Source organism: Haliotis rufescens, unplaced genomic scaffold (assembly GCF_023055435.1).
Source record: "Haliotis rufescens isolate VD_foot unplaced genomic scaffold, xgHalRufe1.0.p SCAF_23, whole genome shotgun sequence".
Classification (NCBI taxonomy): domain Eukaryota; kingdom Metazoa; phylum Mollusca; class Gastropoda; order Lepetellida; family Haliotidae; genus Haliotis; species Haliotis rufescens.
Window position 1 is genome coordinate 2,821,769 of NW_025963924.1, and position 126,861 is coordinate 2,948,629.

Sequence of the window (126,861 nt, forward strand, 5' to 3'; positions counted from 1 at the left end):
TTTCTGTTGTTTATTTCAGAACTGTGACATTCTCGGTCATTCTGGTCAAAATTGCATGCTGGGCATATGCAATTTCCACTTCTGTCTCAAGTTCTAATCTTTCTCGTCTTTGTTTTAATCTGACCTCTTCTTCTAATTGATGTCTTTGTTCTAACTCTTTCTGTCTGGCAATAAGTTCGGCCTGTTTTGTCAGGATCTCCATTTTGGCAGAGAAGATAACTGAACCGTTTAGTAATCCAACTTGAGAAACACTCTTCTGGTCTGATCTCCTCTCCAGTATTGTAGTGTTTAATCAATGAGGTAACATTTCTCTCAAACTATGAAAAGGCACCAAACTTTCGCCAGGTGTCTTCCTCGTCTTTGGCTGATTGACTGTCAAGTTCATAATGATAAGCTTTAGCTAATTTTTTAAACTTGCCAAATATTTCTTTCCAATCTTCAAATTCATTTTTGTCAGCATCCAAATCTGCATTGGAGCTCATAAAGTATTCAATGTCCTTTATCTTTTCAGAAAACTGCTTGTATATGAATTTTCTTTTATCCAGTGCTATGTTCAAAACATACTGGCCCTTTTCAGTCAGTTTTCCTGATTCGGTTATTAATGATTCAGCATTTCTCCTAGGTTCATGAATCAGCTCTTTATCACTTGGAACAACATCACTCAATGGTCTACTTGGCATGACTTTAATCAATTAAACAGCACTTCCAATAATCAGGAAATAGTTGAAGTAAGTTACAGTTCTTGAATTCTGTAATCCTAAATGATGAAATCCAATTCAGTGTAGACACGTTTCCCGGAGAGGGAATAAATCTCTCCTGTTTCAGACGAATAAACACACACTTCCATACTCAAATAGGTATTTTTTACACCCTTTTATTTAAGCCATAAAAGTCACATTTACTTACCAATGTCAAACTTCTTGAAGAGAAAATTAAATAGCTTGCTTTAACTACAAGTCCTTAATCCAACTTGTGGTCATCTGTTTTGAATTTTGCACAATCCTATAGCTGATCCACGAAGGGAGACACAATCTTCTTCACATCCAGATTTTCACAGGGTTTTCAACGTTTAATGTGAACTCTAAAAATATCTAGTTATTGGGGGTAGAGGATTTCAAAGTTTCAACTCAATCCAGCACTTAAAAAAAAATTAATTTCAAACTCCACCATTTCCATATAACATATATTCATAAATTCTCTAAATATCCAAACGACGATAGAATAATACACCAAGAACAAGTCGTGAACAGTCGTAGTACAATGAACACTTGCAGGACAGGTTGAGAAAAATATGTCCTCTATTCCTTTAACGCAATCTTTTTACACTCTTCTAGAAACATGTCTTACTTCTTTCATATCATAAAACTCCCTGCCTTCTTACTCACACTCATTCGTCCAACTATATATCTGAAATTCTTGGTAGGAAACTTACCAAACAAATGACTAAACACATGCACAGAACCACACACACAAACCCTGACAAAGGTACAAGTGTAATGTTTGTCTATGGACTGCAGATGCCTAAAATGCGGCTCTAACAACATGCATCTATAGTTTAGAAAACACTGACAGACACTGAGCTACCATTGATCACATCTCTTCCCACTCATAAAAAATATCATCTGCAAAAGTAGTTTTCATCTTCGGTAATTTCATCAACAGGGTTTTGCAAAACTTTCCAGCCAGTTATTTTTAGCCACTTACAACAATTTCATGGTGCAAACTTTCTAGATTTACAGTATACATTTCTAGGTTAATTCTAGCTTCTGTATGTTATTCATTGCCGTAAGGTTCATGTCCGTGATGCCTGCATTTGATCAGTAAATACAAACCAGTAAGACAATAGTGGGACAAAGACAATTTCAGCAAGACCAAAAGTCAAAAGAGCCCAACTCTGTGCATGAATTTTGTGCAAATCATTGCAGCTTAAGTTTTATTCAAAAGCAAGATTTGCACATAATTCATGCACAGCGTTGGGCTCGTTTGACTTTTGTTATTAATACACTGCCATATTTCGTTGCTTGACTTGAAATAAACATGCATAACTACGACACCACATTTCGATTGTATGTATTCACGAATAATGGAGAGATGTAGTGTGTTCTAACTCGTGAGGTATTTGCGATGCAATGTCTCTGACCTGCCTCTCTTGGGCTTCACTCTCCAAGTACTGGACATGCCATGATATGACTGGAATACTTTTCAAAACATTACCCAAGTCACTCCTACATGTCTGTTGTTATGATCTGGTGCTCAATGCAGAACTCGAACAGACGTGTATCTGGAGTCCTTTTGCTACATATTTTAGCTCCGTCTGTAGCCAAAATAGACAGGACTCGTACACTAAAAGTCAAATATACAAACAAAAATTGAAATAATTCAAACTTTATGACAGGTCGCTTGTTGCTTTTGGCAAAATAGAATGAGAGCAGTTCCTCATCATTCTTTAAACTATGCCGTAAACTCATTGCAGGGTGTCATAGGACTGTATGAAGTCAGGAAGGGAATATCGCTGCATTTTAGAAAGAGAGGGAAATATGTAAAAACAGTTGTTATTATATTCCATTTGCTCAAACATTTGCAGACTAACATATAGAAATAATTGTTTTCTTGTAGATGAGTGTTTTATCCATATGTGGTTAAACTATTGTTAAAAATTAAATACTATTGTGTTTTCATACAAAATTAAGGAAAAAGATTCACCTATATACTGCAGTTGAAAAGTATATACTTCAGAAGTTTATAAGTGTGCCCAATACGTTAAAAACTCAGAATATCAACCAGCAGACGTCTTGAAGATCATGACCATTAGCTCAATTCATAAGCAGAATTATGTCCATCGTCGATAAAGTCAACTTATGAAAGGACTCTGGATAAGAGACTAACTGTGCCAACTTCTGTGTACATGGTATACTATATGTTATTATTCTCTTATATGTTATATATATATATATATATATATCTATATATATACTTGTATATGTATGTAAATATTTGTATGATAGCATGAATATGAATATTAAAATGAAAATATTTTGATGCATGTGTGTGATATTTTATGGCGTTTCATGTTGGAAACAGGGACAACTCAACAACAAACAAGAATTGCTGATGACAAACGGCGATTATGATCAGTATTTGAAAAAAGGTTTAGTATTGAAAGATTTGATACTACATTCATTGGTGAGTTAAAGAAATAATTGTGTTTTTCATGATTTGTTTGAAAACTGACTGGGTGGTGAGTGAGGATTATGTTGTTTTTAAATTTTTAGTAGGGTACAAATCTAAAGAGCGTAAACATGATTCTAGTGTATCACATGACCTCTTTTAGCCATGCTTTGTGTATATACCCAAAAATTATTATTAATTTTCAGCTGCACTCTATTTCTAGATGCATACTATACATGTGGATTGCCATGACCTCATGTGGTCTTATGGATAGAGTGTTTGCCCGGAGTGTGGAAGGTGAGTGGTTCGATCCTAGCTGAGTCATTCCATAAGACATTAAAAGATGGTACTACTTGTTACCCTGCCTGGCACAGGGGATAAAACAAGGACTGGTCGGCTCAGAGCCAGTCTGATACCCATGTTAAACTGTGGTATGATATCTTATAGGTATAGCGAACACACCACTATATTAGTGAAATAATTTTGAAGAAGACATTGAACCCCATTCCACTTCACCTCATGTTTCCATGACAACTGGCGTGCCTTGTCAACAAACTGGATAAAAATCAGCTTTACGTGAAGTTTTCCAGGCTTTGATTCCCATCTTACAATGTATATCAGATTACAGCATAGCCACAGTGTAAAGCCGGTACGGGTAAATTGGGTACTCAGGTCGGGTGGGTACTGAGTAGGACCCGGGTAATCATGTGATATATTGTTTAATGATGAGTGACTAATGTTCACATTCCTTCTTACTTTATATGTTTGATTAAAGATAAAACTTCAGTCAACTTCAGTTTATGCATGACCAGATCCTTTTTATTCGTGTATCTAAATACATTTTGCCAAACAATGACCAGTCGGACATTTGGACCTATCCTTTTGAGACCTACAGTGGGTACCCGGGTAGGGTCGGGTAATAGGGGTGTGAGTACCCAGGTAGTAAATTTGGACTCGTCCCAGCCCTACCACAGTGCCATGTGACCTCTTTTAGTCCTTACCCCTGCAAACTGGCCAGCAAGATCACAAATTTAATGTCAAAATATGGGATAGAATAGGTCTTCAGCAACCCATGCTTGCCATAGAAGGCGAGTATGCTTGTCATAAGAGGCAACTAACGGATTCTGGTGGTCAGGCTCACTGACTTGGTTGATGCATGTCATCGTATCCCAATTGCCCAGATTGATGCTGTTGATGTATCTCATATATTCAGATCTTACTTCCAGCTACCCCCCAAAAAATCTGAGAACATCCTATTACGGGTCACGTCAGAGTGACCTTTCCTCCGAACAATCCTCGCTTACCAGATGAGGAAAGTGAGAGTCGGAATGTGTTTTCTACTTATGCAAGCCCGAGAAGGTTAACACAGGGTCAATCTCTTGCTTCATTTGAAGCCTAAAAGATTTTCTATGACCTGTGTTAAGTACTGCATTACAATCTCGGCCATCTATTTAACACTCCAGAATTATCTTTTGTTCAGTTTTCAAAGTTTGAATCGAGAACTGTCAAAATATATTTCAAAGTGTAGTCTGGAATGGAAGTCCCCAGTTTGAAACTTGTGCCATGAAGCTCGAGAAAGCTGCTTTCTGATTGGCTAATGTCAACTTCATGTTGGTCATTTCATTAGTCGGTCAAAGTTCATGAAAGGTTGTTTGGACGTGACCCGTAATTGGATGTCTTCAGATCTTTGCTTACCAGTAGAGAGAACTAAGATCTCATAAAATAAGACTTGACTCATTTTTTGTTTGATACAATATAACTGATTTCATTTGACTCAGGTCTTGGCTGCATGAAGTCATCTTGGTGATAAGCACTCCCTATACATTCCTGTTAATACATGCTCGGTGAACACAGTCATACAAGCAGGCCTCCTATAAGTATAATCACCTGTGACCATTGCATGTATCCAGCTGTACTACTGCTGACTGGTGTAACATTCAACCTGTGAAGATCTGGGGTAGAATAGACCTCCAGCAACCCATACTTGTCATAAAAGGCGACTATAACGGGATGGGGTGGTCAGGCTTGCCGACTTGGTTGATGCATGTCATCGTATCCCAATTGCGTGGATTGATGTCCATGATGTCAATCACTGGATTGTCTGGTCCAGACTAGATTACTTACAGACCGCCGTCATATTGCTGGAATATTGCTGAGTGTGGTGTTAAATAAACAAACAAACAAACAAACAAAAACATTCATCCACTCATAAGCAGAAGTAATAACTCAACACAAGTCTACAAAAAAATGTTTATCTACACATTAATAACATGTCATAATCATAACAAACTAAAAATAACATGACAACAGACAGGACAAAATGATCCTTGATGATAGTTTACAAAACTGCTATACATTTATACATTTGAAGGGAAGTATTATAATGCACAGATGATAATCACTTCAAAATTTTTCTTTGGTATCCAACATAGGCACGTTTGAAACTATTGTTTTTAAAAACATGGTTCTTAAATTTCAGAGGTATTTTAATGCTGCATTCAATAATCATGTAACACTAAACATTAAAGCATCTACCTCATCACTGGTCTGGGTATCAGTCACCTCTGCAACAATCTCATTTAAATCAGATCTAAGTTTCTTTCTTTCATTCATGCTTGAACGATCTTTCGCGAACTTTGACAGACCACTGAAATGACTAACAAGAAGTGGACATCAGCCAATGAGAAAGCAGCCTTCTCAAGGTTTACGGCACTCGTTTCAACCTGGCGACTTCCATTTCAGACTACGCTTGTAAAATATGTAGGCACAGTTCTCGATTAAAACTTTGAAAACTGAACAATTCCTGAATGTGTAATATATGGTTGAGATTGTATGGCAGTGCTTCCCACGTACTGAGCAACGCCTCCTCTGTTCAAATGTTTATCTAATGGAAGCGAGAGATAGACGATAATTTTGACGGCATCAGTCGTACAGGCCGTAACTGTTAACATTTTCGAGGTTTCATGATTAGAAAACACATTCCGAATGTCACTTTCATGATCTGGTAAGTGACTCTTTGAATGGTCGGATGAAAGGTTGTTCTGACGTGACCCGTAATGGGATGTCCTCAGACCTTTGTTTAGCAATATGAGAACTAAGATCTGATTTGAATGAGATTGTCTCTGCAAGGCCATTACACTAGTTATCACTATAACATAAACTGGGACATTTCACTGACGTTTCTGAAGACTTTGGGCTGAATTTCAGTCTCTGAGCTGGTCTAGCTATTTCCTTGCTCTGATTGTCATCATTCCTAGATGATGGATGACAATGGTCACTCCACTGACCCCGGGTTTGTCTGGTCAAGGCCCAATCGGTGAACAGGCTGACATGATATACCAATAGTTATCAGCACATCATAAACTGGAGTGAGTGAGTGAGTATGGATTGAAGCCGCTTTTAGCAATATTCCAGTAATATCACGGCGGGGGACACCAGAAATGGGCTTCACACATTGTATCCATGTCGAGAATCGAACCCAGTTCTTTGGCGTGATGAGCAAACGCTTTGACCACGCCCTCATAAACTAGAACCTCGTTGAATCACTCATTGTACATGGAATCCTACAATCATATCAGTAGCTTCAAACATTTAATTGATCCCTTAATGTTTCTCTTACGTACTGAAAAACATATTTTAAAAGTATTTCCATAAAAACGTTTAACCAATAACAAGGGGGAAAAAAAGGTCAATGCTGGATTGGTGATGATGATGAGTTCGTGATGCTTAATGCCACTGCAGCAATGCCCTCTTTGAGAGGGGGATGACTTCAAGGTATATACATGGATTTACAATGTAAGGACAGACACGCAAGAACATTCATTTTGGCATCTGTATAATACTTAAAATGCATGTATTCTTATCACAGATTACAGGTTTTCATCCAAGTACGATAAATAGTTGTACTCAGACAACAGACATCTGACACAGACTTCAATCATCACATCAGACATCTGATAACAGAAATCCAACACCAGACATCAAACATCTGACAACAGACATCTGACAACAGACATCAGACATTTGATAACAGAAATCTAACATCAGACATCTGACAACAGACATCTGATAACAGACATCTGAAAACAGACATCAGACATCTGATAACAGAAATCTAACACCAGACATCTGACAACAGACATCTAACAACAGACATCAGACATCTGACAACAGACATCAGACATCTGACACAGACTTCAATCATCAAACCAGACATCTGATAACAGAGATCTAACACCAGACATCAGACATCTGACATCAGACATCTGACAACAGACATCTGACACAGACTTCAATCATCACATCAGACATCTGATAACAGAAATCTAACACCAGACATCAGACATCTGACAACAGACATCTGATAAAATATCCATTAGACATCAGATACCATATACTACGGAGCAGAAGAAAGATCTTGGCCACTCTCATCAGTGAGATCTAGAGGAAGAACAAGACAAAGCACACTTCTTGCAGGTTAAAGGGCTGTACTGCTACCCCTGCTCCAACTCAACCTGGTTTAGGTCAGTTCTAGGCCAGATCATCTCATGCCTCCATGGTAGAGCGGATCCTACTCCGGTGAAGCCCTGCTCCAGCCTGCAGCTCAGTAGCCAAAGAACGCTGGCACCTCATCTGAGCTGTACAGCACCTTGTCTATGTGCTTCATCATCTTCTGAGCTGCATGTCTGAAACAGCCATTGCCTCATGTCAGCAAGTCAGTGCTACATTCACAAACTGGGAGCTTCACATTTTCACTCATTGCTTCAAGACATCAAGAATATCCAGCTCAAAAAGCCTTTTGGGGACAGCTGAGGCAAAATAATGAGTGAGTTTGGAAACAAGCTAATTTCTTTTGATTAAAATACCAGGCCCTCAACCCCAGAACATAAAATGGTTGGTCCTAAAGTGAACGAGGAAATACATGGATTGTCAATTTATTCAAATTATTCAAAGATTTCAAGTGTATTTTTTAACACACCTTGAAGTCCTGAATTATATTACACATTTCACTACAATAATGTGAGGGAGACTGGCTGCACATGATTCACAGACCAGTGCTAAGATCAGGGCATGCAGGACCCTGTCATGCCATACATGACCCGGCCCGGCTTGCATAGTGATGTCAGCTTTGGCGTCTCGCACACAACGCTTGATTTGCAAAAGTTTTGTGCTTGGCATATTGTACAATATTTCTGCATTTGGAATGCAATGATTGTCTATTTCAACATGCAACATTGATTTGACGCTGTGTATCGTATCTAAATCTCTTTGTTCCTTGTTCTGTTTGTTTGTTTGTTTGTTATTTAACGCCGCACTCAGCAATATTCCAGCTATATGACGGCAGTCTGTAAATAGTTGAGTCTGGACTAGACAATCCAGTGATGAACATCATTAACCAAGTCAGTGTGTCTGACCACCCGATCCCTCTTAATACGACAAGCACATTGTTCCATGGACTCTCCAAGCTTGGAATGTGCACACTTCCCAGCAGTGATGTTTCCACCAGTACACTTACTTAGAGATTCCCTTGCAGTACAGCATCCTGAGAACCTGCAGCCTCTTGCACCCCTTCCTCAGATACTTGATGGCCTTGTCGCTGAAACACATGCATCAGTGAGTGAGTGAGTGAGTGGGTGCGTTAGAGAGAGTGAGAGAGTTTCCCATAACCAATGAGTGTGTATGGTTTTACACCGTTTTTAGCACTCCAGAAATAACCTGATGGAGCCCTACAAACTTTGAATAGAAGCTGTCCAATTTACCGAAATAAACAATAACTTGAATAGGTATACAAAATACTTCATAATATTTGAGCATATGTGTTCCAAATGAGCAAAAAATCTCTCTATTTCGTATCTTTAGAATACTGATAAAAATAAGAAACAATTCTGGCATTTTCCCTTTATTTGATTGTTTATGCAATGTCTGACATTACAATGCAAAGGCTACTGACAATGGCAGTCTTAAAAAAAGGACAAGGTAGGATAAGGGCTATTTGGGGGCAACAGGATCTGCATATTGTAAGAATTACAAAGCAAAACTAATAGAAATGGTTAAGAAAGTTATCGGATATGTTCATATGAATGAGACCTAAACTTTGGCTAAACTAAGGGCTGATTGTTAAAGGTTTTAGGAAGCGTGTTTCTAATATTTGAATAAGTGCAAGTCTGATTTTCATTGATAAAAACATAAAAACATAAGGGAAGCAGATTTTCATTACTGGGTAGTCTTTGAACCTATTGCAACACTTTGTCTTGCAGCTAAACCTGTGCATGCAAAAATATGTGCAGTGAACACACAAGGTGTTTTTTTCATGGAGCAAACAATATTTCTTGCTTTTCAAATCTCATTTTCTTTCCAATCATCATTTTCTAAGGTCAACTGAATCCATGAATGTTTTATAAGTTGCGCCTAGACTTGTTTCTCTACCAGAACATGTACCTGATGAGGAAACAGCCGCTGATGTCCAGCTCCGCCAGATAGTGACACACACCAGACAGATACTGCAGACTCAGGTCCGTCACCTGCAGACAAGGGGAGATAATTCAGACTGTACATGCATATTATATACTTTGTTACACCGACATTGGAAGTTGGAGCTAACTGCTAGTTTTTTTTATTATCCAAAGACCAGACAACCAACTCTTGCCATTCATTCAGTTATGAATCACAAAAAAATATTTTTTCAATCAAGTTCATTAAAATTGTACCCAGATCTGATGCCTCTCTCCGTCAAGAACTTACAAACCCTCCGAAGGTGGTCGCATCAGGTGTCAGCTTAAAAACAATTTAGCTTCATTCTTTACAACATCTTTTCGAAATTTCTATCCTAATAAAAACAAAACCATCCAGACACCATGGTGCTCAGAAACAACAGGCTGTATCAAATATCAAAACACATATGTGCGGCCTTTAATATTTGCATTCAGAACTGCCATTTAGATTCATTTTCGAGATACACATAATTAACATATGCTGCTATGGATGCCTTGCTTCCATGTACTGATGTTTTTGAAGCCTCAGCACCAGGTGAACTTGTAAAACCCACCAGTTTGCATCCAGCCAGGTTGAGCACTGTCAACATGCGACAACAGAAAGCAAGGTTCTTGATGGCTCCATCTGTTATTTGCTGAAATCATGAGTAACAAAACATTTATCAGTGGTGATATTTTAGTGAATAACCTCCATGAGTTCTGGTGAATATGAATTATCTGTCCCAAGTGAATTGTCTAAATCCCAAGCCAAATGCTGAGGGAGACCAGTCATTTATCATAGGGGTGGGTGGGTCAGAGGTTTTTGATGCACTATGCACTGAAAATAATTCCTCCCTAATGCTGGTCATATTTTGGGATGACCCTCATTGTACAATGTTTTCAGGACCCTCCTTGAAAAGACAAAATCCAAAAGCACTTTTATATTTTATTAGAAAATGTCAATTTTCTAAGGACCCTCCCAAATATGTGACTATTTCTAAAACCCTCCCCTAGCGATTGTCATATTTTTTGGTGCCCCTCCCCTGATTCCCTCTGACCCACCCACCCCCTAATAAATGACTGGTCCCTAAACCTTGTAGTGTTATAGGAGATGTTGAAAATGAAAAATCAAACAACAGATGAACGGACGATGACAGACAAACAACAGCCAAGACAACATTTGATGCAAGTTCACTTGACTCGCAGTCAAATTACTTTTACTAGAGGTGATGATGATCAGTATATTGTCACATTATTGTTTGTATGTCAACTATGCACTACACATGGTTACATACAACCACTTAGGACCGGGTCCAACACTCAACCACTGTTCTACCATTCAATTCTATGACTGGTGCTGGGGCAGGCAGATCTTGTGTCAGGTCTGTACTTTCAAATTTGTATCGGTGCTTATGGCCTGTAGTAAATTCACGTATCATATTACTTGTCATAATAGCCTGCATTGTTTTAAATGAGGGCCTGAAGACTTAGTCAGGGCCTGCAGCTTCTAAAGTCTCTGGGTCCTGATGGCAGCCTGGCAGTGTTTTGTATTTCAAACCCAGAGTTGCATCCCTTAGGTCTACCATAATCTGACGATCTAGGCCTTAGAAGCCTGATTCCCCCTGGTTATGATTCTAGGTTTGTCAGCACCATACCCCTGCTCGTGGTTTCTCCAAACATCTATCACTTTCAGCTTTCCTCCAACACAAAGCTGACACACCATGATATAACTGCAATACTGCTCATGATGTCAATCACTGGATTGTCTGGTCCAGACTTTATTATTAACAGGCTTTCGTCAAATAGCTTGAATATTGTTGAGAGCGACATTAAACAACAAACAGCAATCTCATTAAAATCAGATCTTAGTTCTCGTTACCGCTAAACAAAGATCTGAGGACATCCCATTACGGGACACCGACCTTGCGCAAACTTTGACCGACCAATGGAATGACCAATCAGAAGGTAGCTTTCTTGTGCTTTACGGCACTAATTTCAAATTGGCTATGCTTTGAAACATATTTTCACAAATTCTTGATTACAAATTTGAAACCTGAACAAAAGAACATTCTGGAATGGCTAATAGATGGTCTAGATTGTATGGATTCAGTCGTTAAACTTGTAATTATCGTTCGGAATACCCCGTGTTAAAGTTTTTGAGGTTGCATGATTAGAAAGCGCATTCCGACTGTCACTATCATAATCTGGTAAGCGACGCTCTGATTGGTCTGACGTGACCACTAATGGGATGTCTTCAGATCTTTGCTTAGTGGTCTAAGGTCTGATTTTAATGAGATTGCTCACTCACTCACTCACTCATCCATCACTTACCATACAGTGTGACAGGTCAAGTCTCTGCACCTCCTTGCACTGCTGGGCAAACTTCTGCAGTCCGAGGTCAGTGATGCCCATACACTCGGACAGCGTGACGTCCTGGAGCCGGGTGTTGTTCCCCAGAGCCGATAAGCCCTGCAACCATCATCATTGTACACTCACGAGCCAAATGTTTGTCAACTTTCCATGAAACTCATGGCTTTTATATGTTATTTCGGTGCAGCAAAAATAATTTAATTATAATAGTACCAAAATTGATAAGAATTGGCATGAAGATTCAGAAAACATTGTGCAAATGCATTTTCTTTCACCCTACCAACACTATATACATGTACTAAATTACAAAATCGCAAAATAAGTCTAATAATATTCCTATTATAATTTCAATTGGTGTTGAAAAGAAAATGTGCCTATGGACACCTACCTCATTTACATTTGCAATTGTGAGTGGTTTTATAACTCTTTCAGCAATATTCCGGCAATATCACGGCGGGGAACACCAGAAATGGGCTTCACACATTATACGCATGTCGGGATTCAAACCCGGATCTTCAGCGAATGATTGCAATTATAAACATAATGAGCAGATGATTTAATCACCTTTGTTTCAACCATATATATGATGTCAAAACGTCAAAACTGCAGATGTGAAAATTATTCATGTTACACTGAAATAACATTGAAATCTGTGGGATTTCATGGGTGTGTAGTCCTACACTTAGAGACTAACTCAGAGATAAACCTACTGTGTTTTCAACTTAGACGTTTCATATGTGAGTGAGTAAGTGAGTTGGGTTTAATGCCGCTTTTAACAGTATTCCAGTTATATCACAGCGTGATATTTTGTTTGACAAATACAATTAAGCAACACCAATATTGGAGCACCAAAGATTCACAACACTGGGATGCACTGGCTGACATTTGTGTGGACACATTTCCAACAACTTGGTCCAAGGGAGGCTACTCTCATTTGCGACATTAAGTTCAAGCCTGCAATTACTGCAGCAGTGACAGCTGCTATGACAATGCGGCATAATGTTTTGTTCATTATTGATGTTCTGAACCCTAATAATGCCATGATGCATTACTTCAATACAAGACTGAAATTCTGTCTACCATCAAGGCTTCAATAGTTTGTTCTGTGCTAGATCAAAGGCTACTGCACAAAATCAGTTGACAGATATGAAAATATATCAATAACTTTATGAGTTTTGAGATGCAAGTTCCCTGTGTGGGAAGTGAATGTGTGCCTGGTAGGATGAGATGGTAATGTGTCTGTTAAGTAGTAGCACATCACATGCAGCTTCGGTTTTATACTCCCCAGGGAGTTGTGAATGAACTTCGAGTATACACTGATCCATTGACTAGGGTAATAATGTAGCCCTTTTTTTTAGCATGCTTTAGGATGGGGTTTTGGTGCATTATAAATATGCACATTATTATTGTTGTTGTTGTTATTATTATTATTATTATTATTGATGGGGATTTAGTGCATTATGAATATGCACATTACTACTACTACTACTACTACTACTACTATTACTATTATTATTATTATCATTATTATTAAAACTGTAATTCATGTTGAAGAAATAATGAGGTACACAAAAACAATTCAGTTATATTTTGACCTACCGAAGGTAACTGAATAACAAAAAGTCATAAAAACCGCAGCCATTACATAAACCTGCTGTGAATGATGTTATACACCATGACGTTACCTGGTCAGCACAGTTGCAGCCGGAGAGGTCGAGTGAGATGAGGCTGTGTGTCTGTCCCAGCAACTCGATGCCAGCCTCGCTGATGTGCTCGCAGAAACACACACTCAGGTATGTCATGCTGTGACACCTGCAGCATCAGTGATTCAAGGAGTGTAAAGGACAGCATGCATGTGAACACGTTTTTGGAATAATTATTTTTTTCCAACATTTCAAAAAATAAACCATGATTTATCAAAAATAATCCCAGGAGTGAGATCTCACTGAGTGGGTGTCCAATGATAGATCTGATCTAGTGACCTAACTGATTGTAATAATAACATATGATTCAGGAAGCCTGCTGCTGGTAGTTTTACTCTAAAGTTAAAGAAAAACTACGTTTCAAAAGAAAACAATATTTGAAAGCAAATAAGGGTAAGATTTATGTGGATTGACATGATAACATCAGTTATGTCCCTTCAGTGTGAGACTCACACAAAATGCATGAAACTTCAGCATTTATTTGAGAATTGTTGTCACCCACATTGGGTATTGGTATATTGTATATGTTTATTGGTACTTCTAGACCAGAGAGACCTTTTAAAAAATAATCTGCCTAAAATCTTGTGACAGTCAGATGACTTCTAATTTGCATGTGTCCATGTGCTGTCCCAGGTCTGTCACATGTTCCATAAGTTCATTTCAGTGATACATGGCTCAGCTACAATAAGCACTTTGACGCTTTAGGGCATTACACTCTGCAGCAGAGTTCATTTATTACTCACAGAATTAGAAATAGCCGAGTTCATAAAAAGTTGCACTAGTGCAAATATTACTTCTCTCATACCAGTGTATTGTTTTGGCATAATTGTTGACGTCTTTCCAATCTAATTGTGACATTAGGTCGGAATGATGTCACACTAGAAATAACGTCCTAGCTGAAGATTTTGACATTATTCAACAAACAAATTGTGGTTTTCTAGGACAGCAGTGGTGATCGGAGTTCAAAGGGGAGTTCAAAAGGACTAAGTAATAATGGGTCATGAAGATATTATTTCACTCACATGTGTGCCATACTGATTGTACGAAACTTGCGAAAATTTGTGTATTACCCTCACTCTCGCTTGGGAAATACAAGAATTCTTACACTTGTTTCGTAAAATCAGTATGACACACATGCTCATATAACAATCACTATGTATGCCTGTATTCAATCAGTAAATAACAATATGCAAAGAAACACACAGTGTTGTCATACTACTTTTTTCAAATTTTCATGTATGTTTGTATGCAAGCAACACAAAAGTTATTAGGTAATGGTGATTTTATTTTGCATATTTATGGAAAAACACAGTTTTCTGGAGATCAGTAATTATTTCCAGCTTAGCTTTCTGTGCTGTGAACATGGTCTCTCACCTCTTATGTAGGTTGACCATGGCCATGTCGCCCACCCTGATGCAGTTGGTGAGGTTCAGCTCCCGCAGCTTGGGGGCACACGACCCCTCCACTAGATGCCTCACCCCCGTGTCGGTGATCCTGGAGGTAGACGCACACTGTCATGGTGTTTTTAACTGATAAACCTGCTCAAAGTCTTGAAAGGTGCAAAAAGTATGTGGATAGGTGAGATTGTATTGGGTCAAAATGCATCCTACGTCTGATGTTCCTCTCAACAGGAAGCCAAATATTGCATCACATACATCATGTACTCATAAACTTGAGGGAGATGCCAACAACATGTAAAAGTGTGGCTGAATCAAACAAATGTAATTGTCCTTGTTGCCAGTTTCAGAACAGTTGATGACCTGGGACATCCTGAAAAAGACTTAATGCTATTTGTCTCCAGCAAAGTCACTGATTGTTGCAGCATGTGTGTTAAAATAAGCTGACATTTCAAGTTTGATAAGAAATACAACCAAACTTCAGACTGTCCATCTTCACTCAATCACAAGTTTCATAATGAAGGCTCAAGAGCATCAATCTCATTAAAATCAGATCTTAGTTCTTGCTACCACGAAACAAAGATCTGAGGACATCCCATTACGGGTCACGTCACACCAACCTTGCGTGAACTTTGTCTGACCAATGGAATGACCAATCAGAAGGCAGCTTTCTCGTGCTTTACGGCACTAATTTCAAATTGGCTACTACGCTTCGAAACATATTTTGACAAATTCTCCTTTACAAATTTGAAACCTGAACAAAAGAACATTCTGGAATGGCTAATGGATGGGCTAGATTGTATGGATTCAGTCGTTAAACCCGTAACTATCGTTCGGAATAAAGTTTTCGAGGTTGCATGATTAGAAATCACATTCCGACTTTCACTTTCACAATCTGGTAAGCGACGCCCTGATTGATTGGATGAAAGGTCATTCTGATGTGAACCCTAATGGGATGTCTTCAGATCTTTGTTTAGCGGTAGCGAGAACTAAGGTCTGACTTTAATGAGATAGCAAGAGCATGTGCAGAGATGTCATCAAACATTCCAGGAAGGAACCTGTGCCATATATTGCCAGCCTGTAGGCATTAAAGCGATCACAGAAGTCACACAATCTCCATGCCTTACACCTATAAATTATAACCAACAGTCCCCAGGACGCAAACATAAATATACCCTGGTCATCCTCATCCCTGACTCTAGTTTCTGCTACAGCGAGTACCTGACACAGTCGGCGATGTTGACAACAGTGAGGTTCCTGCAGTTCTGTAGTGCCTTCATGGAGACGTCGGTGATGCGCTGGCAGTCAGTCATGTAGAGGTGCTCCAGGCCCACACAGTTCTTCCCGATGGCCTTCAGACTGACGTCCGAGATGCGGTTGTTGCCTAGAAAGTGAAATACATCTGGAGGTGTTAGAACTCATTCACATAAATTATCTTTATGACAACATATGATAAGTGCAGGTGTATAATGAGGACCCTATATTAAACATACAATACATAAATATAAAATATATACATACAATGCATCAAACTAGAAGTGAGGAATATATAGCAGATATTCACTGCATCCTGACAATTATTTAGATTATCCCTTCCAGTGAATAAGACAAGTTTATTTTTCATCAGTGCTCAGCATCTTCGCATCTGTTCTAGTGGATCTTCTGTCCCTATTATCTCTGCCAAGATTTCGTGGGCGCAAATTTTCGTTATCTTCGATTTCATCATTACTAAAAAGGGACACTTCTTCATTTTAAATAACCATAATTGTTATCATTCACTGGTCAGCACTGATGGAGAACATGGCATAGTGGTGAGGTGAGGTGAAATGGGGTTTAACGTCGCGTCCAAGATTATTGCACTTATATAGCAACGTGCATGCACGTGTGTGTGTGGCTGCTTGTACTAGTCTGGACTGATGCCTATTTATAGTGCTAGCTCACTGAGATATCATGCCGCAGTTTAACATGAATACCTCACTCAGACACAGTATACTGACTCCGAGCTGACCAGTCCTAGTTTTAGCCCCTTAATGCCGAGCGCCAGACAGGGTAACAACAAGTACCATCTTTTAACGTCTTTTGGTATGACGCAGCCAGGGATCGAACCCCTTCCGCTCTCCGGGCGGACGCTCTACCTCTAGACCACGGAGGCGGTTCATGGTATAGTGGAGTGAACTAACCTGTGATTTGTACAAGTTTGCAAATGTCTTATTAGCTTTAAATAGTTCAAATGTCCCCAAATGGAGAGAAATGGGGTCGGCCAATATCCAAAACCAACTTTAGACATTTACTAGTGAACATGTTACAGTCTGCATGTTGACTGAATTATACGATGTGTTCACATATTTGAAAGAATGCACTCTCACCTTCAACCTTTATCATCTTGAGCCTCTTGGACTGAGCCAGTTTCTTGAATGCTTCATCAGTGAGCAGTGGGGAGCCGAGGAAGGACACTGTGTGGATCTTGGTACAATTCTCAGCAAGTGCCTGAAGTGTTGCATTACAGGTACATGTAGTTAGTTTATAGGTGAGGTGAAATGAGGTTTAACGTCACGTCCAAGATTATTGCACTTATATAGCGATGTGTGTGTGTGTGTGTGTGTGTGTGTGTGTGTGTGTGTGTGTGTGTGTGTGTGTGTGTGTGTGTCTGCTTGTACTAGTCTGGACTGATGCCAATTTAAAGTGCTAGCTCACTGAGATATCATGCCGCAGTTTAACATGAATACCCCACTCAGACACAGTAAACTGACTCTGAGCCGACCAGTCCTTGTTTTATCCCCTTAATGTCGAGCGCCAGACAGGGTTACAACAAGTACCATCTTTTGGTATGACGTGGCCGGGGATCGAACCCCGGACCTTACGCTCTCCGGGCGGACCCTCTACCACTAGTTAGTTTATAATGAGCAGAGGCGGATCAAGATTTTGAAAAAGGGGGTGGAGACTTATAACATAGCCAAACACAGAGAGCAAGCTTAATTAGTCACATTTGTTAATTTCAGAGGTTTTTTAAAGCATTTTCTTTCAACATCTGAGTGTGAGTTTGTCCTTAACCAAAACTGATTTTCTTCGGAATGGTGAGCAGAGCCAGTTAAATTACTAGCAAAAGTAATCCATTTGGGTCACTTTAAAATAATATATATATCTATTCATTACAGTGGAACCTGGTTGTGTCGATCTCATAGTCGTCTCCAGGCAAAACTTACCCTCATAAGCCAAACTCAAAGTTTTTGAAAAACACAACAGATGCCAATTATAATTAGTACCAAGTATAATGACCTAAACACTAAATGACTAAAATACACATAAGTGTAGATCATCTTCCCAAGGCAAGGGTGTTAACTGACAACAAAAGTCCAGTTTCCACCCTTGCCGAACAACAATGGAATTTCCTGGTTCGATCATAGCGACACCAGTGGCCATTATGAGTTATGTCCCTTCTATTTCCCTCCTATTGACCAATCAGATTCATCCTCTAATATCACTTGCATTTGCTTCAAACAAAAAGGATGGTGCCCATTCAAGACGATCTGATCGATAATCAAGATCTATATTGTAATAAAATGGGTCTTACCTCACAAAATGCATCAAATCATTTGAGCACCTTGATTAAAAACATGAAAAGATCACCAAATTAGCGGTTGACGCCCATTGGTACCCATGCTTTGCAAATCCTGCAGTCAATTGAAATCTGCATGTTGAAATCCATGTTGTTTATGAACCAGATGTCTTGTTTGTTGGACAATTGACTGGACTAACATAGACTCGTTTGTCCAGCCAAAACTCAGCCAATTACAGCCTAGTTCGGCAAGGTTCGTAACTGGACTTTTACAGTCAGTTAACTCCCTTGCCTCAGGAAGATGAAATGTAGAAATTGCTTCTGTTCTTATTTCTTTTTATATAAAAGTTATTTCCAAAAAGGCACACAATGTGGTCAATCTCATTAAAATCAGATCTAAGTTCTCTCTATGGCTAAACAAAGATCGGAATGTGTTTTCTAATCATGCAACCTCGAAAACGATTACCGGGGTATTCCGAACGACAGTTACGGCCTGTATGACTGATTCCTTCAAAATTATTGTCTGTCTCTCGCTTCCGTGGGATAAACATTTGAACAGAGGAGGTGTTGCACAGTACGTGGGAAGCACTGCAGTACAATCTCAACCATATATTAGACATTCCAGAATGTTCATTTGTTCAGTTTTCAAAATTTTAATAATTGACATAATTCTTAAAATACTGTATCAGGTGACTGCTAATTTGCATGTTTCCATGAATCACACATTGCACAACAGCAATACATGTCAAAGTTGCAATAAGCGAGACGTAGCAGTGTTCTTTCATTATTAACTGCAGTAGAGTTCAAGAATACATAATGCCTGTATTCGATCAGTACACAAAGATTTGAAAAGACAGACAGGCGATATAGTGCAAATGTTTCCTACATATACACAGCTTATCTGGACCTCTACTAACTTCTGCTAGTCATATGGATCCCTGACTTTTATGAATTCTGACCGGCACTGTTAATGTAACACTGTCCAAGGTGTACTGTACCCTTAGCCAACTTACAATGACACATTCATCATTGAGTGTGGGGAACTCGTTGAGAACTATCGTCTGGAGGTTGTTGCAGCCGTTGGACAGGTTCTTGAAGCCTTGGGGTGTTATCTGTTGACATGAAGCAAACTCTTTGTGAGTCCAGAGGACTTAATCTTCAACACATGTTAGTAGCTTGGTTTCAACATACATTCTATCTCCAACATGGCCGTCATGTTCCAAGTTAGATGTGATGAAGTATCTGTGTACTGGGATATAGTTTTCAATAATTTGCAGATAGTATCGATATTGTACGAAGCTGGATAGGCAATTCAAACATCAAGAAAGTGCCTCACAATCGACAAAAAAATAATGATATTTTAGGTTTAAAAAAATAAAAAAATGGTTCTCAGGCAATGACTTTTGGAAATATAGTGCGGGCGGGCGTTTTTTGTTTTTTTGGCTTGTTCAAACTAGTATGTAACCAAATAAAAAGTTGTGTACCATCAACCTGGGAAAGAGCTTTCCTATATAAACAAGCATACAAACTCCTTTTGGCGCCATGATCATAGCAGCATATGTGCAGTAAAGCAGTACACATGTGAAGAGAAGTAACTCTGTGCTATATTGGATTGCATTGTTTTTAAGTGTGAGGATTTTTTAATTTTTTTCAAAACGGAAATAAAAACGAAACGTGCGTCAGACTTTACGGTGTTGGGGGCAGTGCCTGACAACCAAAACTATTTTTTTTTTTAACCTTAAGAGACCTGGAAAAAATCTTTGTACTTCATGACCAGACACAAAAACATATATCAGATAAATAATTATCCCAATATGGATGTAATAGTATGTGAACAGATTTCAGTTACATCACAGCATATTGGCTAAATGAGGGAAAACAGTGTATCTCTTTGGTGAAATGCACAAGCACGGTGTGGTGCTTACGAACCAAGTATCATGATCAGAGTGGATCTGTGCTCAAAAGCAATAATTAGCGGATCCTGCCACATATAAGGGAAGAAATTCAGCACAGCTGTTTCCAGGGCCTAAGTATCTGCTGGTCAAGCTCGCTGACTTGGTTGATGCATGTCATCGTATCCCGATTGCATGGATCAATGATTGTGATGTCAATCACTGGATTGTCTAGTTCAGACTCGATTATTTACAGACTGACATCATATAATGGAATATTGCTGAGTGTGGCGTTAAACAACAAACAAACAAACAAATATTGACAGTCTGACATGTCTGCCTAGTCAAAGATTCAGCAAGCTGCTTAGGAAGGTGTCATGAAGCAAGGGAGGTAACTCTGATTATTGTCTGATATTAATTTATGTATGTTTTCAAAATGTTTTCCCAGATGAAAATGTTTCCCTCTCACTTTACCTTTATTGAAACTATTGGCAGTGTTGGGCAGCATGAGTGTGAAGTATATGGACAAGTCAACATGCAGTGTTCATGCTCCTGGGGTCCTTCAAGTGTGCTCCCAAGCCAGCAGTCCAGGGAACCCCTTAATCTTTAACTTTTAACATTTGTGTTATAACAAGGACCCCTTGACTTTCATGCTTACTTTCAAGCGGTGACATAACATCAATGTATTGTCATCAGGTCATGGGCAACTTCAATGCACAGATAGTTTGGGCAACTGCAATGCATAGGTAGTTTGAGCAACCATGATGCCTGATGATACTGGGGAGATCACACTGAACTCTGACCTGCAGACATCCCGAGAGGTCGAGGTACTCCAATTTCTTGCTGCACTTCCCGGAGGCCAGGTACAGCAGACCTCGGTCGGAGAACTTCACACAGAAGGCCAGGCTGAGGTACTGGAGGTAGTTGCAGTTCCTGTGGACAAGCAGCACTGGATCACAATCTCATTACTGACCAGGTCATTCATCATGGGTAAACAATGTGGTCATTTTACTGTACACATTCTGCACTGTTGGGAAGGGAAATGTGTCTTCTCTAGTAATAGTTTCTTTTCAGCCACCATTATAACAGCAGTTTGATAAAAAATTGCCTTGATATTTATTTTTGTGGTTTAATGTTGTCACTGGGGTATATCATCACAAATGACACGCACAATTTTATTAATAATTCAGAATATTTCTTGTGTCCTGGGTACTAAGCCACCATAGTAAACCACCAATAAGGGCTGACAGTAGCATGAGTGCAGAAGTCACATACTTGGCTATTGCCCGCAGTGAGGCATCTGTCAGGTTGGTGTGGGAGATGTTCAGATACAGCAGGATGCGGCAGCCCTTGGTTACCAACTTGAGAGTCTCATCCTGCAAGATAGATCATGCTAGTGAACATATTATCCCGTCAGCCATCATATGCTACATGTCGATAGTCTGTACATTTAGACTATATTTGTGAAAGGGAAATTCTCAAGGTACAATATACAGAGAAATCAAAGTAAAAATGAACTGAGTCTTATCCAGCTAGAAAAAAGTCCTATTTTGCCAAGTTGTTAAAAAAACCAAATGATATACACTTACATCTGTACCCAAACAAACCGTTCCCCATCACATCATAATACAATCGATTATATGTAAACGTACAAATTCAAAATGTAAGGATAAAAATGATTATTAATACACCTCTAATAAAAGCCAGAACTAATATCTCAAAGAACATTAACAGTATGGAAGGGAGATAACCCAGTAGTCATACAAAAAGGCAGACCACTAGAAAACTTTACACTTGCACTTTGCTTGAGACTGATTTAGTGACAACAGCCTTTAATAAGCCACAGTCCGCAGTATGTCAGTTATATCACAGTACACAACCAAATCTGGGTCAGGACACCAATGGTTGATTGCTAGATGAACTATCAACGCCACTGATCACCCATTGTAACATCCTGTCCCTCATCTTACAGAATACTGTGCTGAGGACTAAGCAAGGTCTTACGTCTAGTCCATTACACTCTGACAGATTGAGGTCCTGTATGTTGCGACACTCGCTGACGGTGATGAAGGTGGGTTTGGTGAGATGCTGGCACCCCCGTAGGTTCAGATGGATCAGGTAGGGGCGGGACTTGAACAGGAGGCGTGTCGACACTTTGTCTGTTACACTGTTAACAGATGGTTACATGTAGGCTGGTTCTATGCTAAATTATCTAATCAAGAACATTCCATATATTATTTCAAGATCATAGATTGTTTGTTCTAATTTGTTTGGTAGTGGTTTGATACAAACATTCTAATTATATGGCGTAAATCATTACTTATCTATATTTCATGTATTTACTCTTTACAAAGTAACAAAAATTACTTAAAATAAAAATAAACAATATACATTATATTGAAAGACATCTTCTTTCAGCTTTATCAAGATAAGAATTAACACATCCTTTCTGCAAGGATTTTAATTTTCTGTACATAAAAAACAAATTAAAAGAAATTGTATACCTGTCTTGATTGACAGGAATATGACACAAATGTTCAGAAAACAATATGAAAAGCAATTTCTGCACTATTGTGACAAGCAATGCAATACTTCATCTAATGTCTCATTAAGATGACATTGTTTACTCTGATATGATACCTCTCTGCATGAAGACCTGACAAACCCTCTAGTGAGGTGAACCCTCAGCAAATAATTACCACCAAGTCTACATGAAGGAGGTATGTGTTCTTGAGCTAGTCAAATATCAACTGTCTGAAACGATTTGGCTTCATTCCTTTACCTTGAAACAGAAATTTTGATTTTAAAAGAAACCCCAAACAGAACATAAATATACCTTCCCTGACATGGCATTCAGAAACAACAGGGTGTATTAACTATCCACAACAATGATGTGGCCTTTATTATTTTCATTCAGAACTGGATGTTTTAGTTTGTCTTCAGAAATCAAATATGCGGCCAGCCCACTAGTTACGAAAATGTAGAAGTCTCAACACTGATTGGCTGATTAGAAATTTAACTTGACACGACCACCATGCAGGGTTTGTCATATGTTCATGCTGAAAGGTATTATATCAGAGTAAAATATCTGATTTTAATGAGGTTGGGTTTCAAGTGCACATTTCTCTTCCTATGGCTTCAAGATGAGGCGGAGATGGTATATACACATCATAATGCACTGGATATACATGTTGGATATATATGTTGGATATATATGCAGATGTTAGGTTAGGCTGACTGTGTTAGGATATACATGTATAAAGGGAGCTTAAGCATTGTCATAAATAAATAAAGTCAATTACTGGAAGCAAAGATTTTGTTGTTGTTGTTTAGTTTTTTTTAATGCCGCACTCAGCACTATTCCAGCTATATGACGGCAGTCTGTAAATAATCAAGTCTGGACCAGACAATCCAGTGATTCATATCATGAGCATCAACCCATGCAATTCGGATTGATGACCGTGCATCAACCAAGTCAGCGAGCCTGACCACCCGAACCCATTAGTCGCCTTTTACTGGAAGCAAAGAACTGGGAAAGAACATAGGATATCTATAACAATGCAATAGAATGTGTTTTACTTTGAAAAACATTCATGTGACATCACCAATCAATTGATTAGATTTCATTGTGTTGTGAAAGAAAATAAAAGTGTGTCACAGCAGGCTAGGTTGTAACAAATGTGTGTCACAGCAGGCTAGGTTGTAACAAATGTGTGTCCTAGAATTGCGGTCTAATGTTGATTGAGACATTCATCTAACAGGTACTGAAGCTCACCTTTCGTGAAAGAAATCAATAATATAGGTGACAATTTGGTTTCATAATGACTGCCTTTAGTTCCAAAAGCAAACAAAAAACAACATTTATTTCTTATCTATCCGTTTTACAAGAGTGAGTGAGTATGGTTTTACGCCTCTTTTAGCAATATTCCAGCAATATCACAGCTGGGGACACCAGAAATGGGCTTCACACATTGTACCCATGTCGGTATTCGAACCCGGTATCGAAGTGAGGAGCAAACACTTTAACCACTAGGCTACCCGACCGCCCCCGTTTTACAAGAAACTCAGCTACATTATGCAACAAGCAGATTATTTGTTGATTTAAAATAACAAGTGAGTGATAACATCACCACCACTGGGTGACTATGACATAACAAAGGTCCGAAATAACACACTGTAACCACCCAATCCTCACTTGAGTCACCCTCATGATAAGAATTATTGGGACACGAGAATTTCAATGGGGCACATTGGTTGAATCTTTTGACATATATGCTACTGGTATCATAGTCATAAATATATATTTCATAAAATGTTTGATTCAGCTGGGACTAAAGTCACAGTTCTTAGCTGTCACATTGTTAATGAGATCATTTCATATGAGCTATGATATGGCTTTCTTTGATTGTATTTGGTCGTAGCTGTTTTCAGCAGTATTAAGGCAATATCACAGTGGGGTCACCAGAAATCGACTTCCCACACATGAGAAATCCTAAGCATGACTAGCAGGATATAACCACTAGAGTGAGTGAGTGAGTTTGGTTTTACGCCGATTTTAGCAATTTTCCAGCAATATCACGGCGGGGGACACCAGAATATCAGCAAATATCGCCGTGGGCTCTTATTACATCGAATACAGTATTTAATTTCTTAAATTTCCTCCCAGGAGAGGTCAGCTGAATGCACATGACTGTATAAGTTTCACAGAGCTCCTTTTGCAAAGCGATCCTAGTGTTACGACTGTCATAAGTCTCATACTTTAACAGACTGCAATAAATATATACCATAAATACTCTTAGTGCAAGGACCACTTTGTGGGTTTCCATTAAGCGAAAATGAAATGCATCAAAGCTGATCTTTAAAACAATTAATTGAAAAAAAAAGAGAAAAAAAGAAGACAATCCCCCTTCATTGCATGTGAGGATTAGACATAGACATGGTGTAAAATTAAAAAATTAATTGAAAAAAATAAGAAAGAAAAAAGACATCCCCTTGATTGTAAGTGGGGGTGAGATACAGACATGGTGTAAAGTCCTTATAGAACCAGTGCAGTGTTAAACTGGGCAAGGTGTTAGTGTGTGAATGTGAACGATACCTGTCATTCCTTTGATGGTGAGTGAAAAAGAAGAAAATATTGGTGAGTGAGTATCTATCAACTATGTCATGGAGCACAGGAATAAGAGGTTTGGAGGGTGAGTTGACATACAATAGCCTGACTGAGGTATACCTATATACTACACAGACATCATGGCGTTACATATGCTGGTGACTTGTTGACTGGGGCAGCTACAGTCCAGTTTTAGGACTGCAGCCAGACAATAATCAAGTCTTGACCAGACTGCCAGTGGATGACTTGTTTCTTGTTGACCGCCGCACTCAGCAATATTCCAGCTCTATGACGGCAGTCTGTAAATAATTGAGTCTGGACCAGACAATCCTGTGATTATCGATCTACACAATTGGGATACAATGACCTGCATCAACCATGTCAGCCAACCTGACTACCCGATTCTGTTAGTTGCCTCTTAGGACAAGCATAGCCGCCTTTTACGGCCAGCATGGGTTGCTGAATTCTCACCCAGATCGTCCTGGGAGGATGACATGAGCAATGTTCCATGACACTGGGGTACATGGTCTAATTTAGTCGCCTCTAACGACAAGCAATACTGTGCTATGGACCTGTTCTAAGAAAACACCAGTAAAATCTTTCACTCCACAATCAAAACTGCCTCATTTATTCCCTGTAAGTAATGTTTTCACAAATGTCTGTCTTCAAACAGTAACATAAAACATTTATTTGTATGAATATATTTGACAAACACAGTGTATGTTTTTTCACTTGTCTCAATATACAGTATTGTACATCATAACTAAAGACTAATAGACGTCATGTCAACAATGCTATGAACACACAACAATGAACCATGCTTATCGTGAAATAAACCACACTTCGTTCTTCATTGTTCTTTGTGATTTATCGCACATTGCTATCTTATATCCCGATAACGTATTGTCCCTCGTCCTATTACTAAGGATGGGTAGACAGTTGTAAAGCTATCATATCTCAACACACACTCGAAACTTAAACCCTGTGTCTTGCTTTAATCTACATCAACTGCTAAACACACACTTTTACTTAATTACTAACTAACTCACTTTCTGTGACTAATGACTACAAGAGTACATGTATTTCAGATCAGAATGTATAGCTGAGAAATTCTGTTTTTCTGAATAATTGAGTGAGTGAGTTGGGTTTAACGCCGCTTTTAACAGTATTCCAGTTTTATCACGGCGTGTCAGCTTAATGTGGGAGGAAAGCCCGAAGTGATGCAGGTCTCAGACGTTTACCACTCCGGTGAAACCCATGAGCACGGGTATGGTGCTGACAAACCTAGAAACATAATCGGGCAAACCGGGATTCGAACCCACAATCACAGGTTTCTGGCGTGCCCAAGGGATGCAACTCTGAATAATTGAGGAATCTACCATAATTAGCACCCAGTATTAACAAAGTCAGTCATCGAGAACCTTGATGGGTAGTGGGATTACCAACTTGCATGTTTATTTTCAAGCCACTTCTTATACATCATTAATAGCTATATCAAATGCAAAGTTTGTCCATAAACAAGTAATCTGTTTCTGTATGAGAGCTACAGTACCTACACATGAAGGCTGAGCCATTATACCTACTATTATATCTACTGTATATTTTGATACCAATAATTCTTCAAAAATACATCAGAAAACCTAAAGTGAGTTTTTAGCTCCTTTTTTTAAGTGTAGGTGGGAACTAAGTTATGGGGGAAGTCAATAACTTTAACATTTTCTAATATAGAGATAAAAGCAGCTCAATAATGTAAACTATGAATAAAAGCCTCTTCTTTACTGGCTCTGTTATCAGTGAATACGAGTCACATTTACAAAACCCTATCATTAGTTAGTACTATATTGAATGTTTGTTGTTTAACACCACACTCAGCAATATTCCAGCTATATTACGGCGGTCTGTAAATAATCGAGTCTGGAGTAGACAATCCAGTGATTGACATAATAAGCATCGATCCACACAAACAGGAACATCCTGAATCCATCAACCAAGTCAGCGAGCCTGACCACCCAATCCCGTTAGTTGCCTCTTACGACAAGCATAGTCGCCTTTTACGGCAAGCATGGGTTGCTGAAGACCTATTCTACCCCGGATCTTCACGGGCCTTGTAGTAAATTGACATGAAGTGGAAATTTTCAAATTTCTACTGACATTTGATGCAGATTTGGGGCCAAATTTCGGCCTCTAAACAGGTCTAGATAAATCCCCGAATTACATTGATTATGGTAATTAAAGCTTTTGTTTTTGCTTCTCTGTTATGGGGAGTGCTTATTGGAGTGGGGCACTTATTATGACAACAATGGTATATTAGATCTACACTTTCACATGAAGTAAAGGCTACGGGTTTTAGATGTTTACCACGCTGGTGAAACCCATGAACGTAGGAATGGTGAAGACAAACCAAGAAACATAATCAAGACAAATCTCAAATATCAACTCCACGATCATAGGTTTCTGGCATACGTGAGAGAACCAGCCCTGCACAGTGATTAGCAGCGCCTTAGAAAACTTGGCCACTGGTGCCCCTACAAACTATAATTGAATGGACAACTACAACACACGCTATGACAACTGACAATAGCACATTTTAGTACATGTATGTGGACTATAATTTTCCAAAAAACACAGTTACTCATTAACAAACAAAGTGACTAAGGAAGGGTCATCATGGTCAGTGACTGGTCATCATAAGACTGTAGCTACCACACAGAGGTTCGGCTGGACAAGCAGACACATCTAGGACTAGTCTATCTATGGGGAACATTGGGAGGGAAGGTAACTAAATGACTTTACCCATTCTTCAGTCTTTCAATATTCAGGTCAGGAAACAATTACACGGAAAGCAAAAAACCACACAAAACATTCAGCATCTTGAAGGCATTTTAACCAACATTATAATTCAATTAAATATTCACATTGATAATTTTATTTAATATTTACTTTAATATTTACTTCAGTTGTTTATTGTATACTACATAGTTTTACCCAAATATTACTTCATAAATGTGAGATGAATGTATGCATTACAGGAAGGAATGTTAAATAATACAAAATAGTCATGCACTGCAACATAATATATTGGCTGTGATTAATTCTAGAACAACAAAGAAATGCTTAGGACTATATTTTTCTCTTTTGAAAAACAGTAAAACCATGCACTGCATGCAAAACACACTGCCATAACCATTATACTGGAATAGTTTTCTTTCTGGGACCGTGTCAAAAGTTTAAACATCATTTCTAGAAAGAATCACTGTACATATTTTTTATCATCATTATTATCTCATCTGTAGAATATACTGTGCAGAGCATATAAACTACAGCTTGTTGAAGACAAAAGGATATATTTGTAAGATTCAAAACTGAATTAAACTTGTAAACTTTTGACAGAAGCCCCAAGACAAAACATTATCCATGCATAAAAAATCTGCTGAGTTGACATTTGTTCTTACCTTTTCCTTACTCTGTAGAAATCAAGCTGGAAAGAAATGTAAAGATTATAAATAAGGGGAGTGACTTTTATGTGTATATGTACAAGAATTCTCAATTTTAAAGGGACTCAAGTTATTTTACACAGTGCTCTGTGAGTGATAGTGATGAGTTATGTGACATTGGTTAAGTTGAAAGGACAAATTCCAGGGATCAGTGAAGATCGGTTTTAATCCGTTATATGTTCATTTTTAAACATCCAAACCATAATTTCCAGCATAATTAGTCCACTTCAACAGGACACAATAAATCATCTAGCACAGATATCCTGTAATGATTATTCAAAATACCGGTATCAAAAATGATGCAAAGTTTTTAAAGTACACATCACAATTATGACATCCTACAAAAATCAAGCTGTGTTGATGTTCCTGAATTTGACAATACCGTCTAAGTCATTCTTTGTCAAGTCTTCTGCTTAAAATATATGCATGAGTTAAATAACCCTGAAACCACATGTTTTTATTACAATGCTTATAAAATCAAATCAATATACTAATTTGCCTACCAGCAGATTTGCGAAAGAAGTGATTAAAAATATATATTTTGATTTCATGTGATGCAGTGATCGATTAAATTATGAACTAAGATGGCTTCGATACCGTTGACGGACTAGTCAGAATGCAGGATTATAATATGTCATGGTACAATTAAAGATTAAATGCAGGCAATCATATACATGAACACACTGCAGTTAACATTGATGACACTCTGTAAGCCATTATGTCTCCATTACTAAACGTTGAATCGGTATACTCTCTTGGTTTTAAATATTTATTTGCAAGTGAAGGGCTTGATCAAATCGTACATGTCAATATTTTCGAGAGTCCTGTGACCCATATTGTGCCGATGCTTCTTCAAAGCAAAAGATGTCGTTTCTTCAAAGCGAGAAATTTTATCACAAGTCAGCCTGAGAGCAAAAATGATAATAAAAGTAGATATGTCAAGTTGCTCCGTGCTGCGTATGACCTAACAGCTGATGACCTAACATAGCCTCGTTATTACACAATGATATCACAGCTGTAGCTTAATCAAAAGTGATATCTTCAACAGCGGGTAACACAAACATTTATCAGACGTATAGATCCGGCTATCTCACTGCACTTACATAATGATACTGGTACAGAGGCATATTTCAAACAGTCACTTGCCCAGGGGGACACCCCATGTAATCTGTGTTTCAGTGCAGAAACTCTCGGGAGCAAGGTCACTCATCTACCTACTCTCTGTAACCATGGTAGGCGAGGTCTGGTCAGAGTGCTGAAGGGGTTGGGTCCGAGGGTTTTTGTTTTCGCATATTTACCTCCTCAAGAATAATCATTCGTTTTGTTACACCGAAATTCACTTTAAAGTTTATGAAGACTTTAAACCATCCTCTGTTTCATTACAGTAACTTAGCTGTGAACTCTAAAACTTTTGTCCCAGACGCCATCTTGTTTTCTAGCAGAAAAGTCAATATTTATCACATGACAGTCATGTGAAATAAACTCCGGTTAGACTGGTGACATCACTAATCAATACCGGACGACACATTATTTATTCTTGTTCTTAGAATAGGCTGGCTGGAATAGACTTATGTTAATAAAATTGTGTGAATTTTCATTATGCATTGAGTTATATTCACAACATATATTTGAGTAAACTTCCCTTGCCCTTACACTTGACCACATGCCACAACATAATAATAAATCACATAACCAAGTTCATAGAAGTTGTATGTTCAGTACTGCAAATATCACTTCAGTACACCAGTGTAGTGTTACGTCATTCGAATCTTATTGTGCCGTAAGGTCTGAGTGATGTAACACCATAGCTGAAGGTTCTTGATGCCATTTCACAATTGAGGTTTTCGAAGAAACGTGACCAGTGCATTTTTCAAAAGGGGAGCTCAAAACAATTAAGAAATAATGGGTTTGTGTGTCATACTTACTTACTCATGTAAGAATTTGTGCATTACCCTTGTTCTCACTCGGGAAATACAAGAATTCTGAAACTCTATTTGTAAAATTCGTGACACACATAACCAAAATAAACCAACATAATAATCTCTATTTATCCTGACAAAATGTACCGCTATTCATTACAAGCCTGGCACTGTCACACCTACCCTACTCCAGAGGGCGCTGGCTTGAGTTAGGACCTTCCAGGACCGACACACACAGGCACAGTTGGCGATGTCGGCAACATCCAGGTATCCAAATATCTGAAGGAAATCATCACCAGTGATTTTGATGGAGACAAACAGCATCAGGACATTTACATGGTTTTAGCAAATTCTGGAATGACATTTTCCTATACCAACACCAACATTAATAAACATCTTGAGGACATTTTGATAACAATCAGTCAATGTCCTGGATGGTTTGGTTGTTTTTTGGTGTGTGTTTTTTGTTTAAAGCCGCCCTCAGGAATATTCCAGATTTATGATGTGGTCTGTAAATAATCAAGTATGGACTAGACAAGCCATTGATTGACATCATGAGCATCCATCTACACAATTGGGATACAATGACCTGCATCAACAAAAACTGCAAGCGAGACCACTCGATCCCGTCAGTTGCCTCATACGACAAGCATAGTCGCCTTTTATGGCAAGCATGGGTTGCTGAAGACCTATTCAGACCTGGATCTTTACTGGTATCAGTGCCCTAGACAGGGAACCGATCTGAAATCCTGCATGACAAATAAATAGCTGTAAACTAAATGGTAGTATTGTGTTGCAATTAGAGCTGGGACGGGTAACTCGGGTACTCGGGTTGGGTGGGTACAGAGTAGGACCCAGGTACCCACAGGACTACCCGGACCCGTGGTTAGTCACGTGATATATTATTTAATGACAAAAATTATCTAGAACCCTATGGTTACAGTACAAGTCACTAATGTTCGCATTTCCTTCTGACTATAAACCCATTCCTTTTGATTTTTCATATGGTTGAATAAAGATATACCTTTATATGCTTTATGTTATATTCTAAATCAATCTATTGCTGACATGAAGCAGTGTCGCCAGGAATCATAGACTAAAAGTATAATTGTCAAAGAAATGTCACTGGAGTGCTGGAACATTTATTAATCTATGATGTCACTGCATTGAAACCTTGTTGCCTGACATCATCAATGGAACGTTGTTGCACGTTAGAAATTGAGGAAAATATGAAAATGCACATATTTCTATCAATTCACCAAAAAAATAGCACATTAACATGTATAAAGCATGATATTTTCCATTAGATAAACTTCATATCCATATATGGTTAAATTATTTTAAAAAGTTAAATCTATTAATTGTTCTTGCATGTGACACTGTAATGATTTCCCTCTATGCCCAAATAGTAAAGTGTGAATTTGGCGTGGTTGTAAACAAGTGCATTTAGCACAAACAAAAGCACATTATTAGCCCTTTCTCTTTTTGTTAGACTAAATAACAATGCTTTCAGAAATATCTATCTTAGAGAGAGATAAACACTCGTATGACAGACCAGCGGACATCGTCAAGCGATTATATCACAACACATTATCATGGCCAGCACCTTGACCGCCACTTTGCGCGGCAGTGTAGAGATGCTGTCTCTCGCCTCCCCTGTACCCTGGCCGAAGAGGTCATCGTCATCCATGTTTTCCCCTCGCTCCAGCCGCTGAAACAGTCAGTACACAACAGGAGTTGAATAGGGTGACATTGGTATTGTTTCACAACCTTGACTTACTCCTAACTAAAATATATTGTGGATGGGATTGCTGAATGAAATTGCGTAATAGAAATTAATAACAATACTTAATAGTGTCCTTTACATATGTCAACAACAAGAAATTAAGCTGAAAAGTATATCATAGCTTAAGATATGAAAAATTAACATATGAATGAAGCAGGTATGAAATATATTAAATTAAAAAATTATAGTTAAAGGAGAAAGTTGCGATGATATTAAACAAATTTGTTATTTTACAGTAGGAGCTCACACTGAATATATTTAGCAGTACACATAGTATATAACACTTCATATTTTAATCAAGAGTATTTCTATAAAACTCTGCAATCATTATCGCGACATCAATTATACCAATTAGTTTCATCCTTCCCCAAAATCATAAAACAAAAAAGTGAAAACAAATCAAATAAACGCATAAGCCATCCCCATCACTAACACCACATATATACTAGCTGACAAACAAACTCACAATAGACTTCTACAGACTTATTAAGTCATTAAACATTAAATTATCCAAAAGATACCAAACTTACAATAAAAGACTTAAAGAAAATGAAGTTATACAAAACTATTCTACTTTTCAAAACATATCACCATGAGAACACAATAACCAATAACAGAGCTTTACACTGTAGTCTGAAAGATTTAACGATATCACTGCAGTTCTTTAAGATGTCAAGCCCATCCATGGTGTCATGCCCTGTATCTCTACACTTGACACATACCTTGAACCCATTCTCCATCACATCGCCAGCTTCATCTCTGTTATCACAGCTTAACAGAGAATTTCTCTTGCTCATGAGCCTAATTTAATGACCAATCAAAATGCCTCTTCTGAAAGTTAGTTTTGGACAAATATTCAAAATTTCAGCCTTGTCATGGTGAGCGAGCTTTCAATATATTCAACTGAATCAGAAGACTGTTATACTCGTTTTGCTAGAAAAGATGATTTCCTGAGTACTAAGACAGGAGGGGGTAGTCCTTTTGCTTTGATACTATCTTTGCATTTATCACAAAGTCGAGTCAATCTCATTAAAATCAGATCTTAGTTCTCGCTATCGATAAACAAAGATCTGAGGACATCCCATTACGGGTCACGTCTGAACGACCTTTCATCCGACCAATCAGAGCGTCGCTTACCAGATCATGAAAGTGACAGTGGGAATGTGTTTTCTAATCATGCAACCTCAAAAACTTAACATGGGTTATTACGAACGACAGTTTTGGCCCATATGACAGATTCCGTCAATTGTCTATCTCTTGCTTCCGTGGGATAAACATTTGAACGGAGGAGGCGTTGCACAGTACGTAGGAAGCACTGCCATACAATCTAAAACCATATATTAGACATTCCGGAATGTTTATTTGTTCAGTTTTCAAAATTTTAATCGAGAACTGTGTCCACATATTTTTCAGGCGTCGTCTGAAATGGAAGTCACCAGGTTGAAACGAGTGCTGTAAAGCTTGAGAAAGCTGCTTTCTAATTGGCTGATGTCGACTTCTTGTTAGTCGTTTCAGTGGTTGGTCTAAGTTCGCAAAAGGTCGTTCTGACGTGACCTGTAATGGGATGTCCTCAGATGTTTGTTTAGCGGCAGCGAGAACTTAGATCTGATTTTAATGAGATTGAAGTCGAGTCAAGTTTTGATGATTGCCACTTGTTTCATTCATAAAAGAAAAATGTAATTTAATTTGACAGCTATTTTAAGCATTGTGTCCTTCAAACTGGAATCAATGCAAAGCTATGGTGGTGAATGAGTCCGGGATATATATCATATTGGAATGAAAATATTTAACACTGGATAATCGAGGATAAATCAAGCCTGGGCCAGACAAACCAGTGGTCAATAGAGTGAGCATCGCTCCAAGCTGTCGAGGTATGATGACACACAAGCAGGCAGATCACAGCCAAGATATATACATCCCTATGATCATCTTCTATATCCCAATATAATCAACTCACTATCCACATTCAGTAGACATTGTGACCACCCAATTCCCATAAGGCCCCTCAGTTGATAAGCATGAAATAAACATAGGCTCAAGTTTACATGGTTTTAAAAAAATGGGTATGCACCTGTCTTTTTCAGACACCTTACCTGTAAACCCAACATTTATTTTTGGTAATTTTGTGGGTTGAGAATCCCACCTTCGTAAAATCCTAAATCCAGCTCTGAATTACTGACTAAAACTGGTCCTGAACATACTGCAGTGATACGATCTAAACATACTACAGCATAAAACCCACAAGCCATGAACAGCTAGATTCATTTCTGCTGATGCAGCACTAAACAAACTTCAGTAAGTCACTGGTCATTCACATCACTAGGTTATGTTAGTAGTGAAAGCCACAGAACCAGATATACATGGAAGAGCACCAGTGATAAAGCCCTGGTGGGTGTTACTCAGGCCATGAGGCTGCAAGCACCTGTAGCATTTAACGTTCTATGAGTAAGAGTAAGAGTCTCCTCTACATTCCCAGGGCTAGTATTTCGGTAAACCTACACTAACCCCGGGATCCTTTCCCGTGGTTCTCGCAATCTCAAATTATCGGCCCTTGATGTCCTTCAGTCAACTTAATTGGCTCGCTACTAAGTACGAATCAGAATGTGACTGCCTCCCCATTAGGTTGGCAATATCAACAGCACGTTGGCCAGTCCCATTGGTTACAATAAAAAAAATGACTGACACGCTAAAGGAAGTCATAAAAAATCTTTTCGAGGGAAAGAATGTCTTCATGTTCATTAAAATGGCAATGGCTTTGGTTTCTAGGCAATACGAATTACCTCCCTTACCGTTTTTTCCTTTTTTGATTGGTCAGTAAAATGTTAATGAATATCAAGGGCAAGTAATATAAGATCACAAAACTCACGAATGGATCCAAGGGTTAGTGTAGGTTTACCAAAATATATGCCCTGGAGATACAGAGGATGGAGTAAGAGTAGACGCGGTGACTTAGCCTGCATGTGCAGCACTGATATGCATGTGCATACTCTGAAGTGCAGTGTTTGAAATTAAGCATCAATATATGGAAGGAGTTCAAAGTTTGATGTCGGCTAAGATCCTATTCCTTAAGTTTGGAGGTGGGAGGTGCAAGGGTCTCCATCTGTAAATTTTCCTGTTTTTACAGTTAAAGTCAATAAATTGCAGCTCTATTTGTCATGTTTTTGCAATGAACACATTTCTCACATGCAAGGATGGTCTACATTTGCAAGGCGGGTGATACAATAAGCTCTGCATGTAGCAAATTATCAGCTCTAGCAAACTCAACTGCAATACTCTATGACAATCAAGGCAATTCACTTAATTTTACACATGAATAGCAAATTTCTGATAAGTATACTGTAATGCTGTGTGCGATTAAGATCTTTCTAGTCCTTTAAGTATGAAATGCAAAAGGTTGTTATAAAAAAATTATTAGATTTTCATCCACACACCCTGACTACAGTGACTACAAAACACCCTGCCTCACATCATTGTATTGTCCCTACAGATGAAGACACTGCTGAGTTCCCTACTGTCTATGTCTGATGAAGTATACCTCATATGTTTAGCCCTACATAGTTATCAGGAATACAATAACACCATAGCCAATTCATTTATTTATATACTTTCAACAAAAATAGTACAGCACCTACAGCAAACTGATTCACAAATTATTTGCAGAGCTCCAGATAACTTTTTGAGCAATTGAGTTTTTACTCAAGGGTTTCTATTTTAATTGGGTCATTACATTTTTCTATTGGTAACCAATATTTTTTCACTCATCTATTCATCACTCTATTTGGTTTTTCCCCAAATGAGTAAGCATTTTGAGATTTAAAAAAAACAACTGAGTTTTTCATTTAATGCATGTGTTTCTGTACGCAAGTTAATTGAAAGTAATTGGGTTTTGAATAGTTTTGGGGGGTATTTTACGCAAATGCGCAGCTTATCTGTAGCTTTATATTTGTATTCATCTAGAATGTATATGTCAGCTTATAATGACAAAATGCACCCCTCCTTTCCATAAGATAGTGCATGGCACTGTAGCTCACCTGGAGATGTCGTCAACAGTTTAAAATGTTAACAAAAGCAACCCTTGTTGCTGTCAGCATTGCTATACTTTTTGCGTAAATACTGAGGCCAAAAGTATTCACAAAAATGAAAGAAATCTAACTTTGCACAATGTTTCCAAATCTGGAAATATGAATGAACTACTTTAGTACATTGTTGCAATGTACAACAGTAACATTTACTATACCCAAAGTTTCAACTCTGAGCCTAATATGCCTCCTAAACATGTCTAGGTAGAATATGGCATTTTCTAATACCATACAAATCTTTCAGTTGTTCCACAGTAAAGTCCCAATGACATGAACAAAATGTGATGTCATCGTAAGGAGAACCATACATCCCCAAGTCCAGCTTCCAGCCTGTCAATTTTAGAGAAGATATTTTCAGAGTCAAAAATGACAGAATGTAAGAGCACAACAGTATGATTTAGGCAGAAATGGCTGATTCGTGGCCATAAATGGGTTTCAATGTAGCTGCCATATTTAAAATACGATTCGAACCTCTAAAACAAATTCAGAAGTCATCATCAGTGGGGACAAGTACGTGAAGTTTCCACTTCATTGATCCGACCCCTGAAGATCCGGGGTAGAATAGGTCTTCAGCAACCCATGCTTGTCGTAAAAGGCGACTCACAGGATCGGATGGTCAGGTCGCTGACTTGGTTGATGCATGTCATCGATCCCAATTGCGTGGATCGATGCTCATGATGTTAATCACTGGATTGTCTGGCCCAGACTTGATTATTTACAAACCGCCGTCATATAGCTGGAATATTGCTGAGTGCGGCGTTAAACAACAAACCAAACCAAACAAACTTCATTGATCCAGTGGGTCCTGACGTGGAGATGTTACGATGGACGCCAGATAACACATGACTGAGACACCAGACACCAGACACCAGACACCTGACAGACACCAGACACCAGACACCAGGCACCAGGCACCAGACACCAGACAAAAAGGCTATGACATAAGTTCACTTGACTTTCAGTCATGTGAGCTGAAAAAGTGTATCCGCGCTTGTGAAAGGAAGTTGTTTACAGGACAGTAGGAGTGGATAGTGATGACAAATGTTAAAGGTAGTAATGAACCAGGATAGTCTTTCATAGCATGTGGCTAGTCCTTCTCACTAGCCTCAGGTTCAGCTAGCATGAGTATCACACACTATGTACAGTTATTGTCCCCATATCACAAAACGATTCTAGAGCGGTGACTATCTTAACTATCAAACTTAAACATAAACTTACAGTAGTCATACAGCTACGATCACTTTGGGAAATGGGGCCATGGACATTAGGGACCAAGACCCTTGTCCACAAGTGACCTAGAGCTACGACAGTTGTAAATCCCATACTCTAACAGACTTACGATAATCATAGTGCCATCCTCAATTATCCAGGACTAAATCTCCATTCTGTTAGGATAAATACCCTGGACCCATTCACCACCATCAGAAGTGACCTCCCCAGCTCCATCTCTCTTATCACAAACTTCTTTCTCTGAATTCCTCTTGTTCATGAGCTTGAAATCAAGGAACTATAAACCTGCCTCTTCTGAACGCGAGTTCTGCATAAATACACATCTAGCCATCTCATGGTTGCGTCCCTTGGACATGCCAGAAACCTATGATCTTGGGTTCGAATACCAGTTCCCCTGATTATGTTTCTAGGTTTGTCAGCACCATACCCGTGCTCGTGGGTTTCACCGAAGTGGTAAATGTCTGATACCTGTATCCTTTCGGGCTTTCCTCCCACATTAAGCTGACACGCCGTGATATAACTAGAATGCTGTTCAAAACGGCATTAAACCCATCTCACTCACTCACCAGTGTCTGTTATAATGTTCAAGATGAAAAGAGATTTTCCTGAGTATTTAACAGAGAATGGGACATTCAGGTTCTGTCTGTGATGGCACACAAAATTTGAGTTGAGTCCAGTCCTAATTTGACTGAACATCTGTTTTAAAAGTGGTGACATTCAAACCAGACTCAAAAGAAAAGTATGGTGGCAGAAGGGTCCAAGGTATTGACTTGTATCATTACAGAATGGAGACTTACCACACTGGATAATGAAGGCCATCGTAGCGCTAACATCACTTTGTGGACTTGGTAAGGGATCACATTCTAAACTACTTGATATTACAAGGGAAGTTATTATCTACCATCGTCATTAGTTCATCAAGGACAACTTGCTTCATAAAAATATGTTTTAATAGACACATCATAAATAACCTACCAAACTGCACCCTGCTTGTAAATATCTGATTTCAAAATATATTACTTCTTTCCAAATCCTTACCAAATGTGTTTCTTATTATAAGACAGGAAGAATATAAGCTCTTTTCAATATCATAACCATCAGAAATGGTTCCACTACATATATGACAACAATCTAATTGAACAACAAGCCAAAGACGATATATATGACCTTAGCACAATACACATACATATCTACAGAGCATCTATGTACTATGGACAATACACATTGCATAAATTACATGGTGTGTTTGTATATTTACCCTTAGGTTTATCTGTAATGTTAGTAGTTCAAAAAGAAAACAAACAAAACCGTTAGCATCATTCCTCACATTCCAGCCATTCCACAACAGATTTCCATATAAGGCAAGACCAATTTTATTCATGGATTATCCTACTGTGATTGTTGAAAAATAAAAAAAGTGACTTGATGCTTCAAGTCTTACCCTTAAAAAAGCCCAACCTCTTATACACAAACAATCAGCAGCTATTTCCGAGATAATATCCTCAGTTCTTGAATACCCACTACAATCCTCAGTTACTGTTTTCTTAATGGAAGTTTCTTGAATTTTAATTTCCTTTTAATGTACCAAGGGACAAAATCTTTATTCATTTACCACCTGCACCTTGGTTTAGAAATTATTAAAACAAGAAATAAAGTTGGTCTCGCCTAAGGTGTTTCCATCATATTGTTAATTGTGATTTAATTCACAGCAGTGGCGGATGTTTATGCCCTCATGATTGTTTACCGATAATAATCTGATAATATTAACATATACAAACATAACTAAATAATGTAACAAGTCTACATTGATTTGTTACTGCAAGTCTGCAAGTTCCTTGAGATATTCTACCAAACCATATACAGGTACTGCACTCTTCATGTAGACTGGTAAGAGTAGATGCAATGGCTCAGCCTGCCTGTTCAGTACTGGTGCCTGTGTATACTCTGAGCTGCAGTGTCGTGTTCAATTTTAAGCATTGATAAAGGGGAGAAGAATAAAAGTCATAATTCCTTGAACCTATCATCTAACAAAATCAACTTTTCTTGATTTGTTTCCAGATAAAGTCAACAAATAGCAGGTCTAATCTAAAATTATATTATAAATATACACGATAAACTGGTATTGAAGACAAAAAATTGAATAAAGAAATTGTTCTTTCAGAATGTCAGTATAATGAAAGCATATTGATATTATCAGAACATTTATCGATCTACGACAAGCATGGCATAACAGTTCCATTTTCTGATGAGTCATTATCATCAAATCTTATATCAATGCAATTTTGACACAAAAGCCCCTGGAAATGTTTTGGCCCAAAGGGAAATGAATGTAGTGATGTCAGTCTTATAACATCAGATCTCTTACTCTCTAAGACACCTCTCTACATGAAGATCTGATGACGACTCTAAAGGAGGTGATGTCTGGCGTAATGCTCGGTATGAGTGAGCAAGGCATTCAGACCTGCATGTCTGACTTCTATTTCTTGAAAACGAAATTAACCTGGGCAGTTCCGAATGTAAATAATTAAGGATGTGACATTATATAATGTTTTAAACTTTTTATTGGTTTTAACTACCATAGTCTTAGAAGGAATATTTCTGATCTATTCATTTTTTTGTTGTTAAAGTCAAAATGTCTGAATCGAGGAGCTAACGAAATGAAGCTGAATTGTTTTAGCAAGCTGACATCTGTTTGGTTTAAGAACCCACACATCCTTCATTTAGAACGGGCAATCAAACTTTGATCTGCGTTCACCTGCTGTGACCTTCTATGGAGGTGTCCTTAGATTCCCATGCAGAGAGGTATCGTATGGGAGTAAAAGATAAGATTTTATTGAAATTGTGTTATTGTCCTTTTTGATACAGCTAAGCTGCAACACACTGTGGTACATCAAATTGCAGCTGTCAATTATTTATTCAGCTGAGGTCAGATTTTGAATAGGATGGATCAATACTGGGAAGTTGGTTCATGTAAAGTGATTTCTACAATGTCCAGTGAGCTGTGTATTGACAACTCCAACAAGGCAAGTTGTGCAGATTTTCTGCAAAATCAATCGTCCATTGGCCATCAGTATTTCCACAAAATAACCCATATCAGTTTCTAAGGTATATCAATGTAACAAAAATAATTTTCACATTAAATATTTGAAAGCACTATCATTGACTTGAGGTGGTGGAAAGGTGAAATGGGGCTTAATGTTTCACTCATGGCAATATACACACACATGTGTGTGGCAAGTAACCAAGCAAACGAGTCTGACTACCTCATCCATTAAGGTGTCTCCAGCACTGGTTGCCAGGTAACACACAGGGTGATGATAAAAGAGCAGACGACACCCAATGTTATTTACTTTTGAATTTACTGTTTTGCACTTCATCATCTGTTTTTGTGAAAAAATAATGAAGATTACAACATTTGTTTGGATAGTTTCTCCATCTCCTTGTCAATTTTCATCAATTTTTTAGCGTAAATAAACATAAATGTTTTTTACAAAATTCCACACTTGAGTTATATGGAAAACTATTGGTTGTAGTATTGTATGGAAATACTTCTAGCTCAGGACTAGAAATTCACAATCATGAGCCAATTTGGCAATTTTCTTGATCACCTGATCGCAAAATTTGCCAGGGACTTCAGGCAGTGCCAGTGCGAAGTGTTATCCGTTAATTCTTGATACAAGTTTCTCAAACATGATTAGTACCATGATCAAAAATACATGCGGCACAACAATTTTGACTTTAATAATCATGATAATCCAGGAGTAAAAATTGCAACCAAAATGAACATTTGAAATCTGAGATATTTTATACATGAGAACTCTACATTGCGATTTTTGCTTTCTCACATGTATTTTTGATGGAAATACGTACCAAACAGACACCAAAACTATCTAATTTTTCACCAGATTTACACACTAACTCATCTCCTATCTAACTTTCATACAAATCCAATGCAGTATTACAATCATAATATCCTATAACCAGTATCTTGAATACTTGAATAATGTGACAGATATAGTGGGAAACACAAGGATAATTTTTTATGCTACTATTATTCCAACAAATTCAAACTGTCTTGTATCTCATCCAACAAATATTCAATATCAGCAGCTTTTAGTATTCTAAATTTTCAAATTTAAATTAATCTTCTGAAAATCATTAATAGCCTTGGAAAATGTAATTTCATAAAAATCTGACGTGTTGGTTAGCACAACTTCATTTCTTCATGCATATAGCTCAATAACATTACAGGCAGGGCTCTTCTCTTGATTAATTCATCGAGTTTGTCAGACACTATTGTCATACGATCTAGACTTTAAAAAAAAGCTTGCCACCATCCCCATCCTCAACACTTTACAATTCTGTATACACGTGCATGTGCCCCCATCACCCATGCATGCACAGCTGTTTGCAGCGAAGTTGACACCACCCAATGAGTCAAGCAAGGCCTGGTTCCAGTAGGAGTGAGTGACCAGTGAGTGAGTGAGTGAGTGAGTTTGGTTTAACGCCGCTTTTAACAGTATTCCAGTCATATCACGGCGTGTCAGCTTAATGTGGGAGGAAAGCCCGAAGTGAAGCAGGTCTTAGACGTTTACCACTTCGGTTAAACCCATGAGCACGGGTATGTGCTGACAAACCTAGAAACATAATCGGGGCGAACCGGGATTCGAACCCACAATCATAGGTTTCTGGCGTGCCTAAGGGACGCAACTCTGCACAGCGAATTGCAGAGCCTTAGAGGACTGGGCCACCTGTGCCCCCTCTGACCAGTGAGCCCTCAGCTTACAAGGGGCTATGTTTGATGTTTGACATGTTCAACATGTGTCATATCCTTGTTGTATCTGCCCTTCACATTGCCTTAATAGCAAGTAAAAGAAGGATTTGCACAATTCATGCAGGGCAGGGTTTACTACCCGGGATTAACCAGGAGTTATAAAAGCCCCACTTCATCATCTTCTCGAGGCAAGAGAGTTAACTGACTTTAAAAGTCCAGTTTCCACCCTTGCCGAACTAGGCTGGAATTACTGGGCTCGATCGTAGCGCCACCAGTGGCTATTATGAGTTATGTCCTTTCTATGCCTCTCCTATAGACCACTCAGATTCAACCTCTTGTATCACTTGCATTTGCTTCAAACAAAACGGCGACGCCCAGTCAAGATGATCTGATCAAAACTCAAGATCTATATTGTGATAAAACGAGTCTTACATCGTGAAGTGCATCAAATCACGTGAGCACCTTGATTAAAAGCATGAAAAAATTTAGAAAATATCTGTTGACAACGAGTTAGCGGTGCACATGCTTTGCAAATCCTGCAGTTGACCGAAATCTGCATGACACTTTACGAACCGAATTTCGATTCCGTTGCACGATTTTGATTGGACTATGCATAGACTCGTTAGTCCAGCCAAAATGTAACTCCATAATACCAGCCTAGTTCGGCAAGGGTGGAAACTGGACTTTTATAGTCAGTTAACTCCCTTGCCTCGGGAAGATGCACTTCATTAACTAACTGAAAGGAAATGCATGTCTAACCACACTAGACAGCGGTAGTATGTACTGACGGGTGATGGTGGAGCGTAGTGTTACAAACTAGTGAAGTAGTTTCAATGACCATTCCCCAGCTGGAGCTATATATTGTCTTCAGATAGATGGTAATTATGTTAAGATTCACATTTTCCAAATTAATTAAGTACAGTTCACTTAAAAAAAATTCTCAAAATAATTTCCAAACACTACCCCTTACTTTGCAAAATAGATCTAATTCATAATTGAGTAATTTGACATAATATAAAGATGTCAATTTTGAAAGCTATATATGTATCACCATCACAATATAGATATAGTGTTAACTTTACAAACTGTCCATTTTGGAGAAGCAGAATTAATAAAAAAAAGTTATGATCAGTATTAAATCACATGATTTTGTTGGAACCAAACTTTTTTCCTGGATTTTTTTTATTTCAATTCTTCAAATAGACACATGTATTTCTGTCATGGAACTCTGTCACAGTATTCAAAGAAAGCAAATATTAGTCCATAAAATATTTCCTCATCCTTTGCAGAAAAGGTTGATACAGAACATATATATTGACAAGACACGCGTGCCAACAAACCAGTGTCAGCTGCAGGAGACATAATGTTTACATTTTAAAATTATTCATAAAACATAGGGAAAACAGACAGTACATGGACAAAAAGTTATGCAAAATGTCATAATATTTTCAATAGGATCAATATTACCGGTATTACCAAATCAACATAACAATACACATTATTCATTAAACTCAACACTGAAGAAAATATGTAATAATTCAAAACACTCATAAAACATTTCCAATATCATTATAACTTTACCATATTCAACATATTCAAGCACTCCCTTGAAGAAGATCTATGAAAATGTTCACATTTAAAATTCATAACAGCCACTGCACTATATTCTAAAGAAAATATATTCTTTACCAGCGAATCTTTATCTGTCCGTCCAGTTTACATTGATCTCTTTATATACTTTACATTGTCAAGGTGTTTCGGTTGATAGGAGTTCTCAGTGTGCCCTTTATGCACAAGGAATTTTAACTGTGCCACAATGATGTTAACCGTGCCTTCTGCACTTTAACACAAGGACTGTTATACCCTCATATCAATCATCTTCCCGAGGCAAGAGAGTTAACTGAATTGTAGCGCCACTAGTGGTTATTACGAGTTATGTCCCTTCTAAGCCTCTCCTATGGACCATTCAAATTCCACCTCTCGTATCACTTGCATTTGCTTCAAACAAAATGGCGGCGCACAGTCAAGACGATCTGATCAAAACTCAAGATCTATATTGTGATAAAACGGGTCTTACACCACGAAGTGCATCAAATCACGTGAGCACCTTGATTAAACACATTAAAAGATTCGTAAAATATCTGTTGACAACGAGTTGGCGGTACACAAGCTTTGCAAATCCTGCAATTGACAAAAATCTTCACAACAGTTTATGAACCGGATTTCGATTTTGTTGCGCGATTTTGATTGGACTATGCATTGACTCGTTAGTCCAGCCAAAATGTAACTCCATAATACCAGCCTAGTTCGGCAAGGGTGGAAACTGGACTTTTAGAGTCAGTTAACTCTCTTGCCTCGGGAAGATGAATATGAATCTGCTTAATGTGTAAAAGGAATACCCCAGGTATACGACCGAATATGAAGCATGGGCTGCTACTTTAGATTTGCTGACTTGGTTGTAACACAGAGGCTAGATAAGTATCTACAATTAATTAAAGTGCTTTCTGCATATGCATGTTTTATATAGATTGGAAGAACTAAGAATATAGATATCGTAGACAGTATACAATAATGTCATATACTGACTAAATTGTATCAAAATGCACATTCCCAAACCGCTAATACATTGAATATGGTAAAAGCGTCAAATGCATGCAGGAAGATGCCTGTTTACATGAGTGAGTACAATGGCTGTGGTTACCTCGAAGTACTCTCTCTGTTTCTTGGCATCCAGGGTGTGGTGATGCCAGGCCTGGAAGATGACCCGTCCGACCGCCACGTGGCTGACATGCTGCAACTTCTGGTAGGACACTGGACATGCAGATGGATGTTACAACGAGGTACTGGACATGCAGATGGATGTTACAACGTGGTACTGGATGTGCAGATGGATGTTACAACTAGGTACTGGACATGCAGATGGATGTTACAATGAGGTACTGGACATGCAGATGGATGTTACAACGTGGTACTGGATGTGCAGATGGATGTTACAACTAGGTACTGGACATGCAGATGGATGTTACAACGAGGTACTGGATGTGCAAATGGATGTTACAACTAGGTACTGGATGTGCAATGGATGTTACAACGTGGTACTGGATGTGCAGATGGATGTTACAACGAGGTACTGGACATGCAGATGGATGTTACAACTAGGTACTGGATGTGCAGATGGATGTTACAACTAGGTACTGGATGTGCAAATGGATGTTACAACTAGGTACTGGATGTGCAATGGATGTTACAACGTGGTACTTGATGTGCAGATGGATGTTACAACGAGGTACTTGATGTGCAGATGGATGTTACAACAAGGTACTGGATGTGCAGAATGATGTTACAACGAGGTACTGGATGTGCAGATGGATGTTACAACGAGGTACTGAATGTGCAGATGGATGTTACAACAAGGTACTGGATGTGCAGAATGATGTTACAACGAGGTACTGGATGTGCAGAATGATGTTACAACGAGGTACTGGATGTGCAGATGGATGTTACAACGAGGTACTAGATGTGCAGATGGATTTTACAACTAGGTACTGGACATGCAGATGGATGTTACAACTAGGTACTGGATGTGCAGATGGATGTTACAACTAGGTACTGGATGTGCAGATGGATGTTACATTTATTTAGAAGACTTTATGACCTCAGCCATTAGTTCACAGTAGAAGTCTATCAAAATTTCTTTTGGCCTAGTTTATGACAGCTCATATCTTAAGTGCCATCCTCTGTTATCCAGTAAATTATATTTCCATAATATTTTGAAAAATATTGTATTCACACAAAACATTCCAAACATTCAATAAATAACACATGTACACAAATGACCAGTACTTACTGGCCTGGCGTCCCTTTCTGTACTTGATCCATTCCTGAAACAGTACAACAACCTATCAGTGTTGTAATCTGTATGAATGAGTGAGTGAGTGAGTGAGTGAGTGAGTGAGTGAGTGAGTGAGTGAGTGAGTGAGTGAGTGAGTGAGTGAGTGAGTGAGTGAGTGAGTGAGTGAGTGAGTGAGTGAGTGAGTGAGTGAGTGAGTGAGTGAGTGAGTGAGTGAGTGAGTGAGTGAGTGAGTGAGTGAGTGAGTGAGTGAGTGAGTGAGTGAGTGAGTGAGTGAGTGAGTGAGTGAGTGAGTGAGTGAGTGAGTGAGTGAGTGAGTGAGTGAGTGAGTGAGTGAGTGAGTGAGTGAGTGAGTGAGTGAGTGAGTGAGTGAGTGAGTGAGTGAGTGAGTGAGTGAGTGAGTGAGTGAGTGAGTGAGTGAGTGAGTGAGTGAGTGAGTGAGTGAGTGAGTGAGTGAGTGAGTGAGTGAGTATGGATTTACGCCAGTTTTAGCAATATTCCAGCAATACCATGGAGGAGAACACCAGAAATGGGCTTCACATGTTCGTCGGGAATCGAACCCGGGTCTTCGGCGTGACGAGCGAACGCTTTCACCACTAGGCTACCTGACCACCCGAAATCTGTATGAAAAACAGGTGTGACTTCGGCCTCCTTTGGTCATCTTCACAAGGCAAGGAGTTAACTGACTATAAAGGTCCAGTTTCCATACTTGCCCATATATGCTGGAATAGTGTGGCTCGATCAAGATTAGCAGTGCATGTGGCCGAGGTAGGCCAATGGAATGTCAGATAAATGTTCTAGCACTGTATGGTCACAATTTGACTTTGATGCACCTAAAGTGGAAACAAAATGCCATTTATGGGGCATACTGTACACAGAAAGTTCAACCAGCTCTAGACGTAAACGTTCTTGGTATGAAACACATATCGATCTCGAGTTCTCCTGGTCAATATTAATGGCTTTGATACATTAAATGGAAAACACTGGACTGGAAATCCATTGAGCTTTAAACTGACAAAAATACAAATGATGAATGTGGTATCAGTTTACTAAACATCCCCAAAAATTTAATCCTGAAGTCTGAATCGGATAATGACCAACTGCCCATTTTGTCTCCCCAGCAGAGCCCTAGAATAAAGACAGGGACTCCACCCCATCACCTACCCGCCATATGTTGAGGTGTACACGCAACATGCGATGGGAATGATGTCGAGCTGCCATATTCAACTTCTTCATTATTTTCTCCTTCTTTTTCTGTTCACGTAGATGATACTGCATCCAGCCACTGAAACAGAGAGGACATAATACAGAGGGGACATAAGTTCATGTCCGATAATCCATTATCGGTTATCCTCAGTGTATCAAACGGCACTATATTATGATGGTAAAGGTATATTTCTGGCCATATTTTCTAGTGGTCTATACAATATGCCATTACAGAGTTATCTCCCTTAACATTCCAAACACTATCACTTCCAGTTTCTTTTGACGTTCAAGGGCTGTTGGTAACCCTTGCATTCGTGACATGCAACGTTGTGTATGCATATAAATCCTCGGAGATTGTGATGTAATCGTGCGACGTTGTGGGTTTTGGGTAACGGTTGGCAGAGAGATGGCGTGTTACAGAGGGCTGTGCATACTGTGTCTGTGTGTATGTTATTGTCAGTTGGGTCCGTTGATTGCACTGCAGACTTATAAGTTATATAAGTTATATAAACGTAGAGATTATTTCATCCTGTGTTTCTGTTTAATTGATACATGATAAATACCCTAGACCCATGGGACAGCACCATTTCCATGTCTCTTATCACTAATCACCTGAACTACCCAACTAATCCCAATGCCACTAGCGTGTTTGGGATAAATCAGCATTCAAAATCAACGTAATAAGGGCCCAGGGCGCTCTCAAAATTAGAAATAGGGGGCTCTTATTAGAATATTACTTTGGTGGAAAAAACAGAGTTGAAAGATAAATTTCGTGGTTTATGCTGACAGTCTGAACTGTTTTTATACGACAGATACATTTTTCCAGAATTTAATTGCCCATAATTAAGGGTGAATATAATACACGAGTGCGTATTATACACGAATAAATAAGTCTTGTGTACATTGATAATTCGGAAGGGGGGCTAATTGGGATTGTTCACTTGCCAATATATTATAGCAAATGTCGCCGTGGGCGCTTATTGGAGCGGGGCGCTTATTAGGTCGAATACGGTAATCAGAGTTGAGGCTTCTGAGAACTTGGTACAAGTGAGTGAAGCATTCAGATCAGCATATTTAAATTTCCGTAGCTCAAAAACATACATATTGTACATAATAAAGACCGTGCTATTATATTGTGGATATTCTATACAAGTATTTTTTTCTGAGCTCCACGGTGTCTACACACAAAAGTAAAAAAATAAAATACTAAACGAGCTCCTGTGTAATACCAGTTTATGCAACAAGTGAATAGCTCTGGTATCTGACGAGTGAAAGCAAGTATTCTATATACAATATGTCATAAGAGCAATTCATGACAGATGTGCAGTGATTACAAAACCATACCAGCAGAAAACCTTAAACCTAGTGAAAAGTTACCTGTAGCACATTCTCTTGAGGTGTGTGTTGTAGTGGCCGTAGGCTACAGCATACATCTCGGGACTTGGCTGTATAAAAAGCAAGAATATCATGAGTTAATACAGTCAGCTCCAGGTAAACCAGGTTGGATATACACAATGACAATGTGGATGAAACAAACATCTGTTAATAAAATAGATTTTTACCTGTGCTTGTGGGTTTCACCAAAGTTCTTAACGTCATAGACCTGCGTCACTTCAGGCTTTCCTTCCACATTAAGCTGACACGCCGTGATATAACTGGAATACTGTTAAAAGCGGAGTCAACCAACACAGTCACTCACTCACTATAAGGTTAAGAGTAAAAATCCACCTCTTTATAAGGAAAAATAATCACAAAACCCAACAATGAGTGAGTTAAACTTAACACTGATTTCAACAGTACTTCCGATATATCACAGTATGTCAACTGATGTAGTTCTTCATCTCCATAATGGAATTGTGCACAGATCAAAAGAGTTTTCCCAAATAATAACTAAGGTTCCAAAAAGATTGTATTGAAAACCTTGGTAGCAAATTTCAGTATAATCCTTCTTTGTCACACACTCACCAACAGGAACTCATCAAAGTTGAATAAGAAGTCCAGATTGCTTTCAGAGAATAACCTCATCTTTGGTTTCTCATCTTCCTCAACAAACATATCCCTGAAGCAGAATGTGGTCAAATTAGACAACGGACCAAACACATTAGTTTTCTGAACAAATTCATCATATGTAATACTATGCTGTGGCATTGACACTCAAAGTGAATCCATGGTGACATTAGAAAATACTTCATTAGTCTGAGACTTTGCCACTAGTCCAAAGCCCGAAACCTGTGACGATCTGGGATAGAATAGGTCTTCAGCAACCCATGCTTTTTGTTAAAGGCGACTCTGCTTGTCGTAAGAGGCGTCTAAGGGGATTGGGTGGACAGGCTCGCTGACTTGGTTGATGCACGGCATCGTATCCCAATTGCGTGGATCGATGCTTATGATGATCATGTCAATCACTGGATTGTCTGGTCCAGATTCGATTATTTACAGACCGCGATCATATAGCTGGAATATTGCTGATAGCGACGTTAAACAACAAACAATCAATCAATCAATCAACCAAAGCCCGAGAGTCTGAAAATATTGTTTGGTCTAATAAGCTCAGCTAATAATAGTCACTATTACAATATTACTAAAATCTACTGAAAATGATGCTAAGAGCCATGCTTGGACCAGTAGATTCAAAAGGTTTTGGCACCGACTATTTCATGTACATAAATATCAGTAGAGTCCAATGTGAAATACAAACAAACTGATACGTTTAGTTCTGTGGCATGACTTTCACAGAATTTTGATTAAAATGGCTTATTGTTAAAGTTTTCATGCTGGATGTGTTCTTTCCTGTGTCAGTGACTGGGGATTGCACAATTCTTTTTGTATTACAGATTTTCTAGACGAGCAATGTGGGAGGCAAAAAGTGATGAGGGGGGATCTGGTGAACGGTTATTATGAGCTCGTACCAAAGTATAAATGCATCACAAATGTTTAAGGTCAAAACATATCTTGGGTTCATAAACTGGGTGAATGTCACTGTCAGCATTTGAGCTATTAGCAACATTCAAACAATATCATGGCAGGAGTCACCAGGAATAGGCTTCACACATTGTATCCACACCACCACTGATACCAGGAATAGGCCATGTGGTGAATCCAACCCAAGCAATGCAGTGTGAGCAGAGAACACATTAACCACTGGGCTCCTCCAACGCCCCAGTGAAACCTGAGGAATAGGCTTCACTCAAAGTACTTGTGTGGGGAATCAAACCTGGGCTGTTTGGTGCATTGAGCGAACGCTTTAACCACTGGGCTACTCCAAAGTCCTAGTGACACCTGAGGAATAGGCTTCACTCATTGTACCCATGTGGGGAATCAAACCTGGGTTATTCGGCGCATTGAGCAAACGCTTTAACCACTGGGCTACGCCAACGCCCCAGTGACACCTGAGGAATAGGCTTCACTCAATGTACCCATGTGGGGAATCAAACCCAGGCCATGCTGTGTGAGCAGATAACTCTTTAACCACTGGGCTACTCCAATGCCCCAGTGACACCAGGAATAGGCTTCAATCATTGTACCCATGTGGGGAATCAAACCTGGGCCATTCGGCGCTTTGAGCAAATACTTTAACCACTGGGCTACGCCAATGCCCCAGTGACACCAGGAATAGGCATCACTCAATGTACCCATGTGGGGAATCAAACCCAGGCCATGCTGTGTGAGCAGATAACTCTTTAACCACTGGGCTACTCCAATGCCCCAGTGACACCAGGAATAGGCTTCAATCATTGTACCCATGTGGGGAATCAAACCTGGGCCATTCGGCGCTTTGAGCAAATACTTTAACCACTGGGCTATGCCAACGCCCCAGTGACACAAGGAATAGGCTTCAATCATTGTACCCATGTGGGGAATCAAACTTGGGCCATTCGGCGCTTTGAGCAAATACTTTAACCACTGGGCTATGCCAACGCCCCAGTGACACCAGGAATAGGCTTCAATCATTGTACCCATGTGGGGAATCAAACCTGGGCCATTCGGCGCTTTGAGCAAATACTTTAACCACTGGGCTACTCCAACACCCCAGTGACACCAGGAATAGGCTTCAATCATTGTACCCATGTGGGGAATCAAACCTGGGCCATTCGGCGCTTTGAGCAAATACTTTAACCACTGGGCTATGCCAACGCCCCAGTGACACCAGGAATAGGCTTCAATCATTGTACCCATGTGGGGAATCAAACCTGGGCCATTCGGCGCTTTGAGCAAATACTTTAACCACTGGGCTATGCCAACGCCCCAGTGACACCAGGAATAGGCTTCAATCATTGTACCCATGTGGGGAATCAAACCTGGGCCATTCGGCGCTTTGAGCAAATACTTTAACCACTGGGCTACGCCAATGCCCCAGTGACACCAGGAATAGGCATCACTCAATGTACCCATGTGGGGAATCAAACCCAGGCCATGAAGTGTGAGCAGATAACTCTTTAACCACTGGGCTACTCCAATGCCCAAGTGACACCAGGAATAGGCTTCAATCATTGTACCCATGTGGGGAATCAAACCTGGGCCATTTGGCGCTTTGAGCAAATACTTTAACCACTGGGCTACTCCAACGCCCCAGTGACACAAGGAATAGGCTTCAATCATTGTACCCATGTGGGGAATCAAACTTGGGCCATTCGGCGCTTTGAGCAAATACTTTAACCACTGGGCTATGCCAACGCCCCAGTGACACCAGGAATAGGCTTCAATCATTGTACCCATGTGGGGAATCAAACCTGGGCCATTCGGCGCTTTGAGCAAATACTTTAACCACTGGGCTATGCCAACGCCCCAGTGACACCAGGAATAGGCTTCAATCATTGTACCCATGTGGGGAATCAAACCCTTGGCTGAAGCATGAAAACAAATGCCTTAACCATCGTAACTTGTTAGTTCAACTGACACAAGTTTACTGAAAACCATCTTCCCGAGGCAAGGGTGTTAACTGACTATAAAAGTCTAGTTTCCACCTTTGCCGAACTACAGTTCTACAGATACAGTTTTGCTGGACTAACGAGATGATGCATAGTCCGAACAAAATTGCGTAATGAAATCGACATCCTGTTCGTTAACAACATGGAGACAGCAAATTCCAATCAACTGCAGGATTTACAAAGCGTGTGTTCTGCCAGCTGGGTGTCGACAGATACTTTGCAATTCTCTTCATGTTTTTAAGCAAGGTGCTCAAGTGATTTGGTTATCGATCAGCTCGACTTGACTAGGCCCCGCCAATTTGTTTAAAGCAAATGAAAGTGATATGAGAAATGGAATCTAACTGGTCAGTTGGAGGGACATAGAAGGGACATAACTTGTAATATCCACTGGTGGCACTACAATTGTGCCTGGAAACTCCAGCCTGTAAGTTCGGCAAGGGTGGAAACTGGACTTTTATAGTCAGTTAACGGCCTTGCCTCAGGAAGATGATTAGAAACATGTTTTCTCTGTATCTCATATCATATTAATGACATCATGAATCTTGTCATGACCTCACTTCTAAGATATGTATCATGACATTTAGCATCAAATAAAGCCCGAACAGAAAATCCAGTTACACAGAGAAAACCAGGAATTTGCACTTGGCAGTATAAATGCTTTTGGGGATAAGAAGGCTGCCAATTTTGCCTTTTGTGATTGCTATATTGTTACAGCTAGTTTGTCAAATGCATATTGATTATTGACTATACTGATGAACAGAGCCAAAACCTTCACAGTGTTATTTACATGCAGTCATGCTTGAAACAGACTGCTGAAACCAAACAAAACTATTGATTAGGGAAATTATTTAGTTTAGTATTCAGTGACAGAGCTGTTATGTGATGTAGTTCCTTATCATGTTATTTGATGCTGCTGTTAACAATATTCTAACTGTATCATGGCAGCATGTAAATAACTGAGGCTGGACCACATGACACACAGTCACTCATGTCACAGAGTCTGACCACCCAATCCTCTTTAGTCAGAACCCTATGGGGGTCTGGGGTAAAATGCATCCCCAGCATCCCATTGCTTTGGTTGGTTGGTTGGTTTGTTGTTTAACGCCGCACTCAGCAATATTCCAGCTATATGATGGCGGTCTGTAAATAATCGAGTCTGGACCAGACAATCCAGTGATTAATATCATGAGCGTCGATCCACGCAATTGGGATTGATGTCATGCATCAACCAAGTCAGCGAGCCTGACCACCCGAACCCGTTAGTCGCCTTATACGATAAGCATAGTCACCTTTTATGGCAAGCCTGGGTTGCTGAAGACCTAATCTACCCCGGAATCTTCACGGGTCTCCCATTGCTAGTCATAAGAGGCAACTATACTGGGATGATGTAGAGATTCTGGATTAGAATTGGTCCTTAGCAATCTCTGTAGGTCGTAAGAGGCAACTATAAGGATTGGCTCGTCAGGCTCAGTGACTAGCTTGATTGTGCATCATCATACCCCAGTGGGGTGGATCACTGCTCATAATATCAATCACTGGATTGTCTGGTCCAACCTCAATTATTTACAAATAGCTGTTGAGTACAACATTAAACATCAACGATTTCACACACCATTTTAACCTCAGATATATGGGACTTATTCAGTGTTAAACATGCTAAACAGATTGATTTCAGAATTTTGACTAGCTTTCATACATTAGCATGTATGTTTACTTGCAATTCAAACTCGTTTCATTCTTTTAAAATTAGAAAATACAAGTTTCTAACTTTTTTCATAAATTTGGCAGCAAAAATTAATGAAAGAAAACAAGGTTCTTGGGAATCTGTAGAATTCAATTCATCATGAAGGTAAAAAATAATGGTTCGTTCGAGAAAACGATCTTAGCGCTAAGACCATCACAACTCCCATAGTTTAATAGACACACTTTAGCGTGAAGACACAATGTGGAACAAGGCCATGGCTATATTGTCATAAGATATATTGTTGCTTCGTTATCCAGATATTCTGGGGGCAGTCGGGTAGCCTAGTGGTTAAAGTGTTTGCTCGTCACGCCCCAAGACCCGGATTCGATTCCCGACATGGGTACAATATGTGAAGCCAATTTCTGGTGTCCCCCGCCGTGATATTGCTGAAATATTGCTAAAAGCGGTGTAAAACCATACTCAATCAGATATTCTGACATTTAAATAAAAACATACCACTGCAGGTTTTCTAGTCCGACTACTTTGATGAGTCGGAGCTTGTCCAGAATAAACTGTAGCGGATCCTCTGGACACATCACTGCTAAGCCCGTCAGGAGTGCCTGCCATGAACAAATTACATCCTATGCATTAATGGCATTAAAACAATGTTTTTCAATTAGTTTTCTTTTGTTTCCAACACCATAGGAAGGGTGGTCAAAATAGAAACAAAATTAACTCAGCAATGCAAAAACTTCAAAGTAAGTTACTTTTTGTGACGATACCTTAAATATAGTCTATCAAAGATGGGATGATTTGGCAAATAAAACACAATTCAGACTATATGTATTATATTGTTCCCATGGTGGCATCTGGCTCATGTCAATTGACTGTAAACCAATAGTTTATCCTTTACCTACAAGATACATCCTATGATATTGACATCATACTAGGGCCGGGACGATACATGCACCAACAGTGCAATCTGTAACGGATCACAATACCTTGCTCACGATCCGATATGTATCATGATACTTGCATGAACTCTTATCTGTGGTGCTTAAGTCCTTTTTTTCATGGACAGGATGGCAAAATACCTGGCACACTGACTATTTACAGTTGTCAGTGTCAAATATGGTGTAATGGATGAAATTATTTACGCTTTCACGACAAAGTTTCACTACTAATTAGTATTTGGCAGCATTAGAAATTGGCACTAGTCCTGTAGTCCTTACCAAACTGCCCAACAGTTAAGGTATCATATTAGGATTAGTTGAAATTTGCTGTTTTTAAGAGTTTTGCAATATGCTATTATAAGGACTAGTGGACTAACTACCGTATTCGACGTAATAAGCGCCCCGCTCTAATAAGCGCCCACGGCGATATTTGCTAATATATTGGCTAGTGAACAATCCCAATTAGCACCCCTTCTGATTGATCAATGTACAAAAGACTTATTTATTCATGTATAAAACAAACTCGTGAGTTATATGCACCCTTAATTATGGGCAATTAAATTCTGGAAAAATATATCTGTCGTATATAAACATTTCAGGCTGTCAGCATAAACCACGAAATTTATCTTTCAACTCAATTTCAATTTTGAGAGCGCCCTGGGCGCTTATCACGTCGAATACGGTAAGTTAGTTTCTACAGCTGATCGGTTTAAGAGTTATTAAAGAAAACATTTAAGCAACCAATCGATATTTTTTACTTTGTTTGTGACTGTGATCGATACTTGTATCGAGCAGTAAAAAATGGCATGAATGTATCATCCCACTACTACATCATACATCAACAGCTTGAGGTGTGCAGTGAGCACAAAAACAGAACAGCAGTTGGCAACACATCTGATACTGAGTGAGTGAAGAAAACTTTTCAACGACTTTTATCAACCAAAAAATAACAGTCAGATCATTTCAAACAACACAAACTGTAGCAATGTTTGATAGGCCTCCCGGATTACATGTAGTGAAAGACCCGTGAAGATCCGGGGTAGAATAAGTCTTCAGCAACCCATGCTTGCTGTAAAAGGCGACTTTGCTTGTCGTAAGAGGCAACTAACGGGATCGGGTGGTCAGGCTCGCTGACTTGGTTGATGTGTGTCATAGATCCCAATTGCGTGATATCAGTCATTGGATTGCCTGGTCCAGTCTCGATTATTTACACAGACCGCCGTCATATAGCTGGAATATTGCTGAGTGTGGCGTTAAACAACTAACAAACAAACAAAAACATGTAGTGAAAAGTAAAACGACCACAGTTTCAGTCCGATATCAACTCGAGTTAAGCGACCCAATACTTTGAAATTGAGTATACAAACCTATCAAAGGACAACTGGTAGAAGTATTTGGCAAATATGTATTAAAGTGGCTTAGATGGTGTCCAACACTGAAGTGGGTTTGGAACATATGTTAAGTTCTAACGATTAAAGTGGATTTGTTATACTGGCATTTATTGGCAGTTAGTGTGGTAAATGAATATTGATTTACAATTCCCCATGAAATAATAATTAACTTCAAGGTGACGTAAACTTCAAAGAACCTAGAGGACCCAAGTCCTCCCCTAAACTTCTGCCACTGTAAGTGCAGATCTCAACATAAGCTGCATAAAATATGAACTAAATGCTTTCATAAGTAAATGTAATGTCTAATTACCAAAGTTAATACAAAATACTACATGTTTGAAAATGTGGCCATAATGGATGTCACTCATGAGGTTTCCACTCGCCAATGTGGAACTTCTACTTTCGAGTATGTTTCAATTGTTGACATCAAATTTGTTTGTTTATAGATTGCTTTTGATATTTAATTTTGAGGTTTAATCATATTTAACCTTCCAAATAGTAAGTATTTTTTACTGTTTATTTTGAAACTCTGCTGACTCTGCTGAGTTATGCGATGTGTGACACATTTTCAGCAACACATGAACATGCATATTTGAGGTCACCTGAAACAGCGTTTAGTAGAATTATCTTTTTTTAAATGCTGTTAGCTGTTATTTGTAATACCCAATAGACTTGAACCCTAAAAGGAGTAAATTATACAGAATATTCAAAGACAAAAATATTAATACCCAATGTTGAATGGATACATGTGAGTAGAAATACAATAGCTCAAGCAATGGAAATGCATATATTATAATAATTTACGATTATATGCATGAATTATGCATGATCATATTAAATCATATCCAAAATTGAAAAAAAAATTACACTTGCTAGTGAACGTTCTATCCTCAAATTGCTAAATATGCGAACACATTGGAGACTTCATATTGTCATATAAATTACCTCATATATATCTGGTAGCTTATTGATCCTCAAATACTTTCTTAGATCTGGGTCTAATCCTTTCAATGATGCTGCCATTTTGAAAGATATTAGAAGAAACAGTAATTATTCCAATAATATTAAGGAACTTCGAAAACTAACACTGCTACGCCATATTTGTTTCAGGTAGCAACGGGGGAGTGACGGATTATCTCCCTTTGGTTTTCGGACATGATCGTTTCTCTCCGGAAACGGTTTGATAAATCGTTTCGTTTCGTGTTTATTCTTTACATTCCACATTTTGATTTTCGGGCATGCTGGGACTGCTACCGCCATTATCGCTGACGTCACTGGTAGTGGTTGGCTAAATTGACGTGGCATGCATGTTACTTGTTCTCACATGCGAAGCGGTTGAACATTTACGAAGAAAGGTTGATCGTACCTATCTTAGACCCCGTTTATATTTATTTTGCTGAACTAAGTACATTTTACCAGTATGGGTCTAACATTGTCGAGCGTCTTTGACAGACTCTTCGGGAAAAAACAGATGAGAATTTTGATGGGTGAGTTTATTTCCTGTAGATTCGTGAGTGTGACAGGTTTTCTTTCAAGTTTCATATATGTCTACGTTCTGTCTTTTGATTTTATCATACGTGTGAAGTGTGTCGGTTGTATAATCACGGTAATGTTTGTTAGCTGGATAGATCAACCAAGTAAACGGTAAACACAATAACTGAGAAAACCCGAGTGTACCGTTAGGCCTACCTTGAATTTGATTTCAATGCTACAGGTCGAATAATTTTATACATTCTGAAGTTCATTATTCCCAAAGCGGGAAATGAAATGGGTAGGTATAAGGTAAATAGCCCGTAACTTTGGTGGGATTATTACATGTCTAAAGGATTATCATTATGGAGACCTGCTTCACTTCTGCCTTTCCTCCCACATTGGTTTAGCAGACACTCAGTCAAATTTAGAATTTTGCATATTGTGTTAACAAATCACTGATTAAGCTTCAGAAATCCTTCAGAAATACATATCATAGGATGGTAACTCTCCCACTTGGCTGATTAACTTTCAGAAAAGATCTTTCTGACACTACCGTGGGGAGCCAGAAAATTCATTTTGGTCTAAGAAAATGTTTATTTGAATTAAACCATAATATTATTATAGCATAACAGCAGTAATCCATGTCCAATTGTGGTGCATATTCATCTAAACTGAATTTTGGGAATAGAGAAATGACTTTGAATTGTGGCGAAAATGTCCGTTGGGGGGGTGTAATAACTTATGACACATCTCAGCTTCCAGGCACCGTTTCTAGTACAGCATCAACTGTGCCTGTTATGGGAATACAGAAGATTTCCTTAAGCTTGAGATGTTTTACCTACAACAAAAAGATATGAAAAGAAACATAAGGAGTCTGTATTAAACTTGGAGAAAACAATGTTTCTTGACTAATTGGTTTCTTTTGTTTTTCAACAGTTCTTCACAGTACCCCAAGTCATTTTTCATGCTTTTCTCTTTTTGTGTTGCCTCTTCCAATGTGCTAATAGAATCTTCCAAAGCTTCAGTTGACTTTTCTACATATTCCTTTGAAGATTTCAGCTTTTGTTGAGTGTATTCAAATTCCTTCCCAATTTTCTTGACTTTTGAAGCATTTTTGGCCAGACTGGTTTTAGTTTGAGCATGGGCACTCTTTTCTCTGAAAATTTTTCCTCTAATATTTGGCTTAAGGGTTTCCAATTTCTGTCTCTTTACCATGTTTACAGCAAATTCATCAGTGGCTCTTTTAATTTAATTTTCAAATTGTAAATATCCCTTTCTAGAGATATTCTTTTTTTCTTTCTTGTTTTGCATTTGTGGGTTTAATTTGCTTACTTTATCCTTCAGACTATTAACTTCCTGTCCAAGGCCTTGCAATACCATAACCTGACCTTGTTCTTTCTTCATGCCCTTAGGTACCAGAGTTTGTACTGGCACAAGGAAATGCTCAGCTCTATATTTTTCCTTAACTTGTCCTTTCTTCTTTTTATCTTCTTGCTGTATTCAATGAAACTTACTCATTAAGGCATTAAAATTAAGCAGGTGAAAAGGAACATCAAAAACCTGTGCAAACCACGTAGCAAAAAATTGACGGTTTCCAGGGACAAATTTGTGAATTTCAAATACTAACCCATTTGTTTGAAACTTAGTCGGAACTACACTCACAACAGCCTGTGCTTTCATGCTGTCAATAAGTTGCAACTGTTCAAGTAATGGGAACGTTTTCAAACTTCATTGCTTATTTTCCAAACTTTTTCTTTGCTTTTTCAATGCTACGTTTCTGGATCTTGATCTCAGCAATGGAAAGGATCCAGACCTACTACTACTAATACTAAGTGATGCAATGTTTCTCTTGAAGTTTTTTCGCTCACAAAATTCACACTCAAAATGATCATGAAGCCACTGTGCAACCTTATTATTTTCTGACAAACTTTGAGAATAAGTTGATGTTACAGATTCACAATCTCTCAATTTTCTGTCAATATCAAGAAGATTATTCCAATCATCTGCCCCATCCCATCCCCCATGAAAGATTCAGATTGCTGTTCAATATTTCACACAAGTTCACTGTACTTTACATTAATTAAAACATACGTTTAGTTATTTATTGTAACACATATATATACATAACATCATAATTGTTCCTCCTACCTACGTTGAAACTACTTTTTTTAATGATACTAAACATGTTTCAGTCACCCCCACACATGACATTGACAATGTGAAATGGTTCAGCCTGACAGTTATTTTAGTATTTTTAAAATTTTAAACACATATCATAGTTTGTCAACACAAAAAATACCCCAATGTCAGAAATATATTCCCCAGTACAACATTCTTACATTTAATGCTTCAAATTACGAGGATTGTTGCTGGATTGTTGAAAACAAATACTATAGTGTTTGTGAATCATGTCCGAAGGGAAGGAACTGCATAGTTTTGTAAAAATTGCATACCGCTAATAGAAATGGGGTGGGGTCCGATTTAATTATTTTTTTTATATATTGTTCGTTATAAATTACATCTACAACATGTACAATGCACTGAAAATTATAACAAATTATTGCAGAAGAGAATAAACCTATAAACAACCACGTTTTCGGCTGTATTGATAGTTTTAAGAATAACCATGATAACTGTTGACTTCATCAATGTTACTCAACTTCGAAGACAATTCTAAAAATAGCAGCTTATGAAATACCCCAGTTTGTGAAGGACGCTGATTTTCCCACTTTCTGCGTTAATCAGTGAGTTTAGAGATGGGATTTTGAACCAACCCTCCAAGGTGTGGAAAACTAGCTTTGAGAATAATTGCCTCCTCTTGCCATGAGCATTGCAACATATAACTGGAATACTATTCAAAGCGGCTCTATACCACACTCATTCACATGAATGTCTCTATAAGAGTAGTCAAAATCTGTATAATAATTAATTTTCTAAATGTTGACAGCCAGAGATAAATAGAGCTAAAACTAGACTTGCCGCGTATCATCCTTGATTATTTGATATATTTTCTCCAATCTGTTATTATGTATACCAATTCACTTACTCATTAGTTTGAACTCAACAAACAACAAAAATGTCTCTTTTGAAAACGATATTGGTAAATATTAAAGATATCACAGCCTCATATGAGTGAGTTTGTGGTATATTTAGTCGAATCAGAAGACCATTATTTATGTACTTTTAGCTGTAAAATATGTTATCTTGAATGAAAGACAGGGTAAGATGTCTTTATGCTACAAGACATTTCCAGTAATGAAATGGCACGCAGTAAGGCAAGTTGAGAATGTGGAGTACTGGGATCTGAATCTCATTAAAATCAGACCTTAGTTCTCGCTACCACTAAACAAAGATCTGAAGACATCCCATTAGGGGTCATGTCAGAATGACCTTTCATCCGACTAATAAGAGCGACGCTTACCAGATTATGAAAGTGACAGTCGGAATGTGATTTCTAATCATGCAACCTCAAAAACTTTAACACGAACAGTAGTTACGGGTGTAATGACTGAATCCATACAATCTAGACATCTATTAGTCATTCCAGAATGTTCGTTTGTTCAGATTTCAAATTTGGAATCAAGAATTTGACGAAATATGTTTCGAAGCGTAGTAGCCAATTTGAAATTAGTGCCGTAAAGCACTAGAAAGCTTCCTTCAGATTGGTCATTCCATTGGTTGGTCAAAGTTCACGCAAGGTCGGTCTGATGTGACCCGTAATGGGATGTCCTCAGATCTTTGTTTAGCGGTAGCGTGAACTAAGTTCTGATTTTAAGGAGATTGGGAAGAAATGTGTGATACGATTGGACTGCTAATTTTAGCATTGTGTCATTCAATGCCTACAGGCAGTCCAATCAAGAATGACTTTGTTGACAGTTTACTTGATGTCTGCTGATACCACATGCTCTAAAGAATGATAAATGGGGGTTCAACCCCCTGTTCACTTAGTACCATAACACGTTACAAGATGGTACTTGTTGTTACCCTGCCTAGTGCTCAGCATTTGGGGAAAACATCAAGAACTGGTCGACTGAAGGTGGCATAATAGTATTATGTTCATGCCTAGTCTCAGATTGGGTTGTTAGCTTCCAGTTGTAAATTGTTCATACAAAGGATACACATTGATTATAGCACATGCTTACATTTTCAGTTGGTCTTGATGCTGCTGGAAAAACAACAATTCTCTATAAACTGAAACTGGGCGAGATCGTCACAACCATCCCAACAATTGGTAAGTTGTTTTACCTATCATTCAAATTTAAGTAAGTAATGCTTTTCCTATTTTGTTTTATTCAAACATTTCATTGTAAAAGGTCATTGGAATCTCTTATCAAAGTTTGAAAAAGTTGCATCAAGCATGTGTTTGTGCAGATGTCATAGTTGTGAGCAATGTTTGACGAAAGCAGCTTCTGTATTTTTAGTGAACTGTTTCAGGCTTTAATGTGGAGACGGTAGAATACAAGAACATCAGCTTCACCGTGTGGGATGTGGGTGGCCAGGACAAGATTCGACCATTGTGGAGGCATTACTTCCAGAACACTCAGGTGACCACATGTTCCTCTGAATAAATACCATGTTAGCTTGGTTCGTGATGTTAGATGGTCCTTTATGGTGTCGAAAGTTAGGGTGTTCTTGAGGTATGGTATGGTACATCATTTGAATCTTTTGCCCCCCCCAACCATGTAACACATGCTAAATCTTTACTATAATGTTAGTGTACATTGGTTTTTCCAGGGGACTTGGGACATTTTCATGATTTTATCAGTTTTTGATAGGATATTCTTCTGTCATGTCTATCACATTTATAAACATCTTTGGGACATTTTGGGTGACAATAAGTCACTGTCCTACAATGATTACAAAAGGAGCTGATGGGCACTAAAATTGACATTAATTGCAAAATTGGAAAATTGTGTGAGCAACCATGTTTCAGCAAATTGTTAGATTATTTTTGGGATCAGCTGATTGAAAAAAGTAGGTTTTTCGCAAATGGTTGGCATGGAGACCAAACTTGACTTTGAACAGAAATTGTTCGAGCTACAGCAGGAAAGACTTTGGCACGGATGACCCAAACACAGTTTCACAATCCTACACCTTTAATATTGAAGAAAATATTGAAACAAGTTCAAGTAGGCCCAAACTGCCCACAAATGGCAGACCAGAATTATTGCCAATTTGACAAGTGTGTCGGTTAGTGAGTTACCCCTTGGTTGGTCAAAGCCAAAATGGTCATTACAAATCTTCAAAGATTGTTCTTTTCTTGTGACGACTACTTAAAAATATTTGACCCTGTGACCCCCATTAAATCTTGACACTGACAGTTGAATGACCTAAGCTTTTTCACCATATTCTAAAATATATTCTTGGATATTGCTTCAAGGATGAAGCTGAAATTGTACATGTTTCATCTTATGAAGACATGAGGTCTATTTCACCTGACACCTGAATCTTGAAAACCTCTGGGCTTAACATTTGTGTGTGTGTAATGACCTTACGTAGAAAGACTCAAGTTTGTTCACCATGTTCACGGTATTACTATTTGCACTCAGGGCATTCTCATTAAAATCAGATCTTAGTTCTCGCTATCGCTGAACAAAGATCTCAGGACATCCCATTACGGGTCACTTCAGAACGACCTTTTCATCTGACCAATCAAAGCATCACTTACCAGATCATGAAAGTGACAGTCGGAATGTGTTTTCTAATCATTTAACCTCGAAAACATGAACACAGGGTATTCCGAACGACCGTTACGGTCAAAACTATCATCTATTTCTCACTTCTGTGGGATAAACATTTGAACGGAGGAGGCGTTGCACGGTACGTGGGAAGCACTGCCATTCAATTACAACCATATATTAGACATTCCGGAATGTTCGTTTGTTCAGTTTTCAAATTTTTAATCAAGAACTGTCAACATATTTTTCAAGCATACCGGTAGTCTGAAATGGAAGTCGCCAAGGTTGAAACAAGCGCCCTAAAGCTCATGAAAGCTGCTTTATAATCGGCTGATGTCAACTTCTTATTAGTCGTTGCAGTGGTCGGTCAAAGTACGTGAAAGTTTGTTCTGACGTGGCCCTTAATGGGATGTCCTCAGATCTTTGTTTAGCGGCTGCGAGAACCTAGATCTGATTTTAATGAGATTGCACTCAGAGGGGTTGGAAATATTTCTTCTTCTTTTTCCACAGAAGTTTTTGCACAATTTATTCATGAACTCACTGAACATGCTGAAGATGTTTGTATAAAAATAAGTTTAAAGTGTCATAAGCATATCTGATAAGAGCCTTGCTTCATAAGTCACAGTGAGCTTTGGAGCCTTGTGGCTCTGTTTTTATATATGGCTGCTTTCGTGGTCTAATGGTAGAGCGTACGCCCTGAGAGTAGAAGATCAGGAGTTAGAGATCCCTGGCCGCGTCATACCATAAGACAATAAAATATGGTACTTGTTGTTACCCTGTCTGGTGCTCGGCATTAAGGGAATACGACAGGGACTGGTAGGCTTGGAGCTATTTATGATAAACTGAGGGCTAGCACTATAAAATAAGCATTAGTCCGGACTAGTACAAGCAGTCACACATACACATATTAAACCCATGTTCTTTTGATTAACCATTGGCGTCAACTGTCTCACAATACGTCCCCACTAGAGTCCTCAGCACCTTTTCATTTTTCCTACTGCTTGATATAAGAGGCAATAAAATTGGATTGTATGGTCAAACAAGGTGGCTTATATGTAGAGCATGGCACATGATTAGTTGATTTAAAACGTTTCTTAACATGCTCAAGAAATGGTAGTTAGCACCTGTTTATCAAAATCATGTAGCATGTTCCTGGTGTATTGGAAGAACCATCATTGACTTAAACATTTCTTTTGTTTTCAGGGTTTGATCTTTGTAGTAGACAGCAATGATAGTGAACGTTTAGCAGAAGCTAAGGATGAACTCTCAAAAATGGTAAGTGTGTAAAGTTTGTTTTGCTGTTACCATTAAGGGTAAAACGATACACCGATATTCCGATGCATCGCGATACTTTACCCACGATACAATATACGATAAACGTTGGCCCATTTATCAATACGCCACGATACGGAACGCAAATCTCAAGTACAGCGTTTCCTCGGTATTGTGCCTTTCAATAAACCGCTAACTAGTCCGGTCAAAATAACGATAGACCCACCACAAATTGCAACAGAAATGTTTTTAGTTTATTTATATTAAAGAAGCCCTCCTTAACATCATATCAAAAATCTAGAAAAATCTAAATGGGGGAACATTTCCAAATTCAGTCATCTTTATTATGGCGATTACCTAGCATTTTCATAGAAAAAAATATAAAAATCAATTTTTGAAAATTACTCCAAGTTAACTATGTTACATATCAAATGAAAGCTACTAATACAGGCTTCATTATGTTATACCTTTCCATATTCTGTCTTGTTTTGATTCAGAGAAATCAGCAAAAATCTTTTTACAGCTTTCAATAATAGTAATCTATCGTGTTCCAAACAGCATTAAATGGTCATTTTCTGACCGAAACAACCCATTAAGTTATCAATGCAGCACACACATGCATAGTAACAGGTATGCACATCATAGTTCACTTCAAATGCCTCAGGCTGTTGGCAGTTCAAACAAGACATGCCACGACATTCGCCACACAGTGAAGAACATTGCAATCTGTGACGCCTACAGCTGCATCTGTTTGAATCACACATGCTCGGTTTATAGTAGCATTGTATTATTGCGAGCAGTTCTTTAGGAGCTGCTGGCATACCTGATAACTGTGGGATTTGTTCACCAATAACTCTCCAACCCCATTCTTCTGCTGCAATTTCATCCACCACTTTCCATTGCTGCACCTGATGATAGACCCACATGCTGTGAAATTTTGCAGCAGCTGATGTTGGGGGTAAGCATTGCAGGATGACGTAAGTCACACTTGATGTGACCTTCGCACGAAACTGACGGTATCTTAGATAATTTAGGTCTTCTCCTGGTAAACTGTTGTAAAGGCACAAGAGAGCCTATTCTCCAGATATTATTATCTGTTCTCTGGTTATATCCTGCAACAGCTTGTCAAACATTTTAGCATGTTCCCTGAAGTCAGGACTTGGCTGGAATATTTTCAAAGATACTGCTTTCCCTATGCTGTCTTTGTTTATTTTTGGCGTTCACGGGGAATTGTTCCTTCTCGGATTGAATGATCATGTCACCGTCAAACTTTGCAGTTGCTCCAACTACACCCTCGGTTCTCCTCAGATGTGTCTTATCCTTTGTTGGTGGGTTCTCGTTGTAGCCATCAAAGACAATTGTTGGCATGCCATAATGACTGGTGACATATTTGCAGTACATGCCACATACATCATTGTAAGTGATTCCACGAGGCCATTGTAAACGCTGCAGTAGTGATCCACCATCAAGCATATACTGAACTTCTTTTGGAATCAGAAGCGAGTTCCTGACATCAAACCTTTCCCATGTGGCATTAGAGAGAAGTGGTTTGTTAGCTTGCTTCAGTAGAATAGTGGAGTCAAACAAAGAAGTTGGATATGTACAGCTACAAGGTTCCTTCAAGGTGTCTGATGTATCACCAGCTTCTGTAACTAGTCTCTGGAACAAGAGTAGAGGGTTAACAGGTTCTGCAATTTCCTCACCTTAAACAGATGGTCTGCAATATCATGTCACACCTTGATTGGATTTCTTGAATGAAAGTCAGATACAATTTTGCCAGACATTGAATTCAAGATCATCGATCGAACACTTTTTGCTTCATCTGCATTGACTGTTTATTAGTTGTGATGCCATTTGCAATATTTCTGAGGACAGGGTCTTCATGAAATGGATCTCGATCAGCGAGGTAGTCTGCCAGGTTTTTCACATCTGATGTATTTCTGTGAATCCTTGCCATGGTCATATCTGTATGCTGTTCACTGCTGCTGTTTTCAACCTGAGTCAACTCTTGCGTTGTATTGTTTATCTCTGTTCAGACAGGCATGGGCATCAGCCATACAAGACGTTGTGTCTCGTTCATTCCAGTTCCTCTTGTTAGTCCACCATTTGTTTTTAAATTTCACATAAGCACTTGTTCGATAACTAGATCAGAGGATAGGCCTACCCACAAGCGATTAGATTGTCGAACAACGGGGTACCATCCTCAAACATCTTGTGAACTTCTGGATGCATTTCTGGCAGTTGTGCCATCATGGAGTATGGGAGCATATGATATAAGGATTTGAGATGGAGATTCCAATTGCACAGTTCTCTCACCTCGAATGAAACTCCTTAGGATATCCACCATCTCCATGTAATGCATCCAGAGGTTTGCTGTTCTCAAGTTCTTCATGGAGTCCATCATTGTTAGTTCCACTAATCAAATCATCAAATAGAGTACATCTGTCTGTGAGATCTTCATTATCAGGTGAGCAATCTGGGTGTTCCTTTGTCGCTTCACTACTGGTTCCTCTGACAATTCCTCCATTGGTTCTCTCATGAGTGAGTGAGTGTGTGAGTTTGGTTTAACGCCGCTTTTAACAGTATTCCAGTTATATCGCGGCGTGTCAGCTTAATGTGGGAGGAAAGGCCGAAGTGATGCAAGTCTCAGACGTTTACCACGTGAAGCCCATGGGCACGGCTATGGTGCTGACAAACCTAGAAACATAATTCCTAGAACCGGGATTCGAACCCACAACCATAGGTTTCTGGCGTGCCCAAGGGACGCAACTCTGCACAGCGAATCGTGGCGCCTTAGACGACTGAACCACCCATGTCCCCCGGTTCTCTCATGGTCTCTTGGACTTGTCCTTCAAACTTCTGTTCAGATTTGTTTGTTGAAACTTGAAAAACCTTCGCTACCAGCAAAGCCTTTACACTGGTATCTACAAAGACATGTGCTCTTGCCATTGCCTTTACTGATGACCTTGGTAAACATGGCCGCCAATGTGTAACTTGTCGGGAATCTTATCTTTGTCAACATTTATTGATGACCTCCCTTGACATATAAGATTTAAAAAGGAAATGTTTTAAAATGAAGGTTTTCAAACAGATAAACAATTTTTAATATTATCAAATAAATATAGTTAAGTCTAACAAAAATTATGTAGATGAATAAATATGGATATATGTATTTTCCCCCCAATTTTGTTTTTGTTTTTGTTTCAAAGGCCGATTATTTCACTTTTATGCAAAATAGATACAAACTATAGATACAAAAAGACTGCATGTGATGCCAGCTTTCATTTGATATCTAACTTGATATGGTTAAAGGAAAAATGAAACATTAAGTTTTCGGGCTTTTTTGTATTTTACATTGATTTACCCCCAAAAGATCATACCCAAACTAAACAATTTTCCCTTACTTAGATTTTCCTAGATTTTAAATATGTTGTGAGGGGATGCCTTCTGAACATGAAACAGGAGAAATCATTTCTGTTGCAATTTGTGGTGGGTTTGGTAGGATTAGACACTATATTGACCGGACTAAACTTGGTTAAATCGCGCGCTAACGCATGGCTCCAAAAAACATACTTACATTTTTAATAAGCCCAGGTTTTACACCGACAGATGTTTTTCCCCATCTCATAAAACATTATCAGCTGATCACCACACGCACATAACACCAAAAATACCAGTCAGCAAATCCGAACTGATGTACGCAATTCAATATCATTATTATACTATCTTGTTATCAAAACGTGTTCATTGTATATCTGGACTTGTGTTTGTAATATATTTTATTAATTTTATTCAAAATTTCATTTAATATTGTTTTCATTAAGTTATGTGAAATCATGTGTGAAGAGATACAGCAACCACGGTCAGATTACCGCTTTTGACGCATTGAAACAAACTTGGATGAATGGAGAATGGATGCATATATTAAAAATGCCATACTTTGACTCATTAAAAGTCATATTTGTGGCAATTTGGCTAATATATGTCAACATAACGTTATCGCAATCGAAATACATGTAGCACGGGAAGTCCCTAGGGTGACTGGTCAAATTGTTCCATACGTAAAAATATCCTGCAACAGCAATCACCGGTACCAAAATGCTACACTTGTGGTTCTTATAATTATAAATATATAATTATATAGTAAAAGCTGCAACTAACATGACTAAGGTAACAAGATATTGGAATAAATTATTCCTGATAAAACAATAATTTCAGATACAATTTCTTCGACCATTGCATCAAAATTCTTTGAAGTTGTATCACTGGTGGAGTACATAAATTATTTTCTGGTGTTTGAACTTTGAATTGTTTTGAAGGAAAGTTGAACAACTTCAGTAGTCTTGTTATTATAAAATAATTTTGACTGTTCCAAAATCATGAACGGTTCAATCTTTACATGCTTTAAGTCTTGTTTTTTTTATCATTGCGTATCGAGATACGTATCGTATCGTGACCAGAATATCAAGATGTGTATCGTATCGTGTCCTTCCTGTATCATTGCAGCCCTAGTTACCATAGGAACTATTTATAATCATCATCATACACGTGATAAAAGTGGTGCTACTTTCCTTAAAATGTGGGACCGCCTCCGTGGTCTAGTGGTAGAGCGTCCGCCCGGAGAGCGGAAGGTCTGGGGTTCGATCCCCGGCCGCGTCCGACCAAAAGACGTTAAAAGATGGTACTTGTTGTTACCCTGTCTGGCGCTCGGCATTAAGGGGCTAAAACAAGGACTGGTCGGCTCGGAGTCAGTATACTGTGTCTGAGCAGGGTATTCATGTTAAACTGCGGCATGGTATCTCAGTGAGCTAGCACTATAAATCGGCATCAGTCCGGACTAGTACAAGCAGCCACACAAACACACACACGTACATGCACGTCGCTATATAAGTGCAATAATCTTGGACGCGACGTTAAACCCCATTCACCTCACCTTAAAATGTGGCAAGGTAGTGGTTGACAATCAGTGTTGGATGTGTTAACATAGTAGTGTACATGTAGGTGTAATAATATCATAAGAAGTGGTTGACAGTCAGTGTGGGATGTACTAACATAGTAGTGTACATGTAGGTGTAATAATATCATAAGAAGTGGTTGACAGTCAGTGTGGGATGTGTTAACATAGTAGTGTACATGTAGGTGTAATATTATTTTTAGTACTAAGGGGTTGACATGTTAACAGAGAGATGTATGATTATGTTTCTAGGTTGGTCAGCACCATACCTATAGTTGTGTGTTTCACCAAAGTGATGAAAGTAAAAAAACGCATCACTTCTGACACACTGTTGTATAACTGAAATACTGTTTAGAGTATTCACTCACTACAGTTACTAATATTGATAATATCACCGGGTTCACCAGTATTGTATGATGTGTCTAGAATGGTATAGTGATTGAATGTTGGGGTATATATGTATCTATGCAATGTTTTGTGGAATGATTGTTCTTGTTGTCATGATCATGATCGGCTTCTTGTATTTTTTCAGTTACAAGAAGATGAACTAAGGGAGTCTGTTGTTCTCGTATTTGCCAACAAACAAGATTTACCCAATGCCAAGACCTCTGCTGAGCTGACAGAGGCTCTAGGACTAAATTCATTGCGGAGAGATGTAAGCAGTTGTCATTTATCATTCACTACTTGATCTGTGAGACTTTCAATGCTTTATGCAAATGTTATGAGTTTTAGTCGATTTTATCATCCCCTAGAAATGAACTTGTATGCAGTGAAAACCCAATGGCTTGACCCTGTACACTGGGAAACCTCACCCTCTGGAAAATTACTAATGGGATATAATTAAGCCAAAGAGACATTGGGACCAATAAATATAATCTTGTGGTTTTGATTGATAGGGTAGGTAGATAGGCATCTTTTTCTTTTTCCGTCACCCACACACAGTGAATTTGCCCAGTAATTCTGCAACTGTGTTGAGCAAATACTGAAAAGCTTGAATAGCAGTGGGGTCAGCATCTTATAGCTGGTTGGGTTATCAGCATCACCTGACATACCCGTGATCCATTAATCCCTGGTAACTGCACCACTCTGATTAATCGGTTTCATTGTAATTGCTTAATATTCATGTGCAATTCCTTGAAACTGAAACCAGCCAGTCAATGATGAAATCAATTAATTGGATCAACAAATGTTTCAATTCTAATGTATAGTTATCTTTTTCAGTGGTATATGCAAGCTACATGTGCTACACAAGGTACAGGCCTGTACGAGGGCCTCGACTGGCTATCGAACAGGTTGACTGGCAAGTGATTGTGACGAGGTAGAATGAACAGTCTTCATTTGTCATCTGTCTTCAGTATGTGCTGCAGCTGTAGCAACAAGGACTTCAACACAGACCACACACCATCCAAAGCATCAGCTGTAACAGATCCTCAGTCATATCTGAGGACAAGAAGCTTGTGTATCAGATCCTCATTATATTGCTGGTTGATGCCAGTCATTAGGAGCCGGTAGTCTGCAGCACATACTGAATTCTTTGTGGGAGTTGTGAGTGAAAGTGGTCTGGATCTTTTGGCAGTTCGCCTGGTAGCCATGTAACACTGGACCAGACACACAAGCTTTGGCGGGGTGGAGATATATATTTTTCTTGTACATTGTCATTCCTATAAAGGCTCACCCTGTATTATTTATGTTCAAGTATATTCTTCATCATTCACGATTATTGTCCCTCTGATTTTATTATTTGTGGGCGCTGGCCTCATCACCTGTCCATCTTCAGATCAGCATGGTAGCTGTCGTCAATACTTCATGGGTTTGTGTACACTAGATCCTCCATCACCCATGAATACATACATCAGATGTGGGTCGTAGTATATATATATATATATATACAGTACTCGTAGGTTGAGTGTATATTTTTAGTAAGCTATTAAAACTGTTAATGACCATTGTAAGTCAAATGAGCCCTACACTGTGCAAACCCTACCATTGCCTGCCTGCAACAGGGCTACAACATGTGGACGCGACCATTGTCAAGCAGGAAGCATTGCAGTTAGTGTGATGTAATCTGAGCACTCGCTAGCTTCCCTCTTACTGGAACCAGGCCTTTGCTGGATTTGGTTAAAAATAGAGACAACACTACAAGAGAAAACTGTATGTCTTCACAGGTGATGGAGGAACAAAGTGTAATGTATACAAACCATTTATGTATTGACGATGCATGGTACCGTCATTTGTGTTTCTTTAGAGTTTATGCACATAAGTGTTATTAGAATGGCATGATCACACCTGAGTATTTATGCAGTTCTATATGGTGATGGGGTGAACACTTTCCGCCCTTGCTCGTTGTAAATAACACTTGCTCGTGAGAGTGACTGTGTTTACCTAACAGGTAATCATGTTGATATGCATGCATGTCTTTGTGTAAATGTCATTTGGTTGGAATCTAAGAACTTGGTATACAAACAGAAAAGCTATGTCTATTCAGAAGGAAAATTTATTGGGTATAATTCTGGTCTTTGTTAAATTATGGTAAAAGGAAATTGACACAGAACACAGACTTGTATGGTGATCATTTCTCAATTTGTTTTATTTCTTACACTGTTCATGGTATAACGTTAGAACAACAGTGGAAGTATGGATATCAATTATGAAAATAGAAATTCATTTCTGCATCCTGATGGCTTCAAAGATGTAAAAGTGAGAAATGCGAAAAGAAAATGAGTGATCTTTGTTCTTTTTTATTTTAATTGAACAAAGGTAGTCCATCTCAAATAATCTTTTACAAGGTAACCTGTCTGGGGCAAGTATCTTGCATTGATTTGTTTCAGATGGTTGACCTAAAGTTTGTTACTGGTTCAGAAGATGAAATTAGGAAGGCACGGAACATGTGGAAAATCCATTGTTGACTTTGTTACATGAATTGTATATACTGGTATTATGGATTTTAGTGGTATGTGTAGTTACAACTGTGTATAGATTGCACTTCGCCCTCTGTGTAGCGCTTATTTGTACAATTGTATGTCACTGGCAGGTCATTTCTGAAAGATTGTCCCATCAAAAATATGTGTATCATGATGATAAGGGTGTATATTACATAACCAAGTCATACAATTTTGACACACATCGAAAACTTAAATTATGAGTATTTTCATTTTGGTGTTCATTTCATTAAAGGTGGAAAATGAAAAGTTATTTACTTCTGAAGTTTGGAAACTTGGAATTTGAGTTATGTTGTTGAAATATGAGTGAACAACTGTCAATATTCTTGTGGAGCTGAGGTATACGGGACATGCACGTGATGAGACAATGTGTTTCAGTGTGACGATAGCTAGTACTCTGCTTGTACATAACATCATCACTCTGTAAGCATACTCACATCAAACCTGGTCATGTGAGAGGGTGGATATGAATGATAATAAAAACTGTGAAATAAACATGAGACATTGTTATTTGTAATGGATGGAGTATCATGTCTGATTCTTACAGAAATATGGCCAGTGGCACATATTCCTGCGTACATCACAAAGATCGCAGATGAGGCAATGGTGGTTGAGTTGGTGGATGGACGACTACAACACTGCTAATTGTTAGGCAATTTAACCGTCTTTGTCAGAAATATGGCTCTGTCCTATTGCTTCAACGAGTAGCCTACTTGAGCATTCGGGGCCAGGTTGGATTTAGCAAAACTGGAGTTTGTTATTGACCGGCATTCTCGCTAAAGGGAGGTAACTCTAATTCACATACTTTGCTAATTTCAAAATACATGTGTATATATAAAGAAGTTGGAGCTGGATAGAAATAGTATTGATAGTATTTTTCTGTATTTTCATTGGATGATTGCTATAGCAGTTATCCAATCACATATGAGCTTATGTTAACATGCACATTCTCATATGACTGCTGCAAATACTTTTCAACTGATTAATATTTCAAACGAATGTCATTTTAATGTACACCAGTGTCATTGCCTTGTACCACATATATATTACAATATGTCCCAGAAAGTTGCGATAATGAAAGTCGGTTTATTTAACTTTAATTTAGCTTTTATTTGCTCAAAAAAGGAAACTACTTAAGCCTACACCCTGAACTCTTTTTTTATAAAGATAATCACGTTATCAAACGGATCTTATTGTCGAGTCTGGACCAGACAATCCATGGTCAGTGATTGACATCATGAACATTCGATAACATACAACATTAACTTTTTTTTATAATGGTGAATTTTCGAACCCAATATGATTATATTTACTTCCTGTGTACCATATGCCCCCTAATATACACCAACGAAACCCGCGTAACAAAAGGGTCCTACAGCTTGTCAAAACGCAGGAGTCTAAAAGCTGTTACAGGCTAAATCCAATTAGTGCCTATTCCTTCTGGTATAGACTAACTGTCGAATCGTCATTGCTCATCTGAACTTGCTGATGCCTAAATTCAACTGCAGTTACATTTAGATAGCCATTATTCTGCCATCGTCTGCAATTGCAAAAAGTAGGTTTGAGCCTGGGAAAAGTACCGTCAAATTATATCATCACCAAAACGTCCCTCTGTTGGTTCTTTAAGGGGCGGTCGGGTAGCCTAGTGGTTAAAGCGTAAGCTCGTCACGCCGAAGACCCGGGTTCGATTCCCGACATGGGTACCATGTGTGAAGTTCATTTCTGGTGTCCCCCGCCGTGATATTGCTGGAAAAATTGCTAAAAGCGGCGTAAAACCATACTCACTCACACTCGTTCCTTAAGCCGCAGTCACTCTCCAAAGCTGTGGTAACATTTATTTCAATAAATAAGATTAAACGGTCATTTTCAGTCAGGAATGCTGAAGTATATATATACAGCATCCTTTTTCGCTGTTTCATAACTTTTGGTCAGAAAAATAAGTGGCAATCTGGAAGCTACCTACGGGATATGATGACATGCATCAAACCAATTTACATGTCATCATATCCCAATTGCGTAGATCGATGACCATGATGTCAATCGCTGGATTGTCTGATCCAGACTCGATTATTTACAGACCCCCGTCATATAGCTGGTATTAAGCTTAGTTAGTGCGACGTTTAACAACAAACAAATAAAGGCTCGGTGACACAAAAACGCGAAGGGAGATCACTCTCGATCCTCCACGCGTGTATGTAACTTGTAGTAAGTGAAGTAATCGTAAAATATCCAGTGCTCCGTCACCAGCTTTGTTGCAATGATTAACCATGTGTATAGACTTCTGGGTTTCCATCTCAGATTCAGCCTGCAAACACTGGGCTAGAAGAGAGCAACACAGCGAATACTGCAAATATCCCCTGTATATCTTCATTGGATAATTAGTTTACTCTGTATAACAACTTCAAGATAAGAATGGGATCAGCTGCTTATCCTGCTGTATTGCTGTCACCTAGTCGTTATCAAATCCAAGAAGCGAGGAAGGAAAACAAACTCATGTGTATACCATTCATCAATATTTATTAATATATGATTTAGAAATAGAAAGGCATGTGCCTAAAGATAGTATTCTCTAAATCAGGGCCAAAAGATGAGCACAAAAAATGTCCTCTAATAAGAAGAGAAATAAACTTCGAAAGATCAGCCAAAGAGTATGCCAAAACATTGAAAACTAGATCAAGAACGTGTGTCCAAAAAAGCGCCAAAAGGGTGAAGCCAAAAAAGACCAAAATGGAGAAATGTTTTCTTAGATAGACAGACACCAATCCATACTCTCTCTCTCCCTCTCTCTCATACACACACGCACACCGATACGCGGACACACTTGCAAAACTAATCATCACACATACACCCACTCCCAAGTACAAGAAAATCATCTCACACACAGACACACTCTTGCACCCAACTCACGTGCAAAACACATCCTGTCACACATACAACCAACCACACATGAAACATAAAAACCACATCCTCTCACACATTCACACATACACCCAATCAAACATGCAAAACACAACCTCTCACACATACAAACATACTCTCAAACATACATACAAACGCACACACATACACACACACTGGATGAGAAATCTACGAGAAGATTCTCCTCCAGAAGGCAGCCACTCTCCTCAGTGCCTTCCTCAGAGGATGAACTTCTCGGTCCTCCATGAAGCTGTCATCGTCCTCGTCCTCATAGACCCAGTAGTCACTGTCGTCGTCACTAGGGGCAGGATAATAATCGACGTAGGTGATCGTGACTGGGGCAGGGAGCGTCTCACCGTGGTCAGGGCGGGCCCAGAATGGGGTGAAAACACTCACGGGGTCGGGAGAGGGGGTCGAGGACGCAGCCTGGGGACGCTACATCAGTGATGGGGGAGGGAGGGATATAGGAGGGTAAGTGGGCGAGGTTTATGGGATGTGTTCAAGTAAAAAAGGGCAAAAGAAACTAGAGTGATAGCCACACATTACACATGAAATGAGATGGTATGCCACAACAAACATGCTGGTCGAAAACAAAATGGAAATGCGAAAATGGGAGAGGGGCGTTATTGCGCTATTTTCAAGACACAATAATGGATAGTGAGAAAAGTCACGTGCATTGTTACGTGTAACACGACATCGACACATGGGCAACAGAAGCAAACTATTCCGCCGAATGCTAGATGAAATACATACACAGTCGGATTCCTCAACCAGCGACGGCCATAAACTCGCAGCAGGAGTGACATGATACCGGATCATGTCTTCCCGTGCTGAAAATAACCCAAACAACGCATTTAAATACACAATAAATACATGTACAATCAAACCTCGTTAACTCAAACTTATAGGGGTCTTCCAAAAGATAGAGAAATATCCGTACTTCCAGACAAGCGGCTTGCCGATATTAGACTATAGGGCCGATAGGAACTCTTCAGAGACTAGTAAGTTACCTAATATCGAACGATATTTCGAGTTTACGCGAGTTTACGCGATTTTACTGTGCTACCTTGCCGAAAAGGACAAGGAGCCTCTAGTCTACAAATATAGATAAAATACACGCCGCACACCTACAGAACGTTGTACAGCTCTTATTTAATGCTTTGCATTTAAATGGGGGAACAGACGGACGGACACACGATCTAAGGCGTGAGAGAAATTAAAACGGGCATTTAATTGTTGTGTTGTATGCCGTACGTTTGAAAGAGCAGTTTACCCATCAATAAATACCAAAACTGCATCTCATAAACATAAATCTCATTTATAACGATTTAACAACATCATCCTTCATACCAATAAATGGACAACAGTCATTTCAGCAGCAGGAAAGACATTAAAAAGATGCACATTTGTGAACTTTGAAAATTGCAAATGGCGGCCATGTCACCACCACCAATACTGCTGTCAAACTACTGCCAATTTCAGTACTAATCTACGTATTAAACACTTTAAAATACAATAACCGCCTTCTTAAATACCTTGAATATGCAGCCTAGTAAACATCTTGTCAGTAGAAGATCTCGAAACGATGCTGTAGTCAACGAAATGCAGAGCGATAGTGAGCAAGAGCGATAGTGAATCTGTTAGAAACAGAGGGGACGTTGGCCACAACAACGGTAACTACGTTACGGAGAACATGTCAAAACGCGGCGTCATCGTCCATTTCCGGCAAGACCAAACGGCCAGCTTCAGCTGCACGTCATGAGGCTAAACACTCCGGATTTTGATGTTTCAAAGCGCTGTCTACATATCCAAACGCCGGATATGTAATTGTTCACCACCAAAACGTCTCTGTTCGTTGTCAAGCCCCAAATAGTCACTCTCCACATCCGTGCTAATATTAGTACCAATAAGTAAGATAAAGCATTCATTCTCAATCAAGAATCTTTATCGCTATTTCATAACTTTATCACAGAAACAGAAGTGGCAATCTAAAAGCTAGGGTCTGGGGTATGACTGACAGTTCAATGTCGGGTTTATATGCAACTTGCATGATGGCGAAATACTTGTGGACGGGGCCATTCGTTGCGCCATTCAGTGGAGAAATTGCATGGACACTGGAGAAATTAAAAGACTAAACTTTCGGCGCAATAGCAAACGACTAAACTAAACGAAGCAGATGCTGGTGTGGCGGCCGTTGTCATGGTTTCCGTGGTTGATAAAAAGAAGTGCAGTTTGAGTGTTTTGAGCCCGAGTATGGACTGGCTAACTGCATCAACGTATTCAATTGCTAGCATGTCCCGTTCATGTTCAACGGGAACTGTTGTCTGGTGTGTAGCACGTGATGTACGTTTACGATTACCGGGACTACTGCACTCATTGTTGCGGAAGGACAGACAGCGAAATTCTCTGGGAAACTGAAATCTCCACTGATACGCCCGCGAAAATAGTGTGAAAAGAGTGGTCTCCCTTTGTTCATTGGTCTAGAAAATGCTGTCCAAGGGGCCGGTCCATCCATTCCCACCACATGCACGGGCAATAAAAGCTTATTGACCGGCTTGTTGAGTCAGTTTGTTTGCTTGTTTTCATTTGTACATGTTGTGATTACAAAATTAGCGCCGGGTCTACAGCATATTCCCAGCTATATCCCCGGCTCATCCAAGTCAGGATACCCAGCGTTTAATTGTAGGGCAATGTACTTGATAATCTGGTCGTAATGACCTGTTGTGACATTCAGCATTGTTGGATCGAGAGTGATCTTGTTCAACGCCGCACTCAGCAATATTCCAGCTATATACAACCCATGCTTGTCGTCAGGAGCGACGAACGGGATCGGGAGGTCAGAGTTGGTCACTTAACAATTGGTTGATGCATGTCATCATATCCCAATTGAGTAGGTCGATGTCAATGATGTCAGTCACTGGATTGTCTGGTCCAGACTCGATTATTTACAGCCCACCGTCATATAGCTGGAATATTGGTGAGTCTGGCATTATACAACAAACAAACAAATAAATAAAGACTGTGACACAAAAACAAACAGCGAAGGGAGATCACTCTCGATCCTCCACGCATGTATGTAACTTGTAGTAAGTGAAGCAATCGTAAAATATCCAGTGCTCCGTCACCAGCTTTGTTGCAATGATTAACCATGTGTATAGACTTTATGGCCGTCGAACTTCGAAAAATCAGCCAAAGAGTATGCCAAAACATTGAAAACTAGATCAAGAACGTGTGTCAAGAAGAGCGACAAAAGAATGAAGCCGAAAAAGACCAAAATGGAGAAATGTTTTATTACATAGACGGACACCAATCCTCTCTCTCTCGATTTTAGAATCGGTAAATATATATTGTTTGGATGTAAAAGACCATTTTCAAATTTTGGTAATATAAGTTCATTTTCTCTACAATCTCATTAAAATCAGATCTTGTTTAGCGGCAGCGAGAACTTAGACCTGATTTGAATGAGATTGGTTTTCTCTTTTATTTCTTAATTTTTAAAACTCCATATTTCGGAACAGTAGAGGAGAATTAGTACTACCATCACAGCGAAATGAATGAGTTAATATGTAACGTCAAATCGGCAATATTTCAGCCTCATCATGACGAGTCGCATCAAAGTCCTTCAATAGACAATTGAGTGATTGAGTGAGTGAATTGGGTTTAACGCCGCTTTTAACAGTATTCCAGTTATATCGCGGCGTGTCAGCTTAATGTGGGAGGAAAGCCCGAAGTTATGCAGGTCTCGGACGTTTACCACTTTGGTGAAACCCACGAGCACGGGTATGGTGCTGACAAACCTAGAAACATAATCGGGGCGAACCGGGATTCGATCCCACAATCAGAGGTTTCTGGGGTGCCCAAGGAACGCATCTTTGCACAGCGAATCGCGGCGCCTTAGACGGCTGGGCCACCCGTGCCCCGTTAATTGCCTTTGTCGCGTTTGCTGTTGGTAACTTTATACAAAAGACACGTTTTCTATTTTTGTGAAGATTTATGCGTAGGTATATACAATTAACAACAATTTCCAGTATCTTTCCAAAAAAATAAAATACTGATTAGGTGGATTTGGCTGGGCCCTCACCGAAGATAATAAATTTGATTTTTGAGATATTTACATTAAACTTTGATTAAAATTGATTAAATGAGTCTAATGTTTTTCTTGTAAACCAAATGGGGAAGCGCTACACAGGAATGTATCGTCTGCATAGAGTAATACTAGAAATTGTAACCATACTGTGATGTCATTTTCTGATACAAAATCCAATGCAACCCCTTCACATTCTTGTTTTGTAAAATACGGTTCAAGATCATTTATAAATATTGAAAACAGTGACGGTGATAGAATTTCGCACTGTCTGACCCCTGATTGACAATGGAAATATTCAGATTCTGCATTATTTGATTGTACCATTGATTTAATATTACTGTTCACATTCTTAACAAACGTTAGATTTCCATTGTCAATCAGGGGTCAGACAGTCCTACTCTCCATACAGTATGAAATGCCTTTGTGTAAAATCTATGCACGCACAATTAGTTTTTTTTTTAAAGTTTTAAAATATGCATTCATGACTGGATAACAAATATATTATCCACAGTTTGAAATTGTTTCCTAAATCCCGACTGTGCTAACTTAAATAAGTTAGATAAAACACACTTCCTTGGGGGTTTATGAGATTTAAAACCCATTCTCATTAAAATCAAATCTTATTTCTCGCTATCACTAGACAAAGCAGATTGAGATTGTTTATAACCCTGACGCCACTCGCTTGCATCCTTCGTACAAACCCTCGGACGTGTTTTAAACTATACAATTAAAAAAAATTATGTTCTTTTGTACTTGAAAAACAACTTAAAGAAGATCGATATGGGCTGGACGTCACGCTTTTACTTCTTAACGAAATAATTCTCTTCAAACATTTTTTTACAAATAATATTGTTATTTTAAACACCGATACTTTGAAAAACAATAAATCTATGTTTGTATAATTAGTTCACGTCATAGATTTATGTTTACTTGTTTCCCCCAAAACCTCTACGTCGAAGCATTCGTGACCACTCGTATCATTCCGGGACAAGTCGAATGTCTTCTTGTAGACTACGGAAAGAGGCGAGTGGTGAGGAATGTATGATGAAGATTTTCCCTGTTTAGTGGTGTTTCGTGGCAGAATATTGTTTTTAGTCTTTGCTTCAAGACAAACAATGTTGTTTTTTTCTCTAAACGAAGGAGTGTAACATTGTTTTTACAACACAGATTTTCAGGACACCCACCAATTTCATCCAGTTATGTTTGTTCAATTATGTAATCCCCGGACACGTATGGACTTAATTTAATATCATACACAAAAATACATAGTTAAACATTTGATAAGACATGTGGGATTTGATTATAAAGTTTCATCTCCTTGTATACGTATCATATAACATGTCCATTAACTGTTAAAAACGTGGCAAAGCTTTTCATAATAAAAAAATATTTATTTTTTACTTTGGTAAGATATGATTGGTGATTGAAGTAAAATGTCAAAAATCAGTATATGTATTTTAGAAACAGGTGAAAAACTGCGTGTTTGTACAACCCAACGTTGAGTATCCACGTGTCGGCAGATTAAAGGACATCACTAAATTAGTATTTAAACATATATCAAATTGACCATGCCTAACTTCAATGAAGAAACAAACACTATGGCTCTCAACTAACACTTCGTCTCAGCTTTGCATAGTTATAAAAACAGATGCGTGATCACTGTCTCACGTGGCCTTCAACAGGGGAGATTAAGCCGCATCAAGGCGGGTCAGTGTTAATGAGGAAGTTTATTGCTGAATGCCGTGTAATCACATCTGAGTTGTTTCCGGTTAACCCTGGGTATATAACGAACATTTGTCTGCCCGGTACTCTAGTATCAGACAGCTGACCACCACGTGTGCATCGTACATTCTACAACAGGAACAAGACACTTCTAGGTACAGTGTTGATTACGTCTTTGTTTTCGCTGTTTAAATGTGTCTTTTACATCCAAGTAGAGCAGGTTATAATATTGATTATAGTATGTTAATCATAATGTTACCGGGAACATGGTTGGGTTCTTGCATCAATCATCCGTTCATAACAATGCCAATCAATCAATGTGTATTTGATTCATGAAATATATTTACATAATTAACTGAAAATATTATATCGTAACATTATGTATTTATTAATGAAATAGACTACATAATTATCTGAAAATATTATATCGCATGTGTATCATAGGGTGTATTTAGTAATGAAATGACATTACATATTTAACTGAAACCATTGTGTATTTATTAATGAAATAGTGATAATTGACTGAAAATATTACATCGAGCTTCCTAAAAAATATCCGTAGCTACTTTCTTTCACCCACTCTCACTATTATAGTGGGTAAGGAATGGAAACATTTTTATTTGAGGACCCCCACAATGATTTTTTTCGTTATTACAAAAACTTCCGCCGTCCAATATCTCTGATTACCTAACTTTGATCCTGACGTTAATCCTACCCCTGCTCCCTATATCCCTAACTCTGATCCTGACGTTAATCCTACCCCTGCTCCCTATATCCCTTACTCTGATCCTGACGTTAATCCTACCCCTGCTCCCTATATCCCTAACTCTGATCCTAACGTTAATCCTACCCCTGCTCCCTATATCCCTAACTCTGATCCTGACGTTAATCCTACCCCTGCTCCCTATATCCCTAACTCTGATTCTGACGTTAATCCTACCCCTGCTCCCTATATCCCTAACTCTGATCCTGACGTTAATCCTACCCCTGCTCCCTATATCCCTAACTCTGATCCTGACGTTAATCCTACCCCTGCTCCCTATATCCCTAACTCTGATCCTGACGTTAATCCTACCCCTGCTCCCTATATCCCTAACTCTGATCCTGACGTTAATCCTACCCCTGCTCCCTATATCCCTAACTCTGATCCTGACGTTAATCCTACCCCTGCTCCCTATATCCCTAACTCTGATCCTGACGTTAATCCTACCCCTGCTCCCTATATCCCTAACTCTGATCCTGACGTTAATCCTACCCCTGCTCCCTATATCCCTAACTCTGATCCTGACGTTAATCCTACCCCTGCTCCCTATATCCCTAACTCTGATCCTGACGTTAATCCTACCCCTGCTCCCTATATCCCTAACTCTGATCCTGACGTTAATCCTACCCCTGCTCCCTATATCCCTAACTCTGATCCTGACGTTAATCCTACCCCTGCTCCCTATATCCCTAACTCTGATCCTGACGTTAATCCTACCCCTGCTCCCTATATCCCTAACTCTGATCCTGACGTTAATCCTACCCCTGCTCCCTATATCCCTAACTCTGATCCTGACGTTAATCCTACCCCTGCTCCCTATATCCCTAACTCTGATCCTAACGTTAATCCTACCCCTGCTCCCTATATCCCTCACTCTGATCCTGACGTTAATCCTACCCCTGCTCCCTATATCCCTCACTCTGATCCTAACGTTAATCCTACCCCTGCTCCCTATATCCCTCACTCTGATCCTGACGTTAATCCTACCCCTGCTCCCTATATCCCTAACTCTGATCCTGACGTTAATCCTACCCCTGCTCCCTATATCCCTCACTCTGATCCTAACGTTAATCCTACCCCTGCTCCCTATATCCCTAACTCTGATCCTAACGTTAATCCTACCTCTGCTCCCTATATCCCTAACTCTGACCCTAACGTTAATCCTACCCCTGCTCCCTATATCCCTAACTCTGATCCTAACGTTAATCCTACCCCTGCTCCCTATATCCCTAACTCTGATCCTAACGTTAATCCTACTCCTGCTCCCTATATCCCTAACCCAGTCATTCGAGACTGCAGACCAAGACCATTCCATTCTCACCCCCGACCCGTGAAAATCCGGTTTAGAACAGGTCTTCAGCAACCCCATGCTTGCCATAAAAGGCGACTATGCATGTCGTAAGAGGCGACTAACGGGATCGGGTGGTCAGACTCGATAACTCGGTTGATGCATGTCATCGTATCTCAATTGCGTGGATTGATGATCATGATATCAATCACTGGATTGTCTGGTCCAGATTATTTACAGGCCGCCGTCAAATAGCTAGAATATTGCTGTGTGCGGCGTTACAAACAACAAACCAACCAACCAACCAAACCAAACCAGCTGTACTTTTCAAGTCTGTTATAGTCTAGCGATAGATAAAAGAGTATGAATTGGTATCAAGAAGCAAACGTTCTGTCTCCAGGCTCCAGGCTCACCATTTGCCCACCATGATCCATGATGAAACTTCGCCAGCGCTGGTAAGTGAAAAAAAGTTGTTTCTTGTGCACTGTCTATATATGTATATGCCGTCCATGATTCTGAAACCATACTATATACCCATCTAGAAGTAAAAACACCCACCTGTATAGACCATCAAGCCATGCAAATGATTGATGCGCGGACGTGATAATTGTCATACAAACTGCATACGACCGGTTGTCTTAGCAACAGAAGGGATTCTATCCAAGAGGGAGTGGGTGCATGTAACATATGGGTATTATCTGAGATACGGGCTGAGATTTTAAGGAAGAAATAAAATGTTGCCGAAAATGCCATAAAAACACTTCATCCGATTGTATTAATTTAAAAACCCGAATGTCGTCAATATGTGACACTGATGATTTTATTTTTTAATCCAGTCTCCAAGCAAGAAGCGCCAGCCCATGACTTACTTCTTGTACCCGGGCCTGGACTCTGCCGACCTGACGAAATTCCTCTCCAAAAACAAAGCCTCCCATGCTTGTATGAGGAAAGCACTTCACGACCTCAACGTGAATGCGTCATGCACCCTCCTGCCCGCTTCTAATGACGTCACTCCTGACGACATAGATGACGAGGTCTTCCTGACCAACAACGACTACGAAGTCGTCACTGAAAAGATCACGTCGCTTCAACTCGAAGAGTACTGCCCAGATGACCGTGATATCATGGATGACCTTGACCCCAGAACGACCGATCTTGACTCCAGCATGGACAGAAGCAGGTGTGACGGACACAACAGCCAGGCAAGCAGCCAACTCACCTTGCAGAACTGTGAGATGATGTCTTTGACAGAGGAAAAACACTGCGAAAGGTCATCATTAACGTCAGTCCTGCGACGTAGAAAGAAGGTACATTTCAAGAAGATTCAACGGTTCTTCAAACGGATCCGATATTTCTTCAAGTCACGAAGAGTGCATTCCCACGCGAGATCGTGTGACATACTGCAGGTGTGTAACAAGTGTGGGAAAATAGCAGATGTCAAGGTTCATACATGTTGACAGGTCAACTGCGGTTTACGGTGATCGCTTCCTTGTTTCCTTTAAAAAGAAGACTGAAGATATCGAAACATCTGTGAATACTGATCATGACGTACCTTCATCTGTGCCATTATGATCCATTCGCTATAACGTACCTTCATTTGTGCCATAACAATCCATCCATCATTACGTACCTTCATTTGTGCCATAACAATCCATCCATCATTACGTACCTTCACCTGTGTCATAATGATCCATCCCTCATTACGTACCTTCATCTGTGTCATAATGATCCATTCACCATAACGTACCTTCATCTGTGCCATAATGCTCCATCCATCATTACGTACCTTCATTTGTGCCATAACAATCCATCCATCATTACGTACCTTCATCTGTGTCATAATGATCCATTCACCATAACGTACCTTCATCTGTGCCAAAATGCTCCATCCATCATTACGTATCTGTGTCATAATGATCAATCCATCATTACATACTTTCACCTGTGTCATAATGATCCATTCACCATAATGTACCTTTATCTATGCCATAATGATTCATTCACCGTAACGTACCTTCACTGTTCCTATGACCCATTCACCATATTGTACCTTCATCTGTTTTCATGATCCATTCACCGTAATGTACCTGCATCTGTGCCATAATGCTCCATCCATCATTACGTACCTTCATTTGTGCCATAACAATCCATCCATCATTAGGTACCTTCATCTGTGTCATAATGATCCATTCACCATAACGTACCTTCATCTGTCATAATGATCCATCCATCATTACGTATCTGTGTCATAATGATCCATTCACCATAACGTACCTTCATCTGTGCTATGATTATCCATTCACCATAACGTACCTTCATCTGTCATAATGATCCATCCATCATTACGTACTTTTATCTGTGTCATAATGATCCATTCACCATAATGTACCTTCATCTGTGCTATGATTATCCATTCACCATAACGCCCTTTCATCTGTGCCATAATGCTTCATATCATAATGTACCTGTATTGTACTGAATAAAGATATCTGTCCTTACATTTTGTTAACCTAAAGGTTAGATATATTTCCATCACAAACGAACATTTTCAACTTGTGCTAACACTTTTATAAGCAAGTGAACTGATTCATAGCGACTTAATGATCAGCATTCCTTTCAGCGGGGCTGGATGAAACTCGCCAAATCTACATATTTACAGTCACAATTTCTACATTTATTATTCGTGCAGGAATTTTCAAGTTGAACACTGTACAAAATTATACATTTATTAGATTATTGTGTCACGGCGTGTTCGCATACATCGCAGTTCAATACACGCTTAATCAGTTTTATTTATCACAATTACAGGCTTCATTTAAGACTTCAGAATCAGTTCAAAACAAGAAGCAGTGCAGAGGCAAATGTACCACTGTTGGTAATGTCCGAAAAACCGGACTGTCACCCCGCTCGTGACACTGCCAGACTTTTCGGTACAGACTAGATCTAGATCACAGGGAACTAGACCTGTACAGGTCACCTACACAGAGACACTGCGACTACCATCAATTTCGAGTGTCTCAAGCGGCATGTGCAGACACAAACGAACAACTATCCCACCGCTTCCTCAGACACGTGCAGACGTTCAGAACCCAGTCTGCTAAGGCGATTGATATGGATGGGTCATCTCAGCTTGCCCGCGACTGCATGCCAGGAAGGGTCAACCAATGTACCTTCTGGTGTTCGACCTTCTCCCAGAACATCAAAGAGTAGCATACGGCCGCTTCTTCAGCAAACAAGAACTGTTTAAGACCTCCCACATCCCTCCCTTCCTGTCATAAGTTAGACTGATTTTGAAGCTCCAGCAATCCAAACAGTCCACCTTAAATTCCAGAAGTGAAAGGGTGCTTCTTCTACTTTGCACAAGCCATCTGAAGGAAGACGAAACTTTGGCCTAGCAGTATTATACACAGAAGACCCTGATGTCCAAAAATGGAACGGGAGAGCAGCTGGACTTCCTCTGGCTGGTGCAGGACACATGGATAGAAGCAATGGAAGCGACTCCTGAGGTGCCATGCAGTGTTGGATGGTTGGTTGGTTTGTTGTTTAACGCCGCACTCAGCAATATTCCAGCCATATGACGGCGGTCTGTAAATAATCGAGTCTGGACCAGACAATCCAGTGATTGATATCATGAGCATCGATCCACGAAATTGGGATCGATGACATGCATCAACCAAGTCCACCCGTTCCCGTTAGTCGCCTTATACGACAAGCATAGTCACCTTTTACGGCAAGCATGGGTTGCTGAAGAGCTATTCTTCCCCAGATCTTCACGGGTCTGCCATGCAGTGAGGAGGTCAATGACTATGTTGAGGCGACATGCGTTGACTATGGTGCCATTCCCGACTCAACAAATCCTTGCACTATCATCACCCAAATCTCTTCAGATTTTCTGCCATCATCAGTTCCATTGAGAAGCGCGAACGTGCCATTTTGAGCCAGATTGATTTCGGTGCTGCCCCTTCCCCGGGAAAGCGAGTCCAGAGAGAACGAGCGCAGTCTTGAAAGACTGAAAGTTCAACTGCAAGGACAAGAGAAAGGCCTTTGCAGTACCTTGATGACGTGAACTACGATGCTAAACTTGGCTGACTTTGTTACGACTTTCGTATATGACAACTTAAATGCAGAGATGGCTGACTTTGACTTCGTTAAATTTATGTATGAATGTTATGTTATCATATATGTAAGAAGGTGGATAAAGACCATATACATCATATACCATACTGTTCTTACGGCAGTTAAAGCGGACCAGTCCATTAACATAAGGTAATTAACACCTACCGCCCTAGATACCACTAGATATAACTTTTGTTGTTTTAAGCTGTAGATCTTATGGGATGTAGTTCTTTTGACGTGACATCGGCTTCACAGTACGATCGGTTTTTTTCGGGTCGTGCGTAATATGAATGAAGCTTTACACATTTTCGTTTGTTTGTTGTTTAACGTCTCACTCAGCAATATTCTAGCTATAAGATGGCGGTCTGTAAATAATCGAGTCTGGACCAGACAATCCAGTAACATGACATGAGCATCGATCCACGCAATTGGGTTAGGTTAACAAGCATCAACCAAGAGAGCCAGTCTGGCCACCCTATCCCGTTAGTCGCCTCATACGACAAGCAAAGTCGCCTTTTACGGCAAGCACGGGTTGCTGAAGACCTATTCTAACCCGATCTTCACGGTTCACAAAATTGGTAAGGTCTAAGACCTTTGCCTTCCCCCAACATCAAGCCGACACGCTGTGGAATACTGTTCAAAGTGGCGTTAATCCCAACTCACTCAGCGGCCGCAAATAACTGTTGGATTGGCATTGGTAAGTAACAGTAAAGACAAGATATTTTATGGATGACAACTGCTTTCTATTATTTCATGTTTGACAACGGTGAGGATCTAAACCGAAACGTGGCATAATAATAGAATAAAGTTGTCATCCAAAAAATATATTGTCTTTACCGACAGGAATGACTTTATTGTTCATATACATATTATTTCTACTATGTAAGTATTGTATTAGTTTCGGTCTGTTTTTACAGCGTACATGCGACTTTGCAGTTCATTCGGTATCGCACCAATTAGATTTTCTATTGCCATGGCAGCCACAGTCTTCCATCTCATCTTACGTCCCTTGACCATACGTCACGTATGTTCGTTAAAACTAGGCTAATAAAGGTATCGAATGTTCAATGGCACTGTTTGTGTACTTCGATTATATACACTAACTTACGAACCGCAGTAACCTACAATTAAAAACTATTAACGTTCTTGTTGCAATATTGGTGATGATTTCTGACCACACCCAGGAGCATCTCTTATGACCAGACACAATGAGTGAGTGAGTGAGTGAGTATGGTTTTACGCAGCTTTTAGCAATATGCCAGCAATATCACGGCGGGGGACACTAGAAATGGGCTTCAAACATTGTACCCAGGTCGGGAATCGAACCCGGGTAATCAGCATGACGAGCGAACGCCTTGCCACCACTAGGCTACCCGACCGCCCCCACAATGAGTGAGTTTGTCGGCTCTGAACATTTTAGGTATATCACAGCCCGAGGTGATACGAGTATTAGCCACTGAGCAGTCTGGTGAAACTCCTAATGGTGTTGACAAACACAGAAACAATCAGGGCGGACCCGATTCGAACACACCAGTTTCTGGCCACCTAAGGGACACAACTCTGCTCAGCAAATTAGGCACCATAAAGGACATGATCCTGATGCCAAGCGCTGGATTGTCTGGTCCTAACATTATCATTGACAGGCCTAACTGCCATCATAAAGCTGGAATACTGCCGAGTGCCAGATAAATAGTTCTATATAAATATGCCTAAACATTGTATCTTTCATGAATTTTCGGATAAAGCACATTTTCGGTCCAACTAAATAAAGGCCGGGGGTGTCCGGAAGCGTCCGGGCAACGCCAGGGAGCGCTCGGGAGAATGGTACTAAACTATATAATTATATAATAACTATATGATTGTGTTCTTGTATTAATTATACAAAATACCATATAGCTAGAAAAAAAATACATACAACAAACAATCAAACATTTTTTAAACATTGTGTGTAATTACCATTACGTCCGCTTAGTTGGATAAAAAACCTTTATGGCCTAATTAAATATTTTTTACCTTGTTATTGTACTCACTTTTGTTTGTTTTTATTTTGCTGTGTGTTCAATTTATTTGTACGCCAGTTGAAATTCTCACGATCTTACCAAACTGAGAAAGACATGTTTGATTTACTGACTGCACTGTATTATTAAACTCTGATGAGACCTCACAGACGTCCCCGGACGCTCCTTAAAGTAGTCTACATTTTTGTTTAAAAAACGACATTTCCATTGAAATAGTGCTATATCTATGTCTAGTAAATTTTATATGGCAAACTATTCAAGCACCCTTTTATTGCTTTCTCTGCGTCTCTGCATCATACCAAATACTTCAGTACTTGCAACAGTGTAGGGAAACATACAGTGCTCTTGCACCAAGTCATATCTTAGTGTCTTGTACTAGAGGATTTATCCACAAGCCAACAACTATATAACTCATGCTGTCTGATATTAATGGAAGGACAAAACACAACACTTGTTAAAATGATTTGTTTAATGCAGCTGGAATGAATATGGCTACAATGTGGCAATATATCATGTTATTGGTGCACCAGACACAGATATTGTGAGGGGGAGCTCGTAGATTACATTTACATCATTAGCAAGAGATGCATTGAGACAGACAACAGTTTCATGCACCTGAAAGCAGGCAGCTGAAGAGAATTACCAGCCCTGATACATGGTGTCCTTTCAGCCAAGCCAAGTATTATCTACATTAGTGTCATTGTTTTGGTTTCCATTTTTCATTAACCTTTTTGGCTGTTCTGACACCAGAAATGGGCTTCACACACTACGGCTCGGACGAGTCAAATTTACTACCCGGGTACCCACCCCCCTATCACCCGACCCTACCCGGGTACCCACTGTAGGTCTCTAGAGATAGGTACAAAATGTCCGATTGGGAGGAGTTTGACTGTAGCCCTGGACAAAATGTACAGTGTATACTCATATAAAACGATCTGGTCATGCATACACTGAAGTTGACAGAACTTTTATCTTTATTCAAGCATATAAAGTCGTATATCACGTGACTAAGCATGGGTCCGGGTAGTCCTGTAGCTACCCGGGTCGTCCAACTCGGTACCCATCCCAGCCCTATCACACACTTTACCCATGTGGGGAATTGAACTCAGGTCTTCACAATGCAGGCGGTGTTAATTCACCAGGCTACACAACAGACATTTTCTTTAAAATTTGGAATTTGATATTTGTTTTCAACCACCTAGATTAAATATATAATAAAACAAACAAATACAAATAACAGGCCTAAGCATTTGACTAGGGCATTGTGAACAGGAAATATATATGGCTGATCAGTTTAATGTAATTCTGTAAACTGTATCAAGTAACAAAGGTACACAATACAATGCTGTTCCTATGTAACAACAAGGTATAAGAGAGACAGATTTGGTAGAACAATACATGTAAGACCTATTGTGCAGTCAGTGTCATCAAAGATATAAACTTCTCAAATGGTGTGTGTGTAAACAGTGCATTCATCTGAACACTCTGCCCTTTCCCTGTATTTACTGAGAAAACCAGGTCAATCTGATCATAAATATTGAGGTGTAAATTTTGTTATAATAGGGTGAAAAACTATTGAGTTATCCCTTGGTCCAATCTTATTAAAATCAGATCTTAGTTCTCGTTTAGTGGTAGCCAGCACTAAGACCTCATTTTAATGAGATTATCCGCAGGTCATAGTGAGTGAATGCTGTGTCACGACTACCTGTAAATAATACAATGTCATGAGGAACTGGGAATAATATGGCCTTGTTACAACTCATGTTTTAGGGCTAATGATTCATAGGTCCTGATAGTCATTAGAATAATAAAGCACTGCTTTTTAAAGAATACAAACATCCACAACAACATTAGTCAATACATGTATGCCAAGACGTAGGACGCAAATTTCAAAGGGAACTTTGAGCATGATGAGATAAATCTCCTAAAAAATACTCTCAAATAAATTATTATTTATGCCAGACCAAATTGTTTATTTTTTTATGGGAAGTTTGTCTGTAACAGGTTGCCAACAGAGTAATTGTTACACTAAAGTAACTTGAGGTAACGCAAAAAGAAATTATAATGTAAGTTTTCATTATCTCCACTTTATAATGTAAGTTTTCATTTTCTCCACTTTATAATGTAAGCTTTCATTATCTCCACTTTATAATGTAAGTTTTCATTATCTCCACTTTATAATGTAAGTTTTCATTATCTCCAATTTATAATGTAAGCTTTCATTATCTCCACTTTATAATGTAAGTTTTCATTATCTCCACTTTATAATGTAAGATCTCAATATCTGCACCATATAATTTAAAATCTCAATATCTCCCCTGTATTAAATATCTCAGTATCTCCCCCTTATAATGTAAGATCTCAAGATCTCTATCTCTTCATAATGATAAGGAGATGTGTCCCTCCATTAGAAAACACTGACTCCTGTGAGATTCTTAAACCATAGTGCCACAGCACTGCAGCTCACCTGGGTATATTGTAGTCAACATCAACTGCCACTAATCAAAAGTTCCTGTCAGCAATCAAATATTTTGTGCACACATGCCAAGTACAAAACTCTACATGACTTGAACCAAATATGATGTAATCATCAGGAGAAACATACTTAGTTCAGATCCTTCGGTCTTGTTATTTCAGAAAAGAAGTCTAGAGAGACAAATTGCATGGCAGCCTTATACAAAATCAGATTCAAACTTCTTGAAGTAATCAGGTGTCATTGTTGGTGGGAACAAGCATGCAAACTTCACTGGTCCAGTGGTTTCTCCTGAGAAGATGTTCACAGATTCCAACCCACCGACCACAGGCCAAGCAGGCCATGACATAAGCTTACCTGACTTTCAGTCAGGTGAACGAAGTTGGTAGTAAAATATTCTGTATGTACAATTCTATAAATAACTAACAAATTTTTAAAATCTATCTGAAAAGACCATTTCACTACATAGAAAGTAATACTGTTTCTTCTTGATTGATGTTGTGTGGCATAGTTAGACACAAATCTGAATATTAAGCCTAGAAGCCTGAATTGTGCGTTGTCTATCTAACTGTCAGTGTTGCCTTTCCATGTAAACATAGGACATATATTATCACAAATAACATTGCATACTCCAATAAAGTATGCTTATAAAAATTTCATATGTGAATTGATAAGAGACAAAAGAAAAAGATAAATGAAATTAGTAACTACATTACACATGCTCACTTATACCAGTTTGTTTTCTGTGTAATTGTGCTGCCAACTATCTTAAGAAGAATCATGATCTGACAATTGAACCAGCAGATCTGCAGAATCTGTTCAGTCGATAACAACATAGGTGAAAGGTCACACCTCATGTGTTGGAATCACATGAATTCCAAATTTACAGTTTGACCTTTCTGGGACATAGACATCAATGATTAATATCAATGCATGAACGACTACACCTGAAACAGTAGCTCCACATGCACTGTGCCACATTCCCCTGTTTAACGGAAATGGATTCTTCCACTTCATGCTGATGAGAGAATTTTTATCTAATCTGTCTGTCCGTACACAAAAGTAGTTATTGAGCTTACAAAACAATACCATGGAATTGGGATTCGGAACTTTGTATTTCCATGTCAGGTACACACCACTATGAACAGAATCAAAGTAAAACTTGTTGCCATGGAAACGGAAAAATATAAATTCTAAAAAACCCTATACGGCAAAAGGCACCACTTCAGCCACTGATCAATACATGTACAAATTTGGATGAACAATCTTGAATATTTTTTAAGTTCTGTACCTGAAAGGACACCTACCTCCGTTTCAGAAAAGTCTAACTTGTTAACATGGATACAGGGAAGAATGAGATTTTGAAAAATTCCTCAGAGCAAGAGGCACCACTTTAGCCCCTGGTTAAGACCTGTACCAAGTTTGAATGAAAATTTTACACGGTTTGCAAGTAAAGCTCTGGAAACGGAATACGGACGGACAGACCAGATGACTATATCCCCTCGCATAATACCATGGGGGGGTAATAATATGCGTATCAATTCAGCACAAGCTAATTTAAAAATATAGTGCACTGTAGCTGGATGTGTCAACAAAGTCAGTCACACTTCAACATTATTATGGAGACATCTATGGTGTGTTTCAGCAAATATGATTCTGACACACAAAAATAGAAAAACTGTTCTTCGTCCCAAATTTCATTACAGTTTCAACAATAAATGGCTGAGTAATGGACACTATTAGGCTTTAAATATGCTGCCATGGACAGTCTAGAACATTGTAATCTCCACAAGTCACTATTAATCTCTCCTCATTAACATGCAAAATAAAATGGCTCCCTGATAATAACACATTATATACTCCTGAGATTCTCATGGTCATCTGACAATACAACAATAAATCAGGTATTATACTCCTACAGGACCCGCTGTCATGCCTACATTAACATTATAATTGCTTATTTTAGATCTATTCATGTCCATATACTTAATCAGGAGGAGGATGAGAATTGCTTTTGGCACAATGAATGTATTACACTAAATATTTTGATTGATTACTCCTAGGTGGAAAATATGCAAGATCATGTTTGGCAATCTAGTTGTAGCATATTTAACACAGATGCCAACCCCAGGTTGGTCCTGTACTAGAACATCTTCCCGTGGCAAGAGAGTTAACTGACTCTAAAAGTCTAGTTTCCACCCTTACGGAACTAGGCTGGAATTCCCTGGGCTCGATCGTAGCGAGTGGTTATTACGAGTTATGTCCCTTCTAAGCCTCTCCTATGGACCCATGAAATTCCACCTCTCGTATCACTCACATTTGTTTCAAACAAAATGGCAGCGTCGAGTCTGATCGATAATCAAGATCCATATATTGTGATACAACGGGTCTTACATCGCAAGGTGCATAAAATCACGTGAGCACCTTGATTCAAAACATGAAAAGATTTGGAAAATATCTGTTGGTAACGAGTTGGCGGTGCACATGCATTGCAAATCTTGCAATCGAACGAAATCTGCACGAAAGTTTACGAACCGGATTTCAAATTCGTTGCACGACTTTGAATGGACTATGCATAGACTCGTTAGTCCAGCTAAAATGTAATTCCATAATACCAGCCAAGTTTCGGCAAGGGTGGAAACTGGACTTTTAAAGTCAGTTAACTCTCTGGCCTCGGGAAGATGGTACTAGAATGTGTCTTCTCCTGCCTTTTTGGATACATTAGTTCAAGTTGTTACTGTAAATGTGTCTGCAAATCCAAAAACAATAATAGCAAATTATACACTGCAGTAATATTCTTTAGCTGTAGAGATTTTGTGGGAAACAAATTGTTTCCATGGAAACAAGATATCAAAAACAGAATTTTGCATATGAAAAGGCAATAGTTGAGCATGTGGTCATTGAACATGTATAGCTTCATGCAAAAATATTCATTAGTTTGAGAGTTATGGCTCGGAAATGAGACCTTGAGTTGTTTGAGACCAAATTGTTTTCATGGAAACGTAACAAAATAAAATTTAGAAAGATTTAAAAATAGCAAAAGGCACCAGTTAAGCTGTTGACCAATGTATATGCCAAGTTTCATCGAAACATAAGAAAATATGAATTAGAAACAATTCCAAATGGCAAAAGGCACTAGTTTAACTGATATGCTTGCATACTTTTAAGTTTTATTGAAATATGTTGAACAGTATCATGTTATGGCACGGAAACAAATCCTACCCTCGTTTGAGACTAAGTAGAAATTGTTTCCACTGAAATGTAAAAAATAAAATTTGGAAAACTTTTAAAATAGCAAAAGGCACCAGTTCAGCTGATAAGAAATGCATATGCCAAGTTTCATTGAGAAAAATAGATCGGTTTTCAAGATTTCTCGAGCACCAGAAAATTGCAAGTGTAATTTTTCCCAAAAATCTATGACATTTTTTTTTTCAATGATATGAATTTAACAGGTTCTGACAGATAAAAAGTTTCATTTTCCTAATTTATCAAAAAAGCTGTCCAGCATCAAGGTCAACAGTAAGTTGGTTAATAACAATAATTCTGTTATATCCCAATTTCGGGGGAAGGCCAAGGTGACGCAGGTATTACAACCTCTTAGTGAAACTCACAAGAACGAGTTTGGTGATGACATGTAGAAACATAATCATAATCAAGAAACATAACCAAGGATTGGAATTACAATCATAGGGCCATGGCACACCTCAGGGATGCAACTTTGCACAGCAAAATTTGGTGCCTTAGAAGACTGGCACCATGAGCCCCAAGAATGGATGTAGTTATGATATGATCACAAGTTTAGTTTGAGACATAGTTTTGCAGAATATCCATCCCATCCTGCCAATATTCTAGCATTACAATGACTTTATGATGTCAGAGTCTTACCATCTTCCCAAGGCAAGGGCGGTAACTAGTAAAGTCCAGTTTCCTCCTTGCCGGACAAGGCTGAAATTTTGTGGCTTGATTGTAGCGTCTCCAGCGGCTATTACAAGTTCTGTCCCTTCTATGTGCCTCGTACTGACCAATCAGATTCACTTGCATTTGCTTCAAACAAAATGGTTGCTCCCAGTCAAGACGAAGTGATCAAGTTAATCGAAGGAGTGCTTCATATTCCCTGTCTCTGACACCCAGTGCGTGTGGATTGTACCACAACACATGATTAAAAACATGAAAAGATTTGAAAAATAACTGTTGACGCCCAGTTGAATGCACACATGCATTGCAAATCATGCAGTTGACCGAAACTAACAAGATGTCGATTTTGTTACGCAATCTTGATTGGAAAATTCATAGACTCATTAGTCCACCCACAATATGACTCCAACATTCCTTCCCAGTTCAGCAATGATGGAAACTGGAATGTTTTAGTCAGATATCTCCCTTGCCTTGGGAGTCTGACATACCCACCATTTCCTCATTGAAAGTTTCTAGGACAGTGGGAAAGTTTAGCAAGGTAGCTCTGAATATCATCACATGAAATGACAGAGTGAAAATAATACTTGAAAGTTTACAGTGAGGAAACAAAATTTGGTTAAGTTCAGACTGGAACTCTTAATTATCAGTAAAAGATGACTTCATTATAATTATCAGAACCATCGATCCAGCGTTATGAGAGCATGCACAATTGTAATTTATACAGTAGAACACAGATATAACGAACACAGATGGAACAAACTATTACAAAATCCCAAATATATCTCCTCTATATCATATATAATGTATGTATATAACAAACTCTCCATATCAACCTAACGTGTATAGCGAACTGATATCTGAACCCCGACAAGCCCAAATACCACTAATTAGTGACGTGTACAGCGTATAGAGAAACACTGTTGATGCAGGAATAAAAGCTAAGAGAGACATTGCAATGGAATTTGACATTCTGAACTCAACATTGAGTACCATCATTTACATGAGAGAGTCCATTCTCGAATCCTGCGTGTCGACTGACTTTGACCCTGCCCAGAAAAGGTAATGGGCTGCCAATGACATAATTTAAAAACCAAGAGCTTGTAGTTTGTTTTTCAGCTTATGCTGACTGGATCTCAAGCAAGTGAGTGAGTATGGTTTTACGCCGCTTTTAGCAATATTCCAGCAATATCACGGCGGGGGACACCAGAAATGGGCTTCACACATTGTACCCATGTGGGGAATGGCTTTCAGTGTGACAAGCGAACGCTTTAACCACGAGGCTACCCCACCGCCCTACGACTGAGTGGAACCAGCCACACCCTCCTCTGACGATGCCAATAAGGCTCTTAAAACAATCAAGATTTTCCTCAACACGAAAAAGTCAACTGAGATGACATCATTCAATACTTTGGCCGATATTTGATGAAGACTGTTCTAAAAATGTTATGAATTTAACATTATTAAATGAATGTTATGAAATGTTATTAAATGAATGCTAGGAAGTGATCACTGCTAATACAAGTCAATGCTGCAAATATATTGTGTTTTGTTTTATCCAAGATCACGGATATTTCCGAGCAAAAACATATATAACAAACTGATTTCTCCGGTCCCTTGTAGTTCATTATATCCATGTTCTATTACCTTCACCTCTACTCCTTGCTGTTAGTATACGGAGGACTTATCCTTGAATCACACACGGTCTACATTGTCTCCACATTGTACATAACATTGACCATTGTGTAACATAATCCACCAATACTTCAGGGGTTTGTAGACGCTACGTTCCTCCGTCACTCTTGAATATATACAGCCGATGTAGTGGAGATGCTATCTATTTTTAGTAGGCTAGTAAAATGACGCCATTTATAACTGATGCCGAGGCTTACTGTTGCCTACCATTAAAACACAAATGCATAGTGCAGACATGATGTTCCACACATTGTCCAGCGAGAAATATAACTGTTTTTTTATGATGTCAGCTGAGCAATCTTGGCTCTTAACAACTACACCTCATAGCATCCCTTAATAATAATAGTAATAATAGTAATAATAGTAATAATATTAAAAAAATATAATAATAATAAGCTTGGCCTTGAAAACAAAGGGGTGTATTCTTGGAGGTGGAGGAACAAATTGCATACAAACCCATGAAGTCCTGACCATCAACATTGTCTGATCAATTAATCATTTTTTAATCACATTTGACAAAGGCCTCATCCTCACAGTGCAGGGTTACTTTCCCGTGAAATACTTTGTTGGCACAAACGGCATCTTCACCACCTCCCCATCAACGAGTTTCTGTCTGACCTTGAACTTGATGGCTGTCCCTGTCTTTGAAAAGGCTGTTTCCACATAGCCCATGGAGACGTTTTTCTTCAGGGAAGGTGAAGGACAACCACTAGTCAATTGACCAATCACCTTCTGCCCCTCTGCATCCAAGATGACAGCACCCGCTGTGATCAAAAGAGACATAATTTGAAATTGTATGCTCTTTGAGAAAGACTCGCCCAATTGAATTCTGTAAATCATGAAATAAATGTGTCACCAATTTAGAGCAAATGTCAACACATAGCCTAAAATGCATTATAAAATTAATGTGAGCAGCCTTACATTTGAAAAATAATCTTCAGTGCCAACTTTAGAATTCAGTGCCTGGTATTCAGTGCCATCTCTAGAAATTGCTCCTCTTGCAGTTGCATCCTGAATCTCTCAACACTCACCCCTTGCTGGAGGCCGGAGGAGAGGAACTGTTATATAGATGCATCCTGACTCTCTCAACACTCACCTCTTGCTGGAGGCCCGGAGGAGAGGAACCGTGGTATAGGTGCATCCTGACACTCTCAACACTCACCTCTTGCTGGAGGCCCAGAGGAGAGGAACCGTGGTATAGGTGCATCCTGACTCTCTCAACACTCACCCCTTGCTGTATCCCTGGAGGAGAGGAACCGTGGTATAGGTGCATCCCGACTCTCTCAACACTCACCTCTTGCTGGAGGCCCAGAGGAGAGGAACCGTGGTATAGGTGCACCCTGACTCTCTCAACACTCACCTCTTGCTGGAGGCCCAGAGAAGAACCGTCATATAGGTGCATCCCGACTCTCTGAACACTCACCCCTTGCTGGTGGCCCAGAGGAGAGGAACCATGATATAGGTGCATGATGACTCTCTCAACACTCACCTCTGGCTGGAGGCCCGGAGGAGAGGAACCCAACTCTCTTGCAGGAGATTCCCTTAGACTTGAGCTTCAGCTGGTTGAGAATGACATCAGCCCCTGGGAATCCCCCGGTTTCACGTCGGCGTTTGGCTGCAATGTAATACACAGAGTGAGTGAGGATGTTTCTCTGATGTCAGCTACAGATGTTGGGGATCAACAGTGACTGTCATCAAGAATCACTGGTCATTATCACTTTGTTGCGCTATTTTTTAAGGAAAGACCAACCCTAAAATTCAAGTACTTTTTATGTGCAAATAGAATTTCTGGAGAAAGAACACACCATCTCAGAACAAATAATTATTATCTCCAAATTCAATAAAACAAACAACACACAAGTACATCTGCTGGGATAGAAATGTATTTGTTGTCAAGTGTGTCAAAGATGACTAGTTGCTGCCCTTTGGAACTAAAGTGTGCTGACAGGAAGAATCCTTCTGATCCACGTTGGAATCAGTGAATGTCCCTTCACCATGAGCTAGATGATAAACAGTTGTACATTTTAGAAATGTTGTCCCCTTTCAGTGTATAAAATTCAGTTAGACAACCGGACTGGCATCTGTGCAAAGTTACCAGAACAGATAAAATGTTGCCAGTCCAGAATTTTCTTTACCGACGAACAAAAGTAACAAAAGGGTAAACATAAGAATAGTACTGCATAATGTTAGTTCTCAGAAAATAACAATAGACTGTTTCGGACGGTCGGGCAGGCGGGTATCTTAAAAACTGCCCCTTTCCTTTGCACTTATAACATCCTATACAATTTCTTATTGTGCTTCAGGAACCAGGAACTTATTTTAACTGTGCCCTTACAAAGTGTCACTGTGCCATCAGCACTCTAACATGCTCTTCAACATACCGATAACCCAGTTCAAGTTGGCCTCCACTGGAGTAGTGTCTTCAGTGATGTCATTGCCATAGAGACAGAGGCCGGCCTCTAGCCTCAAGCTGTCTCTAGCTCCAAGGCCTGCCATACGGACCTCAGCTTGGGACGAGGACAGGAGCAGCTTCAGCAACTCCTCAACGCGGTCATCGGTCACAGAGATCTGTAGGACAAGATATGCAATAAGTACTTGCTTTTGCAGATCAATTATTCATTTAGAGACAGTGTGCGAAATAGTCACTTGCCCACTAGCGCATGGCAAGCAAAATTTCGTTCTGGCTTAGGATTATTTTTTTAAATGACTGGCTACTGAAATTTTAACAGTGATTATTTATGCACACTCTTTGTTGATCAAACTTCTCCCGTTTCAGTAGATCAATACAACCACCAAAAATAATAAATTAAGAAATTAAATGAATATTCAAACGAATCAGGGTTGCGAGATCAGAGTTACCCCCCTTCATAATATTTGATCATGATTTGTAATTTCGGTTTACTTTATTGATACCTTCACAGAATCAAATTTCTGGAAAAATAAACTGTCCGACATTTAAGCTAGTGAAACTTAAAACTGGCAAGTAACTTTAAAGGCTAGCTCGCCAACCTGGCCAGCAAGGTATTGAGGCTATTTCACACACTGTTTGGAGAAAAACGAAAGCATTGTTTTTTAACTTACTTTGTTTATACCTTAATAAATTAATTATTAGATTTTGATCTCTGCCCATCAAGAAAATCACTATGCATGTTCCATTCTTTCTTTGCAAGATGAAATACAGCACATGCAGAGCCCAACCAAACATACTTCATGTCAGTCGCTTTCCTGTCAACAGTTAAAGTACAATGATGCCTTTTGTTAAAAAAATAGAATGTCACATTTTTTAAAAATTATTGGTTCTAATTCAGTTATACAAAAAAAACATGGAAAGGGGTGTAACAAGCCATGATATTGGCTTAATATTGCTAAAACCTGCGTAAAACCATACTCACTTTAAAATTTGTTCAAATATTGTAAAAACGCTTCCTATGAAAAGATATCCCCTTTAAAACCTTTGCATTTTCCATCTACATTTGGTCGCCCTTGACAACAAAGTGTTATGAATACAAGCCAATCATCATCCATGGGAAATCTCACATTTTTCAAAACAATTTCTATTAGTTTTCCTTATTTCTTAAATAATTCAAACATAAATAAATCGCCAGTACTTCCGTGGCATTTGATTGGCTAACCAAGCAATATTTTTTTGCATTCATGTTGCTATAAACTTACCCCTCCCAAAATAGGCCACGCCCACTATAAACTACTTTTTCCTGTTTGGCTGATAACAGGATGGGCGAGGCTTGTGTTGCATTACTGCACTGAGCGATGTCACTGATTTCATACTGTCTACAGTTTTGTGTGTTCGGTAATCATTAATAAGTAGTCAGTCAAATAATTATTGTTTACAATGTATATTTATAAGAATTGACTTCAACAATTTTTACAAACGCAAAAATCGGTGTTCATACTTTGCGGACTTACACAGTTTGCACACTGGTTTTTACGTTTGTATCTCCATAAACGAAAAAAATATTTAGTCAGTTCTTAACTAGAGGGCGAAGAAGAACCCTAGTTTTTTTTGCAATGCATTATTGTTGAGATAAATAGAATTTCACCTGAGTGTTATTTAATATCACATTTATCAACACATGTCAACTAAAGTAGCAAACCACTTGGCCTTGGGAGTTTAAAAAAAGTGATTTCTTAACAGGGGTAAGTGAGTGAGTGAGTCGGGTTTAACGCCGCTTTTAACAGTGTTCCAGTTATATCACAGCGTGTCAGCTTAATGTGGGAGGAAAGCCCGAAGTGATGCAGGTCTCAGATGTTTATTACTTTGGTGAAACCCACAAGCACAGGTATGGTGCTGACAAACCTAGAAACATAATTTTGGTGAACCGGGATTCGAACCCACAATCATAGGTTTCTGGCGTGCCCAAGGGACGCATCTCTGTACAACAAATCACAGCGTCTTAGACGACTGGGCCACCCATGCCCCCTCTTAACAGGAATGTTAGGAGCGAGGCAATTCTAGGGGCAGGCAGGTCATGAGAAACAAGTTTGTATTTTTACAAGCCAAAAATATAATCACTGTTTTCGTATGAAAGCCCATTTGGACTACATCCAAGTTCCAATGTGATTGTCTACCTCTACACCATCCTCGCCCGTGTAACCACACCTTGTGATTCGACAGTCAGGAATACCAAATATAGAGGTCAAGGCTGAGGTCATGAAGGGCAACTGGCCAAGGTCAAGGTTAATACCGGGTTGCAGGACCTTTGTCATTTTGGGTCCTGAAATTTGAATTAAAATAATCATTCACTGATATTTATCTCAGGAAACAATCATTTCATATCAGGGGTGGGATTTTTGTTCAAGACAGAATACTTTGTCAGTCAGCCCTTCCAGTTATACAATTGTTTTCTCTGAAACAGGCCTACAAAGAAAACCAACAAAAGGCTCCCAAACCATGGAATATGTACACATTTTAAATAGAATTACAATTCTTAAATTACAAGGACACAATCCCAATAAAGTCTGCTTTGTATTAGAACCCCGTACGTTTTCAATGGAGTCTGACACAGTAAATCACGTGGACCGCAACAAATGGTGACACGCTGCATGATTTGCTGTGTCAGACTCCACTGGAAATGAGCCAGGTTCTTATTCTTACGAATATAACAATGCAAACTTTATGGGGATTGTGTTTGTGTTTGTAATTTGTGTAGATATTTCTTTTTATAGTGTATACATATTCCATGGTTTGGGAGCATACTGCTGGTTTTCTTTGGTAGGCCTGTGAAAAGAGAAGCCAAATCAAAAACAATTTACCCAAAACACATAATCTGAGAATCCTGTGTATTTAACGCAATTTTCTAACTAACACAAATTTCTTCTAAGATGCAACATACTTATGCATCTCAGTCCAAGTTCCTAAAGAGTAAGTTCTTACATCAAGGGGGCCTTAGCACACATCCTGAATCATTTACCTTTTCATTTTAACATCTTTCAATTAACAGAATGTTTATGATGCCGAACATGACTATTCAAAGCAAAAATAAAAACCTCTCAGAAATAAAATAAGTTATATTCTCAATGTTGGGTTTGATCACATGTATTTGTGTTGTTTATTTATGTTAAAATACACTTATCACTGGCTTCATGTGCCTATAATAAACATCATTACATGGTACATGATTTCTCAGTGTGCCCTTCTGGCATCAAGAACTTAGTTTAACCATGCCATTGGCACTCTAATACAAGGAATAATGAACCCTGGGAGCCCTGAAGATCGCTGTGTCGAATGATGCCCAGGTCTTCTACACACACACCGTCAGTACTTCAGGGGTATGTTCCATATACACTATGGTCCTCATGAACATATGGCTGACATGTGGCGTAGTTGCTATTTGTATTTACTCAACCTGCTTCCAGCATCTTCCCGAAGCAAGAGAGTTAACTGACTTCAAAAGTCCAGTTTCCACCCTGGCCGAACTATCCTGGAATTCCTTGGCTCGATCATAGCGCTGCCAGTGGCTATTACGAGTTATGTCCTTTCTATGCCTCTCCTATTGACCAATCAGATTCAACCTCTCGTATCACTTGCATTTGTTTCAAACAAAATGGTGGCGCCCAGTCTGATCGATAATCAAGATCCATATTGTGATAAAACAAATCTTACATCGTGAAGTGCATCAAATCACGTGAGCACCTTGATTAAAAACATGAAAAGATTTAGAAAATATCTGTTGACAACCAGTTAGCGGTGTACATGCTTTGCAAATCCTACAGTCGACCGAAATCTGCATGACACTCTACGAACCAGATTTCGATTTCGGTGCACGATTTTGATTGGACTATGCATAGACTCATTAGTCAAGCCAAAATGTAACTCCATAATACCAGCCTAGTTCGGCAAGGGTGGGAACTGGACTTTTAAAGTCAGTTAACTCTCTTGCCTCGGGAAGATGGCTTCCAGGGAGTGCTCAGACTACCGGTACACCATATAGGAGGGAATATTTCTCCTGCAACATGTGCCACTGCCCTGCATACATTAGGGGCACGTTCAGCAATGAATCGCTTAGAGTAGGCAAATTAATCGTTCATCCAAGGGTCTGGAACAGTTAGAAACGCTTGCGCAGTCTTCCAAAATGGCAGCACTACTACTTGGTTGCCTTGTCCTAATGAAGAACGTAATAGGAGAGGCTCGATGACGAACTGATGAAATTTATGACTACTTTGAAGATGTGGAGCAGACTGAGTATGATGGGGTGTTAGCTGCTTTGACTCCTTTCCCAGTTGATCCAGTCAAGTGAGTGGGTATGGTTTTACGCCTCTTTTAGCAATATTCCAGGAATATCACGGCAGGGGACACCAGAAATGGGCTTCACACATTGTACCCATGTCGGGAATCGAACCCGGGTCTTCGGCAAGACGAGCGAACGCTTTAACCACTAGGCTACCCGACAGCCCCTGATCCAGTGAAGAATTTCTTGTTCCACTGGCAAACTCAGCCACAGTGATTGGTATGATTGCAAGGCTGAAAGTTGTTGCTAGGCGCCCAGTTGTTAGGCGTATCGCTGTACATCGCTTGCTAGCGATTGGCACTTTGCAACACAGCCCTACTCTACACTCTGCTGTATCAGGTGAAGGTCATACATTGCCTCATGTCATTCGTTGACTAAGAATGGACACTTGTCACTTTACACTAATAGTGAGTGAGTGAGTGAGTTGGGGTTAACACCGCTTTTAACAGTATTCCAGTCATATCATGTCAGCTTAATGTGGGAGGAAAGCCCGAAGTGATGCAGGTCTTTGACGTTTACCACTTCGGTGAAACCCACAAGCACGGGTATGGTGCTGACAAACCTAGAAACATAATCGGGGCGAACCAGGATTCGAACCCACAATCATAGGTTTCTGGTGTGCCCAAGGGACGCAACTCTGCACAGCTAATTGTGGCGCCTTAGACGACTGGGCCACCCGTGCCCCCCTTTACACTTATAGCGGGCTTGTGCATTCACGACACCACAGGTACGTATCTAGATGTGCTCAGAAGCCAATATTCCACCCTAAATCTGCAGAAAGTGTCAAATGGGAACAAATAAGTTGCTAGTTCATGTAAATATGGTAATAACTTGTAACAAGGCGACTTATATTCAACTGATAACCAAAAAGGACCAAAAACGTGTAAGAGGCTTAATTTGACATAATGTTTTGACTGTAATGTAACAATGCAATGTTAAAATGCCTCTGAAACTAGGAACATAAAATAATCCTAATTTTAAACAAAATAAAAAATGCTTCCCAATTTGCCTCCCAAGGGCAATAAGTTCGGAATCCTAGATACATTTATTGTATCATTGGTTATTGGGAACTGTGCTAAACAGAGTGAGTCTGGTAAAAATTAACACCTGCCTTGAACAGCCACTAATGCATTCTGGATTTTCTCCACCTTGACATCAAGCCCTTTTTTCCTACATGCTTCTGCCCTGTTCTGAAAAATATACAAAAGGAAAAGGAGTTAGCTATGAATTAGACTTTGTTAAATCCAAGTAAGGATAAGAGTTTATAGATGAACAACTTATTTATTACAATTAAGAGCGACGTTTCGGTGTAGTTTCTAACACCATTATAATGCAAGATTTTGTTGGTTTTTTGTAATAAAGAAGTTGTTCATCCATAAATTCTTATCCTTACTTCTCCAACTTCTAAATGCCTTGTAAAGAAGTTTGTGAAATCCACAGAATGAAAAGTAGCGCCACCAGTGGCTATTACCAGTTATGTCCCTTCTAAGCCTCTCCTATCAACCAAGTCAGCGAGTCGGACCACCCAATCCCATTAGTCACCCCTTACAACAAGAATAGTCGCCTTTTATTGCAAGCATGGGTTGCTGAAGACCTATTCTAACCTGGATCTTCACAGGTCGAGTGAGTGAGTGAGTATGGTTTTACGCCGCTTTTAGCAATATTCAAGCAATATCACGGTGGGGGAAACCAGAAATGGGCTACACACATTGTACCCATGTCTGGAATCAAACCCGGGTCTTCGGCGTAACGAGCGAACACTTTAACCACTAGGCTACCCGACCGCCCCTTCACAGGTCGAGATCTACTGAGTGTTTTAAACTAGGGACATCTAAATCTTCAGTTTTATCATCAGGGTTATGACAAGGAACCAGCGGACTAATGCCGGTTTTATTGTGTACGCCCACTAAGATACCCAGCCACAGTTTAACATGGATTCCCCACTCGGATATAGTTTACCGACTCAGAGTCAACCAGTCCTTGTTTTAGCTCCTTAATGTTAAACAGGGTAACAATTGATGCTCATGATATCAATCACTGGATTGTCTGGTCCAGACTTGATTATTTACAGACCGCCGTCATATAGATATAATATTGCTGAGTGTGGCGTTAAACAACAAAACAACCAACCAACCAGTTGTAAGTAATCAGAGGAATCAACATGTCTGATGCTGACAATTGCAAAACAACAGTACCTGCATATTGGAGAAATCCTTCTCAATGCATCCCGCATTTGACACAACATACAGATAATCTTCCGTCGTCTTTGTGACAATCAAGTCATCCAAAATTCCACCCTTTTCATTCAGAAATACTGACAGTGTCCCAGTGTTGTCCTTCATGCCCTGAACATCAGCAGGAACGAGAGACTCCATGTACTCAATACGATCTTTGCCAACTACTTTTGTTTGTAGCATGTGGGAAACATCAAAAATGCCAACATTTTCCCTCACATGCAGATGAGACTCTGATATAGTGTCTTTGTACTGCACTGGCATCTCCCAGCCAGCAAACGGAACCATTTTCCCATTTTGGGCAACATGGAAATCGTACAAACAAGTTCTTTGTAAATTGGAACTCTGAAAAGTAAAAAAATAACATTTGTTTCAGAAATAAAATGTTCAGAATATATATGAATAGTAATTGGATGTTGAGATAATGATTTATTTTGTTCCAAATTATTACATTGAATATTAATTGCTGCACTTTGATATCCCCTAAAAGTGAAAATAAGGTGTGGTGAAATGGGGTATAACGTCCCGTTCAAGATTATTGCACTTATATAGCGACGTGCATGCACGTGTATGTGTGTGTGTGTGGCTGCTTGTACTAGTCCAGACTGATACCGATTTATAGTGCTATCACACTGAGATACCATGCCGCAGTCTAACATGAATACCCCACTCAGACACAGTATACTGACACCGAGCCGACCAGTCCTTGTTTTAGACCCTTAATTCCGAGCTCCAGACAGGGTAACAACAAGTACCATCTTTTAACGTCTTTTGGCATGACGCGGCTGGGGATCAAACCTCGGACCTTCCGCTCTCCGGGCAGACGGTCTACCATTAGACCACAGAGGCGGTCTAAAGTGAAAATAAGAGAGGAGTGAGTGAGTGGGTGAGTATGGTTTTACGCCACTTTTAGCAATATTCCAGCAATATCACGGCGGGGTACATCAGGTTTGGGCTTTGGGTGTACATCAGTTACATTAGTTTGGTTTGTTTGAAGGGGTGCATGTAAATAAATGCAAAAGATATTTATGAGTAAAGAGTCACACTCCCAATGTAGTTGTATATGGTGAATGTGGTAGGTTCCCACTACATATATTTATGTACAAATTAAAGTCATAAAGTATTGGTTAAACTTATTAAGGATGGTAGTGTGCAAGAGAGATTTCATCAGGTGAGCTAAACGAATAATAATTATATATAAATAATATATATGAATAATAGATTTATATGACGAAGACAATTTAAGAAGTATGCGTATGCATGTGACACATGAAACGCAATGCCAAGTAATAGAAAGAACTTAGCGAGTTCTCTTCCATGTTTTAAGTGACTGCCGCCAGCTCCGTGCCGACATGATCATACGCGACTAATATGGTATCGTATTCCACCTCTCTTGGTGTCGACATTAATTCAAAAATAGTAATAGCTCCATTCCCCAATCATGCTTGCTCTTTACCGTATTGTTGAACCTAAATACGCTCTTAGCGATGCTGTCATGTCTAAGTTTGCGCACACAACGCTGCACAAAAACACTGGTCCTCACAGTCTGCATTGCGAACATTGAAGGCACGTTGATAAATGGCCTTGACCCGGCATTGACCTTAACCTTTGGGTTGCATAAAAAATAAGGACTGTGACGTGAAGAAGGCTTAAAAGAAGAACCCAAAATGTTAGTGAAGGACATTTTCAAATGCAAACATTTAGGGACTGGTAATTTATTATGGGGTATGTCATGAAAAGTGTTACGTGTGTTTTGAGGCCATCGAAAAAAGGATACATACAACGGTGGTTACGGGGAAGTTAGGGCTGGGACGGGTAACTCGGGTACTGAGTAGAACCCGGGTACCCACAGGACTACCCGGACCCGTGGTGAATCACGTCTTATATTGTTTAATGACAAAAAGACCGCCTCCGTGGTCTAATGGTAGAGCGTCCGCCCGGAGAGCGGAAGGTCCGGGGTTCGATCCCCAGCCGCGCCATACCAAAGACGTTAAAAGACGGTACTTGTTGTTACCCTGTCTGGCGCTAAAGGGGCTAAAACAAGGACTGGTCGGCTCGCTTTGCTCGATACGATATACTTCTAAGCGTTTAGCGTTTAGATCTGAGCACACCTCCACAGAAGGCAATTAAGTATGATCAAAGTCCCAAGCGTGCGTCAATACATTCGACTCCCCTACAAAACACCTTTTTTTCATTTTGGTTATTAAAAATATTTACTGCACTTTTGAGAGAGGGTCTTTTGCCTATGCCTACAGACCCTATGGATTTTTAAAAAAAAAGAAAAGAAATGACCTATTAAGGCGTTATTTTAAATTCGGAGAATGGAACCCCGCGGGTAATAAGGCCAAAATAAAAGTTACCAAAAGTTTTGTTGATATAGGGGTATTAGTCCCAAAGTCATGTTATTAATAAATAAGTCCTGGCGAGTAAACATTTCATCAACTCTTAAAACTAAATCCTTAGTAGTTATTCCCCCATCCACCCTCCATCCGCACACACACGCACGGACGTACGCACGCACCCAAGCAAGCAAGCATGCACGCACGCACATATACCACCTTTGTATATATATATATATGTATGCCTTTGGGTTAAACTATATTTCTATAAAAATATGAAAGCCGTAAAAGTTCCACAGAAAAGAAGCATTCCCACACTTCTGTCTGGGGTCATCCATAGCGTGCTACCTTGCATGGTGAATCCTTTTCCATACTATCTTGCATGTTTCAGTTTTAGGATTTCCAAGCACATGGTCGCCTTTTATTTACTTTCATAAAACCTCGTTTGATTGGTTGTTCTTTGTCAAGCGAATATTGATCTTTTATACAACTGCTCCATAACGTCAATGTTGTCATCATCTAAGGCACCATGATTTGTACAGTAAAGCTTTTTTCATCAAGCTAGGGTTGTGATATAATTGTAATAAAGCATGAATAATTGCACATTTATCACGAAATCGTGCATGAGATAATTTCTCATGGACCAATCAGATACATCGTTACATTGCCTCGCACCAAAACACAAACTACGCCATTTGTATTTCATGCGGGTAGACTGAGAACCAACAAAATGCTGTACCTGGAAGATTACTTGGAGAGTAAGTCTATTTAACGTAAAATTCTTATGCGGAATAAAATAAAGTGAACGTAATTATCTTGACACGTGCTATTTGCGTAGCCGAAATTGTCTGAACCCTGTCCAAACTGTGACCATCTGCTAGCTAACTCAGTTCTCATGCTCATTTCTTTTCAGTGATCGAAAATCTGCCCATGGAAATGCGAGAGAGGCTAACTGAAATGCGTGAAATGGATTTAGAAGTTCAAAGTAAGTCTTTGATTGCAATAGGTCAGTGCAAATAGTTTATTTATTTTGATTATGACCGGCAAATGTGAGTGAAGAGTTATCTGCCCCTGCAGGATTGCTTTCACTTCCGTGTTGTCTGCTTGTTTTGATGGAAAATGAGATGTCAGTCCAAATGGTATTTGTGTTTTTTACTTTATCTGTTTGATTGGCAGTTCAACAGTTTTATAGAAGTAATCTCGTCATTTTGTGCAAACGTGGTTTACTTAGGAGAATTTGTAAAATGTGTTTTTTTCCCTCTGAATTTCAGACAGAAGTTAACAGCTGTTAAAATAATGATTCTGGTTTTATGCAATATTTAGTAATTTTCAGCCATATCAGTTTGGTTTGCACATTTAGTCATTATTGTATTGGCCGCCGAGACAGAAACTACTTCTAAACAAAGAAATGTATAAAGGACTGATTGATTTTCCTCCCCAGGCACATTATGCAGGGGGATATAGTTTTTTATCCTCCCCAGGTATATTGTGCAGGGGGATATAGTTGACGCCTCGTCAGTCTGTCCATACATTCGTCAATACATTATTTTGTTTCCAGAGCACAACTCAAAAACTATATATTTTTTAACAAAAATTGGCAGATATATCAACAAATCAAACAGATCCTGAAGTGGTGCCTTTTGCTATTTACAGGTTGTTGGCGTTTATGTTTTTCTTGATTTTCATTGAAACAATTTGGACTTAGTCTCTAAAGGGGGGTGGATTTCATTTCCGGAGCACAACTAAAAAAACGTTCAATATCTTTCAACAAAACTGGGAGGATATATCAAACAGGCAAGAAGTTTGACTCTGACTCTGTTCATAGTGTTGAGTCTGTCTGGACCTTGTCTCTAAAACTAATACTCGCTAGGTATGCCTTCATGACACTTTGCACACATTAAGATCAGGTTGTCATCTCAGTACCTATTGCTATTAGGGATTTTTAAAATATATATATTTTAGTTACCATTTCCATGGCAACTAGTTTGACTTTGTCTCTGTTCATATTGGTGTGTACCTGACATAGAAATACCGAGTTCCGAATCCCAATTCCATGGTATTTTGTTTGGTAGCTCAATAACTTCTTATGTATACGGACACTGTCGGACAGTCAGATTTGACAGAAATTCTCTCATCAAGTCTGACTTAAAGAAACAAGTCAAATGATTTGTTCTTTCAAATTTGTGGGGACCAGGAAGATTTATTGTCACCTTCTGAGTTCTTTTGTATATTTCGGTAACTCAGTCTTCTAAGGCAATTCGATGCTCAAAGTTGCGTCCTTCAGTTTGATTATATTTCTTGGTTGAGCACCATGCCCTTGCTCCTGGGTTTCACCAAAGTGGTAGAATCCTATTGTTGTGGGTTCAAATCCTAGAATCGTCCTGATTATGATTCTTGATTTATCAACACCACAGAGCTACAGATAAGCTGCGTATCTGCGTAAAATACGCTTCAGAAATGCAGAAATATGCAGTAAAATAAAATCCAAGCGTATCAAATACGCAACGAACATTACAGATAAGCTATAAAATTAAACTTGTGTGTATCATCAAAATATTGTGAAGTAACACTGCGTATTCGATTTGCAAATCAGCAAGTTATTTTGAAATTATAACTGGGCATTCCGTCAACCTTGCCAAACTCCACGATGACAGTTACATCATGATCATTTGCCATCACACTTTCTTGTGGAAGTATCGTGGTATTTGTGAGTCCTATAAAGCTCTCGAACCAACACGACACCAGTTTGCAGAGACTTGATGAATAATGTGTTTTTAAATATTTAACTTAAATACCCACATGTGTAAAAACTAGTGGGTAACAGAAATTTGAATACCCAGATAGAATTACTGATACCCAATGATTATAAAATGCATGGGTAAAATACCCACAACACCAAAAGCTTATCTGGAGCTCTGACACCATGCCGATGCTTGTGGTGACACCAAAGTGGTAACTGTTGAATAACTGCTTCTCTTTGGCTCGCTCTACATTAAGCACATGGTATGTCGGAAAAACTGTTCAGCCAACTCACTGAATCACTTTTTGCTTTTGAAGATGCCCTTGACAGTCTGGAAGAAAGGGTCAAGACTTTTTTCACCAAATGTGTTACACCAAATGTGAAGCCTGAATGGAAAGAAGAACAATTTCAGAAAATAAAACAGGTACAGTATTTCCAGTTTGATGTGAATCTGAATAATTTGTTGTTGGCATCCAATTAAGAAAGATTTGTAACAAAGGTTTCATTGTCCAGTGTAAATAAATGTCACTAACTAGTTAATTGTAGACAGTTATGCAATCTAATTCTCCAATCCAGGGAAACTAATCTTCTATTTCATGTATTTATGTCTGATCACGGATTTGCCTGTATTAGTTAAGGTGGGGCCCAGATGATTCCCAATATTTAATTGTAAGGTTCCTGGTGTTGTGGGAGGGTCCAGCCATACTACTCAGTGACACGTCAAACTATGTTTTCTTTGATATGACATGGTATAACTTGATAAGTAATACATTTAGTTTTATTAAGAGACTGGCTCTTTTCAAACCACTGATAAAACTGATTCATAACTTTCATGTAGAATAATTAATTTTTGTGCATTATTTGGGACACAGAATGTATATATATTTTCCAAACAATGCACTTTTGCATAGTGGACACATATTTATTCAACACATAAGACCAAGATATGTAATCAAGCAATTCATGGATTTTCATTTTTTTAGTACTTACATTTTATATAGTTATGATTTTACATATATTTTAGGATTACTATAAGGCCAAAGAAGATGCAGATGAAAAAGTGCAGTTGGCTAATCATATATACGACTTGGTGAGTGTCAGCCTCAAGTAAACTGTTGGGTGCACAGATGTGTCTGAACAATTTTTTGCCCTGCTTTGTTGAAGATACTCAGTCAATGCAATTGTAGCTGTTAAAATGTAAAAAGGAAGTTTTTTCAATCTTTGCTATTTTTTATGTTCCACAAATAAACAATAACAAATGAGTGAGTAAACATGGTAAGTGAGTGTGTCCGCATTATTGTATCCTTATTATGAGAACCTGTCTGGACCAGACAAACCCTAGCTGTTGATCAATGCCACTGCGGTACAAAGAACATAGTTATTATAGGTTTTGATATGGTCATGGTTTTGCTTGTTCAGGTTGATAGGCATTTACGAAAGCTTGATCAAGAGCTGTCCAAATTCAAGATGGAACTAGAAGCAGATAATGCAGGAATCACAGAAGTATTAGAAAAGCGTAAGTACGACATTGATATCCTGGGACACAAACATGCATGATGTGTTTGTTATATATAAATATCATCATGTGAATAGAAAATTGTTTGACACAAATATCACAGAGTCAAAATTCCAAATTCTTAGGTTAAGTATTCACACTTTCACAACTGGTTGATTAAATTTAAGGATGTATTCCTAATTATGGCTTCCTCCTGTCAAATGATCCATCAACACCTACCTGAGAACATTCTATGGAAAGCACTGACAAATTATGAGCTCACCTGGTTCGAAGGACCAAGGAGAGCTTATGCCATACCGTGGCGTCCGTTGTCAGCCCGGCGTCCGTACGTCGTCAATTTATTCAAGCAACTTCTTCTTCTGAACCACAAATTGGAAATAAACAAAATTTTACTGGAAGCAGCCCTAGATGGTGGGGATTCAAAATTGTACAAATGGTAGCCCTGACCCCCCCAGGGGACTGAGGGCCGGGGCCAAATAGGGGTAAATTTGACTATATTGCTTTAAACGACTTCTTCTCTGGAACTAAGAGATAGATATCAACCATATTTGGTTGGAAGCATTCTCCAGTGGTGAGGATTCAAAATTGTACAAATGGTGGGGTTGACACAACCAAGGGGCCGAGGGGCGGGGCCAAATAGGGGTAATTTGGCGTTATTGCTTTAAACGACTTCTTCTCTGGAACCAAGAGAAAGATTTCAACAATATTTGGTTGGAAGCATTCTCCAATGATGGGGATTTAAATTGGAGAAATGGAGGGGCTGAACCACCTTACCAGATCAGGAAAGTGACAGTCGGAATGTGGTTTCTAATCATGCAACCTCAAAAAGGTTAACATAGGATATTCTGTCAAAATCATCAACTGTCCCTCGCTTCAATGGGAAAGACATTTGAATGGAAGATACTTTGCATAGCTTGTTGGAAGTACTGCCATACAATATCAGTCATCTATTAGACATCCTAGAATGTTCTTTTGTTCAGTTTTCATATTTTGAATCGAGAACTTTGTCGGAATATTTTTCAAAGGGTAATCTGGAATGGAAGTCGCCAGTTTGAAACTAGTGCCAATATGCCGGAGAAAGCTGCTTTCTGATTGGCTTATGTCAACTTCTTGTCAGTCAAGTTCAAGACAGGTTGTTACATCATGTGAAAAGCTGCATAGCCATAATTTCCTACTCAATCTGTTACCATGGTAATATGAAGGTATTCATGTTTCTAGGATCTCTTGAGTTGGACAAGCCTCAGCCTCCTATCAGTAATCCACACAAGGCAGAAAGTAAGTAGCTTCTAGCATATGTCTATCTTGAACAAATCATCCCTTTTCATGTTAAAGAATAATAAGGATGCGTTATCTGTGACATCTTTGTGTTTGATGTTGCTGAATTTTGTATTGCATTATGGAAATATGTCCGAAGTGTTTAAACTTTGAAGTTGGCAAGTTGATTTTTCATCCTTTTTGGTCCTTATCCACGCTGAGTGTGTGAATATAGTATTACTGTATTTGAGTTTTTTGTACAGTGATTGAGCTTGAAGGATATCACCAAAAACCTGTTCATGAGTAATATGTAATTTGAATTCAAACTTTTCCACAATTCCTTTGTCGGGTAGATAATCACACATTAACATGTTCATCATCAATGATACCAATTCCATATTTTCTGTTTTGAAATGTTATTTCAACCCATGTTTGAAACAGGACATTTATATATACTACATGTTGAAAATGCAGAAAAAAGTAGCATCCAATTATTATTGATGATAGTTCAGTTTGAATGAACTCTCCAGTGGTCAGCGTTTTCTGATCCCAAAAACTTGTTTCAGGGAAGTTTGAGGTTAGTTAAGGCTTGACATATAAAAGGAACTTGTGTCATTTCCCCAATAGGAAACTACTTTGGTAATTTTGCAACCTTTTGTAGGTCGGACCTAAAATGGACATGCACTTTGTGAGGTTGCAAAATATATTGAATACAGCAAATGTCTTTTGGACTTGTTACAGAGAGACGACTACCTCAGACCTCTTCTCTGGTGACCAACCATGCCCCAGAGAAACGGCCAACCACCGAAGTGCTTTCAAAACTAGCAACAGAGGCAGCCAAGGAAGTGATTCGCCGGTCAGACTCTGCCGGGAACTCCCCTGCCATGGCCATGTTCAACTCCAGTGCAAGCTCATCCCCAATTGCATATAACTTAGGTGTGCACATTACAATGATTACTTGAATACATACTGCTTGAAAGTGTGATCGAGTTTAATGTTGACGAACACTCCTTCACTCACTTGATTTCATAGCTTCAATGCTGAATTGTGAGCACAGAAAGGATTTCGATGTGATACATATCAAAGAACGTTAGACTGAGTAGTGTAACAAATCAAATTGGCTAATGAAAGTCAAGGGCGGGTAGTTTGAGATCGCGAGAACCACGGGAATGATTACCAAAATGAGAGCCCTGGAGATATGGAGGATGGTGTCAACAGAGCCCTTCTTTTCTGCTAGAATCAGGCCTGTTGATTGCTCAGATTGCTTCCTCTTCAACCAGACAGCCTTTGTAGGCTAGTGGACAAACCATCTGCCTAGAGACCCCTGAGGTCCGTGGATCGTAACCACTCTCTGCTACTATTGTGCATGCCAATCTAAACAACCAACCGACCACAGTAGACACTTCGCTTCTTCTCTATCCTCACATACACTCATGCAAGACAATCTGTCACGCCAGCCGGCACATGTTCACAAGATTTACCCAGCAGCCCCTGACATGCGCAGTGGGTCTAGTTTAGCTGACGATATTATGGCATCAACACGATCTCCTGGCCATATCATACGTTTAAAGATGGTACTTGTTGTTACCAGCCTTGGCGCATAGCATTTAGCATCTTCCCAAGTGCAAGGGAGTCAACTGTCTGTAAGAGTCCAGTTTCCATCCTTGCCAAACTAGTCTGCAATTCTGGAGTTATAAATTTGGTTGGACTAATGAGTGTATGCATTGTCCAATCAAAATTGCTTAACGATCTAGACATCCGGTTCGTAAAAACATGGAATTCAATGTGCAGATTTCGGTCCACTGCAGGATTTGTTTTTAATCAATGTGCTCAAGTGATTTCATACACTCCGAGGTAAGACCTGTTCTGTTACAATTTAGAAGCAAATGTAAGTGATATGAGAGATGGAATCTGATTGGTCAATAGGAGGAACGTAGAGGGGACAGAATTCGTAATAGCCACTGGTGCTATGATCAAGTCACGGAATTCCAGTCTAGTTTGGCAAGGGTGGAAACTGGACTTTCAGAGTCAGTTGACACCCATGTCTTGGGAAGATGAGCATTAGAGGAATAAAACGAGGACTGGTCGGCTTGGGTTATCTAGTGGGCACAAGTCCGGAATAGTACAAACAGCCACACGCACTTGAAAATGCACGTCACTGTGTAAGAGCAATAATCTTTTGAAGCAATGTAAACCCCATTTCACCTCATTGTCCAGCTGAACCATTTGTTTTGTGACTGTCAGCCTGAAACAAACTTTTGTTGACTATCTAATACACCAAATTATGAAAGTATGCAATACAAGAAAACACAGCATAAGTCAGACTAGAGCAGATTTCTGAGATTAGAGATAATTTCTACCAACTTAAGTCAATTAAACCAACAAGGAGTGCAATGTTGCAACATTGAATCGATGGTAATAGCTCTGTTCTTTCCGACAGGTCATATTGGTGCTGGAAGCAATGCGGCCATAGCTGCTGCCGCGTCTCAGGCCATCGCCGCCACACAACAGGTGAGAGTAGGTGTCAATATATATCCCAGGTTATTTTCTAACTATCCTACATACAACTACTCTAAGTTCTCACTCTGCCTGCGTTACCTGTGGGGATTCCAGGTCAGGTAACCAGTACAACGCTTGTTGTAAGAGCCCACTTAAATTAGGATGGGGTGGACAGGCTCTGTGACTTGACCATCTTACCGTAATGGTGTGGCTTCTTGCTCATGCTTTCAGTCACTGGTTTGTCTGGTCCAGGTTGGATTATTTTCAGGCTGCCTTGCAATGGCTGGAATATTGCTGACTGTGCTGTTATGGTTACCAAGAATTTGTGATAAATTTTAAATTTCAGTATTGATAAATACACAGTTTGATTCCTTAAATACACTGTTGAGTGTATGGTGTTCATGTGAGTGTATGACATTAATGTGAGAGTATGAATTTGAATGTGTGTGCATGACATTAATGTGGGAGTGAGTTTATGGTGTTGATGTGAGTGTGTGGTGTGAGTGTGTGGTGTTCATGTGACCTAGAATCCCCACAGATGTGGGTCTGTTGTGTGGTGTTGATGTGGGTGTGTGGTGTGGTGTTGATGTGGGTCTGTTGTGTGGTGTTGATTTGGGTCTGTTGTGTGGTGTTGATTTGGGTCCGTTGTGTGGTGTTGATGTGTGTTTGTGGTGTTGGTGTGGGTGTGGGTGTGTGGTGTTGATTTGGTTGTGTGGTGTTGATGTGGGTCTGTTGTGTGATGTTGATGTGGGTGTGTGGTGTGAGTGTGTGGTGTTCATGTGACCCAGAATCCCCACTGATGTGGGTCTGTTGTGTGGTGTCGATGTGGGTGTGTGGTGTTGATGTTGGTCTGGTGTTGATGTTGGTCTGTTGTGGGGTGTTGATGTGGGTGTGTGGTGTTGATGTGGGTATGTTGTGTGGTGTTGATGTGGGTCTGGTGTTGATGTGGGTCTGTTGTGTGGTGTTGATGTGGGTCTGTTGTGTGGTGTTGATGTTGATCTGTTGTGTGGTGTTGATGTGGGTCTGGTGTTGATGTTGGTCTGTTGTGTGATGTTGGTCTGTTGTGTGATGTTGATGTGGGTTTGTGGTGTTGATGTGGGTGTGTGGTGTTGATGTGGGTGTGTGGTGTTGATTTGGGTGTGTGGTGTTGATTTGGGTGTGTGGTGTTGATGTGGGTCTGTTGTGTGATGTTGATGTGGGTGTGTGGTGTTGATGTTGGTCTGTTGTGTGATGTTGATGTGGGTTTGAGGTGATTTGGGTGTGTGGTGTTGATGTGAGGTTTGGTTTGGGGTGAGTGTGTTGTGTTGATGTGGGTGTGTGGTGTTGATGTGGGTCTGTTGAGGTGATGTGACTATGATGATGTGAGTGTGTTGTGTTGATGTGGTTCTGTGGGTTTGATGTGGGTGTTTGGTGTTGATGTGGCTGTGTGGTGTTGATGTGAGAGTGTGGTGTTGATGTGGCTGTGTGGTGTTGATGTGAGTGTGTGGTGTTGATATGAGAGTGTGATGTTGATGTGGGTCTGTGGTGTTGATGTGACTATGATGTTGGTGTGAGTGTGGTGTTCACGTGAGTGTATGGTGTTGATGTGGGTCTGTTGTGTGGTGTTGATGTGGGTTTGTGGTGTTGATGTGGGTGTGTGGTGTTGATGTGAGTGTGTGGTGAGGCGTTGATGTGGGTCTGTTGTGTGGTGTTCATGTTGGGGTGTAGGGTAATGTAGGTCTGTGGTGTTGATGTAGGTTTGTGGTGTTGACGTCACTGTGGTGTTGACGTCACTGTGGTGTTGACGTCAATGTGGTGTTGGTGTGAGTGTGTAGTGTTGACGTTACTGTGATGTTTGTGTGAGTCTGTGGTGTTGACTTGAGTGTATGAAGGTGTTGATGTGGGTGTATGAAGGTGTTTATGTGGGTGTATGAAGGTGTTGATGTGGTTGTATGAAGGTGTTGATGTGAGTGTATGAAGGTGTTGATGTGGGTATATGAAGGTGTTGATGTGAGTGTATGAAGGTGTTGATGTGGGTATATGAAGGTGTTGATGTGAGTGTATGATGGTGTTGATGTGGGTGTATGAAGGTGTTGATGTGGGTGTATGAAGGTGCTGATGTGAGTGTATGAAGGTGTTGATGTGAGTGTATGAAGGTGTTGATGTGGGTGTATGAAGGTGTTGATGTGAGTGTATGAAGGTGTTGATGTGGGTGTATGAAGGTGTTGATGTGGGTGTATGAAGGTGTTGATGTGGGTGTATGAAGGTGTTGATGTGAGTGTATGAAGGTGCTGATGTGAGTGTATGAAGGTGTTGATGTGAGTGTATGAAGGTGTTGATGTGAGTGTATGAAGGTGTTGATGTGGGTGTATGAAGGTGTTGATGTGGGTGTATGAAGGTGTTGATGTGAGTGTATGAAGGTGTTGATGTGGGTGTATGAAGGTGTTGATGTGAGTGTATGAAGGTGTTGATGTGAGTGTATGAAGGTGCTGATGTGAGTGTATGAAGGTGTTGATGTGGGTGTATGATGGTGTTGATGTTGGTGTATGAAAGTGTTGACTTGAGTGTATGAAGGTGTTGATGTGAGTGTATGAAGGTGTTGATGTGGGTGTATGAAGGTGCTGATGTGAGTGTATGAAGGCGTTGATGTGAGTGTATGAAGGTGCTGATGTGGGTGTATGAAGGTGTTGATGTGAGTGTATGAAGGTGCTGATGTGAGTGTATGAAGGTGTTGATGTGAGTGTATGAAGGTGTTGATGTGAGTGTATGAAGGTGTTGATGTGAGTGTATGAAGGTGTTGATGTGGGTGTATGAAGGTGTTGATGTGAGTGTATGAAGGTGTTGATGTGGGTGTATGAAGGTGTTGATGTGAGTGTATGAAGGTGTTGATGTGAGTGTATGAAGGTGTTGATGTGGGTGTATGAAGGTGTTGATGTGAGTGTATGAAGGTGCTGATGTGAGTGTATGAAGGTGCTGATGTGAGTGTATGAAGGTGTTGATGTGAGTGTATGAAGGTGCTGATGTGAGTGTATGAAGGTGTTGATGTGGGTGTATGGTAGAGAGTGTATGTTTCCCCTTGCCATACAGATGCAGCAAGGTCGGAGGACCTCCAGTATGAAAGCCAGCTATGACCTTATGGGTCGCCCAATTCCTGTGGTTGCCAAAGATTTGTCCTTGAGCTTTCCTGCACAGACATCTGCTCCAACCACTCCAGACTCAACACCCAGATCCTCCAGAACAAAGAAGTAAGTAAATGTGAAGCTGGCAGGGTCTTGTATGCACACCTATTTTCTGAAAGAAGAAATCTTTGATTTTCAAATGCAGAAGTGGTGTGAAGTCATGCTCGGCGCAACTCTGCTAAACCCCATGCAGAAATTAGTGTGCTTCTAGTAATCTGGGAGGCGGTCGGGTAACCTAGTGGTTAAAGCGTTCGCTCCTCATGCCAAAGACCCGGGTTCGATTTTCAACATGGGTACAATGTGTCAAGCCCATCTCTAGTGTCCCCAGTCGGGATATTGCTGGAATATTGCTAAAAGCGGCGTAAAACCATACTCACTCACCAACTCTAATAATCCGGCATATTATGTCCTATCAACTCCCTCCAGAGGTTTTTTACCATATATCTGTAAGTAGTTGTTACGATTCAATGTGACACTAAGAAATTGTTTTTGACTAAGCTTAGGGATTCAATGAGGCCTGCTTAGATGCCAACATTTGGCCCCAAGTCTGCAGCGTACATCAGTAATAAATTCCCAAATTTAGTTTCTCATTTCCCAATTCATGTTGTGTTGAAATAACTAACTTATGGCTTTGTACAGGTGACTTGTATTTCACTGATAATTGGAGCAAATTTAGGATTTTTCCCCTCAAGGGCCCCATTTGTAATCCTGTATAAATCCCTGATGCTGTGAAGAACATTTTACCTGGGTTTTGGAATGTTCCTATGTCTGTTCATATGAGTGGCATTGTTCATGTGACAGCTGAACAGCTGAACGGCCCCCCAGTAAGGAAGTTATGTTCACCAGGAGTGCTTAGAACTTTGTTATTATGGAGTTTGTTTCAAAGTTGTACAGCATTAGGCATATGTTTCCTCAAAGTGGAGTCATTAATCTCGAAGTGAGTGTGACTTGTTATATGGGTGGCTAAAGGCATTGGACTAAGTTGAGCTGTATTAGATGACATTAAAGGTGAAAGATCGATACAGGTAAATATTGATTTGGTAAAGTCAAAATGGCTTATGGTACATGTTTCTAGTGGGAAAGTTTGGGGCATTCAGCAATAGGTGGAGATAGGGATGCTTCTATTTTTGACAGACCAAAGCTGATTAATAGAAAAAAAATCTGTAAACCAGTAAATAAAAAATATGGCTTTAGTTTAGATGTCCTAAACGCTGCTGTGTCCAAGGACGATGGTTTAATGATTATCTTTGCAAACCTTAGGCAACATTTAATATATATTTTTTCAGACCCACAACAAAAGCTGCCGCCCTTGCCCAACAGCACACCACCCAGCCTGCCCCTCCGGCAGCAGTGGCTGCACCCATACCACCCCCGGTGCCTCCTGTGGCACCACCCCCTGCCGTGGTCCCAGAACCTGTGGAAGACTACAATAGTGACCTCCAGGTGGATGACTGGAGCAGTGATCCCAATGAGCCACGCTACTGTCTGTGCAACCAGGTGTCGTACGGAGACATGGTGGGCTGTGATAATGATGATGTAAGTATCGCCCACTCTGCTGCTCTTCCTCCTCAGATCCCCATGGTATCCATGGCATCCCGGGGTAAAATAGGTCCACACCACGTAGTTGCTAAGAGGCACCTTAAGTGGATTGGGTGGTTAGGCTCGGTGACATGGTTATTTCTTCTCATCATACCTGATGGCTTGCCACAGTAACAATTATTATCCCTCGTCAAAATTGGTCCCCTCATTAATTTTTTTTGCTCCGTGCTTTTCAACTTAGTGCATACTGTGTGAAATGGGGACAAGTTTTCTCAGAAACTATTTAAATTACATGAATGAAAGTTTATCTAAGAGATTCTTGTCAAAACTGAGTTCGAAAATTTGTCCTGTAAATTATTTTTTTACATAGTTACAGCCCTTGGTCCATATTATTTTACTGTGGCTGCAATGGTGACAAGTTTTCTCAGAAACTATTGAGTTAGCTTATCTAAGAGACACTTATCAAGACTCAGTTATATTTTCCAGAGGGGCATTTTGTGTGTATTAATTTCACATTTAATCTTTTTTTCTGATGACATAAAGTGACCCAAGTGCCTATCAAAATTCAAATGTGCCCCATGGCGGGCGATAGTGATATCGCTGTTTTCTTTGTTCATATTGTTCACTAGCTTCGTGCATGTGACAACGTGTAAGCCTAATTTCTACCAGTCATAGAATTCATCCTTATTATCATTCTTTGTTTGTCAGCACAATACCCATGCTCATGGGTTTCACAAAAGTTTTTAAATGTCAAAGATACATACAATAATTGTTTCATCCCTTATGATAACCTGTCTTTCCTTCTCAGTGTCCTATCGAGTGGTTCCACTATGGCTGTGTGGGTCTGACACAAGCACCAAAAGGCAAGTGGTACTGCCCGCAGTGTACAGCCGCCATGAAGAGGCGGGGCAGGAGGTGACAGCCTCACAGCCAGGAGAGAATGTGGACTTTTGTGTTGTGTGGATATCCTGACTGGATAAAAGTGGCTGTATGTGTGATGATGTTGTTGTGCCTCTGTGGACAGTGTACAGAGCAGTGTCTACTCGAGAACTAAGTATAATAGAGACGTGTCTGCTTGGGAACCAAGTGTAACAGTGGCGACTGCTTGAGAACTGACAGAGATGCATCTACTCTGGAACTAACAGAGCTGCGTCTACTTGGGAACTAACGGAATGGCATCTACTCTGGAACTAACGGAATGGTGTCTACTTGGGAACTAACGGAATGGCGTCTACTTGGGAACTAATGGAGTTGCATCTACTTGGGAACTAATGGAGTTGCATCTACTTGGGAACTAACGGAATGGCGTCTACTTGGGAATTAACGGAGCAGCGTCTGCTTGGGAACTAATGGAGTGGCTTCTACTCAGGAACTAGTGTGGCTGTATGTGTACTTGTGCTGTTGAAGGTCCTCTGAAGACTGTCTCTACTTTGGAACTGGAACTAGCTTCCATTTAGTGAGTGATGTTTGTGGATGATGGATGTGGGAGTTTCTTCAGTGGATAATGTGATGGTGTTCTTCATACAAGGATGCTTGGATGTCCGAAATGGACAAATACGATGATTATGTGTAAAAATCTTTTTCAGAATGTAACATCATTGTGATCCCACCGACAATTTTGTATCACATTTCTCTGCTTGTCATTCTGTCGTGTTACCCCATGTAATTTGTTACAGCTGTTTGTTACCGACTTTGTCAACATTCAATATCCTGGTATTACTCTTTCAACACATGTCCTGCATCTGCTTACTGAAAGATGAACATGTCCTGGTTCCAGTTACAAATACATTTCCAATCTAATACTAACCAGTAACTGGCTGTATTTTTTTCAGATTAGTCTATCAAGCCCAAGACTGTTCAAAAACCTTCCTTCACCGTTCTTATGGTTCCTTATTTGTCAGCACCATACCCATGCACTTGGGTTTCATCAAATTAGTAAAAAACCTTTACCAGCACAGATTCGGGTTTTCCTTCCACATGTTGACACAATGCTGCATTACACCCAGGTCACTCACTGACTCACTCCAAACTTTTTCACACCAAATAGCTCACACTGACACTGGTTTACAAGTCAGAGAATTTAATAGATTTGTTTTCTGGATAGTAGTTAAGGGAACTTAATGCAACCCCAACAATGGCAGTCTTATGTTTCACTTCATGCAATATATCCTGATTCATCTCTCGTCTTCTGTTACCATTGTTACAGTATGCTGCCTCATGGTTGCTGATAAAGTATGTGTCTTGATAATTATGATACTGGTACTGATGGCATGGCAGTGTCCTGAAGAAACTTTGGATTAAGAATCAGGATTGAAACTTGACCTTGATAAACCAAGCCATGACTATGAATGACAACTCAATTTGTTCACAAAATATGCTTTTTCAATCCAATCCGGATGGCCTAGAATAGTAATAGTAAATACATGTACAGTCGGATTCCCTTGGTGTTTAAAACATGTAACCACAGCATGAGAAAGAGAATGAGTTGGCTGGGAAAACCATGTGTTCAGCGTGTGTAGGTCAATCAGCATGAAAAGCATGATAACCCAGATTGTTGAGAGGTGACCATGGTGATGCTAGGTGTGTTGGGGTGAATAGTTTTTTAGAAGCTGGAAACCTTTGTTTTGGCACGTTTCCACTTGGGATCGAAAGAATAATGAGAAATTCATAGTGTGAAATAGGATATATATTATAAATATACAATTTATTGTAACATTTACAATTAATCATTCAAGCATCCTGATGTATTGCAAGATTTGCAATACCTGGATATTTCCAGACAATTGATTTAACATGATTTAACCTCCAAACAAAACATCAAACATGATACTTGGAACCAGGACATGTATGTAGGCTTAAGAGTTGCGTGCCCAGAGGCGTCTGTGTGATTGGTGTTTGAATGTCTCGTGTTGTGCAGTTGCGTGTGTAGCAAGTGAACAAGAAGCGAACAAGTGTGCAAATGGTTGTTTAATGCTGGACACTTCTATGAAGTGGGCCACGCATGTTACTGTTGTGACATGTTTACTCTAGGAACATAATACAGATATTTATTCTTTCCATTAGAAGCATCAACAATGTTCATCAGGAACATCGTGGGGGAAGTTGGTGAGAGGTACTACCCACTGTTGTCAGGACACTATGTAGTGCTTCCATTTGGAAAGTCAACTTTCGCTGCAACTTGTGATAACAATAAACTACTTTCTATTTCACACTGGCTTTGTTCTTGTGTTGTGGACCTTGTCAGCAGGCTGGAATTACCAGTACGCTCTTTGGGATTCTGGACAGAATGCATGGAATAGATTCCATGTATATCATCAAATACACAGTCTACCAGCAGAAATACCAAAATACTGCGTCTTTTTGAGAAGATTTTACTCCTTATTTACACTGTTATGATGACATCAGGCTTTTGTTGTTGCAGCTGTTCAATGGCCATTTTGAAGGAGAATTATAAACAAGTAAAACTGACACAACGATAGGTCATTATGCAATATTATAGAGAAATTATATATCAACCATAAGATGACCTCATCCGTGGTCTAGTGGTAGAGCGGAAGGTCCGGGGTTCAATCCCCTTCCGCGTCATACCAAACGACGTTAAATGATGGTACTTGTTACCCCGTCTGGCGCTCGGCATTAAGGGGCTGAAACAAAGACTGGGCGGCTCGGAGTCAGTATACTGTGTCTGAGTGGGGTATTCATGTTTAACTGCGGCATGGTATCTCAGTGAGCTAGCACTATAAATCGGCATCAGTCCGGACTAGTACAAGCAGCCACACACACACGTACATGCACGTCGCTGAATAAGTGAAATAATCTTATACGCGACGTTAAATCCCATTTCACCTCACCTTATGTCGGAAACATAACTCGAATCATACGTCCACGTAGAGAACGCAAAAAAGTGAAAGACGTGCTGCTTGGGCAGTCGAACTACACGCGCAATAAGGGTATATAAATGATACGGACGGAATGTCAGACACTCACACTAATACAAAACCGCGTCAGAAATGTCACGACTGACACCCAAACAATATGAGCGGGCACTTGGTATGATACAGATGGGAGCCACCCCTGCCCACATTGCTGGAGCTTTTGGTTGCTCCCGTGTTGATGTAACTAACCTGATGCAACGTCACAGACAGACCGGGCAGACCCAGGGTAACTACGCCCGATGAAGACAGGAATCGATTCCTGACAGCAACGTCATCAGCGATGAATGCCTTAGGACATATGGTTAGTCAACAGACAGTGGCCAGGCGACTCAGGGCTCAAGAAATTACGAGTTACAGACGTATAAGGCACAGGTATTGACAGCACAACATCATCGTCAGAGATTGAGATGGGCCCCGACTGTACGTCGTTGGCAGCGTCGCTACTGGCAGACGGTTGTCTTCACTGAAAAAAGCCGGTTCTGTCTGTTCAGAGCTGATGGTTGACCTCGTGTTGTTCGCCGCAGGGGAGAACGAACAGCGGCATGTTGCATTCGGGGGATTCGCTGAGCAGAGTTGCGTCCCTTGGGCACGCCAGAAACCTGTGATTGTGGGTTCGAATCCCGGTTCGCCCCGAT

The 126,861-nt window shown here is 39.5% G+C and overlaps 5 protein-coding genes and 1 long non-coding RNA gene across 13 annotated transcripts; 3 read left to right on the forward strand and 3 right to left on the reverse strand.

The window, feature by feature from the left end:
* Positions 1-5,406: 5,406 nt before the first annotated feature.
* Positions 5,407-58,072, reverse strand: LOC124120673 (dynein regulatory complex subunit 6-like). Of its 7 annotated transcripts, none has more exons than XM_048401657.1 (26): positions 57,903-58,072; positions 55,130-55,233; positions 49,967-50,060; positions 49,379-49,446; positions 47,960-48,080; positions 46,793-46,826; positions 45,647-45,756; positions 39,430-39,441; positions 32,683-32,787; positions 31,260-31,355; positions 29,116-29,141; positions 28,457-28,468; positions 25,652-25,660; positions 22,561-22,723; positions 21,832-21,932; positions 21,360-21,489; positions 19,678-19,776; positions 17,475-17,595; positions 16,330-16,492; positions 15,086-15,205; positions 13,694-13,820; positions 11,970-12,107; positions 10,214-10,294; positions 9,607-9,689; positions 8,684-8,764; positions 5,407-7,853 (listed from the first exon to the last, which is right to left on the reverse strand). In XM_048401657.1, the coding sequence occupies exons 1-26, from the start codon at positions 57,978-57,980 to the stop codon at positions 7,772-7,774; spliced, it is 2,358 nt and encodes a 785-aa protein (XP_048257614.1). In that variant the 5' UTR covers positions 57,981-58,072; the 3' UTR covers positions 5,407-7,771. The 7 variants fall into 7 exon arrangements, with proteins under 7 accessions (XP_048257614.1, XP_048257615.1, XP_048257618.1 ...); XM_048401658.1 differs by lacking the exon at positions 39,430-39,441 and adding an exon at positions 44,286-44,294; XM_048401661.1 differs by lacking the exon at positions 39,430-39,441.
* A 125-nt stretch (positions 58,073-58,197) lies between these two features.
* LOC124120674 (ADP-ribosylation factor 4-like) lies at positions 58,198-73,768 on the forward strand. The gene is made up of 6 exons (XM_046483551.2): positions 58,198-58,444; positions 62,581-62,661; positions 62,865-62,974; positions 65,312-65,383; positions 70,867-70,989; positions 71,556-73,768. Exons 1-6 carry the CDS (start codon positions 58,378-58,380, stop codon positions 71,640-71,642), a joined length of 540 nt encoding a protein of 179 aa, XP_046339507.1. The 5' UTR covers positions 58,198-58,377; the 3' UTR covers positions 71,643-73,768.
* Positions 73,769-75,773: 2,005 nt separating this feature from the next.
* LOC124120672 lies at positions 75,774-77,774 on the reverse strand. The gene is made up of 2 exons (XR_007222756.1): positions 77,728-77,774; positions 75,774-77,022 (listed from the first exon to the last, which is right to left on the reverse strand). It is a non-coding gene; the product is annotated as an uncharacterized LOC124120672 (long non-coding RNA).
* Positions 77,775-84,472: 6,698 nt separating this feature from the next.
* LOC124120663 lies at positions 84,473-85,673 on the forward strand. Its single transcript, XM_046483539.2, has 2 exons — positions 84,473-84,507; positions 84,889-85,673. The coding sequence occupies exons 1-2, from the start codon at positions 84,478-84,480 to the stop codon at positions 85,507-85,509; spliced, it is 651 nt and encodes a 216-aa protein (XP_046339495.2). The 5' UTR covers positions 84,473-84,477; the 3' UTR covers positions 85,510-85,673.
* Positions 85,674-95,082: 9,409 nt separating this feature from the next.
* Positions 95,083-108,838, reverse strand: LOC124120665 (aminomethyltransferase, mitochondrial-like). Its single transcript, XM_046483541.2, has 7 exons — positions 108,703-108,838; positions 107,208-107,591; positions 106,124-106,202; positions 102,854-102,999; positions 100,648-100,834; positions 99,756-99,881; positions 95,083-99,030 (listed from the first exon to the last, which is right to left on the reverse strand). Exons 1-7 carry the CDS (start codon positions 108,805-108,807, stop codon positions 98,810-98,812), a joined length of 1,248 nt encoding a protein of 415 aa, XP_046339497.1. The 5' UTR covers positions 108,808-108,838; the 3' UTR covers positions 95,083-98,809.
* Positions 108,839-110,143: 1,305 nt separating this feature from the next.
* Positions 110,144-125,500, forward strand: LOC125383468 (inhibitor of growth protein 3-like). 2 transcript variants are annotated; one of them, XM_048401665.1, is made up of 11 exons: positions 110,144-110,343; positions 110,499-110,570; positions 112,643-112,749; positions 113,350-113,415; positions 113,745-113,841; positions 115,060-115,116; positions 115,837-116,031; positions 117,536-117,612; positions 120,661-120,818; positions 122,039-122,288; positions 123,100-125,500. In XM_048401665.1, the coding sequence occupies exons 1-11, from the start codon at positions 110,316-110,318 to the stop codon at positions 123,208-123,210; spliced, it is 1,218 nt and encodes a 405-aa protein (XP_048257622.1). In that variant the 5' UTR covers positions 110,144-110,315; the 3' UTR covers positions 123,211-125,500. The 2 variants fall into 2 exon arrangements, with proteins under 2 accessions (XP_048257622.1, XP_048257623.1); XM_048401666.1 differs by having other exon boundaries at positions 110,148-110,343; positions 117,536-117,606.
* Positions 125,501-126,861: the final 1,361 nt, after the last annotated feature.

Bases quoted from the DNA above. Each gene is read 5' to 3' on its own strand.
- LOC124120665 (XM_046483541.2), bottom strand. From the start codon at position 108,807: ATGTTCGCAATGCAGACTGTGAGGACCAGTGTTTTTGTGCAGCGTTGT. The intron at 103,000-106,123 runs GCAGGTGTTAAT...TTCAAATTTCAG, and splicing joins TGCATTAGTGGCTGTTCAAG to GACCCAAAATGACAAAGGTC. The intron at 99,031-99,755 runs GTGAGTGTTGAG...TTTTGATCACAG, and splicing joins CTCCGGGCCTCCAGCCAGAG to CGGGTGCTGTCATCTTGGAT.
- LOC125383468 (XM_048401665.1), top strand. From the start codon at position 110,316: ATGCTGTACCTGGAAGATTACTTGGAGA. The intron at 110,344-110,498 runs GTAAGTCTATTT...ATTTCTTTTCAG, and splicing joins CCTGGAAGATTACTTGGAGA to TGATCGAAAATCTGCCCATG. The intron at 117,613-120,660 runs GTAGGTGTCAAT...CTTGCCATACAG, and splicing joins CCGCCACACAACAGGTGAGA to ATGCAGCAAGGTCGGAGGAC.
- LOC124120673 (XM_048401657.1), bottom strand. From the start codon at position 57,980: ATGGCAGCATCATTGAAAGGATTAGACCCAGATCTAAGAAAGTATTTG. The intron at 46,827-47,959 runs GTAGGTGATGGG...GTACTGTTTCAG, and splicing joins TACACCTCAACATATGGCGG to GAATGGATCAAGTACAGAAA. The intron at 21,490-21,831 runs GTATGTGACTTC...GCTTGTCCACAG, and splicing joins TCACTGCGGGCAATAGCCAA to GAACTGCAACTACCTCCAGT.
- LOC124120663 (XM_046483539.2), top strand. From the start codon at position 84,478: ATGATCCATGATGAAACTTCGCCAGCGCTG. The intron at 84,508-84,888 runs GTAAGTGAAAAA...TTTTTAATCCAG, and splicing joins ATGAAACTTCGCCAGCGCTG to TCTCCAAGCAAGAAGCGCCA.
- LOC124120674 (XM_046483551.2), top strand. From the start codon at position 58,378: ATGGGTCTAACATTGTCGAGCGTCTTTGACAGACTCTTCGGGAAAAAA. The intron at 65,384-70,866 runs GTAAGTGTGTAA...GTATTTTTTCAG, and splicing joins AGGATGAACTCTCAAAAATG to TTACAAGAAGATGAACTAAG. The intron at 70,990-71,555 runs GTAAGCAGTTGT...TATCTTTTTCAG, and splicing joins TAAATTCATTGCGGAGAGAT to TGGTATATGCAAGCTACATG.